This window comes from Pagrus pagrus (assembly GCF_965226575.1).
Source record: "Pagrus pagrus genome assembly, chromosome: 13".
Lineage (NCBI taxonomy): Eukaryota > Metazoa > Chordata > Actinopteri > Spariformes > Sparidae > Pagrus > Pagrus pagrus.
Genome location: NC_140197.1, coordinates 14,614,634 through 14,735,615, shown reverse-complemented (window position 1 = coordinate 14,735,615; position 120,982 = coordinate 14,614,634). Strand labels below are relative to the sequence as shown.

Here is a 120,982-nt window from a genome sequence, read left to right as displayed (position 1 = left end):
GCCATCTGTATCGGGTTTGCTGTGTAGTTTCTGGCAGGCCGTGACTCGGCAAAACAACAAATACTACCAGAAATGTGATTACTGAGCGCACAGGAGGTTGTTTCGGGCTCACACACAATGTTCTACTTGTTTCTCTAATATTGAACAGATGAGTTATTGAGAGTCTTGAAGTGCAGGTTCTCAAGGTAAAATACCAACTTCTGACCTACAACAGGCGATACAGAGTCCGTCCATCTGAACAGAGCAGGCTGAAGATTTCTTGTACTCATCAGTCTGTCCTCTTGCTAAACCAGAATCACTGTGCTGCTAAATAAAATCTGGATCTGAGGACATTATGTGATATTATGTGATATGCTTCAAGGTCATGATGTTCGATTAATTGCTTTGATAAATATATGTGCCGTATGCTTAACTGTATTTCTAATTTAAGTGTAAACTTCTTGAGCGGAGCTGTCTGGGGATGCAAAATGAATTTACGCATAAACTGACAATACATTTGTATCTTATTGTATCGCATCGCAGCGTATCGCATTGTATCCTATTGTACTGTATTGTATCCTCTCGTATCGTATCGTATCGTATCGTATCGTATCGTATCGTATCGTATCGTAGCGCACCGTATCGTATCATTTCTTAAAGATAGATAATGATAAAGCTGTGTAGATTTGTGCATCCAGGTAAGGAAGTTGGCTCCTTATTTGCTGCATGTGATCAAACAGACAATTAACAAGACTTCAGTCATGAATATCACTCATGTTGTCTCAGCAGCTGAGTGATGTGGTGTAAAGATAACAGAGTAGCAGATTATAGTAGAGCCAGTTCTGTTTGCAGGCTTTAATATGAACTTCTTAGACATCCAACCAAACACCCACACAGACATGCAGACACATCACGAAGGGACTTGAGGAATTGTCGAGAGAAATTTTAACATTGTCCCATCAACATCATTTTGTTTTGTTTTGAAGGTTGGGAACCAGAAGTTTACTATAGAGGCCCAAAGTGTTCATTATTAGATAGATAAGTAAACAAAGTAATTATGCAGTAATTAACAACTGAAAGCAATTAACAGGAGCTCCTCATTTACTACAATAAATAATGAAGAAAATCAGCAAATCCTCACATTTAAGAAGCTGGAACCAGCAAATGTTTGAAACTTTTGCTTATGAAATGACTGATACGATGAATTGATTATCAAAATAGTTGGAAATTCATTTTCTTTCAATCTACTTTGTGATTAATAGACTAATCGTTGCAGCTTTATTTTGAAACACACATTTCAAGAATGAAATCTGTTCTTGTTAAAATACTTGATGAAATAATTGAGGGTTCGTTTGTGTAATTCAAACATTTTATTTAGCCTATATGAGTATTTATTAAATGTATTTTTTATGTTTTGAACACTTTGGGCTTCCATAGATAAATTTATCTTGCATACTTCTGACTTATTGTAGCTAGTATATGATATAGACTGATCTCATTAAAACTAGTGCAGAGGTAGGTGCTCACCTTGTGTGTGATGTCCTCATTATAAGGCCAGGTGGACTCTGTGGGAGTCTGTCCGTCCTCTGTGTCCGTGTCCACCACTGATGACCCGTACGCACTGTCCGAGGACACCAGCCTCACCTCCTCCTGTCTCTGTGCCTTACATGTGTCCTCCATCCTTTTTCTTGTGCAGTTTGTTTTCAGGTGGAAAGCAGATGAGCTCCTGTAGATGTTTAAACTTCCTCTCCCTCAGCTTTAACCAGGTCTTGCTTCCCCCTGTCCGTCGGTCATCACCTCGGCCCCTCCTCTCCTGCACGCCTCGGGGTTTATATCCTCCACGAAGACGTAAAACTACCTTCAGTCCTGTGGTTAAAGCAGGCACTAAATATTTATATGAAAGCGTTCTGGAGGTGTAGTTTACAGTATTTATGAGTTAAAACCACAGCGGACATTTTTACAAGGAAGTGACAACCAGGAGGAGTTCAGCACCCTGGAGAGCGACTCTGCTTCTCATCAACATCCGACATCTGCCTCCTTCTTCTGCTTTTACAGTCGGAAAAAAGCACCCAGAAGTAAGTCTGGTACTTGGTTAAAAATAAAGATAAAGTTTTAGAGATATTACTGTGGTATATCACCAGAGTAACCACTAACTGCTGCAGACTGTACCTGGCCGACTATTAGATCCTATATTTGCTTTGGTCTAGGCCAGGGCTAGGTGGTTAGCATGCTAACTTAGATATCTCTCAGTAGATATCTCACATAGACTTCATAATGTCAGAACTGCTATTTTTTCACATTCTGTTCATAGTTTTAATTTTTTTTTTTTTGAGTCTTTAATTCTGGCTTTATTGCACCTTTAAAATGTGGAGACTTTTACTCAAGTACTATTCATATGGGTGACTTTCACTTCCACCAAAGTTATATTTTAGCAAGATATCTTAACTTTTACTCAAATATGACTTTTAGGCACTTTTTTCAGCTTAAGACCAGACACAACATGAAAAGAAACAGCACAACAAAAATCGTCATTTAGGTTTTTTCTCTTTTTTATTGAGTCATCAGTCACGATGCGTATCCTATGAGCGTTTCCAGAGGCAAACAGTGACAGGCTGAAGTGCTCAGATTGGAGCCACAGGGGCTCAGGATGACTCACCAAACTGCTTCATGGACGGAGACCACGAAATCCCACCCCCGCTCCCCCCATAAAAACAGAAGGTCTGCTTCAAACGTCACTGAACAGGTGGGACCATCAAACACAACATAATTAGACAGCAGTTTTTAATAGTTTAACAGAGCAATGGAGATGAATGGACAACATACACACTTCCTCTCAAACTGTATAGAAAAATAACATCTGTTACACCGATGATTCTGCTCTCCTATATCAATAAAACTGGGGCTTCACTGAAGCAACTGTGCTGTGCAAGGTAAACAAGGTCACTTGAAAACTCATATGGTGGCCAGCTATTGTTTAAGAACATAAAAGGTTGCATAAAATGCAAACTAAGACAGACAGGGGGTTTATCACTTTCCTCTGAAAAGGCATTCATTGCACATCAGCTAGCATCTTGTAGTAAACAGTTAATCTTTCCGACTATGTAAAGGCAGCTTAGATACTCTCGCTAAAATAACAACACAAACATACAGTGGTCTGTTTACCATTTTTGGTTGGTGAACCAAAGTTGAAATGCACCTTAAGAAATTAATCATGGACAATAAACAACCTGTGAGGCAAACAGAGCACACACAGTGACAATACTGCATATTAACAGATACACAGGAGGTATGATGTATAGTGTCTAACCATGATTGCAAGTTTAAAGTCTTGCATTTAAAAGAAAAGTTTGACAGTTTGGAAAACATGTTTATTCTCTGTCTTGTCCAGGGGTAGATGAGAAGAATGATACCACTTTCATGTTTGTATGGTAAAGATGACGCATCCAACGCAAACCAGCATATCACTAATTAAGATGTTATATGTTGTTTGTTTAATCCGTACAAAAAGTGTATGAACAACAAATCAACATTTTAGATGGTTATTGGGACCTCCAGAATTTAGTGTTACCAGTTAAACAAGGTTGAACTTTGGTTTTGTCACATTTGGAAGCCAGGTTAGCTTTAGGTTTCCCTGTTTCCAGTCTTTAAGCTAAGCTAAGACAGCCAGCTGCTCGCTGTAGCTTCACGTTTACCTCACAAACACCAGAGTAGTATCCACCATCTGATTTTCCCTAAAGCAAATAAACATATTTCACAAAATTATTCTTCTGAAGTTTTATCCATATTTTCTTCACTGTGACTTGTTGGCTTTAGTTCAAAGATTTATGGAGCCAAAAAAAAGAGGATTTCACATTTGAAACCATTGAAAGTAAGACTCATTCGTCAAGGTTTGACTAACTAGGCAACTGTAGCTAAATGTATTGAGCTGGTACCATTTTGTCACCTATGTCAGACAAATTTTGAATGTCACTTCGCTATCTGCAGCAGCTCTCTAGGCACGTCCTTTGCCCAGAAAACAACTCAGAGTGGCATTTTTAGGACCAAAGGACATCAAAGACAACTAAAACACTTTATAGACAGTTCAGGGACCTAACAAATAAAAAAGTAACATGTTCATGGACAGTAAACAGAACTACAAATAAAAGAAATCAGACTCTAAATCTAAAAAACTCTCACTCTCTTTCCTTATTTGTTCCTAATAGAGGTTTTAAGTCCAAATGTTTAGTGATGTGTCTGTGCAGGGGAGTGACAGTGCAGGTACGTACCTGTAAAACGAAGTGATGTGACCTTATCCACCATGACGTTTTCACTTCTCGTAACCAAGTGACCTCTGTGTAACATTTTAGTCTTACAGTAAAGTGCACTTCATCTGTCTGCTCCGTATGCTTACTTACTTAATAATAATAATAATAATAATAATGCTTCAAAATAAGCACAATAATATGATTCAGAGGTTCCGCTCTCCCTTGAAATGAAGATAAAACACAACGAGGAGCACAACTGCTTCCTGATTCGTTCAAAGCAGAGGAAAAACTGAAAGCTGTGCGTTCAGAGTTCAAACATGCGCTGAGGATTCTCTTCAGACTCCGACCCAGACAGACCCGGACTGAAAACCTATGTGCCACCAAAATAACAAAATAAATCTGGCATCCGTGTAACAATTCAGAAAACAATGACACAACTCTTTGCGCTTGCAAACTTCTATGTGCAAATTTCCAGCAGTCACATCCTCTTCTTTTAAGTCTGTATTACCACTTCACTGAGAGCGTCTCAGCTCCTCAGTGCAGGAAGATGCCTCATTGTTTATGTGCCCTTGAGCTCCGAGTCGACGGCTTCCGCTTCACACAGGTTCTCTTGGAGCTCCCAGCGCCGGTCGAGCTCTACCTCAGTCTTCCTGCGTATGTGTTGAAGTCCACAGTCCCTCCTCTCCTGGGGCTACCTGATCCGCCCGTCACTTTTGACTGGGCCCAGTTCAGACTTAGGGTCTGGGGACAGAGAGCTCCAGGAGGTCTTGGAGCAAAGTCCCACAGCAGGGCAAGAAGAAGTCTGTGTGGCGCACAGGTCGCCTGTAACCCAGAATGTCCCTATGCTGCTGTCCACCCACGCTTCAAGAGGCGGACCCACCAGCTGGGCCTTACGCTGGGCCTCCTGCAGGGCGGACTCCTGGGGAGGCAGCTTCAGCACGGAGCTCAGCTGCTGGAAGCTCTGCTCCAGGTACAGGTTGCTTGGAGGACCTGCGTGGAGCCAGCTGTCCTCTTCTGGAGTGGACATTCAGATTAGCAGAAAAAGAACATTGAGAAGAAATGAGCTTTTAACAGATCAAACCAAACGTACCACATCACATATTAAACTTTAAACCTTCAGTTAGGATTAGGGATAAGTATAGTGAACAAACCCGTGCAGACATACTGCCTGTGTTGGCCAGACTAAACTATTTCTTCTTTGCTACAGAGCTCCATTGTTCTCCAAAAACAACTCAATGAGACACACTGTTGCTATGGTGATGTGTTCCTTCTTTTGAGGGAATTGTTGCCGAAAAGAAAAACAAGAATACTAACTGAAATAACGTACAACAAATGCAAATGCTCTGAATCCACATCTCACCTTTGCGTATCGGCTCCTTATCTTTGAAGGTTAAGGGCATGACGAGGAAGCGAGCCTCCGCCACGCGCTCCCACTGTTTCAACACTCGTACCGTCCAGGTGCCAGGCCGCAGGGGGCGCTGCAGTGGGGGTTTGTACTGGGTGTACTCTGCATCCACATCCACAGTGATGTCGTAAGACGCTGCCACAACCAGAGCTGGGTCGATCCACACAATGGTGGCTGTGAGGTTGGGACCACGAGCCCATTTCTGGACTGCCAGTGGTTCACTCAAAGGTCCGATCACCCCGCCGAAGTTACGGAAGATTCTTTCTTTGGGATCCCACTCTGTGCCGATCTGCCGGGGAGAAAGACAAAAGGAGGCTTTAGAGTCGGTTTATGTGACACAATACAACTAAACACATCTTCTATGTCTTTGACTTTTCTGTTTGAGGACAAGGTGAGAGTGTCCCTCCTAATATTAACATATTTTTCAAACTAATTAATCTTCAAAGTTCAGTTTTGGTCAGATCAACCCCTGATAAAAACAACCCAATTTTTTTTATATCAGGAAGAATCTTCCAAGACAGCAGTTTTCTTAAAGTACCTTGATATTAAAAGTTGTACAGGACTTTAATGATAATGAAGAACCTTCATCATTTTCTTCTCTGGACTAAAAGTGCGCTTACTTCCAGATTCTTGAGCCTTTCAAACTCCTTAAGGTTTGTCTCGAGGACAAGTGAGGTTTGAGGCACTGCCCACATCTCCAGAATCTCCCTGGCCTTCGAACCCACAGCCTGGACTTCCTGTTGCACCAGGTATCCTTGGAAACGGTCGTCATAGAAGTACAAGTGTACTAAAAGAGGGTAGCCTACTGGTTCAAACCTGCAACGAATAAAAAGAGAAAAAGGTCATACACAAGAAATCATAATGATATCTATTGAGCGCAGAAATACATGCGTTATATTTTTATAAAAGTTGTCTACGGACTTGCAAGCCTCCGCGTTGCTCTGAACAGTCACCAGATTCTTGAGGCCGAGGCGAAAGAAAGAAGTGTAAGCAGTGAGAGACACATCACTGAGCGAGCCCACTCCATCCAACTGCTCGAACAGGCTCTCCCAGTACGCCTTGATGGCGACAGTGCCCGGAGCGTACTGGCCGTACAGGTGGGTGTCCAGGATGTCTATGGACTCCTGATTCACTGTTGACTCAAACTTGCGTGCAAAGAATGTCGGACGGGTCAATTGCTGTGGAATAGAAAGAGCAAACATAACAGAACTTAGCCTTTAAGACACTGAACAAAACTGGGAGAATAAAACAAGGGACTGGGAAAACACAATCTGGCTCGCTCACCTGGATCCGAATGAGGTCTTGCGGTTTAAAATCATTGGGAGAGCAGCCACACCAGTCCACGATGTGCTTGTACTGGCATTTACAGCCCAGCTTACGATTCCAGTTGGTGACGCGCAGGTTGTTGTCCACCAGAGAGTCGCACATGTGGCTGTTCCCGAGCACAGTGTGGAAGAAGGACTGTGAAGAGGGAGTGAAAGCATCATTTCTGCTGTGCTGCGCTGTTTGGGAGATACTGTAAACCATCAAAGACACGTATAAACAGTTTTCTAACCACTGACTCTCAATTGCGCAAGGTCACGCCTTTATAGCTCCAAACAACAGGGAACAAACCACAGCACCTCCTCCGAGACACTAAACCACACAGTCAGATAAACTCGAGTGAACCCTCTTCTCGTCTGGCACCTCTGCTACACACTGCGCCTGAAAGCTTAAAGTATTACATTATCTGCGCTGCTAGGCTCCTCTGGCTTGGCAGGGGAGGACGGGCATGAGACAGACTCGTATATCAACTGTCTCAACTACGTGAGATAAACAGACCACCTAAGGCTTACTTACCTCAGCAGGGAGCAGAGCGTAGGAATAGAACTGCTTCAGTCCCGACACCAGGTCATCCTGGGAGTTGATGACGTACTCCACGAAGCGGCGGGTGAGCGCAAACCAATCAGAGCCACCTGAGACCTCCAGGCCTTCTGGGATGCTGCGTTCGCCGAGACGCCACATGTGGTTGTCACACTCGTGGAAGAGACGGTCAAGGCCCTGCTTCTTAATAAACCTTCAACGCAGAACACAATTTAAATCAACGTGTGGAAGAGACGCTGCCGTTTGTAGAAATAATCAAAGTAAACGATCAAACAGTTTCTGTATAAACCTCGGAGCTTTACCAAAAGGTTCAATAAATTTCAAGCACATTCAAGTACCTAAACCACATATATTCATACTGTCGATGCCTTTATCGTCACATCTAACTTGAACTAGCAGTTGGGAAAAATAAGGTTTACAGAATTCCTTTATACCCACAACAATCAATGTACAGTATATTCTGATATTATTTTACCAGTTGTTCATATTAACTTTGAAAGCGTTTGTTGATTTTTTGAAGAAGACAAACAAATATGGTGACAGGATCCTTTCATTTCAAAAACTTTCTAAATATCTGACTCAAGGACTTGACAAGGACTTTTCAGGTCCAGTCTACTCATATTAAAGGACCAAACATGGATGAGACATGGATCGAGGTAAATTACTGCAACACTGAGAACAGGCAGCTTTACAAAATCTGACAATTTAAAAAACATCAAAAGAACATCAATGCATTCCTGCATAAAATATATAATAAGTACTTCCAGTGACTATTCAAGGCCTTGTGGGATTTCAAAGCACAGTGGAAACCCTGCTAATTGGTCCCATTTGCTGTTGCTGACTTGCTGTATTATCACCACAGAAACTATAAAACACAATCCGAATGTGTGTTATGGCTGGTCGTGTATCGTACAGCTGGCACACTCACCGGGCGTTTTCTCTCCCGTGGGACTTGAGGAAGTTCTTATCTCTTTGCTGTGACAGGAACGCCACCAGTTCATCATTGGTCCTGTAGGAAGGCGTTCAGGTGAGAATGGAAAGGAAGAAGAGGTTAGGTCAAGGAGAGAGAAAACACGTTTCCAGAAGATTCTTTGGAAATAAAATGCAGGCTGATAACATCCATGAGTGAAATCAGCTACTTTGGACAGGATTTGGTTGATAGCTGTTTGTCTGTGTGCATCCAACCGATCCAAGCTTATTATCCTTTGAGCTGTTTTGATAGGGGCACAAAAACTGATCGACAAGAAAGAAGACTATTTACTGCTGCCAGCTCTGTGACTCAATGGCCAAAACAATCCATTTAATGCTCCTGACAGACTACTGTTCTCTTACTGTACTTTACATATGGCAAATGTTATGACTGCTACCCTATAATAATACAATTAAAGTCATAGTCTCTGCAGGTCAGCAAGGGAATTGAGTCTGCATGCAGTATTGAAAGATTAAGCCACCAATGAGAGAGGCGATCGAGACACAAACTGGACAAACGCCAGTATTTAAGCTGGATATACTGAATTTAACACTTGACTAAACCACAAAGCTTCACAGGGATATTTGCAAATAATGCTTTGGTATAAAGACGTGAAATAATATTACTCTGCTGGACCGACCTGGTGGGGAAATCTGTAGCGCTGAGGTTGATGAAAAAGTCCCACTTCCAGTCCAGCATGGAGAGCAGGTCCTGCATGCTGCGCAGGTAGGCCTTCAGTAAGCTGGCACCTCCCCAAATGGTGACCATCCGCCACGGCGTGGCTCGGATGTTTGGGTACTGTTGGGCTATCTTCAGGACCTCACGATGCAAGTAGCCGGACCGCTGGTGAATTTCAAACAACAGGTCAAACAGTTAAACAATCGAAAAATGCGTTTCTGCATCACAGATGTTCTCACAGATCTGCAGCTGCCACCACGCCAAGACAAACACATAGAGCTGGCTCATGTTGAGAGGAGAGAATTTGATCTGAGCAGAACAACAGCCACACAGTGCTGTGTACAGTGGATGAGCATGATGATAGAAACAAGAAATTAAAATGAGTGGCTTCTGCCATCTCGAAGTGGCAACAGGTGACAGTGACACAAAATTGAGATGAACTGAGCTGAAAGGATAGTCAAGCAGGGATTAAACGTGAGGAGGGAAAAAAGGATGAGATGGAGGAAGTTGCAGAGCCGAGCAGCTGTCAGGCTTTCTGATGAGACATTAAAGGTGCTGAGAGATGAGCTACGAGTGAGCATTTATCGCAGGAAGCCAAAATGTGCAGGTTCAAAAGACCTGTTTTTAGCTTCCCATTGGAGCTAAATTAGATTAATTACCAACTAATTAACCAGCGGCCTTTTTCCAAATAAACACAGCTATAAAAGGCTCTGAAGCGATAAATGGGCAGTTTAGGAGGAAAAGACACTTGGAAATTAATTGTTCAGGGACATGAAGTCCAATTGTGTTTGGTGAAGCACAAACAGTGTGCCACCGACTCTGTCCTGTGTTAAATAAAGAGTGGGCATTTAGTACAAGAACCATGCCAATGTGTGTTGAGACAAATCATGTTTTTTTCTGCAATTGTTATTTTTATTAATTAATCAGCTATTTTCACGATTAACTGTTTAGTCAATAAAATGAGAAAAAAAATAAACAAAAGGCCAAATGACTCCAACCAGTGGTCCAAAAACCAAAGACTCTTCATTTACTATCATAAACAATAAAGAAAAGCAGCAGATTTTAACATTTAAGAAGTTGAGGCTTAACATTTTTGCTTGAAAAATTACTAAAACAATCAATTGTTTTTCAAAAGCTTTAAATTTAGCTTGTACATGTTCAGACACTGGAGGAATGTTTGTGGTGTCCTGTTTGTTTTCATAACTGACACAACAGTGGTGAAAAACAGAATGACTCACAGTCCTCATTTGAACATGGGAGGGGAAGGAAGAGGTTTGTGTGTTTGAGTGCAGAGGAGCTGGCAGACTGAATCCAGTACAACCTGACCTGCTTTACAGCCTCATCTCTCAAACAGGCTTCTGCCTCAGAGATGGATGAGGTGAGGCTGGCAAAATATCTAGGATAGTGTCTGTGGTGTGACTGTCCCACTGACTCCCTATTCATCACTGCCTCCAGTGAGCCTCTCCTCCGTTCTTTGGCAGCAGAACAGAGAAACTCCCCGGGACTCGGCAACCTTTCCGGCTACGCAGGTGCACCGATGACACGCACCTGTTTCCCTGCTGTCTGCACTAAACACACCTGAGGTTTAGTGTCTTATGCCTTCCAGCTGCACATGAGAGCAGCCTCCACTAAATCCTCCTGCCCCTAAGAATAACCACACTTTAGTCAATCCGGGCTAATCCCCTTTAACACACCGTGAGACCCGCGGGATAAATTTAACTTTCATAATGCAAAAAGACCTAAGCATTTGTGAGCTCAGTGAAGACAACCCCAAAGCAGGGTGCCAAATACACTTCTGCCTGAGCATAAATAAACAATACTATAAGCTAGTATCACCATCAGAACCCTCTACAGATGTGATCACTTCCAAGTAGAAGAATGAATAGAGACAGAGCACAATGTGTCATATGTTGGCCACTGGAGGGGAAACAATCGGCCCCTAATATGCAATAAAGGGCTGAGACAATCACAAAAAGCCTGTTAAAATGTACATTGTAGCAGTTGTGTACTTTCTTGCATTGTATGATGAATCAGGCACAACCGTCACTTTTTGGCTTCAATCAGTCGTTTGTTTTGAAAACAACGGATTCATTTCAACGGCCAACTTTGTCGGAGTAAGTTCCGGGAATTTGCTAAAACATGGAAAGAAATACTTCAGCTAATTCAGCTGTTGGTTTGCAAGTTACACAACAGAGGTTGACGCCAACATATTCCTCGATGCCAAAGCAATATCATCAGAAAAGCATTTGATACTGAATTTATACTTTCACCTGTGAGCAATGCACGACTTTTAAATGGTAGATGCTGGTCTGTGTGCAAGTAAGGACAGTTGTAGGAATATAAGACAGAATGTGCATTAGTCTCCTTTTAGGGCTTTTACCTTGTCCACATGGATGTAGTAGTAGTGGTCACGGTGATATATGGCTTTGATGAGACGCTTGAGCTGCCGTACAGCACGGCCATGGACCATGAGAACGAAAGCCACTCTGACAGGGTTCTCCACATTGGACAGGCTGTTGTCCAGCTCGCCAACAGCCTGAACCGGGTTCGACACACCTGGACAAAGAGGACAGAGACGTCAAGGACTGACTCAGTGTGGTCTGTCTAATATCTCATGGGCTAAAGTTGAGAAAGACGGTTGCATAAGGAGGTTGCATAATCATGATGCATTTGATTGGCTGCATGTGACATTGAACCTTTGCATGGTGCGCAAGAAAAGCGGTGGGCTATATACGCCACATTGCGATCAAAATATAAAACGCATCTATTTGTGTTCATCCCAGTGGCTCAACTGTTTTTGTTTTTAGTGTGAAAACATCCTACTGACTCAAGTATGTAAGATCTTTTCCTTCAGACAGACTTTGGCAATACAATTATCTTTTCATTCATTAAGACTCTCCAAATGAACACAGTATGATTATATGTAATTATTACATTTTCAAGAAAATGTGGTCATTAGAAATGCTTTGAAAATGTATCAGTCAATTAATCTAAACTACACTACTAGCTGATGAGAAATCTCTATGTGTAGACTGTCTGCACCCTTAGCATCATCACACTATCTGTGCACATGTTTAAAGGCTCCTCACCGAGCTGTGGGCAGAACTGAGGAAGACCGTCTGGCATGAGCTGTCCGGCCTGATGCTGACACACAATGTTAGCGATCTCCTGTCGGCACTGCTGAGAGCCAGCTCGATGAAGGGCAGACAGAGCATCCTTGCCTATGATATCACATTTAGGCACAAAGTCATTGTTGGGGGCTTGGTGCGCGCCGTCCACGCTGCCCGGCTCCCCCAGTATGGCGGCAGCAGGTAACTTGGCTGCCCCGTCGTTGCCACCCCGGCTCTCGCTGAAGTTACGGCTGCTGGACAGGTCGTGGAGGACCACGCCGTCCAATCCAGTTCGCGTCTTCCCTAGCTCCTTCAGCCTGATGCTGGGCTTTTCTCCTTTGCGGCTGGTTCCTCTCCTCAGCGCGCTGGCCGCTGTGCCCCCCGTCCTCTCCAACCTGCCACTCCATCTGCCTCTGTTCCTCCCCGACAAAGACTTCTGTTTCTCCCAGAGTGCGGTGTCTCTCTTGGGGTCCTGGCTGTTGTGGTCAGGCAGCTTAGACCGTCTTACTTTTCTCTAAGAAGAGAGGAGAGAGGAGAGAGAGAGAGAGCGAGACATAAAAATACATTTTAAATCCACATTTGTTGTCATTCCATAAGAACATCTTGGAAACATACTACTGAGGAGGCGTTGATTCACAATCCAAAAACGACATAAGGTAAACGAAGCCCAGCCACTAGGACAAGAGCTGAAAAAGGCCCAGAGGGAAGGATGTGTTTATTTGGTTTTTGTTCTTTTTTTTTTCTATTTCTCTGATCTGGGTTATTTTTAGCTCAGCCTGTGCCTTTTTGTGGAGCTAATCTGGAAAAAGCACAGTTCTGGATAGCCACACACGCACTCAAAGACACACAATGCATCCTGTGATTTACTGTAGAGACCTCAACATACCTCTTGTCTGCACCCTCTGGCAGAAAATGCAGGAAAAATGTATAGAAATGTGCCACATGTTCAAACACACACTCCATACAGACAGGAGAACTGAGCATGAAACCACAGACATTAAGAAGGTTACATAAGGAATCCTTATCTGACAGCTACTATATTATGGATACGTGCTCTTTGCTTCAGATTAGCACATGCTTCAACGTGGCTTTGTATTATTATTTTCCCATATCTCGATCATTACATCTTCCAACATCAAAGCGTTTAATCATGACTTCATGATCTGTGTGGCATCTGCAAATCATCTGCTGAGACTTTACAGACTCCCTGAAATGTCAAGACGTGATCCTCTTACAGTGCATCTGCTTTGAAGTAATAAAATTGTTCAAGTGTCCCACATTAGGAATATTTAGCTGTAACATTCCTGAAGGAGACAGATCCAGGGGTCATTCACCATGTGGATGCGGTTCAGTGAAAATCAGCAGTGTTGAGCTGTGTGTCTTGCATAGAAAACTGTAGTTTATATAATTTAGAGCAAGAGTACATATCTATTCATTATTATAAAGTTGACATAGGCCTAAATATTGTGCCTTCATCTAAACTTTCTGTACAAATGTTAGTGTGAGGGATTTTGTACACAAATGCACTGAGGTGCTTTCGAGAATGTCATGTCATGTCAGAAATGTATAATATCATTTGAATGCAAGAGAATAGAGAGAACTGGTTTTAGTGGAGCAGATATCACACCTCGAGACGTGGAAGGCAGGCTTTGAAAAACAGGATTTAAGCCATTTTTAAATCTTCTAGCCAAAACGGCATCACAGCTTTGGCGCACTAGATTATTGGATCACACAAAAAGCCCTTCAAAATGTGCACTTGGAGGAGAGGAAAGGAGAACAGTGAGTGGGCTGAGAGCTTTCTGCCTCTGTCAGACGATACGACAGAACGCGGGCTCGCTCGACTCGCGCGGCTGGCACGGCGACAGCCCAGAGACGGTGGGAACAGAGGAGGGAGTGGGGCTGTGTGGCAGGACGAGGAGCCAGATAATACACTGCCAGTGAACCAGCTGCCAACCGACACAGCGCAGTCAGCGAATGATTGCCAACTGCACTCTCCAACCCATTACAGTAAGAGCCATTGTGGAGCCTGGTTAGTTACATACCAGTCATTTCAGCGCAAGCCTCTTTCAGGGAGTTTACATGCACTTGATCGACCTGGTTATTGTCAGCTAACAAGATTAACACCCTACTCATACAGCTACATTTCTGACAAAGTACTTCTTAGCCGTGTAGTATATAATGGGGTTAATATCAGAAGTGTCCCTGCATCTAAAATAAAGAAATCTAAAGTCCAACTACAACAAAAGGGTTGGGAAGAAATCTGTTTGCAGAGTTTTGTTTTTACACTATTTTTCTGTTTCATTCTGATTTCTCAGAACAACTCCATTTCTATGTGAATGTAAACACAGTCTTGAGTAAAAAAAGTTTTGTTTGACAGCAAAGCTAGGGAACAGCATTGAGGATAAGACAACTCCATTTTAATTTTAGTCTTGGTTTTGGTTCAGATGCAAATTTTAGCATCAAAGCTTTTCATATTTTGGGGAATTAATTATGATAAAAACGTTTGTTCTCAAAACCCTTTAAAGTTTTTGAATAATTGACACTTTCTCCAACAGTGGTGGTACATTTCGTCTGCAAAATTGAAAAAAAAAACACACTAGTCTGAAGATCTGCGCATTTTGTCGGCTAATGTTGATAAAGACACTTCTTGCTTTCCGCCTGCAAGAGTAAATGTTCTCACACAGAACAAGACAAGCGCCCAGCAGGGGCTAAAGTTTCAATTTTCCTTATCACTCGTTTTCACAGCTTTTAATTAGCACCATCATGTCAAAAATGTATTGATTCAAAGGCGAGCCAGGCAGCGTCTTTACTTTCCAATTAAAGTCTAGCGAAACCATATCAGCGTTGCCATCTGCTGAAGCGGGAAGAAGCAGCAAGCACTCGGCTCTGTGCGAGAGTGCAGGCAAGCAGGAGGGTGACACAAGGTTGACATCCTTCTTCTTCGGTCCTCACAATCCTTTTCCTCTTCCTCAGTGTTCACATATTCACAGCACAGTTAATGCCAAAGACCACAGTGTGTGGAGGCATCCACTGCACTGTTCAGAGGTGAAGTCATGATTAATATGCATTCTTAGGCATGAAATCCGAGTCTGCCAACAAGCAAGGACCACGCACGCTGACATTTGCATAGACGTCTGCCAACATAGTTGCATTTCAGGCTGACGATTGCAGGGAGCAGCAGTGTCACATTTCTGGAGCCAGAGATCGCAAGACCTGCTTCCAACTTGAAATTATTTCTAAAATCTGGATTTAAAATTGGATTAATAATAAAACTACAGTCTGGACAGCAAATCCTACATGCAGTTGTGTTGGGAGTTCAGAGGAGTGTGCACTTTTGGTCTTTTACAGTCCTAGGTGAGCGAGCTACGGTTAACCACAAACCTCAACAGACATTCCTCTGTATCTTCGCTGAAGCATGTTTAAGCCTGAATGCATCTGATGAGGCTGCGGAAAGCCCGGACGCTTTTAATGCAAACAGGTGATAGAAGTCAAAAAGGGAACATTACAGTGTGACATTTAAGTTTATTCAAAGGAAATGGGTTATGTCATCCAGGCTGGCGTCACTCGGGCACTCGCTGAGAATTAGCTGTTCCTCAGGGCTGTGGTGGATACAAGCAGGGCCGACAACAGAACCATGATCTCTCTTTTCCTCTCTGTGATTAACGTCTTTCCTCCACTGAAGCCACCACATTACATCTGCTGCCTGCCTCCTCACCCTGCAGGCACAGATCTGCCATCTATCCACGTCGGGGATATTATACACCGTCCGTGCTTGTCATATCACGACAGACCTCAGGTTTCAGCTTGCATTCCTGGGACTCCATCAGTACGCTTGGGTCACATCTGTTAACACCTCCCCTTACCTTATTTAGAGGGGGGGGCATGAACAGGCACTGCCTGAAGGTAGGGATCTCCAGGTGTGTGAGGGGGAAGACACAGAGATAAGCTTCCCACGGTGAACACTAATGTTAAATAGCTAGTCTCAGTGGTATGTGGCGGAGGCAACTCACTGCTTAACTTCAGCCTTTACACATCCCTGGGATATGCTCCCTCTCTGGGTGTTTTGGTGTGATTCAAAGCTCAGTGAAGGTCAGAGAGACAGAGCAGCCCCACAGAGAGAAAAGGGCCCCTGGTGGATATAAATAAGCGAGAATACACAAAATAAAGTAGAGCAGCTGCTGGATGTCCTGGGACAGCTACGTGACGCCATTCAGCCCAGACTGATGAGGATCAATGAATCATAAAGGAGTTCTTTCACGTGTTTCCATAAAGTTGCATCACTTCTTAGACACCCTTTCACAGAAAAATGAGTAATAAGGGTTTGTCTGTTTCCTGTCTGCCCATAGTTTCATTTTCCCCAACACCACGGTGGCATCAAATTAAATGTACCGGCGTGAAGACCCACGCTGCTTCTAAATAAACAAGTTAAGTAGAATATTTAATCAATAAAAACAGTACTATCAGTACCGGTCATGTCATGTTTATGTAGTAACACTACTGTACTAGTACTCTGGCGCTGAGGTCAGTGTCAGACAGACAAGACAGGGCAGGTCGGGCTGTAGTGAAATGTTTCGGAGCCACTGCTAACTCGGCTAACATCAGCTAACGTTACTGTATCATAACACAGCGCGAGCCGAGCCGAGCGCTAACGGCTAGCTCCACAATCAAAGCCATTGAGTCACCGCGGAGACAGAAAATAACCCGAGGAACAGCCTCTCACCTCTGCCTCGCCTTCTTCCAGACTCCTCAGACTCCATACCACCAGCCCCTGGATCAGGAGGATAGTCAGCGCGGCGGCAATCGCTAGTTTATATCTGCGGAGGAGCTTCTGCACTCGAGCGCTGGCCACCATTTTTCCGACTCCGGCTGACGGGGAGCGCGTGCACGGCGCATTCTGAAGTGCGCGCGCACGAGGCGTCGCTCGACATCCTCAGGTTGCTGCAAAGTTTGTCTCCGAGACATCATAAACAGTAAACACCATCATGTAGGCTCCTTAATACATACATTTTATTTATTTGCATAACTACAAATAAATAAAATGTATGTGTGTTTTATTAGTGTGAGTAATTAATCCAGAATGACTCAGGAAGGACAGACACGTCCTCGACTGAAACTGTACTTCCTTTTCTAACATTTAATATTAGACCACATTATTACATAACTCAGTCTAATTGACTCTATGAATACACATCATTGAAAGCTTAATTACTTTAAAAAAAAACAACAAAAAAAACTGGCCTTACCCATAATGAAGGTAACACCAGTGACAATATTCATGAAAAATGCATTTTACAAAATGGCTGCTACAGGGCATCAACCCACATGTTGTCAGTCATGTAGCCTAAAACTCAGTGACTCTAACCAACTCACTATGAAATCTTGAGATAAATGTGTAGATTTCTTATAACTGTAAAGAGACAGTGGACTTAACCATGTCCTTTATTCAAAAATATTCAGGAAATAGGTCAAAGCAAGTGATGTCAACATTATTGCATTAGAAATGGCAGAAAACATGGTTTTGAACTCAAACTACAGCACCTTCCTTCTTTACATGACTGTGGGACAAGTAGTTCTGTGGTGCTTGCATTGTTAAATAATTGATGGAAAAGCAAATATTGCCAAATTGATGGCTCAACAGGCAGTAATTGTTCAAATAACCTATTATTTTGATATAAAATATGAAACGAATTTAGGTCTCAAGTGTTTTTCAGCTGTATTTTTTCTGTAACGGCTAGAAAGGACGTTTCCATATAAATGACAGAGTTAGTGACTCTTCAATATCCAAGGACTATATAGTAGATAATGATGAGTAAGAGAACAGACTGAGAGATAATACAGTGATGAATCGTTAGGCAATGATTAGTTCATGAATATCCCTGAATAGACATACTGGCCACATTCTTCATGACTTGTTCTTGATTGACTTTTAACGAACTATTGTGTGTCACAAGCAAATGATTCATTAATTACCAAACACTCAAAAGAGAGATTACTCAGAGTAATCATAAATTACTCTTTCTGTGTACCTTCAAGTAAAGTGAAACATACCGAGTATAACAAGTAGTCCCTCATTACTTCATGATTATGACAATTAGCATTTTTTTCCTGGGAGTTCACAGTTATTTTCTAAAAACACTCAGCTGCTGGTTCATGGTTAATCAGGAACAGCTTGTTGTCAGTATGTTGATTCACAGACATGCATGAACTAATCATTACCTAATTATTCAGTGATGTGTTATCTCCAAATCTGTTCTCTAGTAATTCATCATTATCTACTATGTAATCCTTTAATCACAGTGATTCAGGGCTTACTCATTAACGCTTCATTTATTATCATGTCGTTCCTGATTTAGTCCTCACTCATTCCTGAGTGACTACACCCAAGTTTTTGTTTACCTTATCGTAAAGTGTTACCATACCTTTTTTTGTTGTTATCTGTTTTGATGAACTGTGAATTCTGTGTAAATACACAGTGGGCCTATATTTACATTTATCTACTGTGTGTTTTGTTCAGAGAAAACCGTTTTTGTTGCTCCTTTGTTATGTAGTATAAAGATTTTTTTTTTAAAAAGATAGAACTTTATTTATCCCAAAGCAAGTACCACAGCAGTTGCAGTGCAAGTGCAAATATATAATTGAAAATATCAATCAGCCCCCAGAAAGGTTGATATGGTACAAAGCACAGGTCGAAATTAAGGATATCACAATTAATCACAGACTCAGTAGTCATCCAACAAGTTTAGATCAAGGTATTATCCTTCTCTCTGCTTCTACAAACACAAGCATCACACATAAATACCCATTCACAACCAAGTTTGACAACCCTTAATACAGCATGTCACTACAAACGTTAAACATAATCACCTGTCGCTAAACATAAAACTAATTTTCAACCCTTTTCTTCTCTTTTTTGAAAGAAAAATTCACATGTTAAAGCAACATAATGTAGAAATTGGCATTTTGTGCAATTTGGCGCCACCTACAGTTTCTGAGTGCAACATCACTGTCGTGAATACAAATCCCAGGTCTGAAACAATATGCTAGACTTAATGTAGGTGCTGACTACAAATAAAACTCATTACGTTATGTGTTGAAAAGTTTTATCTCGAAATAAACATGCATGTAACGCTGTGATCCTACACTCTCACTGAGGTTACATAATGCAGAAACAAGTGATGGGGGGCAGAGACACCGTTCACCCTGTTACAAGACACTGCACCAGCAATCATTCTGAATCTCTTATCTTTTTAAGATACAACAGTTACATAACGTTGCTTTAATCTCTGTGTGTTGTGGATTCATAAAAAGATGACGTAAAAGAATAACTTGAAGTTGTTCCGAGGCCTACATGTAAATCAAACCAGTGAAGTAATGTTTGTGAACACTTGAATTATCTGAAGAAGATAAATTAGCACTTAATGTATCTTCATTCATATCCTGAGAGTGTGAGTGCAAATAAAAAAATGTATAGTACCCCTATGTTTGGAAATAACATTACAAAAGTGCCTCTTGAATGCCTGTATAGTGGATAAAATATGATAAAGTGCCCTATATGATGGCTCAGTGTGCAACAATATACAATAAAGAGCCCTCTGGGGCGTCCCTCTGGTGGAGAAAACTTGATGGAGTACCATTTAAGCTTCCCCACGTGCTAGAAAATTAGTTGGCCTCTGTTTGCCTCTAAATGGTTAAATTCTTAATAGTTCCCATTGTGGTTTTATTACAGAGGGTTGGTGGTTATGTTTTAAATCTAAGCCTCACAACAAAACAACTCTGAGCAGAGTTTTGACTTTTTGCTTACTTGTTGATACAGAATGTTCAAATTATGTTCCATGATGTCAGAGAGTTATAATGATTGTAATCCACGTACAGACAGTGCTCCAGAGAGAAAGGAGAGAGACTAAATTAAAGAGCCCAACTGTAGAGTCAGGGTACTGATACTTTCACCAGGAGTTTTGCGGGGTCCACACTAAAGCCTCGGTGATGAGGAGCCACATTATTCTAAGGGGTCACAAGCAAATCGCTGATTTAATCTGTCCTAAAAAAAAAAACAGGTAAAATTACAGTATTTATTGACAATTACATGTCTGGTACAGAACAACTCTTATGTCAGTGGCCTTCAAGACTGCAATCACTGTATATTAGTTTAAACATTACACATAAAGACTTCCTCCCAACTCCCTCTGTAGGCTTCAGGTCGCGTATCAAGGTGTCCCATTTCATATATCTACACTATGTATTATATTATTGTGAATAAAGTGAAACTGAGCTGGAATGAAACCTATATATTTCATCAAACATAAACACATTAAGCAAACCATACATAATCCTACTAACCTAGTTTTCGTCATTTTGGGAAAATATTCTGACTTTTATGTGTTATCTATTTAGAGTGTTCTGTAGATTCATAAATAAATCATATTTAAGATAGACATTTATTTGAAGTTATTCTTACGTCTAAATCAAACTACCTGTGATGTAATGTTCCCTAACTAATTTATTCATTGATGAGCCCAAATTAATTTAGCCCATATATTCGCAGGACATTTTATCATAACAGGAGTCCCTTACATTTACTCTGGTAGACAGTTTCAGTTAAAAATCATCTATATTCTTTATATATAACTATGGGGACCAAACATCTGAGACAACGTTGAAAATATCTTGTACACGTGGTTATAATCATAAAAATGTAGGTTTCTGAAGGTAAACGAACGTGTAAGAAGTCCAATTCTAAGCAAAGATGAACTCTTGGTCTGCTGACCCTGCTTTGGATAAAACCGAAGGCGTTATAAAGTAACAAAGCTAAGCACTGGGACGTCACTAGAAAGTTTGAAGACACTTTCCAATCATGCTGGGAGAACATTGTGTGATCAGGTTTTGCAAAAACTTGTGGAGTCCATGCCAGCTTGAGTGCACGCTGTCTTAAAGCAAAAGGGGGACATACCAAATACTAAGATGTTCATGGATTCAAAGAATCAGTCAACATTTTAAGCTGATTTCTACTGAAATAACTGACTTGTGGTCTCAGACTTTTGGACCCCAGTGTGTATATGTCATGATCGAGGATTGTGAGGCCTCTTCCTCATATGAATTTACCAGGTTCTCTACAAATGCCTCAAGAGTTGATATGAAGTTTAGTGGCTGGGGTGTGTGGAAGATCAAGGTCATGTCCACTTCTGATTAAAATGAAACAAAAGGAAAAGAGACTTTTCTCATGCCACAGCTTGTCCTGTAAAACTAGGACAGACGTCCAATGCTTAAGATTCAACAATGCTAAAAACGCAGTGATTTAAAGGCATCTTCAGCTGAATAAGAATGCTAATTTTCTATAGTTCCCATCCATGAATACTAACGCTTCATTTAGGCTCTTTGCATAGAAATCATCTCTGGACGGGACCCCCACGGTCTCCAGGGTAACGGGAGTCCCTCTCAGGCATCCAGTGTGTTTAACTAGTCCGGCTGGATTAATTATAGCCGGCGGAGGAGGAGGAAGCAGCAGTTAGGGGATCTACTTTATGATCGGTGTGTGATCTCAGTGTAATAAGGAGTAGCCTATCTGGTATATGTTGTAAAAATGTGTTTTAAATGTTATTTTGGAAGCTTTTTTTTTTTTTAACAAGTCAGAAGAAATCTTTTTCGTGACTTTTTAAAAAAAAAAAATCCACGTCAATTAGCCTAAGTGATGAGTTCCTTGGCTTCGGATGCTTCCTAACAGTGCCAGCCCATAAACCCCAAACCCTGCGGAGCCGGAGCGACGTCACGCGGAGGAGCGCAGAGGGCGTCAGTGCGCGAGCTTCACCAGCTCCTCATCCTCACGCGCACACACACACAGGCTGAGATTTATGTTTACTGAGAGCAGGAGCAGAGTTTGGTCCGACTCACGGAGCGCACATCTACATGTGGACTGTCAGCCTGCCCTGGAGCGAGAGGAGAGGATGATGAAGGAGGAGGGCAACAGAGAAGCTTTCTTCTCCTCTGAGATATAAGATGGTGAGTTCAGGAGCGTTTCTGAGGGCAACAATAACAGTTCACACAGAAGAAATGTCCACAACAAGTCCAACCATCCCCTCCTCACTGCTGACGTCGGATCAACTCACAGTGCTCGCTGCATCCTGTAAGTAAACACTCTTTAACTATAATGAAAGAAGATTTTGCCAGACATCCTTTAAAATGTGTCATTTGAATCATTTGATATCCAACAGATGTTTACTTGTCTGCACGCTAAGAAGGATTTGCACTTAAAGGGGCACAATGTAGTTTCAGAGAGGAAATTCAAACTCAGAATTTTCATATTTACAATATTAATGAGGTAATAATACAAAATCAGAAATGTGTTTTTTTCCATAATAAACAAGCTGTTCTCAGACTCAACGCTGTTTCAAGCTAGAAAGGTGGTAGGGTCCGCCACATATAAACAAAGTAGAACAGTGTTGTCCTTTAAAGTCAGTTTGTTTATTCAGTTTGTTTATGCATAAAACATATACATCCTTCTCTTCTGATTAAAATGTCCCCCCCAAAACTACATATTGCTCCTTTAATCCGGCCACACTGCAGCATTTTAAGTGTTTTACCTCCAAGTTTTCACATGCGGTGAAAGCAGACAGCAGCTAATTTGATTGTCACAAGCTCTAATCAGCGTAATGACAGAATAAGTCTATCAAGTCTATTATTTCCAGGCTGTCATTGTTTCTGATAGACAGGCAGAGTGAAAGAGAGAGATTACACCTTTAAATTGCACCGACAGGCTGTCAATCAGAAGTCCTCAAAGTGAATCCGCTCGACTAAACTTTAAGAATCCGCCGATTCGAAACTGTTAAAAGTGCTCTGACGCCGCTCTTTCGCAAGCAGAGCGAGTTGTTTTGACGTGGTTGTGACTCAGCGTCTGTTCGGCTGTGATTAACAAACAGTTCCTCCTTTCTTTCTGTCTCTCCTGCAGTTTCTTCCCTGGTGTTCTTCGGGGTTATCCTGGTGCTGCTGTCCATTATTTACCGCAAGGATCCTCAGTGTTGCAAACTGCGCTCCTATCAGGGGCCACATGCAGATATGGTAAGACCGTAGAGAGAGAGAGAGCAAAACAAAAGGGAGAAAGTGGCTTTTGTGCTGAGTTTTCTCTTTTAAAGTGACCTGTGTGTTAACTTGTTGAGATCACACTGAGAGGGAGAGAAGTGTCGGATTCAATTTGCATGGCTGTGGGAAAAAGGACTAGAATAAACTTGATATGATCGTTGTCAGGGAATGAATTTGCCTCAGTTAAATTAGCTGCCCTCCAGAGATAGCGCCACAGCCACTCTAATGGAAATGGACAAAATTAGCACTTAACATGATGCTAGTTCAGCACCGGCGTTAGGAAATCATTACAAATCTGATCCCGCTTCTAACAACAACAACTTAATCTTTTGACATTTTACATCATTACACATATCTCTCCATCTACTAAAGACAGCTGTGCTGCAGGATGAGGTGAAAAGGAAACGTAAACACGCTGCTGCTATGGGGACAGGTCATTGGTCGCCCCATCTCTCTGCTTCCTCTTCCTGACTCGTTTCTCACCTCCGTGAGTCCCGGGGGTGAAGTTTGAGTGTTATCTCCGGATTGCAGAGGCACAACTCATACCACCACCCCCCGCCACAACAGACAGGAAGTTCTGTTCAGCTGTGGTTTTAATGGAGAAGCTCAGCGCTGTCCCATTTAAGGAACTAACAGAGCGTTTCACTGGTACAAGCTGGTGCAAGCTGACCTTGAGTTACAGCTGTATCCATACACGGTGTGACTGATAAGATAACACTGGCTGTGTGTGGTGAGGATGTAAGAGTCTTCACAAATATAGTTTTCAGACGTTCAAATATGACATAATTAAAAGAAAAAGGCTTTTTATTACAAGGGGACAGAAAGTGAAGTAATTCCCCGAGGGATACACACACAAACACTCGCTCATTGTGTTGCTGTGGAACATTTCATGTCTTCAACTTCATAGTCACATACCTTTCCCTGCTTCAGTTTGCACCATGAATAGTGGGCAGCTCCCACTGTGGGTGTTGGGAACACAAGGGGGACAATGGATCTCCTTTAGGTTTGCTGTGGTGAAAAAGGCACGCTGCCGCTGGGGTCCTCCCCCGACTTCAACACTGATTTTACACGGTTGTGCTTTTTCACACTGGCTGAATCAATGGCAGGAGACAAAAGGACAAGTCTCCTTTTTTCCCTCTCTTCCTAAGGAGTTTTTTTTTTGGGGACTCTTAAAAGTACAAACCAGTGAGGGAAAGTGACCTTTGACATCACCTTTTTGGAGTCGTCTTTCTCTCCCTGAAATGATGTGAGGGTTATGGCAAAGGTCGTCGGAGTGCGTCACTCTCAGTGTAAGTGATGTCATTGTTTAAGCAGCCTGGGAAAATGATAAATCTGATATTTCAATACTTCCCAGTGTGAGCTCTGACTTTTGTTGCCTTTTAGTCCGAGGGTATCTGCTCAGTAAATGTTGACCTGAGAGCTCTTATCCTCGCGCTGGATTTAAATCTCAGTCAGGCAACAAATTGACTTTGTTGTAATACCTTCCCCGATGACATACGAGGCCTTAATGTGTATTGGAGTGTGCTCGTTAAGAGGTACCTGCTGCACTTACAAGGGGAATAGAGAGACGCTGAAAAGGCCACACGGTGTGGTTGTTGCCTAGGGACCCTGATGACACAGTAGGACATCACATTGTTCTCCACACAAAGGAGACTCATTTAGACCCGAGGCAATTACCTAGCTTTCCTGGCGGCCTTTTTTCAGGATTCCTGAACCTCATACAGTGAGACTCTGACAGGTCCTGTTTTACAGGGGGTGGGACAGGGAGGAGGCACGGAAATCAGAGGGTGTTCGTCTTATTGATTGGATAATTTATGGTATTGCTAAACCACCCAGTGTCTACAGCGATTAAACAAGGCATGAAAATTGGTCAATTGGGCTGAAATGAGTGGATTTCTGACTAATTGCTGTATTAGACAGAGCGACAAAGAACCACCATGTAGAACATGTAATTAAAACATAAACTGATGAGTACAAACAGTTTAATTAATAATTAAACACACTGAAGGACGCGTCACTCAACTGAAGTCCTCTGCAAAACAACAAGAAGCAGCAGCAGCAGGCAGAATGGATAAACATAGCATACACAGGAAACACGCTGTCTGATAACTCTAATATCCACAGACTCCCCTGAAGAAATTGTGCAATTTCAAGAGTTGTAGTGTGCGGAGAAATGTAGCAAACTTTGTGAAACAGCTACAGCAAATTCGTAATCGTTCGTGCCTTCTCGCAAATTCTGCATTAGATGCAACACATTGAGTCATTTGTCAGTTTGTTGCAGCGTCGCTGTACTGGCCCATCTGCTTTTGTGTTAAAGTACGTGTTACTCACCAACATTTAGCAGCCGTTTTAAAACATTGTCTCAACTGATTCCACCATTTGAACTAAACATGTCAAATTTTGCAAAGACAGTGAAAAGTAACCAGTGTGTCCCCAGACTACCTTGAAAAATTGCACAATTTTGGGAGGTGTTGAGTGAAGAAAAAACTTTTAAACTTTGTCTGTGACAACTTCTGAATTATTTGAGACTTTGAGACTTCTGAATTATTTGAGACTAAAACATTATGCTAGTGTACCCAGCGATGTTGGTGTAAACAGGGTCTGAGACACGCTTGTGACAGCCATTACTGTTCGTTTTACAGGATGCTCCTCCTCAGTACTACAGCAGCAGGCAGACACTGGTGGGATCTTCTTGTCTCGAGCAGACTCAGATCCTGGATGACAACAACATTCAGGTGAGAGAGCCCATCAGTGCACTGGCATCATTGTTCCTTCCTGTGTTCGCTGTTGAGACACACTCTCAGTCCCCTCTTGCAACACAACCCAACATCACACACATCAGTGGGTAGATCTGGCTCTCTCCGGGTTCAAAGTGGGTCTCAGTGACATGGTATATTTGGACCATTATCCATGAATCGTTAGCACATAAAAGCTTCTGTTTCCTGTCCCTCATGACTGTCACTCTGTGTTCGGGCCTCAGCAGGCGGGTCAGCTGTTCTACATTGGCCTGCCCTCCAGCTACAGCCTGCCCACACTGGAGGCCCCCATGCCGAGGCTCCCCTCCTACGAGAGCGTCCGAAAGAAGGACCGCCAGAGGCAGATCCACATGATGATCGCAGACCGCTTCGGTCTCAATGGACCCATTGTGACTGAGGTAGGTTAATTTAGGGATTAGAACCGCGATACAGTCACAAATGCTCTGACAATGAAGTGTTTCAGGTGCTGTTGTAAAGCCTGGCAATAGAGAAGGTATTTTACTCCTATTACAGTTTCAAAGGATGCTGAATCTTTTTATGCCCCCCCCCTCATCTGTTGTCTCACAACGAAAAGAGATAATAAGAAGTATTATGACCGAGCTGTCATGCGATATTGTAACAAGAGCTCGCTCACAGATTAGACTGCAGTAAACAGGATGCACTATCAGCTCATCTGGCGCTCACAGCTGATTTGTGCTGGCAGTCGCGTTTCAAGGTTTTACCGTGTTGATCTTTCGCTGAGCTTTTGACTCCCACAACGCTTGAGCAAACAAGGTAATGAGAAAACGGCACATCAAACATAATTAAAGCCTGCATCCTGAGTGCAAACAGTACGCGGGAATGCAGCTTTGTGCTCCTGTCTTCTACTGTTTTTCTTCTTCTTTGACCTCCCGTTTTTTTCCCTAATTAAACAGTCGCTAGCATGACTGCCCATCTCTTACACACACACACACACACACACACACAAAGAGAGCACATTCACACACGTTACTCTCCAGACAACCCATCACTAGAGAAGTCGCCCTCCCCCCTCTTTTAGACATGCTAGAGTTCAAATGATGGCCCCTTAATTTACCCCTGTCTGTCCCGTGGCCAGAGGCAGGATAGTAGTAAAACTTTGCGGCCTGGTGTGTGTGTTGCGTGTGTGTGTGTGTGGATCAGACAGAGGGCAGGGTTGTAGGGTTGCTCTTTGTCGCCTGAGGGTCCCCAAGCAATTAAAAGATAAGAAGACTCAGTCAGGCAGCGTGAATCTGCCCAATGTGATCAGAAAGATAATGCATTGGAAGAAACATCTTCCAGACGTCCGCCGTGGAGACAAATTCATTGTTCATGTAAATAAAAAACGTATTCCACTTATTTTTGGGGAGAGATATCAGACCTCGGGATGCTTTCATAACAACACTCATCCTACCAGGATAACGTTCTGTCAGCTGTTCTGATGCTTTAATTTCCCTTAAAATTAAAAAAAAAATCCTTTCCTTTCGATTAATTATGAAACAGTCTCAGTTTAATACTGCTGCCTCAATATAACCTGCATATTAAACATCAGTGAGAAGATTGGCTCTAGTTATTACAGTTCTTCTTAATGCCCGTCACCGGGCACAGATTCTGACTTTAATGTATTTTTTTATGGAGTGCTGAGGATGGATTGAGGAGTCTCAGAAGCTGCTCTGTAGTCTGGTGGGATGGGACTACAACAGGGTTTACTCTGTTTCACCCTCATCATATTACAGCCACTATTAGATACATATAACCTCATTGCTATGCATCCTGTATAGTAATAAAATTTGTTGTGAGTCAAACATTTACTCTTTTTTAGCTCTGTTTTTGGTCTCCTCCAACTCCCGAGGAAACTTGAATGGCACTCAGTAGAGCTCATTCCTCCACAAAGGCTCAACAGTCTCCTTTAATTCAATCAAATCAATCAATATCAATCAAACTTAATAGCCCTGTATCACCCAACTGCTTAACATATGGCTGTAGCTACCATTGAGGACACTGAGGTCATGTCCTCTGTAATTCTTTCTGGGAATTTAGGTGTTTTAGGAACCAGGAGTTTGTTTCTTTCTGCAACAATGGGTATTTTACAGGCTGTTTCCAGTATTTCTATACATTAAATTTGACTATTTTTAGCCAAATAAAAGATTGATGAGATTGTATTTATGGGTTGAGAAAATGTTCCTTCTGCTGAATGCTGAAAATAGTGTTTCCTAACTAAGGAAGATAGTCATCTTTGAAAAATATGTTTAAGACATGAGACACGTTGGGAAATAAAATTTACAGAAAATAAAACTGGGCAGTTAATGAAATAAATAAAATGTTTTTTTTAAAAATCCAAATAATATAAGAATTGAGACTTAATTCAGGGTTTTTAGTCAATTTTTCAGACTTCGGACTACTCCGTATTTCTAAAATCCTGACTACAGCCTTGGCTTAACCAACGTTAAGATCACCAGATCTTGGCACTGCATCTCATTGTACTTAAAGATACCAGATACTAAAAAGTAGACTTTATGACTGAGAAGTTACATTAGATTGCATGACACTATATGTACATGTGTACCTCATAAAGTGGCCATAAAGTGGGTGTGTTTTCAACTTGTCCTAAAAATCTGTCTCGTTCAGCCTCCTCCAACGTATGAAGAGAGTATCCGGCAGTCCGTGGAGCTGCCGTACACCATCCTCTCATCCAGTCTGGACCTCCACCCTCCTCAAAGCATCTACACCAACACAGCAGTGGCCGACACACCTCATCCCGTCAGCTCTGACACCAACAGCACCGTTCTTCCTGTGTGACTCTGATCATGTGATCCAGCTACCGGATGAGAGGGAACATTTGATAGCCTTATACGGATGGAGGGACTATGAACGTCAAAGATTGGGTCACAAGCTGATTCAAATACCTCAAGACTGAGTTTATGTTGACAGACGGCTGATCATGGAGCAACCAAATACAACCGTTGGCTGTGCAGATCTGAATGTTAAAAACACTGACTGTGCTGATGAATTTCTAAAGAAAATAACTGGATATAAACATTTTCTGAGGTGGCTGGTACATCTTCAAGACTACAGGTCTAAATCATGCCAAAAAGAGATCCACTATTTACTTTGGTGATTATATTATATGTCAACACTTGTCTTTGCTGTGTTTATCAAGCTGTCCCTGAGCCAGAGGCCTCACTGTTTGCTTAGGAAGGTTATCATGGACAGGTTTGATGAGGAGTTGCGGTGAAGGATGTTTCTGTAGACTGCTGAATCTGTGCCATACTGCTCCAGCATGTGCTTCAGCCTGTGAGAGGGAGAATTTATAAAGGTGCTAATGAGAGTGCCTTCCCTGAAGTTATAAAAAGAAGAATATCACAATAATTACTGTATGATTTCTCACTTTTGTATCAAACATTTGATCCTTTTTGAGTGTGGTCTCTGTTGTTTTGTCCTCCAGAAGGCTTCAGAGTGAAGCCGGGTGAATGTGAAATGAAAACAACAGAGAGTTTCTTGTCACGACCTGTTTTGTTGTTCTTCGTGTACACATGCCAAATGTTTGTCCTGCACATTGCCATGTGCTTTATTTATTGAAGAACGATGAGTGGCTCCTCATTATTTCTCGTGTGAAAGCAAACGTAATAAACATTTTATTGTTTTGTTGATGGACTATTGTAATTATAACAGTGGCACGTTGTGAATATTAACATAAAAGCATAAATATCAGTAGTTAGAAACAACCTTACTTATAGTGAGGCTGACCTCAGACAGAGGTATTTGTTGTACTCCCTTGGCTTTACAGTACATCCGTTATGCGTGGGTGTGAAAAACTGAGAGGAAAATTCAAGAGAATTCTTCCTCCGTTCTAAATTAATTTCCTGAGAAATACCTGTGCAAAAATAGGAGTGCGCATGCACATCCAAGCCAAACAAGGAGCGTGATGAATACTATATAAATATAGAGTGTATCAGATTTCAGAAGGTAAAGAAAAGCCTGTTGTTGGCAGGAGGTATTTGATAATGGATCATATGACCGTGTTTACTGTCGAAAGTGAAAGAAGATATCCACAGACCTCAGCCGAGACAAAGATATCACTGTATGTGAATAAAACACGAGTCTCGTATTAGCTCACAACCCGCCTTGACCTTATCATCTCTGACGTCACTATCTAAAAAAGAAATTACTTTTGCACTCTTGGAAGAGTTCAAATGTTTTTTATCTTATGTGTAATACATATAAGTTTTATGTGTTTGACGTGATGATCTGAGATACAGAACAGTGATTATGAGTCTGACCTTTTAACAAGAAATAAGCAGCAAACCTTAAAAATATTTCATGTGTCACTGATGTTTCTCATATCAAGTCTATGATCACGCAGCCAGAGGGGGGCAGCAACTCCAACCTACTGTGAATGTGAATCAGGTGTAAATTCAGAGCACCTTCATCACTTCAAGTCCCGCTGAAGTTACTCACTATTACACCTTAAGAGCACAAGAAGTGACCTCTTTGTAGGGACGAGCTGCTGGGGAGGATGTGGAGAACAATGAGCAAACCACACAGACACATGCATTGTGTGGGTGTCTGAGGCCTTAAGACACGTACACATGTATTTCTTAAAACAAAGCTTTTTCTGTGGCCTTCTGTACACACGTAAACAACGTTTCAGTCACTGAAAACTGAGCTTTTAGATAACTCCTGCTAGGGTGAAGATATTCAGAAATCCCGTTTTCAGTGTTAAAGTGTAGACAGGAAAACCAGGTTTTTTTGGCTTGTCTCCTTTGTTTGGCGGGCGTCTGATTGGCCAACGTGGCTTTACAGTAGAGGTTATATTGCCACCTGTTGGTTTGGCGTGCGCTTGACAGCCTGCGTTTTTTAAAAGAGAGTTTTTAAAGAGGTTTAGAAACTCTAAAATGTATTTTTGACTAACAAGAGCCTCTGAAACAAGAAAATATATTAGACATAATCTACTAGGAAGGATAAATTGTCTGATAAACATCTCTTTAATATATAGTGTGTGACTGCCGGGTACTCCTGGCCCATCATCAAACCCAGTGTCCCTTCAGACGCTTCCTCATTCTTGTGGGTCTCTTTAGTCACTTTTTGTCAGTTATTAATTTTAATTGTGTCAAAAGTATAAAAAATGTGCAATGGACGATGGGAGGAAGAAAACACAATAATACATTATTTTAAAAACATTACTTAGATGGGAGTACAGAAGTATTAAAACAATGTACTAGAGGTATCCAAAGCAGCAGACTGTCCCTTGAGTAATATTTTATTTGATGATGTTATAGGATTATTATTACGGATCTGCAAACAAGTAAGAAGCAGTTTAATGTCATATCTGGTTGAAGTGGAGCTCATTTTAACTTTATATGCTGTCAGGCAGGTCGCAATGCTACAGCTGTGATATAAATGATGTGCAGTAAAAAGTACAACAGCTTCCTCTGAAATATTGAAAAGAGGACTAAAGTAGCAGAAAATATATATTAAAAAAAATAAAACTACCTGAAAATTATATTAACTGCAGTAAATTTACTAAGTTATTAACAACAGCCAGACTCTTCTGTGGATGAGGTTTTCCCTTTAAAGGAGCACTATGTCGTTTTTTAGAGTAGAGGTTCGTGGAAAATGTTAATATTTAAAATTTAATATTTTATAACAATGAGGTAATAATACAAACTTCAAAATATTTATCTATTCCATAAGTGAATAAACACACTGTCTGAAGCTAGAAAGGTGGCAGGGTCCGCCACATATAAACAAAGTAAAACAGTATGCCGCTGTGTTGTCCTTTAAGGTCAGTTTGAGTTTGTTTATTCACTTTTCTTAGGCATAAAACAATCAGCCAATAAAGATGTTTACCTTCTAATTAAAATGTCTTCCCCAAAAAACAACACAGTGCCCCTTTAAACCTGCCAGCATCACACCGACCTTACAAACATGGCGGCGCGCTCTGTCCGCCGCAGAATCTCTTTCGTCACCGACGAAGAAAACCGACGCTGCCCGAGCGGCCGAGCGTCAGTCTGGTATGTAAACAAGTCAGACACTGCAGCACACAGCCTGAAGACTCAGTGCACCGGGCGGCTGCTCGCTTTAAACGCAGGAGGAGAAGAAAACTTGTTCACCAGACGTCTGAGCAGAGAGGTAAGCTGTGCGTCACGATCAGCCGCGGCTCGTGTTGTTTGTGTTGATGCGCAGGACGCACTGCAGGGACGGCTGACATGACATTACCAACACAAACCTGTCCAATGTGTCAGTCTGTTACATGCATGTATCAGCTTGCAGCGTCCGTAAGGAGTTGCACTGCATATTTAATCCTGGTTTTTGCCGCAAAGTCACACGGCAGGTGTGTGTTTACCTCATGCGCAGTGATCAGCTGGCCTCTAACTGGGTCGCTCTCACACTGCAAAAAACTGCCTGGTCATGTTTTCCCACGACATTGATAGAGCTGTCTGAGGGAGCGTTTGGTTTTCAGATGCTTCCTAGCATGTTTCCTGTCGTCGTAGCGTGATATCTGGACGCTTAAATGTGATTTAATTGAATATTCTGGCCTTCAGCGTTGTGTGTATCAAGATTGCTGCAGACACTGTACCTGAAGACAAAATATGAGCCACCTACTGAGGAGTGCTGCAGCTTGACTGAGCTGATATGGGCCATTTTTAAAAAAATTTTTTTACCATCCTGAATAACTTCAATCAAACCATGTCTGTTTATATGTTTTTATGTTTTTGTAAAAAATGAAATGGAGGTGACCACTGACGTGCGAGTGCGGATTAATTCGTCATCATCCTCAGTCTGGGTTGGCACGAAAACCTGCTGAGACTTGTGGTCCTGAGTGCCTCTCTGTGCCAACCAGACGCAGGCTGAGCTCCTGTTCTGCAGAGGAGGATGGAGAGAAAGTGAGAGAGAGAGAGAGAGGGGGGTAAAAAGAGTAAATGTGTGAGTGAGACAGAAAGAGAGAGGGAGCGAGGCAGACAGCAGCTGAGTAATCACCACTGTGGTCCTGGAAGTGTGCGGTGCCAGTCACGTTTCAGACTGCCTGCATTTACTGCACGACTCAGCTCCAGTTAATGATCACTCTGCTGCGGCCTCCTGAATTAAAACCTCCGTGTCTCACCAGAGGAAACCTTTAATCTCCGCCGGGACAGATATTAACAACGCGCAGACCTGTAATAAGCTGTTGTGATCACGCTCTGGTGTTTTGTTTTTCTGGAGGGCCGTGTGAACTTTTCCATCACGTGTTCAATGATTTACATGACATACTGGTGTTTTGGCAGTAAACATTAGAGGTGTCCCAGTTAACAGGATGACTGAAGGCCGGTAGGATGACGAGACCAAAACTAATAATGCATCTGGAATATATTGCCTTTTAATGCTTGGTGAGTTATTAAACAGTGGTAAAGTACAAGTGGTCTTATATATATAACCTGTGACATCCTACCAAGCTGTTAAGGCTGCTAACAAGAACAAATAATGGAGCTTTTGCAGGTGGATCATGCAGTTTTCTAAGCTAACACATATCTCTGTTATTCACTGCAGGACCCTATTACACACCAGCCAAGATGATGCAGTGTTTTCACTTCATGGTGGAGCCGGCCAAAACCTTAACGGCCAAGATAAAGGTATCACGTTTCGCTGCAACATCGTGTGTTTAGTGTACCGACCTGTTTTTTTGGGTCATCTTCATACATAAGAAGGCAGTTGACATGACAACATTTTTAGCATGCCATGTGACTGCACACGTTTCTCCTCTCCTGGTTTAATGTAACAACAGAGAGCGACTGTGTGCGGAGAGTTGTTGGGGAGATTAATCAAGGCAGGCAGAGAGTCCGGCAGGGAGGGGTGTCTTTCTTTTTCTGCTGACGGGAACAGAGCCGCGATGTGCATGTTGATCAGGCTGAGTGACCAGCTCCCTTCTAGTCTGACCTTATTACTCTGTAAGGCACTTGTAAGGCCGCATTAATGTCCTTCAAACGTCACTTTTTTTTTTTTTAATGAGAACTCTTCCCTTTTTCTATGAAAGCCCCTCTCCACCAATGTGATTAAAAAGATCCTGCAAGTCATTATAACGAGAAACTTTCTTGTAAAGTGACTCAGTGTCTCATAATGATAAGTTAGTATCGCAGATAATTACACAGTATCTCAACGTGAGTCAGTGTCTGAAAATAATGAGCAACCAATGACATGCTTATCTAGAAATAATCACTAAAAAAGACTCTCACAAGAAAGTTTGACGTTATTTTGAGGCACTAAGTCATCACTTTTGAGATATTAAGTCATTATTTTGACATAAAGTCATTATTTTCAAGGAAGTTTTTCATTATTATGAGATACTAAGTTATTTTTGAGGTACTAAGTTATTATTTTGAGATAATAAGTCATTTGTTTACAATACTACATCAATATTTTGAGATATTAACTCATTATTTGAAATTCTGTGTCATTATCTTGAAATATCAAGTCATTATTTCGAGATAAGTGTGTACTTTCTTGATAAAGTTTCTCATTATTTTGAAATGATTATTGAGATACTATGTCGTTATTTTGAGATAGCGTCTCATTATAACACAGGCATACAGGATCTTTGTTTTCGGTACATTGGCAGCACTGGGCTTCCATACATTCCTGAACCGTTTCCCACAGAAAACCCCTTGATCTTTGAATTTCCTCACAGGAATCTCACAAGAGAGCACAGACGGAGAAGAGGGAGCCTCTTGATGAGGATCAGCTGTTTATTATGGACCTGGCTCGAGACCTCAGCCGAGTATGCCAGGTAACAACTCACTCATTCAAACGGAAATTGTTTTGGCCATGGATGTTAAAAAACATCTCTTTCCTTTGTCCTGTAACAACTTATAACAATGAGGGGCCTGGAGACCGCAAGGGTTTGTCTCTGCCTCCATCACCGACCCCAGCTTGTTGTCTGTTTTGCCTCTGCAGAGGTCTACAGTCTTGGAGAACATCTGGAAGCTGGATGACACCTGGCCCACCTCTCTCTGCAGGGTCTTCATCCTACAGTGGGCCTCCATGTTGGAGAGCAAGGTGCTTATCTGAGAATGTCAATTATTTCCAGGAGAGAGTATACAGACCGAATATGACGATACTCGCTCAAGATGTAGAGGAGTTTTGTTCACTAGCGGTATGTGTGTTTCTGTGTGCAGAAGAGGCCCATGCAGACAGATGGCTGGCCCGAGATGGATGAGGGCAAACACCCTGATATGATCAACGAGCAGGACCTGCTGGAGGCCAAAGCTGTCATCCTCAACTGGATCAAGGACCTGAGAGCTCAGCCTGAGGTGGGAAATATTCAAATAACACTTCCTGTTCAGTGAACCCCTTTAAACACACACACATGTACTCAATAGACATGTTTTATTCACATTGGCCATCCTGCAGCAAAGTGTGTGGCCCGGGGAGCCTGTGGCAAAGGTCCTGGACGACCTGCAGTCAGCCTGGCGCTGGGGCCGAGCGCCCAATCTGCTGACGGCTATGGAGCTGGTTATGTGGACTTTAATCGTGCAGCGCCCAGATAAGGTAGGAGTCCATGAAATAGTTCATATAGCATTGTCAACTCCTGTGGTCCATCTGTTGATTGTGCAGGTGTAACACAAGTGTGTTTGGTGTGACCGTGCAGGACACCATACCGCAGCAGTGGCTCATGTGGAAGCAGAAGACTCAGAAGATCGGTTTGTAAATCAATGCTGAATCCAGCTGTATTTTGTCACGAATCTACTTTTACCTCCTTATGATGCTGTTATTGTCTCCTTACAGGTGCCATATCCTACATCCCTCAACCAGGTGAGCGATATATCAGCATCCATTTTGTGTGTAACGCTACAATGGCCTTGTTGTTCACATGGATGTTTGCCGTCAAAGCATTAGTTAAAATTTTGGGAGCTTTCAGTGCAGACAGAAACATTCTCATCATTACAGTAGCTTATGTAATGCCCCTGAATACTGATACAGCGTAGATCTCCACACTGACTGCACAGTGCTCTGATTCTGTAACATCAGCTGTCTGCCTCCCTTTTTTTTTTTTCTGCAGTGTGGGACTGGATCTCAGATGCTGCAGGTACAGCATTCACTTAATTAAATGAACAGTCAGTATAATTTACTGATCCTATCTGGTGATTTAAACCTCTCGACGTTTCCCTCTAGTGGAGGTGACTCTGGATCTGGACACAGCCAACCCTGACCTGCTCATCACCGACGACAAGAAGATGCGCTGTGGCTTTGAGAGGAAGGATGTTCCCAACTACCACCAACGCTTCGACGGCTGGTGGTGCGCCTCCGCTGTGGAGGGCTTCAGCTCCGGCCGCCACTACTGGGAGGTGGAGGTGGGTGAGCGGGACTGGAGGCTGGGCGTGGCCAAAGAGGTGGCCCTGAGGAAAGGCTTCAAGTCCCTGAACACGAATACGGGTTACCTGACCCTGCGGCTGGAGAGGGGCACTGAGCTGAAGGCGCTGACGGTGCCCTTCACCGCCCTGCCGCCCGGCCTCATCCCCCGCAAGGTGGGCATCTACCTCGACTACGACCGTGGCCAGCTGTCCTTCTATGACGTGGACAAACACTGCCACATTTACACCTACAACGAGAGCTTTGACGAGAAGCTCTTCCCCTTGTTTGGCACGGTGGAGATCGTCAAGGATCTGGTGATCAAGTCTCCAGCAGCTAAGACCCAGCGTCTCTGCCCCTCACCCTGCTTCTGGGGTTGAGTCTCCTTCTGCCACCTCCTCCTTTACAATCCATTAGATATCATTATAAAGTCTAACAATCAGGTTATATAATAATCACTGGGATGAATCAGAGATCCTGATGTAAAACACCATCATTGTGCTATTGAATAGCTCCACTAAGTGACCACGCTCTATGCTGCTGCTGCTTTACTGTGATCGTTGCATCCTGTCCCTCACTATAGAGCTCTCACGCTGCTCTTCGCTCACATACATGATGTATTTTCATATATTTGAAAGGAACCCTGTAGTATTAATGTAATGTACTGTGCAATACTAATCCTGCATTAAGAATGCATTGCTGTGAATAATGAATAAACCAAATCCATGTCTTATTTTTTGGTCTGTTTATTAGTGCAATCACTCTGCAGCATACACAGAAGAGGAATTTGAAGAGAAGAGCTGAAGTGTGTGGCACACGGTTGATACACAGAGACAGCATTTATATAGAGCTGGATTAGCAACCATGCACAGGCAGCCAGTCTTACTGTGTTTACTAGTTTGTGTTAAATTGACTAAAAATAATTATGGTATACTAAAACAACACCAACACGATAGGGATGTCAAGGTGCGCTCTGCTATCTTGACACTTCATTTCAAAATAGGGTCCCAGTGTGAAAATGCAGCTGAAGATTTCCTTAGTTCAGGTATGTGCTCCTATGTTGCATATCTGAGTGCATTTACTCAAGTATTGTATAGGTGCAAATTTGAAAATATAATCAATAAATGATGTCTTATTATAGGGTTGATAAGATGACATAAAACTTTATTGATCCCTCGGGGGAATTGACAAACCATACAGCAGAATATAATTAATCAGCCCCATCTTCACAGCTGCAACCTTGTAATGATGTACACATGAATGAACTGATAATTATGATTGAGTAATATGATATACATTCATCTGAAATGGGCTAATTTGCATAATACTACTTTTTGTACTTAATATGTACCATATTTATACTACTACTAATACTAATAAGTAAAAGATCTAAGTACACACACACACACACACACACACACACACACACATATATGTATATGTATATATATATGTATGTATGTGTATATATATATATATATATATATATATATATATTTAAGACAGAACAGCTGAAAGGCATATACCAGCTGGACCAATCAGAGAACTCTAACACACTGTCACTAAATACATAATAAAAAGAAAATATAATAAAATAATAATAATTAATAACAACAAAGAAAAAACTTAACTAGATGACATGACTACATCACATAGTGTTGGTAAAAACAAATGTTTAAAAAAAATAAATACGTTTTTCGCGACTCTGATGACGTCATCGGCGTGCGCCGAAGCCAGAGAGTTTTATATGAGTTCTTTGCAGAGATTAAGAACATGACAACAACTTTAAAACAAGCTTTAAAAACCCACTTTGGCTTCGACAACTTTAGGTCCAAACTACAGGAAGATGTCGTCAAAGCGGTCGTCAGGAGTAAGTACACGAAAGTCTGTTTATCTGCGGTGTTGACGTGAGTTTATCTCTATGCTAACTAGCAGACTTAGCTGGCTCGTAGCAACAGGACAACTTAACTGATGTTTACGACAAATTTAAACACGGGGCTCAGTTTGAATTATCCCTCCCTGGTTGTGTTGTCCGAGACAGAATAATGTGTGGCTCAGTGGTGACTGTTGTTGTCTTCGTGCAGGAGACAAGGATGTGTTTGTGTGCATGCCCACTGGAGCAGGGAAGTCCCTCTGCTATCAGCTGCCTGCACTGCTGGTTGAGGGGATCACTCTGGTTGTATCCCCTCTTATTGCTCTAATTCAGGTCAGTCTGTCTCATTCTTCTGCTCTAATGCAAACCCTTTAAATACATGTAACTGCAAATATTTTGTGTGAAGCCTCAGTTGTGTGTTGATCTCTTCCTGTGTTTCTCCACAGGACCAAGTGGACCGCCTGAAGAGTCTGAACATCCCTGCCTGCTCCATCAACTCCAAGCTCGCAGCAGGCGAGCGCCGTCTCATCCTGGCTGACTTGGGGAGCAGCAGCCCCAAGCTGAAGCTGCTCTACATCACCCCAGAGATGGTGGCCTCTCCCTCGTTCCAGCCCACCCTGACAGACCTGTGCTCCCGCGGTCTGCTGTCTTACCTGGCCGTGGACGAGGCTCACTGCGTCTCTCAGTGGGGCCACGATTTCAGGCCAGACTACCTCAAACTGGGCAGGCTGCGTGCTCTCATGCCAGGAGTGCCCTGTTTGGCCCTGACGGCGACAGCGCCCAAGAATGTACAAGAGGACATTGTTCGATCCCTGGGGCTGAGCTCGCCACTGTCTTTTGTCACACCTGTCTTCCGCAGTAACTTGCACTATGATGTGATCTTCAGGGAGCTGCTGCCAAACCCCTACGTCCACCTTTACGACTTCATCAAGAAGGCGCTGGCACTAGACAGTAGGGCTAATGGACAGGTTGGTAGACTTGACTCTGAGGAGTTGGGATTGTGTGAGTGGAAGTGCTCCTTGTCTTTGAATGACAAATCACCAGCTGCTAGTACTCAAAATCGTGTAGGAGCAGCAGACAAATGGCTACTTTTAAAGGACACAAACAGAAATGTCTGAATAGAATAGACATGGTTAGCCAAATGTCTTCACAACACTAGTTCTTACTTTTACTGTATGCAAAATAACCCTTTTAAAGTTGGTTGCTCTGAACTTGAAATAAACTAAACTTAAAATGTATTGTACCAGAGCCAGACTGATACTGGGGGCAATACTGGTACCTATATTTGAGAGTTTAAAACAAATTCAGTAATGATATTTCAGCATTTATTCAGGTATGTACATAAACACATAACATATAAATGCCCTTTAAGGATGCCTCATGAAACAGTATATACAGTAATATGTGGTACTGAGCAGGACATTTTACAGTTGGAAAATACATTTTCTATGCTGTTTTGCTCAAACACACTAATTTCTCTGCAGCAATATCTTGTTACTTGTAAGCCAACATACACACCAGTAACAATAATTATCTGACAAGCTGAAATCAGGTGATAATATTTGGTTTAATTAAAAAAACAAACCCCCCCTAATAATGTGTCAGTTCTCCGAATCTGTTCTTCGAGTCTTTGCTTTCAAATTGCAGCAGATGGATTTAAACACCTAAATTCTGGGGAAGATTTGTCAGCACAGGAATTTCCCTCAAATTCATTCATTCATTCAAATCATATAACTGTTGAAAAATAAAATAGTTTAAAGATTAAGCCAACATTAAACTGACGTGATACAGGTCTTGTCTGGAATGGAACCTGACTGAAAAATAGCCTGAGCCAATAAATCAACCAATAATAACTTAATATAGATATATTGATATTGGTGCATACATGCCAGTTGATAAGCAACAAGAAATTTATATTAAATGTCAAAAATGTCTTAAAGGTCATTCAGAAACATTTTCCTCTGGGTCAGTCTTTAAATGATCCTTTATGAAGATATTCCTTTATGTTTGGTTTGCCCATGAATCTGTGTTTCTGAACTCTCAGATATCAATAATTGTATTAGCCTCATTTTTTTATGTAGCATGAGACTCACACTTTCATGCCACCTGTCATGTAGGCAATACCCAATAAATATATAAGAACCCAGTTAGCTGATATGTTCCTGTGAACACGGGCATAAGAATCCTAGTTCCTTCAACCTCCTGTCTGTAATATTTGTGGACAGGGCTGTGGGATTGTGTACTGTCGGACCAGGGACGGCTGTGAAACTGTGGCTTACCAGCTGACCAAGCTTGGAGTATTGGCCAAGGCTTATCATGCAGGTTAGCCTTTTTTTAACTCTCTGTAGGCTGTAGGATTACACATCACAGAAAGATTCAGGCTCATATTCTTGACCTCTTCTATTACACTGCAGGTCTGAAGGGAGGAGATCGCACGGAGGTCCAGAATGAGTGGATGCAGGGGAAGGTGCTGGTTATTGTGGCCACCATCAGCTTCGGTATGGGAGTAGACAAGGCCAATGTCAGGTGAGGCTCTGACGTTTTATCATTTTGCATTGTCTACAGAATGTACATGTGCTAATGTTTTTGTTGATCCTGCAGGTTTGTAGCTCACTGGAACCTGGCTAAGTCGCTGGCCAGTTACTACCAAGAGTCTGGGCGAGCTGGGAGAGACGGGCTGCCCTCCTCCTGTCGCACGTACTACTCCCCGAATGATAGGAATCAGATGAACTTCCTCATCCGGCAGGAGGTTGGGCGCAAACAGGTCAGCACAATAGCAGACACAATCGAACTGTGAGGAAGCTCATGAATAAAACTTGTTTAAAGGTTTTTGGACATTTTGTGAACTTGTCTCCAGGAGAAACGCGGCACTGCGAAGGAGTCGGACAAAACGGCCATAACAGACTTTGAAGCCATGGTGTCGTTCTGTGTCCAGGAAGCGTGAGTAAACGCAAAAATCATTTTCTTTGTTTTTATTGCACATAAATCACACATTTACATAATATTTACACCCCTCACACATAAACAGTGTAGCATGCAGTATATTCATTCATTTATACATGAAACTTTCATTACATGCTCGGCTTTTCAAAATAAAATCATAGTCCTTTTCAGTTTGGGCACAGCAGAGGGCAGACTTGAGCTCTCTTCAAGGCTTTGTTGTGAAGTGTCAGGGAGCACTTTCAGGTTTGAGAACAGCTTTCCCCTGAAGGAGGATCGTATCTAACTAACTAAGCCGGCCTGCAAATCCTCATTCCTTAACAATGAGACACAATTAAGTTTAGAAAAACATGAACTTGCTGCGGTTTTTAAGATTATCCTGCACATTCTTATTGCTCCATGTGTTTGCCCACGTTATTAAAGATACTTTGGGTTGGGGGCGTGCCAGGGGTGTGGGGATGCTCCAAGGAATGTAGATTCTCCTGAAAACCTGGCAGCTGTAAGCAGGTGTGTTTGGCAGCCGGTCAGGACATCCTTCTCTGCGTTTGTCAGCTGCTTTGTTGTGTAAGGGTTGGACTCCTCCAGTACCACTGAACACACCCTGTATGTGGCTTCACGGCTCACTGAAATGCCTCGAATGTCTGTCTTATATTACACGACCATGAGCCTGGAGGACATTTTGCACCGTGTCCCGTTGAGTTTAACACATTCGCTCAAATGTCCGACTTCTTCACCCTCGTCTTGTGACAGCAGCACGTCACGCAGGCCAGCACCGACATGAGCACGACCACCACTGCAGGAAGGAAAATGAAAAACGGCTGGATCATGACCCGCAAATTCAGACACACAAACGAGTAATAGTAGAGAGTAAAGACTCACAGATGAAGGTGAGGATGATGAAGAAAGCTGCCAGGTCTATAGGGGTGGCGTTGGGCAGATTCTGCAGCTTGACCCATACCCTGTTCAAGAGTTCCAGCGTCGCCTCTCCGGGATCCATCCTAGTGCAATGAAATGTTGGCATTTACAGTAATTATGGTCACGCTTGAAGTTGGTTTACACAGTGTCGCATTTATTTGCCCGCCTTCAGTGTCATCAGGATGTTACTCCTGTTGCGCGACACGCTGAGCGGGTGAGACAACATCGCCTGTGTGTTGACACAAGCTCACAACGCTCAGCTTGTATCTATGAGCCAGATAAAGCACCTATTTTTAAGAGAAAGTGGAAGGGTTATAGAGAGAAAGAAAAGCCGTAGAGTCTTACTGTCTGGGAGTGCACAGATGTAAAGCATGTGGTTTTTCAGGCCCGTCTGAAAGTGAATCAGTTTCCAGGAGCTGGTGCTGCAGGGTCGGGGTGTTTCAGGTTAACTCTCTGTCAGACTTTCTTTAAGGCGACGTGACAACGGAGTCCATCTCTGTGTTAAACTGTCGAGCAGAAGGCTTCATTGTCACTGTGTGTAATGTGTAAAGAGCGTTATGTGTTTTTAATGGGTGGTGTTCATGTGTCAAGTTCTACATGATTTACCGGTGACTGTGTTATCGTGCCTCTCCAGTAAAAGAAATGGCACTGGGTGTGACAGTCTGTGGGCTCAGCTATGTGCTGGTTTTGGAAGCTGCAGTTTGTTGTGTTGGATTGTGTGATAGAAGACTTAGCTTAGCACAAAGAGCGGAAACAAGGGGAAACAGCTAGCCTAGCTTGCATAATGCGCCTATCAGCACCTCTAAAGCTCACTCATTAACATTTAATGCCTTTTGTGTTCAACTGGTACAGAAACGGAAGGCTGAAAACAGCCATTTTCCGTTTCAGCCTACAGGGTTTTATGGGTCTGATTATTTTTTCACTGGGAGCAGAAACTTCCTGGAGTCACACTGGTCGTCGGGGCCTCATCCAGGTCAAGAAATAATACATCTCATAAGTAAGTGTAACATAGAAAATGTGTTTACACACTTTTTTTATCTAAATTAAGCAAACAAGATTTAACATGTTAATTATTGATCCTTAGAGGAGCTGATGTGCAGATTTTGTTTCCCTTTGACGGCTATAGGCAAGTGGTTTCCGACTGTTAAGCAAGTATATTATAATACATATATTAAATGTTTTGCTTCCTTATGAATGACTGGTAAACATAAAATGGCCGTAAAGCTGAATATAAAACAGTTTAAATATTATCACCTTCATGAAGCTCACATTTATTGCAGGGCTGCTGCTGTGTCCAGTAATACTGCAGACCTACAGTGCGACTGAATGTTTTCATGCTGCACGAAAGCAGTTTTAGCATGAAGAGCCTTTTTAAAGTGTGGTTTCAGAGTTTAGGAACATGCCGATGCCAAACCTGAGCCACCTGTCATCACTTTAGAAACATATGTAGTTATTTAGGTAGTGTGCATTTGACCCTGACGGATTTCTGTATGGTCACTGATTGTTGGGGTTCGGTTTTAGACCATGTTTGTGGAAAGTTTTGAAAGTTAAATTCACACAAAAAATCATTTCAATCCAGGACAAAACATAATGGAACTTGATCTGACTTTTCTGTTATAATCTTACCTATTTCAGATGTTTCCCCATTAAATCTTTGACTCTGTTAGTTGTAATGATGAACATTATCATTTACACACAGTGGTCAAACAGTGAGAAACCCCTCAGACATCCAGCTGTTAAAACCCAGTTGGTATACCTAAAAAGTAACCCTGAATCCTTGTTTTAAAGCAGACTAGTTTAACTCTCCAGTGTGTTTGCAACTAACAAGTTTTTCAGAGCACATTCACCACATTCCTCTCAGCTTGGAGTATTTCTCAGGTGCTTTGCCTCTCAGACTACATTTGCACACTCACAGTTAAAAGTTCTTACCTGCGAGAGTCTTTGTTGTTTTCTCACGCTCAGCCAAGCCCAGGCTGACTGTCTAAAAGACAGGTTGATGAGGAGGTGAAGGCAGGTAGCTCCTTCAGGGAAGGAATGACACGTTAATCACCGAGTGTCTTTATTTGTTGCTCTAACGTGCGCTGCGTCATCCAAAGGAGGAGTCCTCAGACCGGCAGACACTGATTAGCAGTCAGTTTGAGATTAGGGTTAGGAGGGATAATACCTCAGGTACTGATGAGTGTCTGCATGACATCAAAAAACAAATCCCATTCACTTCTGTCCTCCTTCAAGCTCTTTTTAATCTTTATCTCCTTTGGTCCTCAAGTTTGTTGTCTTCTGCTTCTTCTTCTTCTTCTTCTTCTTCTTCTTCCTCTTCTTCACAGTTCTTGGTACTGACGCAGAGAGTAGTTATCCGCTGTGCTTTACTGAAGTTAGTCTGCCTCCAGGGTTGTTTCCTCCGTAGCAGTCCTCTCTGGGAGTGACTTCATGTGTGCCTCTCTGTGCCTCCCCACCTCCTCTGGTGGTGAAACTGCTCGTCTCTCTTTCAGGGCTCATTCTACTGCCAGCAAGGTGGTTAGTATGTTGTCGGAGCGGCTCGCCTAATGGGCTGCTTCCCAAACACAGTCTACGTGTGAACTTGGGCTGTTACATAACGCTGGATACATAAGTGTGAGGTTGTTTTGCATTTAAAAATAGCAACTATCACATCTAAAGCTGAGATGTTAATCAGAAAACATAAATACAGGAAGAAATTGCACTCTCATTAGGAATGAATAGAGTTGTTGTGTTTAAAAACCCTGAAATTGTAGGAAAATAAGACTCATTACTGCCCAAATGAAGATTGTATTCGCTGTAGTGCGTTCCTTTTGAGCAATAGATGAAGTTAATGCTCATGCTCACGGCTGCAGTTTGTTAAACAACTGTATTTTGTCCTCATGTGATAAAGGAGCACTGTTTGACTTATCACAGCATTGATTATAGTCGAGTGGGATGGTTACACAATCACTAATAGATCAATAGTGAAGTACAGTGTATGATGGAGAGGTTTGACCTTTCTAATGCAAACTCTACACAAACCAATCACCGACTGGGTTTTTTTGATTAGCTTTGTCTCTTATCTTCCCTCTAGTTGTCGCCATGCCACCATCTCCAAGTTCTTTGGAGACAAAACGCCAAACTGTGCCGGAGCCTGCGACTTCTGTCGGAACCCCAAACTTGTCCGAGCACAGCTGGAGAGGGCGGCAACGCTCAGCACCAAGACAGAAGCTCAGAGCAAAGAGCCCAAAGGACCGTTTGGCTTCCTGGCGGACCAGTACCAAGGAGGAAAGAAGGGCTACGGCTTTGAAAGGCAGGAAGGCTTTTCGGTGACACTATCTGTAATGCTTTTGTTTGAAGCTGAAGACTGATGATGAAATCACACCTTGCAGGTTTGATGAAGCGGAGGGCGGAGGCAGTAGTGAAGACGATGGACCGAAGAGGAAAAAGGAGTTTTCTGACCTCTTCAAGAAGCAGATGAGCCTGAGGAAGGTGACTCGTGATCATCAGCGCACACAAACTCCTCTAAAAAATGTTTATTTTCAGCGACCAGTAAAACGACTCCGAGAACTGTTTGTGTTGTGTCGTTACACATCTGCTCACCAACTGTTGGCAGCAGCGGGAAGGTATGGGGCCTGTTGAGGCCCCCGCGAGTGAGGTTTGCGGTAAATCGCTCCCACATGTTCGGTGGAATGCCGTAACACTGAAGTAAAACGATTCCTCAGCAGGTCCGAGAGCAGCTTGTCCGGTTTACAACATCTATAAAAGCAGGAATGCCAACGATTGTAAAATAGTGGTGATATAAACAACAAATGAGAGATCCCGAGAGCATTCAGAACAACATTTAAATCCCTTTACATAATCAATCTATTCAGTTAAAGTGATATTCCCCCCAAAAACACATATTCTGGTAATCAGATGATAATCCTGTGTGGACTTAAACGGTGGCCTCAGCCGTGTCATGACACGAGCTGTCGTAACTGACTCGATTCAAGCTGACCACAGGTGCTGTTCTCTCATGATGAGGAAATGACTCACTTTTAAATCTACTGTCAGGCCAAAGAAGGGCCAGTTATACACATATATATATATATGGAGAACTGAGACTGACAGAATCAAAAAGTATCATTTGCAAAGACGATACAGAAATAAATAGGTTTGTGGAAGTAAAAGGGAAAATAATGAAGATGAAAATCTGTACATAAATACATTTCAAAATTAATAAATACAACAGAAATATCAATTTATTAATGCCTACATTTCTTTTTAATACATTGGTGCTTTTAATGACATTTATTTACTTTTGATCTTGGCAGTTGAAGTCTTCCGTGACGCAAACTCAAAGGGTGCGTTTGTTTACTTGACTTTTCTTTTGAGGACATTTTGCGCCTTTATTGGACAGTGACAGGAGCGAGATAACAGGAAATGAAGAGGAAATAGAAACAACAAAGCTCTCCGGCTGAGCTTGAGCCTCGATGTTGTTGTTCATGGTGTTTTTAACATCCTGCAAAACCCACCTTCAAATAGCTTCATTTGGTGGTGTAAGTGTAATGAGCGGATGTAGATATTGAACGGCATGACGGGAGCTGAGCAGCGAGGCTGCTGACGTGTACCAGTGTGTCGCTTGTTTGTTTGTTTTGGCGACAAATAACTTTCTGTCTGTGCTCGTGTGTCTTCAGGGAGCCGACGGTCGGAGGGAAGACTTCGTTCTCCCAGGTAATATCAAGAGAAGATCAAATGATTAGCAATTCTCAAGGCTCATCTGCGCTGTTGTATAATCCATGTGTGTCACTGTGTAGATGCTAACTGCCGACTCAGAGAGGCCAGCAGCCAGAGGATCCCCAAGCTCACTGTGAAGGTACAGCACAGCACAGCACCGCAACACATTCCTCATACCTGCTGCACTCATTAACACGTCTCCAGGAATCCAGTGACTCATCTGTCATTGGTGGGGAAGGGAGCCGCACTATTGATGTGGATAACGGTGTATATGGTGTATATATAGTGTATATACAGCAGCTGAGAGGAAAAGGATGAGACTGCAGGAGGTTAAAGTACAGTAAGGTATTACAGTGCAACATTTTGTACAGTATCTTATCTGTGTCCAGTATCTGAGGATCCTTCTATTATTAATACACGGAGGATTGATGATTGATTAATTATTGTTTATTATCGTTGAATTTAATGAACCATAAACTGTGTATATTCTGTTTCAGGCCAGAGAGCACTGCCTGTACCTCTTGCAGGAGACATTATATGGCCAGCAGGGGGCAGAAGATGCATTCGGGTAAGTGTGCAGACATGAGCCTCGAACATCATTCATATAGAAAGTTCATTTCCTGCAGTGATTGAGCTCGACACCGTCTTTTGTGTCGTCTTTTTTTCCCAGCTGCGACACCCTGTCTTTAGCGGTGGATCTCGAACACGAAGTCTTCAAGAGCAGCAAGTCGTCAAACTTGTACAAAGCTGCCGTCCTAAAGAAGGTAAGCGCTGACTGTGCTGCCTGCTGCAGCATCATTAGTGGAGGATACACTGCTGAGCTCATGTCTTGTTTTAAAGGTATCAGAGATGAAGAAATCAGCTTCTGCTGGAGGAGAACGTGGAGAAAGCGACAAGACGAAGAGCAGCAGTGAATCCAGAGAAACTGAGGCAAAACTCCAAGAGGAAGCACCCTCCTCTTCTTCTTCTTCTTCTTCCAACTTCCCTGAGGAGCTGCAGGGGTTCACATCTGCATCTGAGATGTACTCAGTAAGATCCACTTTGTGATATACACACACTATGATTGTTTTGGCTGCAGACTATTCATGTATTCTTTTTCTTTCCATTATTCCCTCAGATGAAGCGTAAGAGGGTAGGTGCAGGCCAGAGGGGCTCATCCAACCCCTTCCAGACGGCCAAGGAGCTGCTGAAGTCCTCCATGTCAGACTCTTTGTCTGAGAGCGGCGGGTTTTACAACGACAGCTCTGGAGACACAGACGCACATGCATCTTTGGCCGTAACGTCATCCATCAGAGCCAGAGCAAAGGCCGTCGCTGCCTCCCTGAGCAGCCCGACGAAGGCCGGCAGAGCCATGAGCAAGAAGCAGCAGAAGCTGGTGGAAGCGGCGAAGAGCTCCCGCAACATTTCCCAGTACTTTGCGAAGAAGCAAAAAACGGACAAAAGCCAGGAGGAGGAGGAGGAGGAGGAGGTGGAGGAGGGACTTGATGCTACGTTATCTCATACTACCACTGTGGCTCCTCAAGAAATTAGTGGCGAGCAGGAACACTCACCTGTCGCTGTGGAGGCTGGAGAGATCAGCCCTGTGGAGTCAGACACTCAGGATGTGATCCTAGTAGAAAGTAAAACAGAAGTAATAGTTATACCTGATTTTGACGAGGAGGAAGACATTGAAAGGGAGATGATGGAGTTGGAGTGGGTTGAAGACACCGAGAAAGAGGATATGAAGTCTGAAGCCGTGGTGGAACAGGAGCTCCCATGCTCTGCCAGGTAAAATGAGAAGACACGCTCAATGCTGTATTTTAAGATGATGGGGAAACTCTTCCTCTCTCAACTCTAACTCAATGTCTTCTCATACAGACAAAACAAACCAGAAGAAGAAGCTAAACCACCTCTAATAGCAGCGGTAAGTGTCTGTTTCCTCTCCAGCCTCTGCAATTATTTCCCACTCAGTGACTCATGGTACGTGTGTGTGTCCAGGTGACAGATGATGGGAAACAGAACAGAGAGTCCTCCCCGCCCGCCAAGCGTAGCCGGCCTGCAGATGGCCGCGGCAGAAGAGTGACCTTCAACCCCAACGTGCAGGAGAGGGCCCTGCTCCCCGTCAACGAGCCGCCAAAGCCTGTAACGCTGAAGGAGGCGGCTGATATCGTGGTCCGCTACCTGGACCCGTTTTACACTCAGGGAAAGTTTGCCACCAAGGTGAGAGAGGCGGATATCTCAACATGTCATGTCTGCAGAAGAAAATATCAAGTATCATATGTTAGCTGTTGCTTTCTTTGGTCGTAGGAGCTGTTTAAGTCCTTCGCGCGCTACTTATCTCACCTCCTTGCAGAGGGGAGGAGTCAAGGGAAAGGCCAAGGTAAGTAGTGGATAAATCATCTAAAACTTGTGCTTGGCTGCACACAGTGACTCCTCTCTGACGTTCCTCTCTGTGTCCTCAGTTAAAGCAGAAGCCAAAGCGCTCATCAAGAAGTTCTTCAGCACGGTCAAGCGCTGTGAGAGCGAGGCGGACTGGAAGCACCTTAAAAGACCGCACAGCTGTAAAACCACAGAGAACAAGGAATGATGGGAAGGGAAATACAGCCATTTTTTAAGGGTCAGACCCTTCCTCTTTGTCAGTGCCTAAGCTTCCCTTGTTCCTGTGATATCGGGCTTCACCGCAGGCGCCTGCTGACCAGATTTATGGTTGATTTGCTGCTAGAGTTCTGCTTTTTTCAGGCTTGTTGCTGCTGCAGTAGCTAATGATTAAGCAATAACGTAGACTGTTAAAGCCCGAGAGAGCGGAGGTAAAACCATGCATACTAAAAGGCCATGGGTACTTTATGTTTCAGCCCATCTACTGGAAATTGTGTATGAATTACATTACTGACGACCGTAGTGTGTGATTTTAAATGTTATTCTACAGGCAGGCAGATTGGTTTTCATTCATTTCACTACAGCGTGGAGCTTTTCTCTCCTTTTTTCATGTCTGTCTGCACTTAAACCTAAAATATGCTTCTAATTTCTAATAAGTTTCATACTGAGTTGAAATGAGTGGAAACCAAGGCCTCTTCTATAGCCATGCTAACATGATGAGAATAGAAGTGCTAATATGCTCATATTAAGCAGGCATCTTTTTTAAATTTATTTTTTTACCACATTCACAATTATAGCTTAGAATGTTAGCATGCTAACATTTGCAGATAATCATGAACTCAAAGTACAGCTGAGGCTATGCTAGCATGTATTTCTTGCTGTACTTAGGCAGTGGTGTTTTGAGCTAAAAGTTAATGTTAGCATGCTAACAGGCTCACGATGACGATGCAAACATGCTGATGTTTACAGTGTTCACCATGCTAACATTTGTTAGTTAGCGCTTAACTCAAAGCAAAGCTGAGGCTGATGGGAATGTCATTCGCTTTGCTGGTGTTTGCTCGTAAACCAAAGTATTGGGCACGTGGAAATTTTGACTTGACTGCTAGATGACAAGTCACTGGTTCATCCTCTGGGGACAATGTCAGTACGTACTGTACATGGTTATCCATCCATACAGCCACACTAACGGCACGGCTAGAAGCACATTGTGGAAATTGTAAAGAATACATAATTTTGTAGTAAATGGGGCTAAAAAACACAACAACACTGGAACGAGGTTTTAGTATTCGACATAAACCAGATGGTTCTGGGTTGTGGGAGCCATAAACTGTAGATATTTTTACTGCTGCTACATGTTTTGTCTTTGGCTGCTGGACTGCAGAACAAAGAACAAGGAAAATTGATGTAAATGATCGATCCTGTGTGAAGTAAAACTGTCCTGTTTGTGTTTTCTTTACTTCAAAACAACATTTATTTGTGTCTTAGATCTTGTTTTTCTTTCTTTTTCTTTGTATTCGTAGAAACATGGTTTCCAATGAGGGATATGTTCCTTAGTTGTAGTGCCTGTCAGGCCTGTGAGAGGCCACAGAGTCCGTCTCCACAGTCGGGACCCAAAGACTAGTTAAAGCACTGATGGACACAGGAGCCTGGCTGTGCACAGTGTGAACAGCCACAGCCTGTCTGCTCGCTGCTCCTACATATTTACAATAAAGTCTGCTGAATGGGAACAGAGCACCACAGTGTGAGACCTTCACTGTCTTAATCCAGGCCTTCAATTGGACAATTAACCATGTAGGAGCTTTGGGGCTGGAGGAGGGGGAGGAGGGGGAGGAGGGGGGAGATGTCCGTGCCGGGGACGCTGTCAAATACAAGGTGACGTCATCCCTTGTGGTGTTGCATTCGGGTGCCCCTTGTAATTTCCAGCTTTAATCTCCCACGTTCAAACAATGAGATCTTAAAAGATGATAAATATTGATGGCTACATGGCAGTAGTGTTTGCGGTGTATTTAAATGATACATTTGAGGACTAAATTATTATAATTTTGTACATATAAGTCAGATTAGCTACTGAGAGCTACACTAAAATACTACCCTTTCAAAATAAAATGTAGCTACTGCACCCAGGGGCCTTGGAAACTCAAGTCATTCTTTGTTAAAGCTGGATTTGGCTGATTATGTTGAAAATCAAGTGACATGATGAGATCATTAATATGGATCTGCTGTTGTTATATCATTTAAATGAGGCCCTGTCTTAAATGTCATGCCAACAAAATGTGTGACATGTTGGTATCAGAATTTATTACCCCACAATATTGGCATCTGCCCCCAAAATCTATATGATAATATACATTTTTGAAGATGTTCAAACTCAGAATTTTAATATTTACAAAATTAATGAGGTAATAATACAAACAGAGAAATAGTTATCTTTTCCATAACTGAATAAACCAGCTGTTCTCAGAGGAAAATAAAGACCCCAGAACATTTTGAAACTAGAAATGTGGCAGGGTCCGCCACATATAAACAAAGTAAAACAGTATGAAATGAACATGTTCAATATCAAGTTGATTAACCAGTGAGTGATGTTTCATCACTACACGATCTGCTGCAGCAGCGCGGTAAAGAGTTAAAACTTCCCACATCTGAGCCATAATCTCCGACTGCACTTGAACGCAGCAGCAGCAGCGCTCAGCCACAGAGCGTGCTGCTGTCAACCTGCGTCTGCAGCCAGCAGGGCCCCGCTGCACATCACACACCACACACCACACACCGAGGAGGCAAACACACACTCTGAGCTTCTCCACCAGCGGGTCCATTGGTTCATACCCGCAGATGGATGGAGACGCAGGTGCAGCGCCGGGGGTTTGAAGCCATTTGTCTCACTGGGGGAGGCTGCGCCGCTGTTGTTTGTTGTCACTTCCGGGCGAGCCAGTCGGTGAATTAGCAGATCACATCGCCGGTGAGGAAGAAGAAGGAGGAGGAGAAGTTCCTCGGCATCGATGCTTCGTGCGGGCAGGATGGAGGAGTTCGTCACGGAGGAAGAGGAGCCGTGGTACGACCAGCGGGACCTGGAGCAAGGTGAGCCACCCTTTTCTCCCACGATCTAACAATGCCTCCATCCACAGTCCCTGCACCCCGGGGTGAAGGGATCCCTGCAGGAGGAGGAGGAGGAGGAGGGGGTGGATGGTTGCATCTATTGTCAAACACTTCATGTCACACTTTCATTTCATTTCTGTGGAAACTGTGATGTCTCTGCCTGTCCCTGTCTGTCTCTGCCTGTCTCTGCCTGTCCCTACCCTTCATCTCTGATCTCCTGCTCTGCCAATTATTTTGATCTTGTCAGTGGTGTTTCCCAGAATAGTCCTGCTGTCTGACTGAGTGAACGTTGCTGTTTGATCGCAGCGCTCATCTCCTCCTGTAGTTCCTCTTTTGTGTTCAATCCATCCCACTGTATTCCCTCTGGAGATCTGTGGGATGTGAGAGCACTGGGAGGTAGTGACATCATTCGGTGTGTGTGAGGCCAAAATGCAGAAAAAATGGACAGAGCTCAGACTACAGCCTGTATATCCTGTTGTTTGTCTGTGTAAAACTGTAAAATCTGAGTGGGAAGTGATGTCTGTGACCTCAAATGAACGTGGAAGGCAGAGGCACAGAGTCTCCTAAGTGTTTTCTCCTCCACTTCCTGTGCTGCCTCCACGGTGGGATGCTGCGTCTCCTCGGTAATGACTTAAAAGGATGCACTCTCGTGCATCTCCGAGGAGAGATGTGCGTCCTCCTGCAGCTCTGGCCTGAGCATCAGCCCACCCCCTGATTACCTGCTGACCCAGAGAGCTAAAGCAGCTTTGTGTCTCGTCATAGTCAGAGAGAGGCAGGTGGATTCAGCTCTCTCTCTCTCTCTCTCTGTGTGTGTGTGTGTGTGTGTGTGTGTGTGTGTGTACAGTATGTGTGTCTGTATCTCATCTCACCATTTTTCAGCATGCAGCCTGAAGTCATTAAGCCCCTGGCTGATCTGATTAGGGAGCCCCAGACCAGACCTCCTTAGCCGGGATCAGAGATTCCAGGCTTCGGGGTCAGATTGCAGACACAACTGCCAAACGAGCTCCATCCTGCACAGCGCACGCACGCACAGTCGGCCTCGATTTTGCCCCAGAAATGATGCTGTTACGCAACGTGTCGTCTGCCAGCTCTGAGATTTCGGTGACCCCTGTTTTCATTATGATCTGGCAAACGTAGGATGGTGTGCGGCGTGGTGATGATGTCATGTCCACAGCCGAGGCCTCATCTGATTCACGCATCGAGGAGCATCACATGGATGCACGTGCGGAGAGCAAAATGCACAAATGCGGTGATGTATTTCTTCGACATGGCCTCGCATCTGAAATTACATAACTGATACTCGGCACGTGTCGGCCCCCCGGGGGAGCAGAAACGCCGTTGCGACTGAGTTGAACCTCGGGGTGTGCAGGCTGGCCGTGCTCTCCCCCTCACACACTCCCCAACTATTAGCTCGTTATCGCTCGGCAGTTCAGACCGGTGCTGTGTTATCAGTTCTGCATTGTCGAGACAGGAAGTAACAGCCTGTCTCTGCGAATGTAGCGACGCAGGCGCTTACAGTGTGACCTCGTGATGCTTGTTAATGATATCAAGCTGAGGGGGCTCCTGCTGGACTGTGTGTGGCAGTTTACACACGGACACACCGACTGTAAATCATCTCTAATCTCACTTGATGCTGCATGTGTGTGTGTTCCTGTCACCGCGGTGATGAAACGCTGCATTCTTGTCCAGGACTGGATGTCAATGGCTCTCTGTTTCCTTCCCATCGTTCTCCAGTGCCGTGTTGTTATGGGCTCTAAGTATGCAGAGCCAGCAGGATTCTGCTCCTCCTCCTCCTCCTCCTCCTCAGAGCAGCTAGGTTTCTTTTCACCAAAGCAGATGAATAATGTATGCTTCAAGCTGTGTTGTAAAATAACAGCAGCTTGTGAGGGTGGCCCCCAGTTTGCAGGTGGCTACAGGTTTGCGTCGATATGATCTGATGATCGCATGAAGTGAAGTCCTGTGCTCCACCACTTTCTGCTGTTTACCTCTGTTCTTCTCTTCTTGGCTCCCGTCAGACCTGCACTTGGCAGCCGAGCTCGGCAAGACGCTCCTGGAACGCAACAAGGAGCTGGAGGACTCCCTCCAACAGATGTACATCAACAATGACGAGCAAGTGCACGAGATAGAGGTACGCCCGTTTCATCGGGGCAGTGCTTTCACGCGCGTCCTAGTTGAAACAGCTGGCAGAAAATCGGCGTCGTTGAGTTTGTATCGAGCTGATTGCTGGAAAGCGTGCAGCGCTCGGAAGGGAAAATAAGAGATTATTCAGCGAGCATGAAATGAAATGCAAAATGAGTGAATTTGTCACCTCACCACAGCTCAAAGACTCCACTCGTTAGTCAGAGGCCTGGAGACGCACGACAGGAAGCACATCAAACACAAACACACACCAGCTTAAATTAATTAACATTTCTATATCCTGTAGACCTGCAGCCAAATACACACATTTACATCATAGTGCATTTACTAAAAATAAGTGCATTCAACCCCCATAGAAACGAGAGCTACATGCTACATGCTGAATTTACACTGTAGAATTTGATTCTTAACCTTTTTGTCTGATAGTTTGCATTCGTACTATTGATAATTTCATCTATTACTTTTAGCTGACAGTTGATGCATTATTTTAAGCTACTTCAACAATTATCATTACTTCTAGCTAACTGTGTCCACTGTATATCCATTTCTTTAGCAATTTCAACCATTTTCCATTCAGCCTTTGCTTAGCCATTTCAGCTGTTTCAGCTATTTCATTCATTTCAATTTAGCTAACTGTTTCAACAATCTGCTAACTATTGAAACCATTCATCCATTACTGTTAGCTAACTATTTCAAACATAGTTTTTTTAGGTTACCATTTATTACGTTTAGCCACTTCAACCGTTGACTTTCAGCTATTTGAACCGTTTACTAATTTAGCTAATTCAACCATATATTTTACATTTAGATGAGTCTTTCAACCGCTTACTTCTTTTAGCAATTTCACCATTTACGTATTACTTTTTTGTTACGTCAGGATTTATCTATTAGCCTACTTTTAGCTATTTCAAACATTTATCTATTACTTTAAGCTAACTTTTTAACCATTTATCCATTATCTTTACTCTTTAAACAGATTTCAATATTAACCTCTCCTCCCCTTGCAGTACCTGTCCAAGCAGCTGGAAATGTTGAGGGAAATGAACGAGCAGCACGCGAAGGTGTATGAACAGCTGGATGTGACGGCCAGAGAGCTGGAGATCACCAACGAGAAACTGGTGCTGGAGAGCAAGGCCTCGCAGCAGAAAATAGACAGGTGAACATCAGCCTCAACAGCTTCTTCTACTCTAAATCATACAATGAAGGAAAACAAGAACGCAACACAGATTACGGATCTTTAAAAGGTTGTGTGAAGCCGGGCCGAGAGGAGGCTGGTACATCGATGTATCATAATACCATTAAGTAGCTTTGTAATGTACGCTGCTCCACATTTTTGCTGAAGTTACAACATTTGTTTGTTTACAGGCCACCCCGTCCACCTCAGCAACTTTAAAGCTCTTTACACTTTTTCCGTCTTTAGCGCTTACATAATGATAATCAGGGATCAAAGTTCTTTGCAAATCATATTACTGGTCTGAAGTCTAAAAGTAGTTTCAATGGCTGCCTCTGTCCTCTGTAAATCTGCTGCTTCACATTCTTTGTTTGGTAACAGTGACTCACCGTGGCTTTGAGAACAGTGTGCTGAACAAAGACAGAATTAAGTCACCTCAATCATGACGTAAGGAGCACTGAGCAAACATTTGTGTGTGTGTGTGTGTGTGTGTGTGTGCACAGGTTGATGGGCACCATGCACACCTTGCAGAGTCAGGTGGACAGTCTGACAACTCGGGTGGAGGAGCTGCGCACCCTGGAGGAGCTGAGGGTCCGCAGGGAGAAGAAGGAACGGCGCAAGACTGTCCACTCCTTCCCCTGCCTGAAGGAGCTCTGCACTGCGCCAAGGTCACCAACTGTTGGGAGTTTGTTTGCACCGGGACGCACCCACGCTGTAGTCGGGTTCTGTTGTCTCTTTATCCTATTCACACAGATTACTATGTTGCTAATACCGGCTGCATACAATCCAGATGAACTGATTGCTCTGCAGGATGCGTGTGGGTTTATAAAAGAGATTCTTCTGTAATTATCAGACTTCAAACCCCTTCGTGTCGACTTCACCGTCTCTGCAGTTTCTGCTCTCTGCCTTTGTGTCGACTGCAGTAATTGGTATAATCTCCTGACTCACTGCAGGTTTTATAAAGCCTTTACAGAACACCACAGTTGCTGCGCTGATTGGATGACTGTGCAGTTGTAAAGTATTTCACAAATCATGCTTTAAATCCAGATCACTAAGCGATGTGACACTCGTTTCTTTCAGGTATGAGGATGGTTTCCTGTTGGCCAACCCGGGCAGTGTGGACCTCGCGGAGAGACAGCCAGTGGAAGAGGAGAACGATCGGCTGAGGGACATCGTCTCCTCCCTGCGTGCAGCCATGGCCACAGAGCGGTCCAAGAGGGAGTGCGCTGAGCAGGAGTGTGCCACTGTGCTGCAGGAGTTCGAGCGCCTGGAGCAGCGTCTCTTGGGAGCTGAGGGCTGCCAGCTGCGGGTTCAGGAGCTGGAGGCTGAGCTCCAGGAAATGCAGCAGCTGAGGAAGTCCAGGATGTGTCTGATTGGGAACATGGAAGACGGCCTAGAGACGCTGCTTAACAACGGCCCTGAGACGGACACCCCAGAGGACGACACAGGGCTGGATGAGGGATGTGAAGGAGAGGGCGCGGGGCAGCAGGGAGGCCCGGTGAGGAAGAGCTGCAGCGACACGGCTCTGAATGCCATCTCGGCCCGCGACGCCTCAGGCAGGCGCCAGGGCAGCTACGCCCTCCACGCCAACGGTGTGCGCAAACGTGGCATGTCCATCCTGCGGGAGGTGGATGAGCAGTACCACGCCCTGCTGGAGAAGTACGAGGAGCTGCTGGGGAAGTGCCGGCGTCACGAGGAGAGCCTGTGCCACGCCGGGGTGCAGACCTCGCGGCCCGTCTCCAGAGATCCCTCCATGAAGGAGTACAGCATGGTCTCAGCGGGGCCTTCGACATCGGGGGCCGTCGCTACACCTCCAACGCCTCCTCAAACTCCCTCCACCCCGGAGGCCCTGGAGGGGATCAGCAGGCAGGTGGAGCAGGTGGACAAGCGGCTGAGCCAGAACACGCCGGAGTACAAGGCCCTGTTCAAGGAGATCTTCTCCCGCCTGCAGAAGACCAAGAGTGACTTGAACTCCACCAAGAGCAGGAAGGGGAATAAATGAGCTGCTGCTGCTGCTACAGGATCTGAAAACAGTGACTTAATCTTAATTTACCTCACTGTTTTGAAGGTGTCTTGTCTTACACTGAACCACTCATGACCTCATGGGGGGGGGACGCCTGTAGTCAAATTATGCACAGTCTTAGCAGTGGACGCCTCAAGGAAGGAATCTGGGCTGATTTATTTGAAACTGCCAAATGTTATATTTCACTACAAGGATGGGAGATCATTGATGTGGATGAAATGCCTTTTTTCTGAGTGACAAGTAATCAGAATGGACGGTTTTGTTTGTATCTTAGGAGAGTCTAGTGTGTGACGTAGTGTTTGTGATCGAGATGTACCGATGCAGAAATGACTTAACTGTTACCGTTTGTTTTTTATTTATGGAGAATAATAATTGAGACAAGTGATTAATATAAGAAAAGAGAAAAAAGGGCCACTGGCTTTGAAATTACTTACAGCATTTAAAGCATGTATCTGTCTAATAAACACTAAGTGCTAAATTAGTCTTTAAAAGCAGGTTCGAAACTAAATGACTCAAGCTTCTGACCGGCTCGCATTTTTGAATTTGTTGGATGCTACAAATCCTTCAAGACAGCTGCCAAAGTGTTCTGTTTGTAAGTGTTTGATGGAGATTTGTTTACTTACATGATTTATTCCAACTCATCTGGAGGAGGCGACTTCTCTGTGGTGTTTGTACAGCATGCATTACAAGCTGCAGGGGAATGATCTCTGTTTCAGGGATTCGATCATTTCATACATTATCAGTTCTGCACTGTGCTATCCTGTAGTAGGCCATTTCAAATGTTTTCTGTTAATTAAAGTAACAAATAAAGATCATGGTCGATATATTTCTTAAGAGCTCAGGGAGGCAAAGAAAAAAAGACAACGGGACACACTCAGGCCCAGTCTGAACACTTTAATGTGAACACAGGAGATCAGTAAACTGTAGGTAATACAAGTAGCACACATCGAGTCAAACCCAATTCGCAGACAGAAACATCAGTCCCGTGACAGCTGAGTGAAGCTGCAGAAACAGACTTCATCACATATTTATGGAGTGAATAAAAAAAGAAAACACGTTCACATGGCAGGATGTGTTAACCCACTGATGTCTGGTTATGGACTGATGTCTCTGTTCTGGTTTAAAAGTCAACAGACAACGTTTCATCTCACTGATATTGAGCACAGAGTGCTACTGAGTCAGCAGTAGCAGCATGTGGTTGTAAGAGACCGGAGGCACAGTCAGAATTTGTCAACTTGAGTAATGCGAGGTGAGCGGTTTAACAGCGCTTGGGTTCCAACTAAGATGACACCTCGGACGCACTGGAAGTTACAGCCTCAGGGACTAGAGAGGTGACAAAAAGCCGTCGGTGCAGCCTGGACTCATATTTACAGTTGTTGTAAATGATCTAAAAACAACTGAAAAGATCTGATGTTTAGAAAACTACAAGTGCTGCGATGAAAAAGGTGTTTGTCAATGGAGATAATATGATCGACACCGACATGTTACGGTTTTACAAATCATCAACCCTGAAATAAAGGTGTTAAAAGTCCTGATGCCCTGTCCATGTATTACAAGTATTGTTAAAAACAGGCTCACATGATGGTCTGGCAAATATAATCTGAAGGCAAATGGCTCAGCTGGGTCGTCTATTTCTTAAGGGTTCTTGTTAAGGCCACGTGGCTGCTAAATTAACTGCCAAAATACCCTGATCATGAGAGCAACAGCCACACCTAAAGTCAGGGGTCATAAGGGGTTAGAGGTAATTTTTTTCCCCCCGTTCTCTCAGCAGACTTTGTCGGGTGCTACGTCATTTGAAAAAAGAGGTGGCCTGAATTCCAAATAATTTACCAAGACCCTGGTACAAATAATCTGCTCAGCGGCTTTAGGAGGGCTGCGTCCAAGAGTTGTGTCCAGCAATGAATACTCAATGAGTGTACAGTGGCCACGCACATACAGCACTACTGCTTCCTGTACAATGCTTTCAAAGGCAGATCACGGTAATCGTACAAAATAGAGAGGAGCGAAAAGGGGGGAAGAAAAGAAAGCAGAAAAGAGAATCACATAGTTCATCCGTTACCAGGTAATATTTTTTTTTTTTACTTATTTCTCTTTTTATAAACAAACCATAACCGCAAAATCTGGATTGTGCACGTTGTTTGCTTTCTCCAATTTAAAGATTTAATACTACAACAGAAGGGCGGGTGCAAACAAATAAAGCGTTAATGATGGGAGGAATGATGAAGTGATTGGAATTTAGAGCGAGAAAAGGAAACGGGTGGAGAAGAGAGCTGGTGTCAATGGACGGAGAGAGCAAAAGCTTAAATCAACACATAATCCAGAGACGGATCCAGACAGAAAGAATGGAATGACAGCAAGACGACGAAAGAGGGACAAAATCACGGTGGCGAGGAGGAATCAATCTTTCCAGTCTTTCTTGATAGTGAGGGACCACTCCCAGGAGAGATGATCGTGTTTGTCGTCATCGGTGAACTTGGACTTGACGGTGTAGCAGCCGCGGGCGATCATCCCTTTGGGCGACTCCTCCAGGGGGGTGAGGAACTCGTGTTCCGTCGGTTTGGGCCCGTAGCTGCCAACCATGTACTCCGACTTGTCAACTGTGCACCAGAGAGGGAGAGAAGAGGGGTTGTGAGAGGCTTCTTGAAGATACTGTGCACACCCTAGTTTCTTGTTCGCAACTTCTGCTCTGTTGTAGCCATTTATAATGTTGCCTATGCTACAAACTAGAGAAGGCAATTTCTGGAAAAAACTGGTGGGCTTTATAGGTTTTATTTATTGCCGTTTCCACAAGTTTCTAGTCTTTAAGCTATGATGGCTGACTTTTTAGTCTTCTCATCAAACTCAAAGAAAGACAGCAATTAAACATATTTCCTTCATGTTTGACGATCCTACATTACAATTCAATGTCCAAATTCATGTGAGGAATGGCAGTGATGAAATGAAATCATCGTCTTACCCTTTACTCCTTTCCTGAAGGACGTCTGAATATACTTCAGGCCTGACACAATCTCCTTGTTGACCTGCAAAATGCAACATGCATTATGTATTGTTGAACAGTTTCCCATGACAGTAACATGTCCATGCCTCCAACAGTCCAATGAGACAAACAGGGAGGAATCCTGGGATTGACAGAGACCAGACTCTCTTACCTTGAAGCTGATCTTCATTCTGTATTCGACTCCCTCCTTCAGCACGAATGGAGTCTTCTTGAAGTTATCCAGGTCTCCTGGAAGGGAACACAACATGTAAACAAAAGTCAAGTGACTGAAGACTTTCAAGCTCTGTAACTTACGGTCAGTTTGAAGCAACATGCAAGCATTTCACCCTGAATCATAAAAACAAATTTAGGAGACATAGGGATTTTATGTTGTAGTCTTACTAGAAATGAATGACTTCAAAAATCATAAAGTTATTGTTTTTAACAGCCTGCAGTAATGATACTGACCACCAGGGGGTACAGTACCTAAAGTGAGCACAACTCTCCTGCTCTGTTCTGGCTCAGTGTCCACTGAGGGAGGGCATGAGTGCCATCAGGAAATGGCTCATTAACCCACTTAAACAGGAGTCAAGTCATTATTAATTAGCAGAATAATGACCCAGCAGGTAATTTGGTCTACATCTGCACACAAGGATGGGAGTGATTACTGTTGACAATTAGTGTTGCTAACAGTTCATTCTTCCAGTGTGTCTGCTGTAAGGAACGACAGCTGCATAAATGTGGACTTCTGTGCAGCAAACGTTCAGATTTCAACTTATGAGTGATGCGTTTTCACAAACCAAACTGTTGCAGAGTTTTAAAACACCATGTTTGCTCTACTCACCCGTCAGGTCCAGGATCAGAGGGGCTGGCGCTGCCTCACACAACAAAGTCATTTTCGTCACCTGGACGTTGGGCAGGCTGGGATCTAAGACAGAGGGAAAGGCATCCAACATTATGAGATCATTCAATAATAGCACCTGAGAGAATCCAATTTAGCAAAAAGGAAAGTATCTCATCAACCGTAGTTTCTTTTTATTCTAACAGTATCGCTTTTCCCCCAAACGCCTCACTAGTTAGATTTTAAAATAGATTGATATATGTTATTATATTCAACTTTGAAGTTTTAATTCTAACAATAAAACACTACAGTACTTTAGTCTACTCGGCCTCGGAAACGTCTACAGCCCTCTGAGGGAAAATGTGTGGACTAACCTGGTTATTAATAGCACAGCTCTGATAACCTTATAAACTCCAGGCTGCGGCCGGGTCGCTTTCCCACCTCTGAGGTGTTTTCCTGAGGGTGTCAGGATACGCTTTAGCTGAACTATTCAAATTCAGTAATACTTCATGATTTCTTTTAAATCAATATTTCAGTGATGATGGTTGGTTGGTCTAGTCTTTATCACAAAAGCAAGTATTGCAAAATATCTGCTAATCTCCAAACAATCTTCTGGTTCACAGAATGTGTAGTCATACCGTGAGTTCTGTGGAAATGACAAAAGTTAAAACCTACAAATAATCATTTACTTTCCATATTTGGATATGATCTGATGTCTTTGTGCAGTGTTAAGGTCAGTCATTCAAAACATTTGAATTAACCTGGACCTTAAAATGTACCTATAAGAGCAGATACTGTTCAAATACTCTCAATATACAACACTAATCCCCCCCCCCCCCCTTTTTTTTCTATTTTACAAAAGCCATATGTCTGAAATGCAAGTCTTAAAGCAAATGTCTGTCTACAGACCTCTGTAAGGGCTTTACCTAAATAAAATGACAGTATAATATAAACAAAAATGAATTAATCAGACACCTGACCAAGAGTATGACTCAATTATTTGATGTCAAGTTTTCAACAGTCTGAGTAACTGAATTGTTTTCACAACAAATAACTGCCGTCATTATTGGTGCTATTGGTAGTGTAAACACACTTAACTGACTTTACCTGCTGTTGGAACACGTACGCATACAATACTATGAGTGACTACAATAGATAGAGTGTGTAGCTGTGTGCTTATCTTAAGCTTTCTTAAAAGGACATTTACACTGTTGTTCTGATCATAAGAGTTACTCAGCAGAGCACTTACCCGCTGCAACCGCTGGGTTACCCAGCAGTGCCTCCTTGTACTTGCGCAGGCTCTCATCATCTTTGTCCAGTTCCTGGATCTCCTGTAAGCTCTTCTGGGCAGGAGGCTTGTAGTTGACTGAAGTGGTGCATTCTTCGTTGGCTGCTGCAATCTCTGCCAGCTGCTCTGGTGTAGGCTCCTGCTCTGCCATCGTGCTCTAATCACAGTAAGAAAGTGACAGCAGAGAGGGCTGGTTAGACGACAGGGGAAATAAAGTGATAAGGACAGACGACATGAGTCCACTTCCCTTTTTGCCCTCGGATTTAATGAAATCTGACTTAGGCAGCTTGGTTATTAGTCTGCCAGCTGGATGATCATTATGGATTACTTATCCACAGTGAAACCTCAGTGAACTTTCACCTGAGCGGCTCTTACAATGTAAAGCAGCAGTTCATGGAGGAAGAGCCTGCTCCTCTTATTGTCTGTGTGTCACGTATTCATCCTGATATTTTCAGTGTGATTTGCTGACGTTTGGAGATACTTCCTGTAGCATAAAGGAACTCGCAGTGTGAAAACATTTAAAGGCAGCAACTCTGTCCAGACAGAGTGACAAGGTTAAGGGTGACGATCCGCAGACATCGCTGTGAATAGTTTTTTTTCCATGCGCAGACAGCAGCTCACTAGACAACAAAAGATTTCTCAGTAAAATAAAAAAAGTTCACAATAGCTGGGTGTGGATTGTCATGGGTAGCGTGGACATTATTTTTAGGTGCGCAAAGATCTTGAGAGCTCAGTTCACATGACCTGAGAGTGACAGTTGGCGACGATAAGGCACTTGGATTTTGTGTGATTTTTGTATTGCACTGACTGAAGTTGGACTGGTGCTTATTTGCACCTGAATGTTAAAACCTTGAAACCTGTATTGAAATTATTGTGCTCGTTCAGAACCTTGAGCTTCCATTTTGAATTATTTTTTTTAATTGTTTTACCGTCTTTCGTTTTAAACTCATGTCAGTAGGGTTGTAACAGTATCTTATTTTCATTGTATAATAGAAAATATTAACAATATTACAGTACAACATATTTATTATCTGTCACAATTACCGTTAAATTAATAAAAACAAGGGTTTTTTTGGGTTGACCCAAAGCTTTATTATGATCCACAAGATATGATGTCCTCACAGATATTAAACCTGATATAAACTTGAAATATATGTAAATTTAATAACACAGTAGAATCCAATAGGTTGGATATGCAAATGTATATGCTATGATAACCGAACATTTTCATACCAAAGTATACCTGAACAACTGCATCCCTACATGTCCTGACATTTGTTTATGTTAACTGACTGTACTACAGTACAGTATTGTTATTTCAAACAGTTTCTTTGAATTTACAGAACAAATTACTTTGTCGTGATCTGTGCTGTTAGTAAAAATAAAATGACTATTTATTACTGGGATGGAGAAGATTTTGGCATTATCCCACACCCCACAAACATACACAACTGCTTTTCACACTGCACGTCAAAGGGAGCTGTTAGCCCTAAGAAAGCTTTCACACTGGCATGATCCAATGGACATTTAACCCAGGGCTAGTAGATGTGCAGAGCCCCATGTTAAAAATCTGTGTAAAGAGCCAACATTTTCCCAGAGTCACTTCTTAGCCTTGGGCTAAGGACAGCCCTCTGACATACAGCAGAGACCGGTGGTCTGAAAGCTTATCTGGGCTCCAGGGCTTCTCTCTCACTCGTCTCCCCTCCATACCACAAACTGCTGCCAGACAACAGAAAAACAGCAGTGCTAATGTGGCTATCTACACCCAGCTGCACCGTCACACCAGTCACTACTGATTAGGATTGCGAATGCTGATTCTGAGCAGGGAACGACACACAAACGTGGTGAGATCATCTTCGTTTTCGGAGAACATAGAGGCGCTTAGAGGACTCTACAAAACTCGATTGCTGCTGTGGAGCCGTGGAAAAAGCACTATCTATTAACATATGGTGCACATATGTTGGGCAAAGCAATACATAGCTAATCAACACCTGACAAAGCCAAGAGGCAGCTGGATGACGGTGCTCTCATAACACTGTTCTGTGTGGTCTGTTCTCCACTTGTCCTCCATGTAGTCCTCACACAGCAGTCTAATGGTGTTTGAGTTAGTAAATGCTTATCAATACAGCACTTTCCTGATGCAGGCAATAATAGACAAAGCTGTTGATGTGTTATGAGGAGAACTGAGACTACTTAGTGATCAAATAAGCAACACACCAGAATTAGCTTGTGGTCAGGTCACATTTAGTTTATAGTTATTCAATCTGACTTGTTTTTTAAACCATTGAGGAAACATTCCTCTCAGTCAGCAGGCAACTACGCCCTAAAACTTCTCATCCTGAATGTTTTCGACATTCTCATGTCGAAAAAAACCCCAACTTCCTGTATCTGAAGTCAACAGAGCATGAAGCCATGCTCTCAAGTAGAGTTGTAATAAGTGCCAATTAATCATTAATTTATAATTTTTGCTTGTCTCAGCTTCTTAAATGTAAAAAAGCTGCTTTTCTTTGTGATTTAGTAAACGTAGAGTCTTTGGGTTTTGGACTGTTGGGTGGACAAAAAGAGCTATTTGAAGACGTCACTTTGGGCTCTGGGAAATTGTGATGAGCTTTTTTAAAATCTCTTGATATCTTATAGACTAAACTTATGGTGAAAATAATCATTAGTTGCAGTCCCTACCTTCAAACTGTAGAAGAGGAATGTATAACTGAAGAAGAAAACTGTATCCTTATGTTAAAGAGCTAAAACAATAGATCGGTGCTTGAATATCAAAGATCAAACCTGTGTACAGAAAAAACAAACAACCCTGAAGCCAACCTAAAGTTAGCATCAGTTATCCCTACCTGCATTTGTTAGCTCAGTTTCATAGTCAGTGTTAATGTGAGTTACGTGACTTAACGCGAGTTAAAGGCCAACATAAATCAACGCAGGCAAGCTAACAAATCAGTATAAAGCAAACACACGAGAAAAACACCAGATGATCAACAATCGTAACTGATGACATGCTGTACAAGGGTGGAAACTCTGCAAAAATAATACCCCAACACAGGATTTACAATCTGAGGAACGACAATAAATCACTCTAGTGCAAACACAAAAACCTGTTTCTGTGGCCTTCCAACTAACCCTCATCTCTGCTCTATTGTGTCTGCCATATATAGTTGGGTGTTAGCCAAGCAGGAACTGAGAATGCAGCTCCGATTTTCCAAATGGGACTGCTGTCAGTCCATTAAAGCACAAATTCCCAGTCTGCCAACAGCAGGCTTTTGGCCGGTCAGCTGTGTGTGAGTGTTTCTGGTTGGAGAGAATGAGTGAGAGGCTCCTTGTTTCACACAGAGAGAGAGAGAGAGAGAGAGGCAGGAAAACAAGAGCAGATAACACAACAATGCCGTCATATCATTCTTTAAGTATCAAGGAACAGGTTGTTTTTCTCACTTCCTCTACTGGGTTCTTATTGTGCGAGCTGTCTCCTGCAGCAAGCTGCACTACGAATGCAGTGTGCCAAGCTGTCACAGGAGGAAGAGCCTGGTCCTATTATAAATACTGCATTATACACACTGTACTTATGAAGTTCCTAAACAAACAGGGGGCTTATAGTAGTTACAGTAGTTGGCTACACTGAAAGTGAATGGAGTATAAAGATGCAGGGCTTAAAGAGGAAATCTACTTATTTTACACATGAATGTGTGTTTACAGGTCTCAGGCGGCATTACTGCTTTTGTTTAAAAAGTTGTATTAAGCTGGCTCCAGAGAAAGCTGTGAAGATTGATAAATTGCCTCGAGTGACGTCACTTGAATCAGCTTCAGTTGGGGATGAAGACTACAAGTTAGAAAATGAAAAAACCTGGTGATGGTAAAGTCAATACAGGTTACAGATTTACAGATTTGCTGATCAGATAGTGTAAAAATAATCATTAGTTGCACCCTGGCTGGATTTAAGAAATGTATTTTTCCACCTTGAAATGTAACTTTCATTATAAGTTTATCAAAATTCAACTCTTCTTGCATTATCTCTCATGAGGACCCTGATAAGGATCTACTCCTCTCCACAGTGCAAGCAAAGCGAAGGGTTTCCCACACTAAGACTTTACTTGAGCAGGCTGCCAAAGTATATTTGGCAACCCATTTAGTGGGTAGTGTAGGGTTTTTTGTGTTTCTCTTTAAATCTGTCCAAGAGAACACAACATATTCCCTCAGTTATATTTTAATAGACAAATAAACCTCCCCGTCCCTGCCACTATTACACTGTCATTCTGTAGGAAAAAATGAGGTGTGTTGAAGACGAGTTGTGCAGTGAGTTTAAGTAGTTTAAATAGTTATTGTTGATATCAAAGAGTTTTTATGATGTTCTGGTGCAGCTGCTAGTGTTTACACAACATGAGACCTTTTGCTTCTTTAAGTGTCTCTGAGAAAAAACATGTTTATATTTCTCATGTTAAAAAAAAGGGTAGAGTATCAAAATAAGATCTCACAGTTCAAGGTTCATTCTACAACACAGGGTTGTGCAATGAAAAGCAATCTGTAGTACTTTATGCTACACCAAAAGCAAGAAAAACATTTTTTTATGATAAGTGCGGAGGATGCGTTCAGGGATCTCACAGTCTGAGAAAAGAAGCTGCTTCGTAGTCTGGTGGTAGCGGATACTTCTGTATCCTCCAGACAGCAGCAAGGGGAACGGACTGTGGCTGAGGTAGGTGTTGTCCCATTACTATTTTAGAAAATTCATAAATGATATCCAGTCCTTTTGATGGCAGAGTGAATAACACTGATCAGAAATACAATAGCCAAAATAAATGCGGAAAACTATACCCAAGTTTGAAAACTACAGTGGTTTTCATGAAACAGTGTTTGAGTAGAAGTAACGCTGTATTGACTCGTGGTGAATGATGGGCCTCTTTATAGAGATGCACCAGGGTTTAATTGCTTACTGTGTGCATCAGCCAGTGTTGCTTTCCTGCAGTCTTTCACTGGCAACAACATTGCATAAAAAAATGTTTACGAATGCATTATACAATGCCTGCACACAGCCACATCACTGCGAGATGCCATCTTAACCAAGTATGAAATTGTTGATTCAGCAAATTAAAGGCTCGTGCACTCAGTAAAATGGATTAGTTCTAACAATATTGACGTCACCAACTCATAATGATGCACATTCTTTCTGGCTAACTCTGCTCCAACAATGCGGCCTGTGGCTAACTGGCTACATGCGGAGCTGACGGGGAAAGGCCCTGTCATTGTTCAGCCTGCTGGGAGACAACACACAGGCCAAACAAACACTGGACGTGATGCTGAACCTCTCCACCTCTGTGTCCTGACCTCCACCTGCACAGTCCGGGAGGATAAGCCGTTTGCTTGACAGGGCTCAGCAGCACAGTTTTACAAACACAACAGGCTTGGCATCGGCTGAGGCTTCAGATTAGGTCCGTTCCTTAGCAACACTGCTGAGCTGTAAGATTATAGAAAGTGGGATTATGTCTAATGAGGCATTCAGGGACCGAAGAGGAAAGTGTGTGTGTGTGACGGTGTCATCAAGAGGATTCGCTCGACAGGAGTCATTAGTGTCGTTGAAACATTGCTGAAGATAATTGATCAGTGAGCTCAGTGAGGACCAGGGAATCCCTGTGGGATGATACAGGCTTTATGGAGGGAGGGGGGTTTAGGGCCATGACTCTCCTGTAACATCAGTTTTGCAAAGAGTCTTTCCTGATCTTATCCAACAGTCTGTCTCTCATAAACTTTTGCAGCTGACTGAAATCAAACACTGAAAATGAATAAAAGTTAGTTGACTAACTGGTCATCTTCAGCAGATTAGTAGTGTTTATTTTCTTTTGAGAAATCAGCTATTAGTCATCAGTTATTTGTTGCGTCTCTGGCTTCTGGAGTAGATTCACAACTAAAACTGTGTGTACACACGAACACACAAATATGTATACAGATTCTTTTCAGATTTATAAAAACTGCTCACGCCTGATTCTGTTTTATAAATCTGAGTCACTGTGGCTATGGGTGCACGTGCAGGAGCTTCATTGCCATAAATGGATGTAGAACGGCTCTTAAACATCCGGTTTCACTTCGACACTTTCTGCCTGCTCCACCATCTATTAGACAAGTCAATGTGAAAAATGGCAAAGAAGAAAAAAATACAATTTAACCAGATGTGTTCCTGGTTAAATTGTAATTTGCATTTGTTATGATTACGCATGGCTGTGGCTATTTATAGTGCCTGTAAATCATCATCTTATCATTATTAAACGTCAGAAGGATGATCAATGATTAATGTATAGTTCAGAGTTTACAAATCGCTTCACAGTTCAGGATCAAATTAAAAGTTTGATAACAGGAAAGGAATGGCTCCAATGTAAATAAGCAAAATTATAAAAGTAACCGCTTTAATATTTTAAAATTAAGTTTATAAATGCCGTCTGGATGACATTTCACTGAATGCTTAATTATATGGTTACATCTTTCATTTCCAACTCATCATTTGTCTTAAGAAAAATGTGTATACACCTGGTCTGAAGCACGCCTGAGGGGTTCTTCTTCTCAACACACATTCTTTCTTTAAAAAGAAAAGTTTATGTGGGGCACAAGACGCATGCATGTTTTCTGTGCAAACACACCGTTTATAAATCTGGCAGCAGGTCTATAATTAGCACTACATGTAAGAGCTCCAACTGCATTGAAGGACAACAATGCTGGAGAAACTATTTCAGTTTTGGTTAGAGTCACCCAATTTATTTTGTTTAGCTTAAGCTGAAAAAAAAAAAAAGAAAAGAAATACTACAATAAAGCAATGAATGGCTTGTTTAATTTATTCTAAAAATCCTGACCAGAGACTCTGGTGCCATTGACCACACAGTAGGTTTTACTGGTCAGGCCTTTCAAAGGGAGGAAAACATGAGGACTCAAGTGCAGCAGAGCGAGAGCGACAAGTAGCTGAGCTTGTGCAACATTGTGAACTGAAAACCTTGAAAATAGCCATGCTTGCGACTTTCACTAGAAAGTACACAGCTTCTTTTCTTGCAAGGGATAAACAATTGTATCATATCACAGCCATATGGCAGCCAGAGGACAGAAAATCACGAAATCTGACTTTGTGGTTCGACCAAAGCCGCTGTCGTTGTGCACAGCAGAGCCACCTGTACTGATAACTTGAGAAGTGGAAGTCTTACAGTTGATGATTATCACATGAATTAGTGGTACTAGAGATTGGGCACACTTTAACCTTAGAGACCAAACCAGGTCAACAGGGTCGCTTCACTAACAGTGAGAACTGGCAACCTTTGCGAGGTGACATTTAGCTCTCAGCCTCGCCTCCCTATTGAAGATGTCACCCGCAGATCTATGGCTGCTTTGATGTCTCTGTTGGCCTCTCTCATGCAACACTCAAGTCAGCTGGAGACCTTTGCATCTGTCCCTTTTATCTGCACGATTTCTCTACACTTCAATGTATCCTTGTCATGCTGCTTTAATAAGTAATAAGCTTATCAAGTAGAGTTGCAACACCCAGTCTAATGCAACTGGAGCTGCTGAAGTTAGTACATCCTCCAGCAATGTGACAATGCAGCAGATCCATTGACTTGTATGCAGTTTTGTACACCTACCAAAGCCTAGCAAAATATTAAAATGCTGTTGTACATAGCGTATCTGGATACCGCCCAAGCTTTTACACTTGATGATACAGTGACAAAGTTGCATCTCAGGCTACCACCAAGCCTTTTTTGTCTGTCAAGAATTGGCTGCAAACTTCCTTTTTCAGGCGAGCTTGATGATTCATATCCTTTCAAGCGCTTAAACCACAGACTGCAAAGCTGAAGCACAACTCATCTTCCTAACGTTCCACCTGTGAGGCTAACCCAACCGAATCATTTCTTGAAGACATAATGCAAATGCAAAAGGTAACTGGCAGTGGCTAGATGTTATTTAAGAAGATAAAATCATATAAGGGTTGACCAAGTTGAGGATTTAATGCTGCACATACCAAAGTTTTGAGGAAGTGTTACCGCAAGAGCTGACGCAATATACAGGAACCCAACTTTATCAGAAATAGAGAAAGGGCTAAGAATGAAACAGAAATGCAATGAGATTAAACTTAACGAAGAGAAGGGCTAGAAGATTATTATGAGCTTGTGCTAATTGATTAAGTGCATTGATTAAGAAACAAGATAACGATTGCAGGATGCTCACAGAGTGTGTTGTATCAGTAGAGAAGAGTTATCTGATCGCAACGAAAATTAGCAACAGACAGAGGAGGATGTGAGAGAAAAAGAAACAAAACATGGCGCTATCCCAGGAAGAACCAGAACAAATACGAAGCTTTAAAAATAGCCGGTGAGAAATCCCTGTGTGCGGCAGCAGGAAGCTGCGAGTGAATGGGATAGCCAAGGTGCCAGCTGAAAGGTCAGGGCTTATTCCCCCACTCTGGAGGAGTTTAAGCCACATGCCCAGATTCAGTCTGCCTCCCTGGGCAACAGCCTCAGTGGAGATGACGGGCTCTTCACAGTGCAGAAGTGCAGCTGTATAAAGGGTCTCATCTTACAGGTGGTGTGAACATGTTACATGCAAATTAGGGCTGTACATTTAATCCAAATACTATATCAAAAATCAATATCACCAAGTGCAAGATCGAAATCGCAATCATCAGAAATTGTTTGATAAAGGTAAAATGTGTGACAAAACAGCATTACAATGAAGCACCATAGTACTGCAAAGACGTCCAGGCCTACAAATACGGTTTTCCAGATGTAAGAAAACATATTTGTTTGGTACAGACCCCAAAAAATGTCACTTCGTCAGGATTTTTATCTTTAAAAAAAAATAAATCACAATATGATTTATTTTACCATATCCTGCAGCCCTGGTGATAACCTGGCAAAAATCAGGGGTTTAAAAGTACAAAACAAATTAAAAGTGTATGTCGCCAACTTTTCTCAGCATTGAAGCCCATTTGGTCTGAGAGGATGTGAATCCAAGGCCGCAGTTGGGGCTGAGGAAGACCACACAATGTGTGCGTGTCCCTGCAACTATTCCCCCATGAGACTGAGCTAAAACAGAAGAGGCCACTGACATGGTTCGTCATGGCAGGCTAAGAGAGGGCACCAAATTGTAAGCATACAGATACTGTTGACTCTAATGAGGGCTGAATTACATAGTAAAAAAAATAAAAATGTTTTCTCACATCTGGAGAAAAAGATGCGTGGGCCATGAATCTCTGCAGCACTACAGTGCTTCATTTCATCGCCGTTATTAAAAAATTGCAGCCTGTGATTTTGATAATATTTTGCCTAATTGTACAGCCATTACTCTAACAGAAAAATACATAACTTTAGTGGTCGCCAGAATGAATCAGAGGGAGTTCAAATAGTCATATTGCAGCAGATATTGACTATTTTGAGCATTTGATCTTCGGCGCTGTAGTCAGGATGTACACACTTTCACTTCCATCTGAACACAAGCTAGTTTGTGCAACACTTTTAACAGTTCAGGCATGTGGTTCTGAACTTTGAACTCCTGCTTGAACGCCTTCCAAGCTAATAATACATGTCAGGGAAAAACATACAGTAAAAGCTGTACATGCTGGTTCTTTAGGAGTCAAATATCCCTCCTTAGGATTACTCGAGATCAACCAGCTACAACTACAGAGCCAGAAACTGCAAAATGAGACATCCGGCCTGCTGCACCGCTGCTCATTTCCAGGTGAAGACTGAGCAAATGAAAAGGCAGTGACAGAAATGTATCATCTGAAAGTTTTCCAAATCCTTCAGGGCAGTAAAAAAAAAAAAAATCCTCCAGACTATGTCTCTCTCTCTCACACACACACACAGGAAGGAAAGGGAGGATTCGCGGTTTGGGTGATCTCTTTGAGAAATCATTTATCAGCGCATATTTATCACACAAAAGTGAGTTTCCACTTGAGGCACTTTGGCTCCCAGCAGATGTGATCAATGTGCACTTTGGCGTAAAAGCCCTCAAAAAGCCAAGATGGTGGTTGATTCAAGGTGTGAGCCCTCAAGGCGAATTGAAAAAAAAAATTCCAGGAAGTGGACGAAAATGTTCCTCATGTTCCGCATGACAGCCGGGTCACACACACATTTGAAAGAAACCTAAATTGCTAACTTGAATAAACTTTTGGCTAACTAATCAACGCATCCTGTCATTGTGAGAAATTAAATGCACTGGATGAAATGTTGGGTACCTAACGGACGGCTCGGGCAGCTCAGCTCGGGCTCAACACCCGGAAATGAACTAATGATTGCTTCTTAACTTCTCACCGCCGCCGGATAACTTCATAACCACTTAGCAAGAAATTGGTAGGAATTAGATACACTATTACAACGTATACTATATGACTAACCTATATTTTAAAAAAAAGCCTCGGCCCTGACTCCAGGAAGTTGCTCTTTGCTAAACAAATTCCTCCTTAAATAAACTGACGTTCATGGGGGTAAGTTGCTAATACTTCCTTATTAAGTGCCGACAAACTTGCTAACCGCGCCACATTAGCTCAGATATGTATGTTTAGCGTCTTAAGCGAGTTATTGTTGTAGTTTAACAAGTATTTCATCAACTCTTACCGTTATACCACTGAGAGGCTGGGTCAGTCTCCTGTGAATGGTGATGAGAGGGAGAGAAGTGAAGCGGCAGAGGAAAATCTGAGCCAAGTGCCGCCAACAGAGCGCACAACTTCCGGTGTGTTGCCTTCAAAATAAGAGCGGGTGTTGTTTTTACGGGGCTCCACAGGTGACAATATGTCAGAAAAAGTCGACGTCAGAGTCACACAGATCTTTATACACTCAAAAAAAGTAGATTTTCAAGTTTTTAATTAATGTGAGACTATCATCAGACAATCAGCATTTACTGAAGAGAAGTGTTGCCATTTTATGTCACTTTATACTTCTGCTCTACAGAGCATATAGTATTTTCACTCCATTACACCCATCCACATTTTCATCTATGTATGGTTACTTCTCAGATTAAGATTTTACATGCAAAACATGTGATCATTTTGTAAAATATTAGGCATTGCTATAGATAAAACTACCAACAGTGTATGAAGTAGTTAACTCGGGCTTCATCACTCGCATGTAAAAAGAAACAAAATCTCATGTTAAATAGGCTATATATCATTCATAGACATTGTGCATACTAAGTAATCGGTTTTATTATTCATATCCTATGCGATGATACTTTCTATGTTAAAAAAAGTAGAACATAAAGTACAAATATTTATGCATTTTAGTATCACTGTAAAGGATATATGATTACGTTTTCAACCACAACGAGCGATTTGATGAGACTATAATGTCAGGTGTTTCATTTTTTTTTTTATCCACCAAGAACAAAAGGAAAAAGAAAATTTGCTTTACTTATGAAATCCAGTAAATCCAACCGGAAACTGTGTTTGTTAACATTTTTAACTTTTGTCTTTAGACACGCTTCCGGCTTCTTGCAACACGCGTGGGCATGTAGACCTGTACTGCGCTCACATACTTTACGCTCAGAGTTCCACACATTTCCCACTTTGTTCACTTCAGTTTAAGCTCAGGTTCTGGCTCAGCAGACATCCCCGCAGGCTATTAACAAAGAAGAAGGTCTTAATCCAACGATGAAGTACACAATGCACGATTCAGTTCATATATAGGTGTGGCAAGCAGGTAGTGACAAGTATATTATAAAATCCAGTAGGCCTAAAGACTCATCTCGACTTATGTGGTATAGATAACGTATAGGACTTTATACGGTGGCTAGAGTAGGACGCCATCTAGTGGTAGATAATCATGTTTGTGCTCAGCTGCAGGAAATATCTTTTTCCAGATAAATAATGTGAAGTTGCTGAATCAGCCAGCCACCAAACACAAAGTTAATCCTTGACTATTCTCTGTTCAGTTTGTTCTCGTGTAGCTTCTTCAGACTGCTAGGCTAACTAACCCACAAAACTCAGACCTATACTTTTATACATTTGTCTACTTGCGTTAGATTTGTGTCAATTGTACTTCATTGGTTATCTCTGTAAAAACAAATTGGTTTCAATAGCTTTCTATCCCTTCAGAACAAATAGACTAATAGCGGGTTTCTTTCAGGTGCCGCACACATGTTGCAAAGACAACAAAAACCCACCGAAATGGATCATAAATTGCAAATATTCATTCCAAAAGATCAGCTCTGGCTACTAAATGGCAATCACTTTATGTAAAACAATATAGTAAATGTAGTGGTGGTCTATGGACTTTACTGTTTATAACCAGGCAAGACAATGAATGCACCCAAAAAAAAACCAAAAAAAACCCTCATCAATATATGTGGCACAAAATAACTAAGGCATCTGTAAAATTTACTTTAACAAGTGCTTAAAGTTAGATGGTTGAGCAGACACATGGACAGAGAACAGACATGGACGGTATTTGGTTAATATGCACTGCAGGTTTTATTACAAGTTCCATTAACTACAGGGTAGAGGAAAGAACTGGGGAAAACCCAATTCACATTTACCTACAGCCAAAACCATTTTCATCAGAAAAATGGAAAAAAAAAAAAATACTGGTAAAAAACACTTTAGCATTTAAAAGAAGAGGTTGGAACAATAATTTCAATCACATCAGAAGACAACCGAGTGTAAAATATTCTGCACATCTGTAACAACCACCCTTCTGTGCAGACAGGAAGGGACGATGACGTTGAAAAGCTTCATTTCTTAGCTGGTGTCCATCTGGAAAAAAAAGAAGAATTAAATTAGACGACTACAAAAACACAGCTTGTTTATTGATCACTGGCACTGTATGTATGTATGCATGACAGCCGAACATACCCTGGCATTGTAGGCGTCTAACTGGGCGTCGAGTTCCTCTGCTGATAACTGCTGCTTGCTAGAGCCGCCTCCTCTTCCGCCTCGACCCCTTCCTCTGGCACCACCTGCTCCTCTTCCTCCACGTCCTCTCTGCATGCCTCCAAAGCCGCCACCACGATTTCTGTTCATGCCTCCACCACCTCCTCTGTTCAGACTGAAACGAAAATGCCCATCACACATTGCGTCCACAGTGCTTCCGTGTTGAGTCTCTTGAACAGTAGGCTGCCAGACTCACCCCTGCATAGGTCGCCTCTGTGTGTCAATCTGTGATGTGACGAGCTGTATGTTCATAGGCCGCCCTAAAAGAGACAAAGGCATAATAAATGTAATGTTACCAAATTAATGACCAAACATTGATAAAAAGATCAGAAGTGAACACTTGCACAAATAATTCAAAGCATGATTGATATGATTAGAGTTTGCAACATACCATCAAGTGGGATGCCATTGTACTGTTTCATGGCCTTGAGGGCATCTGCCCTCCTTTCAAAGTGGACATCTGCTGTTCCCAGGCTTCTTCCCGACCGGTCATAATGGACTGCAGCCTTTTTCAGGGTCCCAAATTCAGCAAAAAGTTCCTGGGGACAGAAAAAGAAAAAACCTTAATAGCCATCCCTGTGACACACACCGTTCAACATGCTCAACTAACCAAAAAAACAAAACAAAAAAAACCTTGATATGGTGAAAATTCAAGTACCTGAATGTCTGCATCTGAGACCCCAAAGTCGAGATTGGAGACGAGGAGCTTCCCTCCAGTTTCCACGCCAGCTCCTCCGCCGCCCCCAGCAGCACCATTGAAGCCGCTGAAGCCGTTGTCAAACATGTCGTGCTGCCACTTATCTGGAAGCTGTTTAGGCTGCAACAGACGAAAGAGAACGCACCTGCTGACTTCAGGATCCCCCTGCCTCTGTCAATCACAGAGTCCACACGGCTGGGTGTTGGGGCAAGCAGGGGTTCCACTTCCAACAGGGCCAGGGTGCACAACTCCCCCCAAGAGGGTCCCCAACATTCCCTGCCCACCCCATCACTACAAGCAGGTTTATCAGTTCATACACAGAGGGACATGCACATGACAAACAATTTAACTAAAACAGCAAGGGGATGTGTTGTAAGTCACCTCTGTATACACACAATGCATATATTGTCAAACAATATGAGGTTTAGCAGCATCTATTGTGACTGTAGATTTACTCAAGACTACTAAATCAAAATTGAGCAGTTAACTATCCCAAACCCACCCACAATCTCTGTACTAGCCCCTGTACAACTTGCCCTCCCCAGCTAACTACCAACATTGCCCATTGTTTTCTTGCCATCTGTGCCTCCACCAAACGCTCTCTCCAGATAAGATCCTCGGGTACACAGGGAGTCGCCATCTGAAGCAGTTGCCTCCAGCGTTGCACCATGTTTCCCGGCCCGCCCAAAAGTTCTTTACCAAGCCACGAAATGGGCTTTCATGAAGGGAAAGTGTCCATTAGATGAGGGAGAAGTGGATCGGAAAAACAACTAGGGCCCGCTACCCCCTCTATGCGAGCGTGGATTTATAGCGTCCATTTTGAGACCACGCCATTTTGATTGAGGTTGTGTTAGGCTCGTCTAAATACTCATTCACACACAAGGGGTGATGATAGGCCTTAACTGGAATACTATCAGGGGGGGTTGAAGTCCACTGATCCATCCATAAGTAACAGCCACACTGGTTGAAAAGCCACCAAACAGGCCTTGTTGTGAAACCCGCCAGCCACTCCCGAACAAAAGGCCGCCTGGTCGCTGAACCGGATTACTATGCTCCCAAAAGTGGTGGAAGAAAAAAAAAAAATCACTTGCGGGTGAACTTTCTCGATGAACTGGTTTCCTCTCACCATCATTTTGACACTTGGGGTGGAAAGCTCTCTTATAGACTGGTCGACTAGCTCTAACGTAAGCTGCTGGATTCAAAATGGCGCCGCCAAGGCCTTCGCGATCCAACTTTAGCTAGTTAGCCAATATGGCTAACATTCTCACTCTCTCCAAAGGGACTCTTCTTGGAAAATGATGCAAGACATATGGGTTGTGGGAGAAAGGACACACTATGCATACAACTTCCATTAATGCTTAACCGCAAACCACGAGGCTCTCATTAGAGGGACACTCAGCGGTTATAGCAATCATTTTATTCGCTTGACTAGCAAACTGGCTAGATGGTTAGCTAGCAAGCCTATTGGAGAATAGAAGGATGTTACCCAGGCATTTTCAGGTTTGCCGAAGGTTTTTTCCTTTTTCTGCCCATTCCTCAAATTTTCTCATACCCTGCTGTAAGGCGTTGGTCTGCCTCTACCGCGGTTCAGGTTCTGTCGGTTCCTCATGGGGCCGGATCCGCCGCCTCGGCCTCCAAATCCTCCGCTGCTGCCTCCAAGACGTCCTGCGCCTCCTCCTCGGCCGCCGCCTGAGCCTCCGCGGCCTCGACCTCTTCCTCCCCGGCCTCCACCTCTCTGCTGCCTGTTCTGTTTGATAATGTCGTCTAGAGACATATCCATTTTATCGGCCATTATGTGCCCCAATAGTGCTAAACTTTCAACAAAATATAAAAAAATACACCCTAGCCTCGATTGGTCCCTCTCTTTGTCCTTTCACAGATCAACCCTCTCCGCACCGACGAGAAGACACAATGAGCCGACGCTCGCAGTATGTAGACAACCTGGTTCGGTGCGTACCGGACGTAAACACAACGTCATCACGTAATATGCGTGACAAAGACACAGCAACGCCGTTCTACGGTTTCAAAATGTACTATCAGCACTAATTAGCATGCATGATTGGACCGTGTTCTCCAGGAACTCATATATTTTAAACTTTTGGTTTAATTAGAGCTAAACAATTAGTAGATCAATAGCAGAAAATTTATTTTTTGATAATCATTTAGCTGGTTCCAGCCTCTTGAATGTGAATATTATTTTCTTTTTTTGATCCTTCAATGGCATCATACTAAATATCAATCAACAGACAAAACAAGCAATTTAAATATATAAACTTTGGCTCTAAGTTTTTAACTTAAAATTAACAATCATGAAATATAATCATTGGCTGCAGGTCTAAAATCAGCACAAGCAGGATACAGCATACATTCTCCCAACTATCTGGCTTTATGAAATTCCCACCAGTGTAACGTCAGTGTACATTTTTCTTGGTTTCCTTTCTCCACGTTCCATAAAACATTATTCATGTAGGATCAATACAAGCAGGAGTACTGTAAAAGTCTTTTATTCAACATTTTGTTTCAAGGCTTAGGGGAGGGAAGTTAACCAAGGGCAGCATACTCGGGGAGGTCTCTACTTAGTAAAGTCCATTTTTGAGGGCAAGAAAATTTATAATAAAAATGTTGGCCTTCTACATTGTATTTGGCTTCCAAAACTTGCCCATAAAGTGTGTATCCAATGTGATCCTTACATTACCTCTACAATTTACTGATCCAACTAATTTCCAAAACAAACTGAAAAAAAAAAAGAAGTCAGCCCTTCTCGCATTTTCCTCCAAAGTCATATAAGTAAAGAAAACAGGGTTTGTATTTAAGACTGCAGTCTTCTGTGTCCTGTGGAGAGTGTCAACAGTTTGTACCTCAGCATCAGATGTCAGCAAATTTTGATGACAGTTTGCATCAGTCCCGTCCACATAAAGAATGAACATATGAAGATTTTTATGACTTGCGAAAACATGAACCAAGAGACCGGAGAATTTGTGCTCCCTGGAATCCCACTTCTTTTCTTCTTAGTCAATTGTTGAGAATAAAGAAAGAGACAGGGGTTGTTATGGTCCAGAGTTTGGAAATGAGATTGGCATTCTGTGCTAAGGGCCAACAGGGCTGACTTTCTGGCTGATGGAGGAAAAGTTCTTGAGGATAATGGGTGGAAAAAAGCGACTCGACCATCATGGGAAAGACTAGGACTTCTTGGAGTCCTGTGTGTTGCGTTTCTTGAGGTCACTCAGGTCCACTGGTGTGAAAGCTGCAAGAGAAGACAGAAACAAGTTGTTAACTGGCCTCTGATTAATTTAATCCTCAAATAAAATCCAGCTCACTAGTGAGGTACACTGTAACTTACAATGTAGGTTAGGATTTGGGTTCTTCTCCACATACTCCTGTGGTCCACGGTCATTACGTTCACTATTTTGTGTTGATCTGATGTCTCTAAGCACACACTGCCAGGCTGTGAAAGAGTAAAAGACAACATGCTTTTATTACAATTAAAAACTCTTCATCCTACCCTGCACACTCGTTAGCAATGGCCTGACAAGACAGGCTGAAGGTAAATAAGCTCAACGAAGGTGAGACAGTCCCAATATCAATACATCTGAGTTTACTTGCATGTGGAAACTTGTAGACTAATTCTTAAACACTTTTCAAAGTAAGGCCTTCAATGCCTGTTCTTGTACTGAACAAATGAATGCCTTGGTCAGACTACATGACTTTCTCGTCATTGGGAGTCTTGCAGTCTGCACACTTCATGAATGATCAGCGACAGGGGGTCACACATTACAAGACCACACACGCGAAAGGTGACACAGGAGTTTAGCAGTCCAAATTTGAGCGCAGATTTGCATAAAAAACAAGTAAGAAAAAGTAAATAATTTGGTGAGAGATAGATTAGGATTGTGGGCAGCAAGGATTATTTTCACACTGAAAACGTCAGCAAGGAAAACACATTTACAAATACTGAAAAGCTTGTGTCTCTTTACACGACAGAAACTGTAGGCTGTTACTGTGCGCACTCCAGACAAATATATTCATGACAAGACAGGATTCAAAGAGCTACTGCGGATGACAGCAGAGAAGAAGAGGAAGGAGGCAGAAAGAAAGGAGAGGCTGTTCTCATTGGCTGTAGCCTGTAACCCAGGCACTCAGACTTACATTATTGACACTAGACTGCTCAAGACTTAAAGGTTTCCTGTGCAACCCCTGTTTTTGACCTCTAGTAGCTCTATGGGGCATGTTTGTGGGTGGGTCCCTGTTTTTTTTTTGTTTATCTCGTGGACACACATGCAAGTGCCTGCATGGCACATAGTTCTGCTATTGGTTTCAGTTTATTCCATTACTCTACAGTGGCGGTAACTTGCCAAGATGCAAATGCTGTCTTTTTTTCTTTAAAGGAAGGAACTGCTTTCGACATGTTTGCCAGACCTCAAGAATACACACAATGAGTTTTAGGGAGTAACATAATTTTGTTTTGTTTGGAAGAAAACTCCACAGGGCACCTTTGAAATCCACACAATAAACAAGGTGTGGTTCCCTTAATTTTCCAAACAATAGTGTGGCCTCTGGTGTTGTGAAGGGGGAAAGCTGACCAGCAGGCTTAAAGCAGTAATACCATTGTTGTTTTACAAGTCGTGTTCTGACATTCGAGTGTATACACAACCTGTTTTCCTTCTGTAAAATATGTTTATCTTATTAAATCAGAGTCCATTATGATCCAATGTTCTGTTTAGTATTACCTACAACATAAATTAATGTAAAAGATGCACACATTCATGTTATTGAATTTAACAGGTATTCTACTGATGATGGCACAAAGTACCAAAAGGCTTCTGTTCAGTTTATGGCATCAACCGCTCTACTGATAACAGAAGTATATCTCTTAATGTCGATTTAAGAGATATACGCTGCAGTTACATGTGCCAATTTAACTGGCATGAGAATGAAAAATAAACAATATGCTCCAGAAGCCCACCACAGTCAGATTTGTTTATCTGGTCTGCATTAAGCGTTTTGTGCCTGAACATACTACTTTTGTGGTTGTGGAACAGGAGAGGGCGAGTCATCCACAACAGACGTATCAATAATCATCCACTGAAATGAAGCAGGAAAGAAAGTGCAGAATTTCTGAAAATGAATTTCATACATTCAAATATAAAAAATCTACACAGGTCAAAGTTTGTTTTCCTGTTGCTGTTCCTGCAAATGTCAACAGCCTACAGGAAATAAGTCCATTATTCTGATCATCATAAAGGAAACATGCTTCAATTACTTTGAAAGAAAATTCAAGACCTCAGTGTGAGAAAGGGTACTTACTATCATGTATAAAGCGCACATTTTCTTCATGTGCTGGGGTGAAAAGCTCCCCACTGTTAGTAGGGGATCGGGGGCTTGAAGTCCGCTTGTAACTATTCACCATCCTGGTAGCAGATGAGCTTAACAAACATGAGAACAGTAACATTAGCAGCAGAAACAGACATCCACAGATCTTTTAACTTAATTGTTTACTGTAAACTAAACTTCACACATTAAAAAAAAAACACGTCTGCCTCTAAAGCCCAAAGCAGTACGTAAAATTACAAATAATGAATTGTAAATATCACTATTAACACTGACTCATTTGTGCTTGTGTGCCACAACTTGTTACAGACCTGGTCATTCTGTTTGCAGTCTGTACTCGCTCCTCGCTCCTCTATGGTGAGTGGATTTGAAGAATACAAAGGTTCAGAAGTCCTCAGCTGAATTCTAGCAATTACAACAACCACTTGATCTAAGAAGTCAGTTTCTAAATGACATTACACGAAACTACATTTACACCAAAGTGATCTATTGGAAACAGTAAACTAGTGTCACTGCTGGTTAGACCACACAGTTCATTTCGCTAGCTACTTATTAGTCACTTACAATTAACCGACTAGTTCTGATGTAAAGTAACATTAGTAACAATACGAGTGTTGTTAACTCATATTTGGAAGCGTTAATTAACATCTATATCGCTAAGGTACGTCGTGCGTCTGGAATACATGAACAAATATTGACGTTAGCTAGCCAAGAGGCTTTTGTTTACGTTTTTACTTCAGCAGTGTTAGCAGCAAGCTACAGAGCCAAACACAGTAAGTTAGCCACTGCTCAGATTTCCGTGAATAAAAATATGTATTGTCTATACAATCATTCTGCTTTTTCGGATTCGTATCCCCCTATAGCCGAGACCCGAGGGACAGCTAACTACAAATTTGCTGACACAATAATTTCGGCTAACTTTAGCTAGCTAGCTGCCTCGCTAGCTGGTGATTTGCATTGTCTTGTCGTAACGTTAGCTTAAACCAGCTAATATTTTGCCGGCGTTACTGGTCCCAGATAATATTTACAAAGACACACGGTGCAGTTATTAAAAAATGTAAAAATGTCCAGTAAAGGACACAGTGTTAAGTTATTCAACAAACCTTTTTGTGGCCCTTCCTTTCAATTTCTTTATTCAGAGACTGTACGCCGTCAGACCTGGCTAAAACGTTGCCAATGCCAACCAATCATTTCCGGTAAAAGACACGGAAGTGAAAGAGCTCTCAGGCTCTCATCCACAACACAGGAAATATTACACTGCTTTACATAATAACAACAACAACCTTAACAATAATAATAATAATAATAATAATAATAATAATAATAATCACCACACACATACTGTTGCAATGTAACTAAGTACATTTACTCAAGTACTGTAGGCTATTTTTGTACAATTTAGGCTACTAGTTTGAGGGCTACTTTTACTTTATTACATTTTAGAGGCAAGTATTCTACTTTTACTCCACTACATTTATTTGATTACTTTAGTTACTTGTTATTTTGCAGATGGTATAATACAATAAGTAATCAATATTCAGCCAGCCAGATAATTGGTCAACCAGTAGTATACAGTATATACACACGTAAATATATGTAGAATGTTTTGTTTGAATGTTCTTTTCATACCTAATTGCCAGGAAATTACTTTTTATACTTAAGTACCTTTAATATCAGATACTTCAGTAGGCAACTATTCGTATGGATGACTTTCACTTTTGCCAAAGTAATATCTTTACACACACACATTGATTTACATTGTCTTGTTTTCCCCTACTCTCATATTACTTCTTTCCAAAATCTCTCCTTTAATGAAAATACAACATTACAGTTATGTTTTTTGTTATTCCATATATTCCTTATTTATTCCACGTTTGTCTGGAAACAATCCATCAGGATGTCTTTTGTAACCATTTTCATTCCAGTTTATCTGGCCTGCTATCACAATTTGCTCTGCAGGTTGCCACGCAGGTATAAAAACCTTTGTACATAGTGATATTGCACTAAATAAAGAGGATGGCTGAAAAGCTACATCTTGAAGTGATGGTGGTCTCCAGTTCTTGTCACACACAAAATACAAAAGAAACTCAGTCATATTTATAAAAAGTCTCTTTATTTATGAAAACGTACAAAAATAATTATTGAAGAGAAAAGTATAAGACTTTCATTGCTGACATTCGTATTTCTACTACAGAAAACAGCAGCGATACATCAGGGGATAAAACTGCAGCATTAGAAGAGTTTGTAGAGGATAAAGTCGATATTTTGACCAATAGAGTATCAGATATTTACAATGGCTGATCCTCCTGCCCAGCAGTGAAGATATGTAACTGTATCAGGTCATTTTCTTCAGAAATGAACTGTGCGCACAAGCAAAGATGACTTTTTGATTCAGGGACACACTGTTGGTATTGCGTTACATAGGTCGAGAGTGAAGACAGGGAGACATCTGCTGATTGCGCTATGAAAAAAACACAATGCACAAAATAAAGTAAAACAAAATTAGATTAAAACAACCAAAAAGATAAATACAGCTGGATGGAGTACTGCTTTAAAGCTGTTATTAAAAAAATAATAATCTCATATCAACTTGTGCTGCGCTCTTGTAAGTGACCATCAGAACCACCATCCTGCTTTACAGGATCAGTGGGATGACGTTATCTCTTCTTCCAACTTGCTACAAGTTTCTTTGATACTGTACACTTTTACATATGTTTTCTCTTCCTCTCCAAGTGTCTGCTCGGCTTTCTTTCTTTCTTTCTCTCCTGGGTCCATTCGGTGCTCAATCACACACAGCCTGCCTCAAACAGTTTGGCCAGCTCTTTGTAGTCTGGGTCGATGAGGTCTGCAGGCTTCTCTCCACTTTCATTCTCTGCCTCTGTGCTGGCTCCCATCGCCAGCAGATACCTGAAGAATGAAGCAGAGCATCGTTATACAGAAGTTCTCGGATATAAAGAACAATGGTGCAGTTTATCAATACTGCGACCAATCTTTTTATTTATTCATTTTAATTTTCTACCGTTTCAGAGAACTGCCAAAATTCAGCGGTATTCGTTAAACTACATGTATTGTACATTCATTAAACACAAAATATCTATATTTTGACATTTTCCCCTGTTTTAATCTCTTTATGCTCACTGCTGAATACCATGTTTGTGTATTGTGTTGGTTGGTTATGTCACAGTTTCACGTTTCAGTATTCAGAGCCAAACTACCAGTGTCAAATCCAGATACACTTCACTGCAATAAGTTAATATGTGCATGCAGCATAGCAAAATTTCAGTTTCACGTGCCTCTATCTGTGCTGTATCAAAATTAAAGATGTGCTTTGTAGGAATAAGGTTTATTTTCCGTGCTGACGAAGCAAGTAGAGTCAAGTCAAGACCTAAAGCTTAAAAAGTCATGTGTCACCTGGCAATTTCTGGGTAGCCGTCGCTGCAGGCCATGTGAAGTGGCGTCCAGCCGTCTTCGTCCCTCTGATGAACATCGGCGCCATATTTCACCAGCAGCTTCACCACCTCCAGGTTTCCTGTCAGCACAGCTTCATGCAGTGCCGCCATACCTGCACACAAGACTCCGTCACTCCTCTGCTGCAGCACTGACATTAGGCCTATTTCTTATTCTCCTTCATTTCAAAGTAAACACTGGAGACTTTGCTCACCTGAGTGGAAGAGTGTATCCACGCGCACCTTCCTCGCCCTCATGAACCGACCAATTTGCTCCATATCCCCCCGCCTTACTATATCCTGGAAGATGATGTCATTGGGGAAGTGCACAGTCCTCTTTGCGGGTGTGACAGGGATCACGGGCGCAGGACGCTCCTGTGCCTGCGTGCGCTGTGTCGAACTGTACCGTGAGCCCTTGCTGTACGAAGGGACGTACGTTGACGCGGCCTTGTAGGTGGACGTGAGACGCGATGGTGTGTAGTGTGTCGTGCTGTACTGCGTAGGCGTGTACTTTGTCGTGGAGGTGTATGAGGATGTGTAGTGCGTTGGTGTGTAGTGTGAGGGGGTGTAATAGGACGGTGTGTGGTACGTTGGTGTGTACTGTGAGCTGCGCGTGTACGTTGACACTGGCACATGGTAGTTGTACTTCATCCCTGCGGTGGCTGCCAGTCTGCCTCCCCCTTTGCCGTGAGCCGGGGAGGAGGGAAGTGAGAAATCCAAGAGAGAGAACACACCAATCCAAACAAAGAGCAGTATCCTTTGCTCTGGGTCGTTTCACCCTCCTCCTCGCTTGCTTATTATCCTTTTAGTTTCCAGCTGGGGTTGTCTCCTGCTGTGGCTGTAGAGTACAAACACTTCAATCCTTCTTTTAGCTTGTACGCTCCTTTTTCTCGCGCCCGCTGAGAGTCTCTCCCATCTGAGTTTGGAATTATTTTTCACACTGTGTGTTTGCTGTTGCACAGAACCGTTGTCTGATGGGGCAAGCGGGGAGAGGAGCCCTATATACCCTCTGTCGGGCTATTTTGGGGCCTAAGATCCAGTGACTTCAGCCTAGAAATGAGTGGCCCTTGTGCGGCCACTCCCCCAGTGCAGTCACATGCCCTCTGACACGGCACCCACCCCCAGATCATAAAAAATGTTGACAACCAAAATGTTCCCTTTGAGTCTGACTTGAGACGCATCTTCCCACATAAACATCTAAACAGCAATGATTATTATCACAGTTGCATTTGGCCGGAATGTGTAGAAGACTTGGAGCTTAGTTATTTTGCTATTTTGAGCTTTTCTAAGCAGTTATACATGTCAGTTTTCTGTGCGTGACGTTATTTTGGTGCTATTAATGGAAAAGATTTATGGCGGGACACATAAACAACAGCAAACAGCAATGGCACATGATTTCCTTTTGGCATGTGTTGTTGATTTGTTTCTGCATACGTCATTCCTGATGTTGCAATAATGTCTTAATAAAGACGTAAGGAGTTGATTTCAAAAACACGCACTCTTTTAAGAAGGATCGTCACTGACTGAGTTTAAACAAACTAAACAAACAAACTCTCTTTGTTTTCACGACTCCATAAACTGAATAAACAAACTGACCTTAAAGGAAAACACAATTTCATACTGTTTTACTTTGTTTATATGTGGCGGACCCTGCCACCTTTCTAGTTTCAAACAGTGTTCTGGGGACCTTATTTTCCTCTGAGAACCGCTTGTTTCGTGTTCCCGGCTGACCTGCAGGTCTGTCATGTGACACTTGCCCTTTGCATCAGATACACCAATAAACTTTGTCTGCTGAGGAGGCTGCGTGTGGGAGTGCAGTCAGGACCAAACTGAGGGGGCAAAGCCACTAAAATGTAACCTCTCCCCTCAAATGCCACTGAAAAGTCACATGGTTGCCAGAAAGAAGTCTATTTACAAAACTGACCTTTGGAAACATTGGAAATGACAAAATATTTAAAAATATGATGCAGATACAGATAAAATCCTACAAAATAGGGATAAAAATAGCAGATTTTTGTCGCCGAGTACATGTCAATGGTGCTATAACTTTGTTCTGGTGGCACCAGCTGTTCCCTGACTGACTTGTTCGATGGGCCGAGCTGGTTGTTACTGGTTCTCAAAACCTTTGGAAGAGGACTTGGGCATTTCACAGACGCTGCCAATGTGACAGAGGAAATAGCGTAGCTGCCATCCTCAAGTTTTTGTTTCTCACCATGACTCCAAACACTTAAGGTATGACCTTGCCCCAGAAACTGATCCCCTCTCTTGCAATTTGCAGCTATTCTAATGCGTTGCTGCACATCCAATCATGCTCAAACCTGCTCAACAATCTTCATCGTCACAACTTCACACTTTATACATATATCCAGCTCTGTGTTATATAACCAGAGGAGGCAGATCACATGACTCAGATTGTCCCAGCAGGAAATGATCAATTAATTTCTCTCATGGTAAGAGTTGACCCCGGCTCTGAATAACAACACGATTTATTATTCATCACCTCCCCGCACTACTGGTCTCTAAACAGGGGGAACGGGGGGAAAGAGGCTTAGAGCTAATGTCTAGACAAATTGGAGTGAGAGTATTTGAATGTTCACAGCTTGAGGAAGAGTCTTTTAGAAGCAGCTATCGGGTTTCACAGTCTCTTATATGGTATTGAGGGGGTGCAGGGGCGTCCCTGAGCGACGGTGATACTCCTTCCAGATTCCATCGCTCCTCTCCACAGCGACTTCCCCACCAGAAGAGCCTCAGCGTGGGGAAAATGTTTTTTCTGTCACAGCCCGGTGTTAAGGCCTACTCTTGCGGTCAAATGCCAGAGAGGTCTCACACGTTATGGACTTCCTGCTATACATAGTGCCATGCTGTCCTCCCCCTCCCCAGCAGGCCTTCAGGGTATATGTTATGATCTGTCAGATTACCAAGAAGTCAGGGGTGAAAACGCTCAGGTGTGTGGAACAACGCCAAAGATATTGTTTGCAACAATATCAGCTCCCTCAGTGTGACCTTTCAGTTAGTCCATATGGTCCCAAGCATGTGTTGCAAGGATGCCTGCTTTATTTATACAGGACCATGTATGTAGTGTCAGTGTGTCTAAAGCAGGGGTGCCCAATTTTTTCCCTGGTGGGCCAAATCTGAGACTTAATTGAATCTAGATATAGTTACCAAGCCCTTTTTAGACAGTCAGATTTAAAGGTCCATTATGTAGGATTTGAGGGGATCTATCAGAAGAAATGGAATATAATATTCATAATTATAAATAATGTTTAAACATGATGAAGATTTCTTTAGTGTATAATCACAACAAACTCACACAAAGGGAGTGAGTCCACCGTGTTTCTACAGTGGCCCACAAGGACAAACCAAACAGTGGCTCTAGATGAGGGCCTTTTGCGTTTTTAGCAACAAACATAGGGGAGGGGAACAAAGGGTGCAGGAATTAGCTTATAAAACATCCACTAATTGCTAATTGTTAATGGCGGGATGTAAACTCCCCCAAGGGATGTTAACAACACTCACATTCCCTGAAAAAATAGCTAAAAAATACAGAGGACATGACCTCAGTGACCTCAGTGGTCTCAATGGGAGCTGCAGCCCGCTGTGTGGGCAGATCGACTCAGTCTTGCTTCGACAATCCATACCAGCGTCAGTAGGATTGATTTTTGGCACCTGAGCGCTCTTCTTCTCAAGCTTCCCTCCTGCTGCAGCTCCCTAGTTCAGAGAGTTCACACAGGAAACACATTTCTCATTGAACATAGAGAACATGTAAATCACAACAAGTAGTTGACAGAGTAAAGGCAAACGCCCACCATTTATTTACTTTGTTCGGAGCATTTACTGATATGCATGCTTGCTTACACACACAACTCTTTTTCACTTTTATATGGACACATGAACACAATGGACACAAGTTTGACTCTACAATATGAATTTTGTCTCATATCAAATTATTACTTATTGACTTATTATCAACAAAATACCGTTGACAGTCTGTCAATGGGCTCCACCGGTCCATTTGCGTCACTTTGCTGCAGTTCCTTGGCTCCGTGCGCCAAGTTATTCAGGGATAAACAATACAGGACAAACAGACACATGAAGCCAAAACCAAAAGAATGACAATTTTAATAGCGACCTGTCACTGAGGCTTATCACTCGGCTATACATGTTAGAAAAAAGCCAGCTATGCATTCCTTAACACTCAACTGGCTCTCGTGATGCAGGTAGGATTCAGGTTGGTGACTCCATGGCCTAAAAATAAGAGCTGCGAACCGTCCTGTCCGTATAGCATGCTGTGAATGCAGGCTGCCATCCTCGTAAACTTTGACGTCTAAAAAGGTCAGTGTGACACAGGTCAGATGTATCTGAGAAAATTCAGTCAGAACAATCAATATGTGTGAATGAACGTGTTGTAGTTTCACAGCTTTGTGAGGACTCTTAGCAGGAATCTCAAACAGAAGTAGAGCAAACAGGAGGCACATCTCTACAAAAACACCACCTGGTCTTCGCTGCCCCTCTCAAGAGGCTCTCTAAACCTTTTTCCCAGAAACCACCCTGATGTCACATGCGGTCCCATGGGTGACAACAGGAGCGGTGATATGTTTCTTAACACGCACACCTGGATCACTGGAGGGATTAGTCTCTGTCTGGACCCACACGGGCCCAGCGGGAGATGAGCTACTCGCTCGGGCTAGAAAAGTATCCGGTTACGGCACGCGTGTTGGGCTGAAAAAGAGGAGTTGGAATCTAAATCTGGAGCTTGTAATCCTCTGTCGTTCGGTGAGAAAGAGGGACATCAGACGCCTGCAGCTGTGGAGCTGGTTCCATGTTGGGAAGCAGAGATTCAGAGTTTAAATGAGGCACGCTGACCTTAATATTCAGTCTGCACTCTTTAAAACTAGAAAACGATATTTGTCTCATTGTAGATCTCTAATAGAAGAACCTGGTAACACTTTATGAGAAGGTACACATATTAACCATTAGCTAGCTTCTTATTATCATAATACATTAGTGGCATATTGACTCTTTATCAGTCATTATTAAGCACTTATGAATGCCTCTGGATGACTATATTCTACACCTACTAAGCAACAAGAGTTATTCCTCAATAACATCCTAATTACTGATTATTGATAGTAAATAAGTGGCTTGTAGTACATGGATTACAATCTTAAAGGGTAACTCCACTCTTTCCACGACTTTTTAGGTGGTATACCACACAATCAACAGCGTTTGAAAGGTAATCTTATATTTTTATACGTGTGAATATCCTAGGCCAAAAAATAATCAAGCTCTCATGTGAAATTACAGCTAAAAATTTTATTTGTGGGAAATGACTGTGTTTATACAGTATTATTTGTGGTGCCCCCTGCTGTCAGAGTGGGTGGAGCAGGGAGAAGCAGGCTGTTTGCACTCCAACAAAATGTAAATGTTAATTGTTTTGACTGACTGGTGTTTAAATATAGTTTAGAAAATGGCTCTACAAGCAGAAAAGAAATGGATTATAATGATATCACAACCAATTCATGTTAAATGAATGATGCAGAGGTCAACAGAAGTCAACATCATCTGTGAGGTCACAAACTGTGAAATCAAAATCAAATCAAAACCTACCTGATTTGATACATGCAAGATGAACTATTGCTGACAACAGCAGTTGGAGTTGATGGAAGCTTCAGTGTTTCCAATTACAGCATCTCCTCTAATAGATTTAATTAAAATTTTTATTTTGAGTCTGTAAGAGCGTGTTTTCTGAGGGATCTGGCTGTCTTGTCCCTCAGTGCAAAAGCCAAATGAGGCGACAGGAGCTCCAATCTGGTACAATAAATTATCCAGCCAAGATCCCAACACTGTATACATAAGAATATTTTGCTGTGTATTCAACATTATTGACTATGGGTTTGATTGTTACTTATAAAACTAGTTATGTTGGAGGTGGGGTTCTTCCTGTGGTAGTCATCTCTCCTACTTAGACCTTCACCTCTCACTTCGGCTACTTTAATGCTTCAAATCTTTTAAATACCTAAAACTAAGCTGTTTTTTTTTATTTATTCGGTGGTTATTGAGTGAAAACACTCAGTTAATGGCTTAGTAGTTGTAGAATATAGACACTAGATAACATACTGGACACCAGGGAATGGTAACAACACCCTACATCAGTGCTCCTGGTGGACCCTCGAGTGCTAGTAGATTACAAAATCATTCTGCGTTAAGAGAATTCACAAACATTGAAAGTCCCCCACACAGAGCCAAGTGAGCACATTAGACGAGCCAAGCAAAAGTAAATTGAGCCATTTGCTGTTGAAAATGAGCCCAACGGCCATCTGGTCCCACATGCATGGCATGGCCCTCGTGGTTCCCATGCCTCTGGACTCTTAAGTTGCTGAGCCCTCCCAGTCATGAGCGCATAGTTTCCATGGGAAATGGTCCATATTCATTACCACTGAGTGAATTCTTTGAAACACCATGCTATTCAAAATGGTATTCATAATATATGTTTGACCCTTTTTCTTTTAGACTGGTTGGACATTGTTAGTCTCAGTTATAATGGCTGGATCTCACAGTGTTGCAAAAAGGATAATGAGTGATGCATGTTGTCTAACAGTTAAACATGGGAGTGGTGGCCTAATTTAATTTTACACGTTTAAATAGAATATTATTCAGTATATTTAATATTAAAGGGGCACTTTGTAGTTTTGGAGAAGAAATTCAAACTTAGAATTGTATGTGAGGTAATATTATAAACTCGGAAATATTTATTTTTTCCATAACTGAATTAACAAGCTGTTCTCAGAGGAAAATAAGGTATCCCGGGACACAATTATAAACTACCATGATGACACAATATGTTAGAGACTTCTGCCTCAATTTATTCATTTATTTTTTTTCTCAAGGTTATTATTGTTATGTAACATCTCCCCCATGTTTCTGCTCTTTTTAAAATTAAATTAAATTGATTTCATTACCAATTAAATGTATGCAAATTTAAAAAAATCAATGCATCAAAAGATACAATGATGAGAAGTGTTCAATCAAATATTTTTTTTCTTCTTTATTAAAGCATTTTTATTTATATGGGCAGCTGTAAAACACAACCAGATATATAGTGTTTTTATTAGCAGGTCAATCAATCATACATAATGCAACAAGACCAGGAAGTAATCAGATACAGACAAATGTGCTGCACAGATAAGTAGTTACATAAACCAATCACCTTCTCCTATAATGACCTCCAGTGAGAATAGAACACAGCAGCACTGTCACGCTGGTAATCACTGCTTGTAATATCATGAATTTTTGGGAGAATATCAGTTACTAATTGTGAATTGGTCGATAAAATGCGCAAACTATGACCTCAATTCAATGCCAAGCCTTCCAGCTGACTTACAATAAGAATGAATTGTGAGTTATTTATCAAAGGGATGGTGTTTCACGGCCCATTTGTCTTCCTACATACCGCTCACTGCCGCAGGCTCATTAAAGAGTCGTGCTGGGACATTAAAGACGAGTACCTGCAGTAGAGAGCAGTATAGGTGTGTGTCTGCTCAATAGTACATTGACTTTACTGTAGAACAGTAATTATTTACATGGCGTTTATAGATTCCAGCACTGCATTTGACATCGCAGCTTCCTGGTGGTAAAAATGATGGAAGAAAAGATCCAGTAGTAATCGTATTTATATTAACATACAGTATATGTTTTATTCTTGTCGTTGCCAGGCAGCCACATTTCCCAGTGCTGTATAAAGGCTGCAGGCAGCTCAGGCATGCCATTGTGTGAAAGACTGCTACTCCATTGTCCTTCATATACTGAGTAAAGGTTAGATTCGGTAAGTCCACCTGTTCCATGTCCTCCATCTTTCATTGCTTAAGCTCACACAAATCCAGGAAATTAATTCATTGTAACCTTGTGCAGCCTGGTCAGAGTGCGCAGTGAAGGAGGAGGAGGAGGAGGAGGAGGAGGTTCACTCAATGACCACTGACTGAAACGCGCGCCCTCATTGTGCAATCAGGCATTCAACAAATTAGGCTCACATATGCACAACTTTTAACCTCCGACCTCCTTTTCCACGGATGCAGCCTTCGGCTAAGGTAACCCAATCCTCACACAAACAGTCAGACAGCCTGGGTGCTACTCCCTCTCCCATCTGTGCTAAGTCCGAGCCCTCGTTCCCTTACTGTGCCCCAGACAGCTGCAGCGCCTGTTTACTGCCTTTACCTCTGTAAACAGTTCTTTTAAACTTCATCAGCAACAGCTTCTCACAATGGGCCATTGTTCATAGTGTCTTCCAATAACTATTCTCAACTGTCTATAAAAGCTTTGATGCTTCTCAAGGGACTATTTATTCTGAGCTCTACTGGAAGCCTTTTAATTTCAGGCTCCATGGGTCACTGGAAAATATCAGACTGTGAAGTGTTTATGAGGAGATATGTACAGCCGAGAGGGGCATGGGTTCAAAGTCCCTGCCCTTTCTTATGCCAACATTTGGGCATGGTACAAGCAGTTATATTTCTCTTGGAACAAAACACACATTTACACTCCCAGCAGGCAGCCTGCAGAGTGCACTCACCCCCACCAGGATGCACCTGTTATTGTTTAGGTCTACATAATAGCTACAGCATTAATTAATGATTTTAAAAATTTTAAAATTCACATTGAACCTGAAACACAGATGAATTTGAGATAATGCACATTAGTCTGAATAAACACACACTCACTTCTAATGTAACCCAAATCTTTGTGACCAGAAACAAGTCTGTAAATCTGAGGTAAGGTCTGTAAGGTAATTATGAGACTGACTTTAAGCTTCTAACCACTCATCTTTAAAAAATAACTTTCAATATGTTAAAGGTGCACAAATCCATAAAGTTGGGGCTCTCACAAGAAACAGCTCTGAATGATGATAGCTTTTGCATGTCTCAGGTGATTTGGGTCTGAATCAAATTACACTCCCTAAGAAATTAACAAAAATGCCTCAATGTAAAAGGAAGTGAGAAAAACAAATCCCTTTATCTGGATCCACACCAAAAGTTGACGGGGTCTATTCTGGGCCGAGATCTATCCTCCATCTATGTTTCATGGAAATCCGTTCAGTAGTTTTTGTGTTATCCTGCTCACAAACCAACAACCATGGGCAAAGACACAACCTCCTTGGTAGAGGTAACTACTGCAACTACACCTTGGTGCTCATATATTTGTAGTTATACAGTATATGTGTACAGAATAGTGAGGAAAGAAATATATAGAATTTCAGGAATTAAATTAACCAAGGTCAAATGGTTGTAAAGGTGCAATATGTATATACATTGAAAACTTCACTAAAATGATCAACAGAATGTGAAGGAGTAACAGTTTTGACATCTCTGTATTGTGTTGCAGAGCATATTTAGCATGCTAACCAGCTCACTCGACCCCTCCAGGTCCAAAGCTCCTGTGCTAGCAGTGTTAAGTGACCAAAACTTCCACAGCGCTCTAAGTTCCCAGTCCAGACCGCTAGCTGCACGGCTAACTGAACTCACTAGCTAACAGAAGCTGCAGTTAGTGGTTACTTTGATGTACTGTCCCCTTACTGTATGTGTTTTGAGTATGAATTCAGCAGGTGGCCAATTCTTACATATTACACCTTTAATGCAAAGTGCAAATTAGAGCTGCAATTAACAATTAGTTTCATTATCGGCTATTCTGCTGATTATTTCCATGACTAATCAATTAATCATTTAATATAAAATATGAAAAGATTTTGAAAAATGCCCAAAGACTCTTCATTTGCTGTCATAACTAACAAAGAATAGCAGCAAATCCTCACATTAATAAGCTGGAACCACAATTAAATCATTTATACAACTAACTGATTAAAGGTGTAGTCAATAAAATGTCAGGAAATGAAACCCAAATTTATTCTTATAGTCAGCGTCTCATTGAATCCCCAGCTCTATCCCAAATATACAGTATACCCTCATGGTGGCTGAGAACATTGACATCCCTCCGCAGACACAAGAAAGATGAGGTCTACACGATGACCTCATTGCTGCATCTGAAGACCACAAACAGCACTGGCCCCATAAGGCCAAGTCAAAGACAAGATATTCCCAGAATGCATTTCACAGGGGTCAATATGCTAATTTTAGCACAGCAGCCAATGGCAGTGGAGGAGTTCTGCTCCAGATACAGGAGGAGCTGGCTCGGGTTACGTGGCGGAGACACGAACAGTGTACGTGCAGTAATAAAGAGGGGACAGACTGGGCCTGTAAAAGCGATTCATCACCTTATACATAACCGAGCCGCTTTCTTTAGTTAGCGCACTATTGACACCAGAAGCACTGATCATGTGACTGTGTTACACCCTCGGGTTGGTGGCGGGTGCCGACTTGTAACAGGGATCCCAAAGGTCTGACACGCATCACAGCTTTGGGAACAGTAGTAAATCCACCATCTTCCTCTTTGACAGCAGTTACGATCTGAAGGCAGAACAGCACCATGCTTGGGCAAAACGTCTGAGATGAGAATGCACTCAATGCACTCCATCTTCACTTTTACACACACACACACACACACACACACACACACACACACTGGTTGAAATTGGTGTTAGAGAAATCTGTGGTTTTGTCTTTTGGACATCCACAAATAAAACCAATGCAAGTTCAGGCTGCGCTGTTTAATTATACTCCAGCAGCCTATTTCTTTCATCCCTGATACTGTATAACTCCTGATATTTATGTAACACGGCAGTATCAGTTCCTGTGTGTGTCAGAATATGCTGTTCCCTCCTGTCAAGGCCGGCCCCCTGGTTAAGTAATGTGATTAATAAACCATGAGTCGGCTATCCTCAGAGCAGGGGTGAATTTTCATTTTGGCACCTCAGAGCCGAAGCTGTATCCATTCATAGATACCTCCGAGGAGCTCACAGAGGCCAAATCAATCTGCATATGAGAGCTCTGCAGGCCTGAGGGAATGGTGCAAACCCTGGAAATATTGCACCACGCCCCGGTGACACATATTGTGCGCACATTCAGAGAGATTAGACGTTTCTGTGAATCTGACGTACAAACACGAGAGTATGGACAGACCAGAGGCCGGCAGATAATGAAGATGAACACTTCATCTCCCCCACAGGCCGATCTATACGTTCGTCTGTGCTAAGAATGGAGATGCAAGTGCATGGGTTGGTGGCAGGCTGTTAGCTCTGGTGTCAGGTGTCACAGACTCGCACAGGGATTTGATCTACTGTTCAGTGTTCATAAGAGCTTCCTGTCAAAACGCAGATCCTCATAATCCAATCTGTCGGCAGCAGTCGAAGTGAACCGGGTGAACTCAATGCATGCCCTCGATTTCAGGTCCGCTTATACCTGCTGACAGGTGTAACCCTTGTATCTGCAAAATGCCAAGCTAGGAAAACAATGACAGCACTCTTTGACATTTACAGGTGTTTGAAAAAGGTCAAGCCATATAAAACCATAACAGTCAAAGGATATTGATACAAGCACAGAGGTCTGTGTGACAACAGGAATACACAGTTGTAGAATAAAAACATATTTATCTGCCTGGCTTGTACATGTGCTAATAAGACTTTAGATGGAAGACATTTTGTGTCATATCAGGGAAAGCACAGGTGTAAATTGTAAAACCAATGATGGCTGAATTCTGTTTAGCTGCGTTATTTTCACGCAGCGGTGGAAGAAGAAGTCATGATTTACTTAAGTAAAAGTAACAATAACAGTCTGTTAAAGCTACAATATGTAAAAATTGGCCAAATGTCAATTCATCCTCCAAAGCAGGGTAACCGCTAACTGCCGCTAACTGTAGCTGCCCTTAACTAGTTAGCTCAGTGAGCCGTGCAGCTAGTGGTTCAGACTGGGAGATGGGGAGTGTTTTTGTTCACCCCACTAGCACAGTAGCTTTGGACCAGGGCTAGCTGGTTAGCATGCTAACTTCAGTAGAAGTATTGCAACACAATTCATAGGCATTATAATGTCAAAACTGTTATTTACTCACATCCTGTTGATCATTTTTGTTCATTTTTGAATGTTTTAAACCAAAATTCTTACATATCGCCTCTTTAAAGAGCTCTGTAACAAGAAAAAGCACAAAAGTATCAACATCAACAGACATTTAAGTGTCAAACTGTCATTTTCAGACAGTTATATCATTAAATATATGATAATACTGGAATTGTATTACTGATGCTGTAACATGTAAAACATATTTAAATGTTACAGCTAGTGCAGGTGGTGCACACTTTAAAGGGTAACTCCACCAATTTTACACATTAAAGTGTGTAATTACATGCAGCTTCCTTTGGAGCCAAAAAAGCCTTTATACTAAAAAAAGTAGTATAAAGGCTTTTTTGGCTCCAAAGGAAGCTGCATGTACTGTAATTACACGATGAATTGCCTCTAATGATGTCACTCAGTGACAGTGTTGCATCATGGGTAATAGAGACCCCATGGTTTCTTAACAGCAGTTCACTGCTTAAGAGCATTTGCACTCTTGGGGGCCCGTTATGGACTCATTAACAACAAATAATCAAAATCGATACAGCAGAAGCAGAACAATCATTTTTTTATTTTACATATTCTTCTTCCTTTTCAAACCCTTGTGCCTACATTACCCATAATGCAACTTAGCAACTGGGTGACATCACTGTAGGCAATTTATCAGATTACATGAAGCTTCCTCTGGAGGCTCAGAAAGCTATCTTCTACTTTTTTCACATATGCAGTACTACTCCCGAAGACCTGTAAACACACTTTAATGTGTTAAATTGGTGGAGCTACCCTTTAGCTACTTTATTTAGTGTTTATTTTAAGGACAGTATCATATCTTATAAACTGATCATGCTTTGTGCATGTGCAAAACTAAATCTGTCAAGTAACCAGTTTCTCCAGCTGTCAGATAAATGCAGCAGAGGCGTCTTCTAGTAACTAGTAACATCTGTGATTTTCCAACTGCAGTATGACATATCAAAATGTTACGGCGGCCCTGAGGGTATAAACAGAACATTTCAGAAAACACAATGACACCTCAGAAACACTGAGCTTTCTGAAATGTTGTTGTGTGTTGACCCTCAGGGCCACAGTGAAATGTCAGCCTGTTGTCTGATTCCTTTGTCAATGCACACTTCTTTTTGTTCCCCCCCACAATATTTTGGGGGCATTTTTTCCATTTATTTAATGTCAGACAGTGTCGAGGTGACATGAAATGAGACAGAGGAGAGATGACAAAAGTCCTCAGGCGAGATTACATAATCAGCTGCGAGGACAGACCTGCATCTTTGAAGTTTTAGTCAAGTTGCACAGTCATCACCTTCAGGTGTGAAAGGAGAAACTGTGCAGCCTTTTAGTTTGCAACTAATGCTGTAACATGTACAGAGGTTAGTTTAACACTGTTGCTGAACACAGTGTCACATTATGGATGTATATTGTATATATATATATAACATCACATGTGAAGAATTACCCTTATTCCTTTTAAAGACACCATATTATCAATTACAATGATTTAAAATAATTCTAAAATGAGACATGAAGAAGAATCTGTTTATTGACTGCAATGAAGTGAACGTTTGATGCATCTTACAGTTGTAGTTAAAGAGGCTGGCAAACATAAATTGTGTATTCATGATAATTTAACAGAAGTGCAAAAGCCATTAGTCAATTAGTCTTTCAAGAAACAACAACAACTTTAATAATCACTTTAAAGCTTGAAGTTATTTTTACAACAGAAGTATTCTCCGGTTACAACTTCTCAAAGGTGAAACGTTGCTGCTTTAATCTGTTTCATATTATGTAAATCGAATATCTTTGAGTTTGGATGAATCACATTTTTTGGACGAAGTCACCTGAAGCTTTGGGGAAATTGTTAGAGGGATTTTTTTCAGAAATTTAATTAGCAAAATGTTTTTTTATTACTCCAGGAAAGTATCATTAGCAGTTCATCCAAGGAAAATAACATCTAACAAGTAAACACAACATGTAACTCTAACATTGCAGACGATAGTGTTGCATTATGTTCAAAGCTCAAATCTTTCTGGACGTAAAGCTACCAAAGGTATCTGGTGCATGGGAGACCTTGAATCAGTTCATGTTATATCATTCAATTAAACGTTAGATAATGGAAAATGAAACTGATATCTCCTGACGCACAGCGAGAGCCCTTCTCACAGTGAGAGCGATCACAGCCAGATGGCACTAAGTTTCCATGCAGCGCTGCCTGAGGTCTGTCCTCTGCTGGTTTAAACAGAGAGCTCTGATGGATCAGCAGCAGAGAGGGCTGATGCATGTACTCCCAACCTCGTCACTAAAGAGGCAACATCACAGCTCTGCTCACTTCAAAGACCTCTCTTCCTATTCACATACTGTCACCGCTGCCACAGTGGAAGGATATAGACTTGAATGTCTTTTCCTTTGTGATCACAACACACATCCTCTCTCTGTGAAAACAAGCCAGTGAAGGAAAGAGAATTACTTCACTTAAAAGAAACATTTTATTTGCCCTTCGCAGACAAAGCAAGTGAATTTACAGTGTGGGACGTTCCTCACAAAGTGTTATAAAAATACAAAAATGACGTAGTTGCCTCGGGGTGTTTAAGGTCTTTCGGCACAAAACACTCCGGCTGCGTTAAGGAGCCGGATAAATAAGGGAATAAATACTGTTGTTGGTCAGTTAACAGTCTGGCTTTGGGTCATGTTTTCATTCCCCACAGTCACAGTGTTGTTGTCAACACCGCTGTCAATCTCGTCTATGTGGTCATCCTGGGTGCTGTGGTCACCATGGTTACCATGGTCACTGTGGTGATCCGCATCATGATTCAGCTGTGCATACTCCACTGACCCCTGCCGAGAAGGGACAAGAAAAGAAATACGATGCTTGTGTGAAGAAACAGATCGATCGGCACGACAGATCGACAGCTTCACTGCAAAAACTAAAGATCTAGCAGAGTATATTTGACAAATATCTAGTCAAATATATCTCATGACACTAGATACAAGAGACAATCACCTAAAACAGTAGCATTTCAGTGAGATGAATTATTGCAAGCAAGAAATATTTTTTATTCTATTCTACTTTTTATTTACTAACTTTTGAGAGTGGCCTTTTTTCCAGTGCTGTAATTAGCTGTCTGTGATTTCACCGTGATGCTTGAATAAAAATGAACAAAGTAGTGCGAATGTGCAGATAAACAACAAGAGCTACAGTTTCAGAGGTGTAAAAAAATCTGTCACTGATATTTTATGGTGAGAGACAAACAAACAAAAACCTAATTTAAATGTGGGTGACACTTTTGTGTACAAGTCTGTTATTTCATAAAACATTTCCAATAATGTCTTTGAAGACGGTTCGTCTAAATGCTGCTAAAGACACGGTGCTAGCGCGGCTAAAACGAGACAAAGTTATGAGACTGTTGAGCAGATGTCGATTTTTGGAGAAATTTCCTTGAAACCCTTGAAAGTAAAAACAAATTACTATGTATCTACAATAGTTTCCTTAATTAACACTATGTATGTTTAACCGTGCCTGTAGACTCAGGCTGTAGACTTTTGTATGTTCAGTTGACCTGCTTTGTATTGCAACAGAATAACAGTAACAATTGAACACAAGTCGAGACAAATTGCACAATCTTTCAGGGACGCTTCCCACATAATTCTTAATAAATTATCATATATTTACAAAAACAGTAAAATAAATGATTTAAGAGTATCAGCACTTTGAGTTACCTGTCTACAAACAATAAAAACTGACTCCACAGGGTTCCCGTTTATTGCACTGTGTCTGTCCGTGACAGGTCTCTCTAAACAAAGACACAACAGATTCATGAGAGTGTGTGCCTCTTGGCGGTATGTGCGTGCACTGTATGATGACGTGTGTGTTTTTACTTACACCATCAGCCGGCTCTGGAACACCTGCGAAGACAAAGCGAGAGAACAAGCTCAGGAAACACAAGAGGAGTCAAAGGAGGATTAGAGGAGGGCTTGTTTAGTCATCAGCTCTCCCATGAACAAGCTCCTACATCCCAGGAAACTGGGAGCTTATCACGTCGCACACACTTGCACTAATATGTACATGCTAAACAGTCTTTATCTGGAAACAAGGGACATCTAGAAGAAGAAAAACACGCCTGATTTTGTGTTTTCCTTTACTTCTGCTGCATCATTGTTGGTGTAAATACGTCTGACATTTAAGCTGTTTGGAGTTATTAGGAGCCAATGACTGAACAATGGACAAGAGTTTCCCTCATGAGTGTCAAACAATGGAGAGTGTTGCTCACTCAGTCTTAACGGATGTGCACACAGTTTGGCTCTGATTGTTAGAACAGGAAGTGCTCTTTGACGAAAGCAGGAAGTGGACACCTGGCGACTGGGCCTTCTGTTTTAATGGGACATTCTTTCACTAACAATGCAGATGTTTACAGTTGGATCCTGTTTCCTGGCGCTTTTCTTTTTTTCCGTGGCCCAAGTCCTCCCAGCACACTAACGTGAGTGGAGATTTGAATGAAGAGCAGGATGCTAGTCGTACCTTGCCTGGAGTTCCGCACTTCACTGTACACCGTGTCTGTGCCCTTTTTCAACGGAGCTGTCAAAACAAACACATCATTATTTTTGGCTGTTTATAAGATCAAAATGTTGACGTTAAAAAAATCAGACGTGGTCTTACCTTTGTTAGGGTCTGCCTGTCTGATCTGCACCTCGGTGTATCGAGGTTCTGCCTTGTCTGGAGAGGTCACACTGTTCTGGTCATCAGACTCTGCAGTACAACACAGAAGCAAACATTAAAGGTTAACTAAATGAAATTAATAAAACTAAAACCAACAATGAACCAAGCTTACAAACATGCATCGTCTGCTTGTCTAAGTCTGATATATCTTATTCCATGGTGCCACAGAGCTCCAGTGTCGTCCAAAGCCAGCGTTAGCAACGCTAGCTAGTGCACAAACTGGAAGTTTAGTGGCTGAGTGTTATCAATAACAGCTTTAAATTTCTATGATAATAATTAATTAATCAAAAATGAGCTGTATAACATTCAGAATATTCTTGATCCACTTCTGGCGTAAATCTCGGCCTTCTGCACGGCCAGCGAACCTATATAAAGTATGATCTCAGTCGGAGGCACTCATGAAGTAAAGGTTTGTGACTGGGAAATGACTGAGCCTTTTTTTAAAAAAAATGAACAATGAACTTGACTCCTTCAAGATTTACGGCTTCAGTAGGAACCAATAGGCTCAGGGCTGAGGCTATCAGACAGGATAGGGAAGTCAATAAGTAGGCTATTGAGAGAGAGACTAACAGTGTTGGATTTGCTGACAACAAGAACAATGCAGGATAACACCAGCCTCACTGCTTGATAGAAATTTTAATAAAGTTAAAAACTGTACATACACTCTACTCACCAGAGCCTGAAACATGTTCACTCCAAACACTCTTTCCCATGATGCCTGGAGTGACTGCACAGAGAGGACAGAAACAGTCTCAGTTAAATAAAGCGCGTGTTGTTCTGAGTACAATTTGCGGCTCAGTATTCGTACTGTATCAGTATTATAAATGTTACCATTGGCAGCCTCGTTGACCACCGCCTGGGTGAGGCTCAGCCTCTCCGCCTTGGTGCTGACCGACTTCCTGAGACGAGGTGGACACAAAACTCAATCAGCTTGTTAAAACAGGAAGCCGCACGGGCGTCTCCGTGCCACCTACTCGTATAACTCACATTAGCTTCAAAACACTGACTTTTGATAAGAACATGAGAAATGATGCTCACACTGACAGCTCGCCAGTTTTCCTCTTGAATCGAAGGAGACGTCTTCTAAAGGCGAGAACGAGGATCAATGCCAGTATGAGCAGGATGCAGAAGGCTGCGATGAGACCTTTCTTCCAGCCAGCCAGCTTCACTGTAGAATAGATTTAAACATCTATTGGATATAAACGTCTGGGTATCCACTGATAGCAATTTAATGTAATAACCATGTAAAAATTGAATTGAAGTCAGTGTTGGCCAGATGCCAAATATGCAAATTAGTCTATAGATGTAATTTAGACTAATCTCTGATTGGTCCTCACATAGATAGACATCCAAGACCACCATCACTGCTGTTGACTCAAGAGAAAACACACCTCTGATTGTGGCAGTGGCACTTTTTTTGGTTTCTTTCGCCGGGTTGGTGCAAGCACAGTGGTATTGCCCTTGATGGTTTCCTCTCACATTGCTGATATTGTAGGATGATTCCAGTTTCTCAAAGGTCTTGAAAGTGAGAAAAGGTTCTTCCCTCTCAGTGTGGTACCAGGTGAAGGTGAGGGGGGGAGTGCCACTCCGAACGGAGCAAACCAGAATCACGTCCTGCCCCTCAGACACGTCCCCCATGCTGGGGCGAATGCTCAACACTGGTTTCGACACAGGCTCTGCATAGAAAATACATGTTAGACCAAGTAAACATCAATTTCCTTGAATGCGATGTCATCATTCCTGCATCCAACACACCTATAATCTTGGTTGAACGTAGCAGCTGCCCTGTTTCTGTCACAGTTGTCCTCTGTTGACTGTTTTTGGCATGGCAAAGAAAGCTGTCTACATCTGATCGCTTGTTGACTGCTGAGGTGTTAAAGATGGCCTGCTCCCCCGGATGGCTCACCTTCCTGGTCTCACTCACCCTGTTCGGGCTGTGTAGGGTGTAGTTGATGGGTAGAGTGCCCCTGTCACTGTGACAGAGCAGCTGGAAAGGCTTTCCCAGCACCAGTGTGCCCCCCACCACACTCAGCACGGGTTTAGAAACAGGAACTGGGGATACAAAAATTAACCAGTTAGTCAGTGCAACTGAACAAGACAAAGTTAAACTAGACTCCGTAGCCAAGCTTGCACCCCTGTGGGGCTAAATGCTAATACCAGTATGCTAGCATGCTTTCAATGGCAGAGCTAGTAATCTGCTCATAAGCAGGAACAATGTCTAACATGTTCACTCTTGATTCGTTATCAAGATTAGTTTAGCATTTTGCTAATATCAGTATGCTTACATGCTCACAATGACAGTACTAACATGTTTAAGTTTACCATGGCTGACCACCTTATAATCACGGCAGGAATTTGAATCTCCATCAAACAGGGCTGCCCGTTTGAAGGTGATAAATTTGAAGCAGCGTCTCTTCAGCATTGTTGATTAATACCATTCAATGTTTAGGAACAAAAAGAAGAAGACCCAAATTTACGCTAGCAAAGTGCAAATTGGGCACTGGATAGATTTGGCCGTATAATCTGTATCTACAGTATGTAGCTAAGGTGGCCATGGTGGTTGGCTAACATTAGTTGGGTGGCATCGATAACTTTTGTTACTATAGCCATGCTACGTAGGCTAAAGCTTGAGGAAATCATCAAAGTGATTACAGTTAATGGATGTTGGAATGGTTAACAAGATATTTTAAAAAGACAATGAAAATGTTAGCCTTGTGGTGCCGATAGAAAAACAAGTCAGAGGAGCATAGTTCATAAGGATTAATCTAATGGGCATCATGAATACCAGTACAAAATTAATTACAGATTAATGGTAAATTCATATATTCGATGACTCACCCTTTGCTTTAACAACAACCTTTTGGCTTTCTTTCACAAAATTTTGTGTTGAAGAAGCCGCATACACTTTACAGGTGTAGTTGCCGTTTGAAGAAGGCTGTGCCGTAGTGATGAATGTCTGTGAACTGGTGAATTTGGCGTTATCTTTGAGGATTGAGAAGCGCATGGTGTTACTGTTGATCCTGTCAGGAGCATAAATGGATACAGAGCAGGCCAGTTTGAAGCGGTCTCCCTCAAATATGTCAATGGGGTCCACAGTCAGGTATGGCTTTGAAAAAAGCTCTGTTGGAGTGGGATGAAATAAATCAAACATTATAATATGTATATGTGGTTTGTTTGAGAATAGAAAAAGTTTTAAACTTTGATAAGAGGGTACTTAATGTAATATTAGACGAAATATCCAGTTCTTGCCTTTGACTGTGATTGTTTTATAGGTTTCTTTTTGCACATTGCCCCACTCTGCCTTGCACACCAGCTCCCCAGAGTCGCTTTCCTGTGCCGTGAATTGATGATTAAGGGCGACTGGGGCTTGCTTGAGGATCCTCCGGTCTTTCGTCAGGAATACATGAATGTTCTTCGGTGGACTTACCACTTTACAAACCACCTCCAATATGTCACCCTCATAGACAGTTGAGTTAGGCAGCACATTCATGATCGGGACAATGAAGAGTTCTGCAAGACACAACTCAGACAAATCAATCATACATCCCTTCTTTATCAATCTGATCTGTTCTTGGTGACCCAACAGCTCTTGATCTAATCACCTCTGACTAGCACTTGAATCTCGCTGCTGCGGTTGGAGCGTCTGATCTCAGAAACCACATTGATTTCATAGTCGCAGTACAGATAGCTGTCTTCAACCTTTCTCAAGACCAACGTGGTCTCTGACCAGTTCCCAGTAGACGCTGGCTGCTTTATCTTCTGAGGCTCTCCGGTTCTAGATTTCTGGTAAAAGCTGAAGCTGAGGTGTCCTTTCTCGTCCGGAGCACTACAGATGGCTGTGAACTCCTCGTTCTTATAGGGTGTGGTCTTATTCAAATAGAGAATGGGGGTCTGCAGGCCTGAGGAGAGGAAAACCCAATAGGACAACCATTAGTCTATATACGGATTCTCTTCGTTCATATACTGTTTAAGACAATTACAATTACAAGTGCGATACCCATAGACCTTAATGGCACGTCGGCCATTTTCCTCCCACCTAAAGCTCAGGGTAGGAAACTTGAATGCTGCATGTAATGCTGCTGTGTTGCAGACTGCAAATCACATAAACTTAGGTAGTCTGACAAATTGTTGTAATATTACGGCTTTGTCATGGCTTACAGATAAGCTGCTAGCTGGTTTTAGATTTCAATCACTTCTTAGCTAAAATTACCATTTGATTACATTCTGCGTGCTTCACTTCCAGGTTTACAAGACGTGTTAATATTTCTGAATTAATTGACGCCTTTCCTAATCAAATCGCATTGAACAGTATTGCATCAAACAGTTACATTAGCTATAATGAATAGAAGTGCATGCTAACGTTAGCTGTTTACCTAGAGCACAGCAGTACGACATTTGTGCTTCCCACCCCTGAGTGTGACATCAGAAGAAAATGGCTGCTGTGTGATTATGGTCTATGGGTTTCCTGTATCTTCCTGGTAATATTTTTTTTTTTACAAAGTTTGCTTTAATTCAAAAGATCTTTTTGTTGATATGCTGAAATGTACATGTCTTACGCAATCTCTTAAGAGATACAAGACTAGCAATAATGTTTCTACAGCATGTTTGCTCCCTATCACGTGTAGTGTCACAAGTGTTTGCTCTGATTTAGGTTTAACTCAAAGAAACTTTTTTTGTTTTGTTTTTTAATACTGTAGAAGGCGGAATCAGCCTAAAATCCTCTCTCTTGCTGAGGAAAATATTTGGCAGTAATGTGAATTATTAATCAAGTGGGAAAGAAATACCACTGATTTTGTCCAACTATTTTATGTTGACTTCCCCCCTCAGCTGTGATAAATGGAGGAGTTCAGATATATTATTGCATTTTTCATGTACATTGTACTACCCCTGTGAACCAGCATTTATTGGAAACAAATAAATCTCCAGCTTTACCTGTGACGTTGAGTTTTTGGCTGAAGCTGTTTTTGCTCTTTTCCTTGACTGCGACCCGACACTCATATATCCCAGAGTCTGCTGCCTTGGCGGGGTTGAGTTCATACACGACTGAGTCTTCTGTGGTGCTCCAGGAGTCGATGGTGACGTCGTCCTTTTTAAGCTGGAAGATGTGTGTCAGGTTGGTGATGGTGTCGTAAATGACTTTGACCTGGCAGTGTATTGTCACTGGTGTCCCGCTCTGAACTGTGCTGCTGGGTAGGATCTTTAAGTGAACGGGCTCTATGATGAATGCTGTAGATCCAAATGACACAAATGAATTAGGGAGAAATTATGTCACTAGGGCTGCATGTCTTATTTATGTAAAACCAACATGAGGGACTGAGCCAGTGACACAACACAGGAGTCAGGGAGTGTTATTCTCTCTATAATAAGTCTAAAGGAAGGCGCTCCCCGGCCATCAGTCGACTGCAGTGAAAGCGGGAGCAGCTGAAGGAAAGGAAGCTTCAACAAGCAGCGTCTGACCCTCTCTGCCCCTGCTGGGAGAGCTGTGCTGATTTATCCCAGCTTCTGCTCTCCTTCAGCAACAACAGCACAGTGTAACCTGCCGCAAGTACTGATGTTAGTTTGGACTCACTGAGGCAGTGAACGGCTGTGTTAATTCTGCCACTGTAGAGCGAGAAAGCTCAGTTCAGGTTGACAAAACTCAAGATCCACCTACTAGGTTTTTCTGGAAAAACATTGGTTGACTTGAGTTAAAATTGTCAAAGAACACAAGTCATGCAATTTTAAAGGAATTGTTCATAGTTCAAATAGTTCATATTTTTGGAAATGTGCTTTTCTGCTCTCTAGCAGAGAGGTAGATGAGAAGATTGACACCACTCGCATGTCTATGTGCTACAAATGAAGCTGCAGCCGCTTAGCTTAGCTTAGCTTAGCTTAGCTTAGCTTAGCTTAGCACAAAGACTGGAAATGGGGGGAAATAGCTAGCCTGGTTCTGTTCATAAATAGGGCTGCAACTAATGCGTATTTTTATTGTTGATTAACTTGACGCTTATTTCATCAATTATTCGATAATTTTTTTGTGTCCACCAGTGGACTCAGGTGGGCCATGTTCAGTCTCGGATGCCCTTCCAGTGGACAATACCTGTTGAAGTGCGCTCTCTTCACTATAAATATATCACAACTTTCTGTTCGCTGGTGTCCCACCGCACACAGCGGGTGCCCTTTTTTATTTTTACTGCCCCTGCCCCTCTAACATCCTGAGTCCACCACTGTAGAGGTATAAAATATAAAAATATAATATAATAATATAATATAAAATATTCACATTTAATTCGCTAAGATCTTTTCTGCTTAATCTGTGAGCTTTTGAGGTGCTGGTGGGTGGATTTTGTCACCTTCAGACCTCGACACAATCTAGCTTTCCCCCCTCTTTCCAGTCTTCATGCTAAGCCAAACTAAGCGGCTGCTGGCTGTAGTCTCATACTGAGCGGACAGACATGCCAGTGACATCAATATCGATTTTATTTAACTCTGAGCAGGTGTTGAATTATTCTTTTTTAGACACTGCATGCCTCTACCTAGCCAAGCGCTCCAGATAAACCCTGACACAAGACGAAAACAAGAAGAAGCATTTTATTCAAATTCATGAAAGCTACTACAGATTTGGGAAGTTCATTCAGACTCACGCTGATTTGAAAGATTACCCAGCCTCACCTGTGTCGGCTAAAAATAGCTTCAGTGAATCTTACTATAAAGACTTGAAAGTATCAAGGAGGCCAGGAGTGCATGATACGATGCCCGTTCCTTGCAGAAAATAACTGTGAGGTAAAAATAGCTTTATAGTCTAATTCAACGAGGACTGGATAACCTGAAACTGTCTCATCGCTGGAGAAACTACAAGCATCTAGACCAATTATTAAACAAGAGTCAAACATACAGTGTGATGTAGTTATACTCACATGACTGTCCTCCGGCACTTTGCCCTGTGTTTGGAGAAAAAGGGAAGACAAAACAGAAGTGAGAATTCGGAGGAGATTAGGTTGAACTGAAGGAACATCCTTTATCTTTGAAGCAGCACAACGGTGGGTCCTTACAGAGGTGGAGGAGGCTGGTGAGAAGCAGCAGCAGGTTGGGGGGTCTGGAGTCCATGCTGAGTGATGGTGCTTCACTGCTGTAAGATTAAAATACAGGGGGATGAGGAGGCCTGAGGAGCAGTCAGACGGACATGGGAGGGACGTAGGAAGGGAGAGGTGGAGTGTATGGAGGAGAAACTCTTGCCGTTGATGGTGAGGGGGGTGTTGTCGTCTTATCATACATGCTCCTTGTGCTGCTTGCCTGACAGGAAATGTCTGTTACTTCCTCTGGAATCAACCATCTACTATGTTTTTATTAGTAAGCGACAGAGCGAAGAGGCGTTCCAACACTAATGTCAGAGAGACCTAAAGAAACTTCCTGACCTGAGCATGGAGGGTGATTCTTACTTAATTCTCCAGCTTAAAGGTTAAATATATGAGGATGAGATCAATAATAGATAGAAATAGATAGATAGAAAGAGGTAACTGGATTCCATTAAAGTTACAGAACAGATGTTGTAATTAGATTACAGATACATCTAGTAAAAAAAGGGCGATTTATACGTTTTCAACAGGTTTTTAGTCACTGCATCGATATACATTTTTTTAAGAAGCCCTGGACATAGTGGAGCAATGGCGTCCTGCTCTGGTAATGACATCACACTTCCTCTTAGTGTTTTGTAATTTGAGCTTCTCTCTGTTTTCAACACGGCTGCCTGGTGACAAACCTTCTCATATTACAGACAATAACATGGTTTGGATCTTTGGTTGGTTGTTTCCTGTTTCATTATGTAGTTACATCCTCACGTGCCTTGTTGTGACTTTCAACTTCCTGTCTTTGTCTCTTTCCCTAATCATGCCTGTGTATTTAAGCCTGTGTACTACTTTACTTCTACTTGCCAGTTTGTCATGTTTCTTGCAGTCCTGCCTGTGTTCTCTAAAGTTCATCCTGGTTTGTTCTGTATACAGTTTTTGTGTTTCTCTTTAGTCTTTTGTATTTTCCCCAGCTTGTTACGTTAGTTTGGCTGCCTGCCCTTTTCATTGCCTGGATCTTGACTTTTGGATGACAGCTCACATTATTAAAGCTTGCTCTGGTTTCTTTACCTGCCTGTTGCTGTGTCTCCACCTGGATCCTGATCTTTTTGAGAGACTTAACAGGCAACTGGTGGTTGATTTGCACTTGAGAGATGTGTGAAATAAGACATTTTCAGACGTAACCTGGCTTGAAGACATATTGTTTAACATACCTGTTTTAGTCAGAGATGCTGGTGCTCTAATAAGGTCTAATGCCACTGTCACATTTCTCATAATGGCCACCACTTTGACTTCACTTTATAATGTTAGAGACTTGACAACCCACACGTCAGGAATCATGCACCAGGCCTCACTCCGTAAATCTCACTTCCTAAATTCTTCATGTCATCTGCTGGTTCTTTAATGATCTGCGGGGAATTCCCACTGAGGTTAAAACATTAAACATATTTCGCACAAGTGTAATCAGAACATGAGAAAGAGTTTTGACAACATCACCTTTCACCTTACAGCCCAATGCTCGGTAAAACCATCAGATGAGACTATGATGGAGCCGCTGAATCATTTATAGGACACAAACTAAGATCTTAGAAACTTCCAAGCTGTAACTGCAGTGATGTGGGTGGTGATGATTTATATATGATCAAGTGTTTGCGCAATCTAGTGGGGGAAATGAGGATAATTTAGATTATCAGTCCTTTTACTCTGCAGAAGACAGACAGGTGGAGATAATCTCATAACAAATATTGTGATTGTCATGGATTTGTTTCCCCATCAAATAAAAGCCTCGCGCTGTGGGAGTCCTCTGGGACCAGTCGCTCCACTCAGCACAGTTTACTTCCCACATTAGCTCAGGAAACATGTCTAATGTAAATATCATCGACAGCTTTTGTCGTCACAAATGCACAACTGAGCAAACATTTTAATAGTGAGAGGTTGGTTTCATTTGCATCCAAGTTCCAGATGTGTGCACGTATGCAATGCTGTGCAGCACCTTGCAGTCCTTAACTGTGACCACTAAGAGCTGCTGAAGACTAACAGGAGGAAGGTGCCTGAAACCCCACATGGTTTGCTCTGCAGCTTTATCTGCAGTCTCTTTCATTTGTGCCACATCTTACCAACAACAAATGTTTTCAGGCTGCACAAAGGCTCATTTTATCTTCTCCAGAGCTACAGAGGTGACCCTGACGGGCCACCATGTTATTTCAACACAAACTGTCCTGTCCCATTGTGCTTGTCAGTATCAGCTGATGAAGCCGTTTCCTAATGCTTGTGTTGGTTAGCAGCACATGAGAGGCTTTCACAGACGTGTTATTCCTGCTGCTGGTGAAAGAAGGAAGATAATTGTGGTCAGCGACATTTGGAAATAGGTCAATCAGTTCGCTCTTTCCAAAGGGCAATTAAAAACTAACAGCAAATACAGCATGGTTTTGTTCTGAAATGTGAAGCCTTGGTGCATGAAGTGCTTATGTTCTTTAGCATTTTGCAGCCATGATTCAGCATTATTACCCAGAAACTATACTGCAAGTGTTTCCAGGTAACAGCTCACAGCATTAAAGGAGCTCTATGTTATGTACTTATCACTTTATTTTGGTCACATGTGAGCTGATTGTAATGTGACATGAAAAATTTGACCTTCCCCGTCTCTCTCGGTTGCCTATACAAGCCTGTGGACGGTTTGTTTTAGTGGTTTAATGCTGCTGGTCTGTTGATTTCTTTGTGAAGGACACGGGTCTGTTGTTGAATTTAAGTCTAATTTTAACCAGATATACCCATTGGCAATACCAAGTTATTACATGGTTATAAATTTGGTAATTACATGGTATTACTAAATTATTGCCTCTTTATCATCAAACTATTACCCTACCATTACCATGTTTTTACCAAGCTGAATGTTAAGTGCTCGCTAGATTTTATGTCACATGAGGTTGTGGAACAGATCTGCTCTGTAAGCTAACGTGCTAGCCTCCCATCTACATCCAACGAGACAAAGTTGTTTTTCCACACACATTTATTTGGTATTCTTGAGTCCTCTGAGAACATTTCATCAGAGCCCTGTCTGCATTAGTATACATAACGTTACTTCGCTGAACCTCTGCTGCAGGAACTGTTTTTCTCTTAATATCAATTAGAAATACACCCAAATACTTTGAAAGCAGTTGATTGAGATGTCGACCATAGACACCAATAGGTTTTTAAACTCCATTTCTGTATCAGTGGTCTTCCAACAGTGTCAGATACGGCTGCGATAGTTTTTTTAGAAGTGATTCAACAAATTTAAAGAAATAGCCTGACCTGTGACGCCCCGAATAACTGAGCTCACTGCTGTGCTTGGCTCTACTTAGCCGTAATCTCCTCACCTCCTCATTTCCACTGAATTAGCTTTTGTTAAAGATTCGCAGAGAGGGTTACGGTTTAATTGTACATTGAGTCACATCAGCCGGATACACACCCAGACACTCACACACACACACTCAAATAAAAGTCTAGAAATGCTCACTCACCACTCCTTGAGTTTGTCCTTGTAGTTTCCCCAAACAAATAACCTTAAAAAAAGAAGGGTCACTACGTCATTGCGTTCACCATGCGTCTCCCATAGACTTCAATACCATAGTCTGGTGATGTAATGACCCTCCCCTCTTTTTTAGGTTCCTTGCCTGAAAGAGTCACTAGTCACACTGTATACTGGCAGATGTAAAAGCATGAAATCGATGTTTGCAGTCCAATTCAAATGCAAACAGTATTTCTCTGCCAGAGATTGGAAACAGCACAAAAACTCAGGAATGTTTTTTGTTCAAATTGAACATCATGAACTGTGCTGATGTTGCTCTGAATCACACAAGGACAATCTACCATAACACATGTCTGAAGAGGACAAGGAAATTATGAGATGAGTAAAAAACTCATTTAGTCTCCTATTTTATTCAGGCCTATGGGAAATTTTTGCGGATAATAAAACACTTCATTGAAAGACATGAGATGGGAAACGTGTTTCTGCTCTGAGGCAAATGTCTTCAGGGCCTAATTACAAGCAATCAGCCCAGGTGTTGTATAAAATTTAGCCTGTACAGTCATACAGTCATGGTTTAAGGGGACACAAACTGAATTGGATCAAATGTTTCAATACAACAAACCAAAAGTGGGACAGTAGCCAAGTGTATATTCAAATATAGCTCAAATTTAACTGACTTTCTGTTTTCTGTTGCTTTTATTATCATTGCACCAACTTTTCCACCTCAACCAAGCATTGAAACCGTCTAGTCGTGCCAATTAAAAGACAGAATACGTCTCCTGTCAGATGACCTGTAACATCATATAGTCTAAGTTCTAATATAAGTTCAAATTTAATAACAATATCACTGAAAATGAATGTTTTTCTGAGAAAATATCCAGGCGTCTGGCAAAATACCCCTGCCTGAGAGCAATTTCCTTATTTACACTAACATTATGCATATAAAATACTCATAAACAAATGCTTAGGTGGAAAAACAGCCTCTTCAAAGAGCAAAATGCGTAAAACTACATGAAGTTGCATGATTTCCAAGAAGTCTCATTGGCTACACGATGCACCGATCATCCAGAAGCTGGCGTGTAAGTGGCTCAGGAGAGAGGAGAAAGAAGAGAGAGTGGTTCACATGTCTACATTATCACTCATTGGCTGTTGTAGGATCTAGGACAAGCATAGAAGCTCATCGTTGCTCAAATGAGCTGTCAAGGAGTTTAACACGTAAGGTTAGGGGAGCTGCATCGTCATGGTGACAGTAATAAAGACATGGTTAAGGTTAGGGAATGATCAGGGCAGTGCTTAATTGTTGCTATCTACTATACTATGCTGACAGATGCACCCGCTGCTGACCTCATCCCTGTGTGGACATAATGTATCATAACAAATTCTTCCTTTGCATAGTTTCTACGGCCACTAGAGAGATTTGTTACTTGGACGCAAAAAGATGTTTTCAGGCACTGATGCTGCCATTATTTTGGAGGCAGTCATGAACACCATTGGGTGATATTTTGATATTTTTTTGCAAATTTCTGGCTTTTCCTCAAAACGTGTACAAAAACAGGTGCATCGAAACACACCTGCATCTTTTTGACTCACCCAGCTACAGCCAAGTGTTTACTTTACCGAGCCACTCTTCATCTCCTCCTCCCTGGCACGGTGTGTTTTGACAGAGTGCAGCCAGTTCCCTCCCCGGAGAGCTTCTGCACCTCGTACCGGACTGGATGAACCAAGACCGGTTCTGGGAACACTGAGGGAGATGTTTCTGCCTGTGGCGCAACAGCCTGCGGGAGGCAGGGAGTGTGTTGCTACAAGGCAACACTTTGAGGCTGCCTGTCCCACACAACCTCACGCCAAACCTCAACTCCACCTGTCAGTCTGTCCAAGGGTCACAGCTGTTCTGTTTCACTTTTTTATTTACATTTTCATCCCTGCTTTTCATCTTCTCACTCCTTTCTCTGCTGTCTTTTCCCCAATTTTTTTCCTTTTCACTCTCCTATCCTAACATTTCTTTTTCTAAATAGGTCTTCTGACTCTCTCTCTCTCTCTCTTCCTCTTTCTGTCCTCCTCGCTCCACCCACCTCAAGTCTACTGTATCAATAATAAATGATCTGAGAGGCTTGGCTGTGACAAGCTCTCTGCATCGACTCTCTCCGGGTTAGAATCAGACAATGCTCCAGGTCCTCGCACAGCCGCGGGTTTACAGTAAGACACGGACGCAGAGGTGCCACGAAGAAAAGTCATGCTCATTGTTCCGTACTGAGGAACACTAACGGATGTGTGCATCACGGCACAACCGGCCTTCAAACCTCCACTTGTCGCCCCTCGATGCAGCACATGTATCAAGGCGTGCAGTTCGAGAACAGCTTCATCTGAAATACCGCGGGGGGCCACTCATCTGAGGTGCCTGCTGTGTGCTCACTCCCCACAAAAACCCAGATCCAAGACCTCCTGATGTTCACATGCTGGCTTGAACATGAATCTAATTCTTTCTCTCTCTCTCCCCCCCTTTTTTTTTGTTGTTGGTCCCATGTTAGATACACCCTGCTGAAGTGTCCTTGGGCAACGCACTCCAGGAGAGCTGTTGCTTCGCACATCCTGGTGAGCCACAGAGAGGCAGAGAGAGGATCACATCTGCGTGAGTCTCAAAATCTATTATGCAGGCATCAAAGAACATAAAGATTAATTGCCCTGTAACACAATCAGGTCTGTTTTCTCTCATTAGAGGGGAATAAAGACACGGTCTCAAGGCTGTGATCTTTAAAACTAAGGGCTGGTTTCCATCCGAATGTGACGCAAATTATTAACAAATTTGAAGAAAATCTGGAAAAGAAAATCCGAAATGATATGCGTTCCCATCCACTATTGTTATATGGATATTAGGAGTTGAGTGCAGTGATATAAGCAGAGAGGTGGTGCTAATTCAGGCAGAGTATTAAGCAAAGCAACAAGGACAAGACGTTCACCCAGGAGACCGCTGTTCATGTCCAGTGTGAAAACAAAGCTCAGCGGTGGTAAGCTGCAAGGGTCAGGTTGTTTTGGGTGATATATGTTGTTTATGTATGAGGATATATTGAGAAAGTGTGATAGAAATATGGATGCTGCACGGTTGAGGGAATGCAGTGCCAAAGGAAAAGGCTTTCTGCCGGCAATGTAAAGCACCAGAAACTTTAAACTATAGCGTTCACTTACAGGAATGTATTTCTTTTAGGTGGGCCTTCTTGCTGCCGGTCCCGTTTAGCAGTGCGATGCTCTGCTTTCCTGTCTGTGCTGCAAGGTGCCTTTCCACACAGGGGGAAAGCCGACTGATCTAGTGTAGCTCACGCAACCCCTACATCAAAAGACCCGAACTATCACTTTAAGAGTAACTTAAACAGAAAAGCACATAAAACCTCACTTTGAGGTGGAAATGATCTCCACTCTGAGCAAAATATTGACTTAAGGTAAGAGATTTTCCTCCTGGTTATGTTGGGATATTGCAGTTTGGAATGTTTATCCAAGCCTGTGGTGAACTTGCAGCTATATGAACAACATTAAGGGGCGACACACTCCAGCCAAATAACATCAGCCGTGATCTCGTCCTCCAAAACATTTTTTCTTTTGGTCCGTGGTTACACCTGATTAAACCCTCGATTGTACTCATGTTATATGAAGGGAAAGGAGGCAGGTGCCATCAATTTTAAGCTGATCAGATAACAGATGCACAAGTTACAAATCACATTTTTAAGCTCAGCTTCTTCAATGAATTGGCTCAGTTCAGCCCATATCTGCTTCATTCTGAATATAATGTAGGATGTCTAATTTACTGTGGGGCTGTGGGTTTCATACAAACAAGCCAACACCAGCAGTTCACAATCGCTGGCCTCGCTGTAGGAAAAGTACACAATCAGAACTAAAACTTCGATAGTTTTGTTGGACTCCGGCGTTTGAAGAGCCATGAGGAATCAGATGGTAAAAGTGCAGGAGCGGAGCCTCAAGGAGACACCGGTGTGAGCGTTGGCGGAGAAAAGCTCTAAATAGCCTCCTCACAACAGAAGCTCCCCGGAGATGAGAATCTTTCTTTTGGTTCTCATACATCATGAGATGTATGCCGGTGCGTCTTCAAAGCAAAGTGCTGACAAACTCGAGTCGAGAAGATTCTGCACAGCGACGAGGCGAGGCGGAGAGGAGGCTCACGATCCGTCACACAAGGCCGTCTGTCAGCGCTCCAACCTCAGAGGCCGACGCGAGAAAATGTTTTTGCATCCAGTGTTTTTAAAATTCTGTTTACTGGTGAGAGTCAACAGCACTCTGTGTTTGTCTTAGTTTGAAAAGGATGCACGCGGAGAGGTTGGCCTGATGTCGTGTGATACTCCCATCAGTCACTGCGGCGCGAGACAGTGAAGGCATCAGTCCCCAGGAGAGCAGTTCCTCCTCAGTTAATCATGATAGCTCTGATTAAAGCTGCATTTAACCTCAGATGAAACCCTGTGGTCCCGGCTCACAGTGCAGGGGCATCTGGGAGAATCCACTGAAAATCAATATGAGCATTATGTTAATTTATGAGATAAAGACAAAAGACCGGCTCCTCTGTGCAATCACACGACTCATTTATAGAAAGTGTAAATGTGTTTGTGTGAGGGGAGGAGAGGAAGCAGCCTCTCTACACCTGCCACCGCTGACACCACTTACTGGCTGTAAATGTGTAAAAAAAGCTAAAACTTTTAAGCTTCTTTTCCCTGTTGAACATGAAACTACTCTGCAGATGCAGTCGGAGGTACAAGGCTTGACATTTTTGCTTATTTTCTCGGTAAATGTCAATAATACGTTTTTTTTAATAAAAGGAAAATACCAGCACACAAGAGATAAGCAGTTGCTGCGAAGTGTCCTAAAAAGTAGCCGGGAAGTGGGGAGAAAGTCATTTATTATAGCGAGTTAGCATGCGGCATTACATAACTCATAGCCGTTTGCTGGGATTGGCCTTTATAGCTGAACAATGTGTCTCATTTGGGAGGAACACTAATTAGCTGGAAAAAATGTGGGACAAAATTAAGTTAAAATGGATGTTGGAGGCTCGGAGTTGCCCTCTGCCACCTTTTTGCAAACTAAATGCTGAAAAATTACATCACCACTTTCAAGCGTCTGTATTTATTTCGGCGGAGCACAAAGTAGAAGAAGACTGAATATCTCACCAGAAAACAAGTCAATCAAACTGTCCTTGAAAGTGGAGGAAAGGGATCGTCAACAGGAAGATACTGAAATCTAATTTTCTTTTTACTGCCAACAGGCCTGTCACATGTACCCAGAAGTGACTGCAGGGGGCCAATTACATATTCAATCCTTGCAGCACCGTAAATAATTAAGCTCCTAGGTACAGATGTAAAAAAGTGTTTCTCCAATTTAAAAAAGAAAAAGAAAAGTCTCTCTAAGCATAAAAGAGTTGATGTATATGTGGAAGACGGGGACATTTTGTACACTGTTTGAATTTCTGACGCACTTTTTGGCCGTCGTTCATCTGTACTGTGTGGAGGGCGGTCACTGGGTTCACGGACATGAAAATGGATTCGAATAATATGTACATGAACATATAAAAGGAAGTAAAAACTTTAGATGCTCCTGCAGCACTGGTGCCTCTACACTGTCCATCCTCAAACTCAACATATTGCAGATGGTGATTTTTCAGCAATATGTTGCCGAGCAGCTCCGTAGCTCACTCACTGGCTACACTGTTGCCAACTTTCTCAGGAAATATGTTAAATTTTAAGACCTTTAGTGCCTTTATGTAAAGCGTCAAGGCAAAACTCTATTGACTTTTTGATCAGCCCTTACCTCCTTGCACAATATGTCTCCCTGAATGTGCTCTCAAGTGGCCGTCTGTTCAGTGGTCACTGAATGAAGGAGAGCGGCGGCACGTTCAGCCGACAGCCAGCAGCCAGACAGGAAGGTGTGACGTGAACGTGTCTTACCACCGATCACTGATCCCCACTGTATGTCTGTGGAAAACCTTCTGCTCTGCTTTTTGTTCTCAATGATTTAACTTTGACGACTGAGTTTTATTGTCTCTCAAAATACAGTTTACAAAAGCAGATTTATTCCAGCATCTGGATCCTTTTCATTGAGGACACTTCGGTCCCCAGTCTGTACAACAGCCTTCAGAAACAGCTTTTTGAAATTAGCAGTAGCTTTAAATGCATATTGATGAGCTGATAGCGCCTCTGAAAATAATAATAGCTAATGATGAAGCTGGTGCAAACAAAGTCCTTTGAGGCTAGGCTTGCACTCGGCAGCCATTTTGGAAATGCCCCTGGGCAGTTATTTTGGGCCAACAAGACCAGGCCTCTGTCTAAATGACTGGGGAGAGAGCCATAACGTCATGGTTAATGGTCACCTGGGCATGAAAACTGCTTTAATAAAAATAAAGTTTGATAGAAAATGGTTTGAAGTGCTTTTTTCCCTATAGGTTATGCGACTATAACTTACTTTACGACTCAGTCCAGAGTGCCGCGAGGTGACGCTGTCAGCTCGTCCCACCTGAGAGCATTACATCCCCTCAGAAGTCTGTATGTGACACCAGATCAGTTGGAGCTGATTCTAGCACATTGAGCTCAACTTTTCATCTCGCCAAAAAAGAAAATCTTGTATATACTAGATGTAAAGTTGGCCTCTGACTGCTATCAACACTCACCCGAAACTCCAGTTGTTTCTGTCATTTTCCTCTTGCCTCTCTTCTCTCTTCGAGGATGAATTTCTTGCTCGAGTTGAAAAAAGTTCACACAGACTTCCGTCGCAGAGAAACACAAAGCTTCAAGGAGCCACAAAATCAATCGATGGTAAACCTGTATCAAACTTCTGCTCGGCCCGGCTCTGTTTTGTTTAGCATTAGGTTAGCTAAAGATTAAGCTCTGACACAGCAGTTATTACAGCTTCCACTTCTGATCTCTCTCTCTCTCTCTCTCCTGTTGATTTTTTTTTTCATTTCTCTGCAGCACAGTCTTGCAGGAGAGACTCTGCATGAATAAAATTTGATTTGATTCAGCAGCCATCTATTTCTCCAGATACCTATGTTGAGAATATTAGTTCCATTTCATCACTTTTACTTTTCATTTCGTCATCTGTATATAAAAGCGCAGAGTAGGATGTGCTCGGCTCGAAATTCAAGAAAAGGCTCATCAGGACGCCCCGTCACACACACACACACTCACAAAATAGTACGTCAGTTCGATGCGCACGGCGAAAAAAAAAGAGCTCTATTTTAAAGTCCAATCAATGTGTCTGCGGAGCCTAAGGCCAGTATCAATACTGGACAGGCTCAGTGGGAGGAAAGGGGAGAAAAGAAAGGATATGTGAGAGGTGGAGAACACATGAACTGCAGCACTTGACTGTCTGTTCGGCTTGAGGAGACTGATTACGGTGCTAAGTGAAGGTGAAAATCTCTCAGCCTCAACATGGAAATGAGACCCAACAGAGGAGGCAGACGGATCGGAGTACAGGGATGTTGGGAGAAGATGAAGAGCAGGTAAAAAAAAACAAAACAGGCATCCTCTTTTCCTCACCTTGACCTTTTTCACCTGAGAAAATAATTACAGAGCAGATGAAAGGACAAACCTGACAGCACAAACTAGTCCATAATCAACACCCGCACGACAAAGAATCCACCGAGCCTCGTCTCAGTGGTGTTGGTATCCAGACACAAACATGTTTTGTAATCCACCGGCTTCAAAACTTTATTCCAGCCATTCAAATATGTTTTCAATGCGGCATTCCGTCTATTCATCCCCCTCTGCCTCGAACATTAACACCCAGACAACAAGGTGACCTTGGAGCTGCTTTATGAGTCGAAGCATAGAAACTATTCTGTGAATGACAGAGATTTTTGTTTAGGAATGATCAGAGAAAAAAAAAAAATCAGACCTGAATGAAAAACTGTAACCATAGCAACAGCTCTGCTAATAATGAGGAAGCTGTCATAGGGGCCCTTCTACTTTTGTCTGTGAATGACAGCGGGATGAAAAGATGGGAATGAGCGCCTTTGATTTCGCTGCTTTAATGGGACCAACCACGAGAAAAAGGGAAGAACCTGTGTCGTGTTACACAGAGTCAAAAGGGAAGATGACGAGGGGGTGGCGGGCAACACGCTCACCAGGGGGCAACATGCACCGTCCCCTCATGTTGACTCTATCCACAGGGTGCTTGCGTCCAGTCACAGCGACAAGTCTCAGTTTGAGAGGGAAAGTTTGCTGCCAGTCAGTTGGTGTAGTTTTATGACCATTCCTTTATTTTTAAAGTTGGGCCCTGTATTTACATGTTTTGGTGTGTAAATGATTCATACTTACCAGAAGTCTCTCTCATGTGGAAGTCTCGCTCTGAAATCATGCAAGAGGTGAGTTGTTGCAGGGAGACTACGGTGGAAACATGAGTCAGAGTTGGACAGAGAAGTTTGGAGTTTACCTTGAGGGAACAATGATGCATAAGTATTAACTACCTAATGATGAAATACATAATAAATCAGTCACAGGGGCCATTATTCTGTATAAGTACCTCTTCTGATAAGCACATTTAGCTAGTAATACTTATGTACTTTCACTTAAGCAGGACTTTGAATACAGGAGTTTACTTTCAGTGAAGTACTTTTACATTGTTGTATAAGTAATTTTTACTTAAAGGTGTTACTGATAACATTCAGCCC

The 120,982-nt window shown here is 42.4% G+C and overlaps 10 protein-coding genes and 1 long non-coding RNA gene across 18 annotated transcripts; 4 read left to right on the top strand and 7 right to left on the bottom strand.

Moving 5' to 3' along the window:
- Positions 1-2,507: 2,507 nt before the first annotated feature.
- xylt2 (xylosyltransferase II) lies at positions 2,508-17,114 on the bottom strand. 2 transcript variants are annotated; one of them, XM_084371797.1, is made up of 11 exons: positions 16,970-17,114; positions 12,229-12,763; positions 11,520-11,695; positions 9,102-9,304; positions 8,420-8,500; positions 7,468-7,684; positions 6,913-7,089; positions 6,550-6,806; positions 6,249-6,444; positions 5,584-5,917; positions 2,508-5,237 (listed from the first exon to the last, which is right to left on the bottom strand). In XM_084371797.1, the coding sequence occupies exons 1-11, from the start codon at positions 17,099-17,101 to the stop codon at positions 4,915-4,917; spliced, it is 2,631 nt and encodes an 876-aa protein (XP_084227923.1). In that variant the 5' UTR covers positions 17,102-17,114; the 3' UTR covers positions 2,508-4,914. The 2 variants fall into 2 exon arrangements, with proteins under 2 accessions (XP_084227923.1, XP_084227924.1); XM_084371798.1 differs by having other exon boundaries at positions 2,508-5,234.
- Positions 17,115-22,102: 4,988 nt separating this feature from the next.
- LOC311268666 (uncharacterized protein) lies at positions 22,103-29,684 on the top strand. 2 transcript variants are annotated; one of them, XM_084372422.1, is made up of 5 exons: positions 22,103-22,366; positions 23,189-23,298; positions 25,962-26,054; positions 26,303-26,473; positions 28,701-29,684. In XM_084372422.1, exons 1-5 carry the CDS (start codon positions 22,240-22,242, stop codon positions 28,869-28,871), a joined length of 672 nt encoding a protein of 223 aa, XP_084228548.1. In that variant the 5' UTR covers positions 22,103-22,239; the 3' UTR covers positions 28,872-29,684. The 2 variants fall into 2 exon arrangements, with proteins under 2 accessions (XP_084228548.1, XP_084228547.1); XM_084372421.1 differs by having other exon boundaries at positions 26,300-26,473.
- A 2,315-nt stretch (positions 29,685-31,999) lies between these two features.
- LOC311267504 (butyrophilin subfamily 3 member A3) lies at positions 32,000-37,128 on the top strand. Its single transcript, XM_084370597.1, has 10 exons — positions 32,000-32,204; positions 33,600-33,682; positions 34,735-34,833; positions 35,001-35,102; positions 35,222-35,356; positions 35,457-35,594; positions 35,695-35,746; positions 35,832-35,858; positions 36,106-36,132; positions 36,219-37,128. Exons 2-10 carry the CDS (start codon positions 33,623-33,625, stop codon positions 36,773-36,775), a joined length of 1,197 nt encoding a protein of 398 aa, XP_084226723.1. The 5' UTR covers positions 32,000-32,204; positions 33,600-33,622; the 3' UTR covers positions 36,776-37,128.
- Positions 37,129-38,129: 1,001 nt separating this feature from the next.
- Positions 38,130-50,905, top strand: recql5 (RecQ helicase-like 5). Its single transcript, XM_084372503.1, has 19 exons — positions 38,130-38,265; positions 38,480-38,601; positions 38,715-39,236; positions 40,494-40,590; positions 40,683-40,794; positions 40,870-41,032; positions 41,126-41,208; positions 45,194-45,412; positions 45,492-45,591; positions 46,779-46,815; positions 46,899-46,957; positions 47,316-47,386; positions 47,489-47,582; positions 47,659-47,847; positions 47,936-48,585; positions 48,676-48,721; positions 48,796-49,017; positions 49,105-49,177; positions 49,260-50,905. Exons 1-19 carry the CDS (start codon positions 38,169-38,171, stop codon positions 49,382-49,384), a joined length of 3,081 nt encoding a protein of 1,026 aa, XP_084228629.1. The 5' UTR covers positions 38,130-38,168; the 3' UTR covers positions 49,385-50,905.
- Positions 41,226-44,493, bottom strand: LOC311268713. Of its 2 annotated transcripts, XR_014624004.1 has the most exons (4): positions 44,053-44,493; positions 42,469-42,629; positions 42,088-42,206; positions 41,226-42,001 (listed from the first exon to the last, which is right to left on the bottom strand). It is a non-coding gene; the product is annotated as an uncharacterized lncRNA (long non-coding RNA). The 2 variants fall into 2 exon arrangements; XR_014624005.1 differs by lacking the exon at positions 42,469-42,629.
- Positions 50,906-51,804: 899 nt separating the features above from the next.
- Positions 51,805-58,414, top strand: cdr2l (cerebellar degeneration-related protein 2-like). Its single transcript, XM_084370922.1, has 5 exons — positions 51,805-52,251; positions 54,285-54,397; positions 55,416-55,564; positions 56,083-56,247; positions 56,660-58,414. The coding sequence occupies exons 1-5, from the start codon at positions 52,173-52,175 to the stop codon at positions 57,579-57,581; spliced, it is 1,428 nt and encodes a 475-aa protein (XP_084227048.1). The 5' UTR covers positions 51,805-52,172; the 3' UTR covers positions 57,582-58,414.
- A 67-nt stretch (positions 58,415-58,481) lies between these two features.
- On the bottom strand, positions 58,482-73,372 carry arhgdia (Rho GDP dissociation inhibitor (GDI) alpha). The gene is made up of 6 exons (XM_084370923.1): positions 73,286-73,372; positions 62,670-62,865; positions 61,424-61,507; positions 60,752-60,828; positions 60,559-60,622; positions 58,482-60,199 (listed from the first exon to the last, which is right to left on the bottom strand). Exons 2-6 carry the CDS (start codon positions 62,857-62,859, stop codon positions 60,000-60,002), a joined length of 615 nt encoding a protein of 204 aa, XP_084227049.1. The 5' UTR covers positions 62,860-62,865; positions 73,286-73,372; the 3' UTR covers positions 58,482-59,999.
- Positions 73,373-75,111: 1,739 nt separating this feature from the next.
- alyref (Aly/REF export factor) lies at positions 75,112-78,210 on the bottom strand. Of its 2 annotated transcripts, none has more exons than XM_084372254.1 (6): positions 77,844-78,210; positions 76,253-76,411; positions 75,986-76,133; positions 75,791-75,854; positions 75,517-75,709; positions 75,112-75,417 (listed from the first exon to the last, which is right to left on the bottom strand). In XM_084372254.1, exons 1-6 carry the CDS (start codon positions 78,081-78,083, stop codon positions 75,403-75,405), a joined length of 819 nt encoding a protein of 272 aa, XP_084228380.1. In that variant the 5' UTR covers positions 78,084-78,210; the 3' UTR covers positions 75,112-75,402. The 2 variants fall into 2 exon arrangements, with proteins under 2 accessions (XP_084228380.1, XP_084228381.1); XM_084372255.1 differs by lacking the exon at positions 77,844-78,210 and adding an exon at positions 76,869-77,820.
- Positions 78,211-78,779: 569 nt separating this feature from the next.
- On the bottom strand, positions 78,780-82,816 carry mcrip1 (MAPK regulated corepressor interacting protein 1). Of its 2 annotated transcripts, none has more exons than XM_084372395.1 (5): positions 82,723-82,816; positions 81,931-82,024; positions 81,596-81,714; positions 79,632-79,736; positions 78,780-79,535 (listed from the first exon to the last, which is right to left on the bottom strand). In XM_084372395.1, the coding sequence occupies exons 2-5, from the start codon at positions 81,936-81,938 to the stop codon at positions 79,471-79,473; spliced, it is 297 nt and encodes a 98-aa protein (XP_084228521.1). In that variant the 5' UTR covers positions 81,939-82,024; positions 82,723-82,816; the 3' UTR covers positions 78,780-79,470. The 2 variants fall into 2 exon arrangements, with proteins under 2 accessions (XP_084228521.1, XP_084228522.1); XM_084372396.1 differs by having other exon boundaries at positions 81,931-81,971.
- An 894-nt stretch (positions 82,817-83,710) lies between these two features.
- ppp1r27a (protein phosphatase 1, regulatory subunit 27a) lies at positions 83,711-86,026 on the bottom strand. Its single transcript, XM_084370570.1, has 3 exons — positions 85,281-86,026; positions 85,031-85,181; positions 83,711-84,526 (listed from the first exon to the last, which is right to left on the bottom strand). Exons 1-3 carry the CDS (start codon positions 85,714-85,716, stop codon positions 84,406-84,408), a joined length of 708 nt encoding a protein of 235 aa, XP_084226696.1. The 5' UTR covers positions 85,717-86,026; the 3' UTR covers positions 83,711-84,405.
- A 12,557-nt stretch (positions 86,027-98,583) lies between these two features.
- On the bottom strand, positions 98,584-108,872 carry pecam1a (platelet and endothelial cell adhesion molecule 1a). 3 transcript variants are annotated; one of them, XM_084370723.1, is made up of 16 exons: positions 108,804-108,872; positions 108,669-108,692; positions 106,705-106,998; positions 105,375-105,671; positions 105,022-105,282; positions 104,611-104,892; positions 103,528-103,824; positions 103,164-103,448; positions 102,811-102,940; positions 102,604-102,671; positions 102,446-102,499; positions 101,713-101,802; positions 101,575-101,631; positions 100,939-100,961; positions 100,776-100,849; positions 99,806-99,893 (listed from the first exon to the last, which is right to left on the bottom strand). In XM_084370723.1, exons 1-15 carry the CDS (start codon positions 108,856-108,858, stop codon positions 100,817-100,819), a joined length of 2,250 nt encoding a protein of 749 aa, XP_084226849.1. In that variant the 5' UTR covers positions 108,859-108,872; the 3' UTR covers positions 99,806-99,893; positions 100,776-100,816. The 3 variants fall into 3 exon arrangements, with proteins under 3 accessions (XP_084226847.1, XP_084226848.1, XP_084226849.1); XM_084370721.1 differs by lacking the exon at positions 100,776-100,849 and having other exon boundaries at positions 98,584-99,893; XM_084370722.1 differs by lacking the exon at positions 100,776-100,849 and having other exon boundaries at positions 98,584-99,893; positions 102,817-102,940.
- Positions 108,873-120,982: the final 12,110 nt, after the last annotated feature.

Bases quoted from the DNA above. Each gene is read 5' to 3' on its own strand.
- pecam1a (XM_084370721.1), bottom strand. From the start codon at position 108,858: ATGGACTCCAGACCCCCCAACCTGCTGCTGCTTCTCACCAGCCTCCTC. The intron at 106,999-108,668 runs GTGAGTATAACT...TTGGATCTACAG, and splicing joins AAGTGCCGGAGGACAGTCAT to CATTCATCATAGAGCCCGTT. The intron at 101,632-101,712 runs GTAAGACCACGT...TTGTTTTGACAG, and splicing joins ACAGGCAGACCCTAACAAAG to CTCCGTTGAAAAAGGGCACA.
- cdr2l (XM_084370922.1), top strand. From the start codon at position 52,173: ATGCTTCGTGCGGGCAGGATGGAGGAGTTCGTCACGGAGGAAGAGGAG. The intron at 55,565-56,082 runs GTGAACATCAGC...GTGTGTGCACAG, and splicing joins TCGCAGCAGAAAATAGACAG to GTTGATGGGCACCATGCACA. The intron at 56,248-56,659 runs GTCACCAACTGT...CGTTTCTTTCAG, and splicing joins GAGCTCTGCACTGCGCCAAG to GTATGAGGATGGTTTCCTGT.
- LOC311267504 (XM_084370597.1), top strand. From the start codon at position 33,623: ATGATGCAGTGTTTTCACTTCATGGTGGAGCCGGCCAAAACCTTAACG. The intron at 35,357-35,456 runs GTGGGAAATATT...GCCATCCTGCAG, and splicing joins ACCTGAGAGCTCAGCCTGAG to CAAAGTGTGTGGCCCGGGGA. The intron at 36,133-36,218 runs GTACAGCATTCA...GTTTCCCTCTAG, and splicing joins CTGGATCTCAGATGCTGCAG to TGGAGGTGACTCTGGATCTG.
- LOC311268666 (XM_084372421.1), top strand. From the start codon at position 22,240: ATGGTGAGTTCAGGAGCGTTTCTGAGGGCAACAATAACAGTTCACACA. The intron at 26,055-26,299 runs GTGAGAGAGCCC...TTCGGGCCTCAG, and splicing joins TGGATGACAACAACATTCAG to CAGGCGGGTCAGCTGTTCTA. The intron at 26,474-28,700 runs GTAGGTTAATTT...TGTCTCGTTCAG, and splicing joins ATGGACCCATTGTGACTGAG to CCTCCTCCAACGTATGAAGA.
- xylt2 (XM_084371797.1), bottom strand. From the start codon at position 17,101: ATGGTGGCCAGCGCTCGAGTGCAGAAGCTCCTCCGCAGATATAAACTA. The intron at 11,696-12,228 runs GTGAGGAGCCTT...CTCTTTGTCCAG, and splicing joins TCAGTTCTGCCCACAGCTCG to GTGTGTCGAACCCGGTTCAG. The intron at 6,445-6,549 runs GTCCGTAGACAA...TATTCGTTGCAG, and splicing joins AGCAACGCGGAGGCTTGCAA to GTTTGAACCAGTAGGCTACC.
- ppp1r27a (XM_084370570.1), bottom strand. From the start codon at position 85,716: ATGAAGTACAACTACCATGTGCCAGTGTCAACGTACACGCGCAGCTCA. The intron at 85,182-85,280 runs GTGAGCAAAGTC...TCTTGTGTGCAG, and splicing joins GGATACACTCTTCCACTCAG to GTATGGCGGCACTGCATGAA. The intron at 84,527-85,030 runs GTGACACATGAC...TTCATTCTTCAG, and splicing joins GGCTACCCAGAAATTGCCAG to GTATCTGCTGGCGATGGGAG.
- mcrip1 (XM_084372395.1), bottom strand. The intron at 79,737-81,595 runs GTAAGTACCCTT...ACTCTTTCACAG, and splicing joins TGTGCGCTTTATACATGATA to CCTGGCAGTGTGTGCTTAGA. The intron at 79,536-79,631 runs GTAAGTTACAGT...CTTCTCTTGCAG, and splicing joins CCCAAATCCTAACCTACATT to CTTTCACACCAGTGGACCTG.
- alyref (XM_084372254.1), bottom strand. From the start codon at position 78,083: ATGGCCGATAAAATGGATATGTCTCTAGACGACATTATCAAACAGAAC. The intron at 76,412-77,843 runs GTATGAGAAAAT...CGTCTGTTGCAG, and splicing joins GACCAACGCCTTACAGCAGG to CCTAAACAGCTTCCAGATAA. The intron at 76,134-76,252 runs GTACTTGAATTT...TTCTGTCCCCAG, and splicing joins TCTCAGATGCAGACATTCAG to GAACTTTTTGCTGAATTTGG.
- arhgdia (XM_084370923.1), bottom strand. From the start codon at position 62,859: ATGGCAGAGCAGGAGCCTACACCAGAGCAGCTGGCAGAGATTGCAGCA. The intron at 60,829-61,423 runs GTGAGTAGAGCA...GTTCCCTTCCAG, and splicing joins TCTGATCCTGGACCTGACGG to GAGACCTGGATAACTTCAAG. The intron at 60,623-60,751 runs GTAAGAGAGTCT...TGCATTTTGCAG, and splicing joins GAATGAAGATCAGCTTCAAG to GTCAACAAGGAGATTGTGTC.
- recql5 (XM_084372503.1), top strand. From the start codon at position 38,169: ATGACAACAACTTTAAAACAAGCTTTAAAAACCCACTTTGGCTTCGAC. The intron at 45,413-45,491 runs GCAGGAAGGCTT...CACACCTTGCAG, and splicing joins AAGGGCTACGGCTTTGAAAG to GTTTGATGAAGCGGAGGGCG. The intron at 48,722-48,795 runs GTAAGTGTCTGT...GTGTGTGTCCAG, and splicing joins AACCACCTCTAATAGCAGCG to GTGACAGATGATGGGAAACA.